This window comes from Lepus europaeus, chromosome 19, assembly GCF_033115175.1.
Source record: "Lepus europaeus isolate LE1 chromosome 19, mLepTim1.pri, whole genome shotgun sequence".
NCBI lineage: Eukaryota > Metazoa > Chordata > Mammalia > Lagomorpha > Leporidae > Lepus > Lepus europaeus.
This window is the reverse complement of record NC_084845.1, coordinates 12,127,792-12,240,313: the sequence shown is the minus strand read 5'-3', so window position 1 is coordinate 12,240,313 and position 112,522 is coordinate 12,127,792. Positions and strand designations below refer to the sequence as shown.

The 112,522-nt window shown below is 55.4% G+C and overlaps 3 protein-coding genes across 8 annotated transcripts; all 3 read right to left on the bottom strand.

Annotated features, from left to right (window-relative positions):
- Nucleotides 1-38,688: 38,688 nt before the first annotated feature.
- On the bottom strand, nt 38,689-56,199 carry DYRK1B (dual specificity tyrosine phosphorylation regulated kinase 1B). 6 transcript variants are annotated; one of them, XR_009864397.1, is made up of 12 exons: nt 56,058-56,199; nt 54,010-54,173; nt 52,820-52,939; nt 52,533-52,721; nt 52,106-52,253; nt 51,201-51,487; nt 50,638-50,784; nt 50,415-50,555; nt 49,831-50,146; nt 49,376-49,482; nt 47,842-49,281; nt 38,689-39,950 (listed from the first exon to the last, which is right to left on the bottom strand). XR_009864397.1 is itself a non-coding variant. In XM_062175855.1 (12 exons), the coding sequence occupies exons 2-12, from the start codon at nt 54,070-54,072 to the stop codon at nt 48,910-48,912; spliced, it is 1,806 nt and encodes a 601-aa protein (XP_062031839.1). In that variant the 5' UTR covers nt 54,073-54,173; nt 56,058-56,199; the 3' UTR covers nt 45,338-48,909. The 6 variants fall into 6 exon arrangements, 3 of the variants coding, with proteins under 3 accessions (XP_062031838.1, XP_062031839.1, XP_062031840.1); XR_009864398.1 differs by having other exon boundaries at nt 38,690-39,809; XR_009864399.1 differs by lacking the exon at nt 38,689-39,950 and adding an exon at nt 42,319-43,931.
- A 309-nt stretch (nt 56,200-56,508) lies between these two features.
- On the bottom strand, nt 56,509-65,321 carry FBL (fibrillarin). The gene is made up of 9 exons (XM_062176849.1): nt 65,214-65,321; nt 61,237-61,407; nt 61,032-61,133; nt 60,851-60,945; nt 60,130-60,300; nt 58,795-58,927; nt 57,731-57,843; nt 56,701-56,846; nt 56,509-56,614 (listed from the first exon to the last, which is right to left on the bottom strand). Exons 1-9 carry the CDS (start codon nt 65,221-65,223, stop codon nt 56,590-56,592), a joined length of 966 nt encoding a protein of 321 aa, XP_062032833.1. The 5' UTR covers nt 65,224-65,321; the 3' UTR covers nt 56,509-56,589.
- A 10,433-nt stretch (nt 65,322-75,754) lies between these two features.
- FCGBP (Fc gamma binding protein) lies at nt 75,755-110,959 on the bottom strand. Its single transcript, XM_062175964.1, is given in 23 exon segments — nt 75,755-75,764; nt 75,878-76,131; nt 77,652-78,029; nt 79,112-79,311; nt 80,296-80,869; nt 80,965-81,536; nt 82,114-82,657; nt 83,012-83,628; nt 83,936-84,509; nt 85,259-85,596; nt 86,343-86,484; nt 87,902-88,101; nt 88,188-88,767; nt 90,957-91,549; nt 93,834-93,897; nt 94,206-94,336; nt 97,510-98,077; nt 99,715-100,319; nt 101,898-102,468; nt 107,050-107,399; nt 108,876-109,100; nt 109,102-109,842; nt 110,905-110,959. Coding segments are annotated over 23 exon segments (8,886 nt in total).
- Nucleotides 110,960-112,522: the final 1,563 nt, after the last annotated feature.

Sequence of the window (112,522 nt, the reverse complement as noted above, 5' to 3'; positions counted from 1 at the left end):
ATGGCTAGTGATCCTGAACATTTTTTCATGTGTCTATTGGCCATTTGGATTTCCTCGTTTGAAAAATGTCTATTGAGGTCCTTGGCCCATCTCTTACGTGGGTTGTTTGTTTTGTTGTTGTGGAGTTTCTTGATCTCTGTAGATTTTGGTTATTAATCCTTTATCTGTTGCATAGTTTGCACATATCTTTTCCCATTCTGTCGTTTGTCTCTTCACTTTCCTGACTGTTTCTTTTGCAGTACAGAAACTTCTCAATTTGATGCAATCCCAATTGTTAATTTTGGTTTTGACTGCCTGTGCCTCCGGGCTCTTTTCCAAGAAGTGTTTGCCTGTGCCTATATCTTGCAGGGTTTCTCCAATGTTCTCTAATAATTTGATAGTGTCAGGTCATAGATTTAGATATTTAATCCATGTTTGTTGTGGTGGATTCATTTCTGAGAGGAAGAGCATGGTGGGGACAAGAGGTGTGGAGTCACCACACAGAACCCAAGAGTCGGGTGAAAGCAGGCCTGAGGCAAGCAGCCTGCAGACTCATTTATTTCAGTTGCTACAGCTGCTTATATAGCCAAGCAGCCAATCCAGTCAAGGGGCGGTCTATGCCCTAACCAATCACAGCCTGTTGCCAGGTAGTTTCCAAAGCCATCCAATCACAGCCTGTTGCCAGTCAGGCTCTGTTGCCAGGCAGTTTCTGAAACCATCCAATCACAGCCTGTTGCCAGTCCGGCTCTGTTGCAAGGCAGTCTCTGAAACCATCCACTCACAGCCTGTTGTAAGTCGGGTTCTGTTGTCGAGTGGTTTCCGAAGCCATCCAATCACGACCTGTTGTCAGCCAGGCTCTGTTGTTGTGTGGTTTCCGAAACCATCCAATCACAGCCTGTTGCCAGGCAGTTTCTGTTGCCAGTGGCCATCTTGGCATGACCTTCTCACCTTTTCATTCCACCTTTTCGTTTTTGAGCAACGGGAGGCATGATTCTTGGCCATACCATTGTTGACCCCATTTCCATGTGGTCTCCATACACGGCTGTGCCTGTCTTAGGTTGTCCCCCAGGGGATCTTACCCGTTGTTGACTAACCAATGCTCAAAACAGGAAACCACAGGAGCGCTTGCTCAGATAGGGGTAGGAATGAGGAACAGTGGTAATCAGGAATGGCATGACCACACACAGACTGTGGGCCATTTGAGTGGCTGACCAGAGCTAGTGGGGTATAAAGCAGTAATGGATGTGGCTATGGGCAGTTTCTTGGGATAGAATGATACGGCAGGTGCATCCACTAACAAGGCGGACTCTCAGTCTTTTTCAGCTGGTTCTGGTTGGCTGTCAGTTGCAGGCTTGATGTTTCTGGCTGGTACCCAAGTGGGCTGTCCCGCATTCTCTGGAAAGACACAAGCATATCCTCGACCCTTGGTTAGCAGAGGGTGTGGTCCCTTCCATTCTCCTGTCAGGGGGCCTTTCCACCTAACCATAGAGGCTGGGGTCTGGAATGGAAAGGATCCCCAGTGCTTATAAGCTGGGCTGATCCCTTGGGAATCAAAACTAAGAAACCTGGCCAGCGCCGCGGCTTACTAGGCTAATCCTCTGCCTTGTGGCACTGGCACACCGGGTTCTAGTCCTGGTCAGGGCACCAATTCTGTCCCGGTTGCACCTCTTCCAGGCCAGCTCTCTGCTGTAGCCAGGGAGTGCAGTGGAGGATGGCCCAAGTGCTTGGGCTCTGCACCCCATGGGAGACCAGGAGAAGCACCTGACTCCTGCCATCGGATCAGCGTGGTACGCCGGTCGCAGCACGCCGGCCACGGCGGCCATTGGAGGGTGAACCAACGGCAAAGGAAGACCTTTCTCTCTGTCTCTCTCTCTCACTGTCCACTCTGCCTGTCAAAAAAAAAAAAAAAAACTAAGAAACTTGATAATGAAAAGGACCTCAGTCAAAGCAAGCTGTGGGTCTGGGGGCATATGATGGTTTTTCTGTCTTTGTAAGAAATCTTTAATTGTCCTATGAGTTCTTCCAATGATGGCCTGTCCCTGTGGGTTGTATGGGATACCTGTGGCAGACTGTATGTTCCAGGATTTCAGGAAGGAATTAAATTCCTGTGATGTATGCACTGGCCCGTTATCAGTCTTTATGGTCCAGGGGATACCAAGCACCAGCATGGCTGATTTAACCGCCTTTATCGCATTACTAGCCTTTTCTCTGGATTGGGCTGATGCAAATACAGCCTTTGAATAAGTATCTACCACCACACGGACAAACTTAAGTTTACCAAAGGAGCTAATGTGGGTGACGTCCACTTGCCAGAGCTTATTAGGAACAAGGCCTCACGGGTTCACTCCTGCTTGTTGCAGTGGGCCTAATGGGGCGAGGGGGTGCACTAGGTGTTTGCATTCTTGCAAGAGTGCACTAGGTGTTTGCATTGGCTCATTGTTAGCTCCGGGAAAAGCAATTTTATGTTGCTTGCTGACATATGAAATTTTTGGTGTAGAATACGGGCTTGTTCTAGGTGTCCAATGGAAGCTGTGTTGCAGGAGATAAGATGATCAACCTTTTTGTTGCCTTGGAAAATAAAGCCAGGTAACCCAGTATGTGATCTTACATGTGAGATATATCATGGATACTTTCTGTTCTCAGTTAGCTCTTTAAGTGTTGTGAACATCTGGTCAATTGGCTTATTGTTCAGGTTAAAGACTGCAAAGGGGATCGTCTCTGCTACCCGTACTGAGTATTTGCTGTCCAAAAATATATTTACCAGCCCATCCTGGCTAAGGAGTAGAACCTTGATTATTGCCCTTATTTCTCCCAATTGTACTGATCCCCCGTGGGGTTCTACATGGATCCTATCTTTTTCTGCTGAGGATTTGATCACTATTCCAAACAGTGACTTGTTGGCATCTGTAAACGCACTCGGTGCCTTGGGTATAGGTGGATTAGCAGGGAAAGCATATGTTGGATAGTCTGTTTCTAAGGTTTGTAACATCTGGAGTAACCTGTCTGCTGGCAGGTGATTGTCAACCTGTCCTGGGAAATTTATCATTAAAGTTTGAAAGAGCATGCTATTCTGCATCAACGTTGACAGTTCTAATTGTGATGGGGTAGGACCACTATGTCTGGCTCTGTGTTAAATATCTTATTGGCATAATATCTTAATTTAAGTCCCATCATAAGGATGGCATCTACTTTGTTAACTATTTTACAACACTCGCTCCAGGCTATGTGCAACCAAAAAAGTGGTCCGTGTTGTTGCCAAATAACTCCTAAGGGGGCCTTGAGGGTAGATATGATTATGGCAAATAGAGGCACCTGAGGGTCATATCTAAAGGTTTTTAAACTTGATAACTTGGTGTTGATCTTTTCTATAGTGGATTTGGCTGCTGATGTCCATGTGATTTTTGAAGAAGGACTGTTCCCCTAGTCAGTAAATTGTATAGAGGTCTAAGCTCTGCAGGTGTTAGGGGAAGGAAGGGCTTCAGCCAATTGGTTTGGCCACATAGTTGCTGAAGTTCATTCAGTGAGTATTTGTGCTTGACTTTTAGGTTTGGGCCCATTGGAGATATATGGGAGGAGATGTGATAACGCAAGAATTGAAAGGGAAGAAAATGTTTTACCTTTCCTGTGGCAATAGACAAACCCAGGAATTGCAAATTTCTTACTGTCTCACTTAGACAGGCATTCAGAATTGCTACATTTTTGTGAGCAAGTAAGATATCATCCACATAATACATGACCAAGCACTGATCTTTAAGTGTGCTGGTTGCATGAGAAACATAACTTTGGCAAATGGCAGGGCTATTTTTCATGCCTTGTGGGAGTACTGTCCACTGAAATCTTTTTGCAGGGAGCTGGAAATTGGGCTCCCCATACTGTAAAGGTGAAGTAGGCCTTATCCTGCTCCTCGATGGGAATGGAAAAGAAACAGTCTTTGATATCAATGGTAACTAGGTGGTATCCATTAGGAATGGACCCTGGATGGGGAATGCCAGCCTGGAATGTTCCCATCTTTTTTTATGATTTTGTTGATGGCTCTCAAATCCTGTAGTAGCCTATATTTTCCCTGTTTCTTTGGTATCACAAAAATGGGTGTGTTGTGAGGGCTAGTAGGGGGCTCTATGTGTCCCTTTTCCAACTGTTCCTGTACCAGTTCTCTAAGGATGCCAAGTTTGGGTTGTAATATTGGCCACTGCTCTACCCAGATGTTTCCTGTTTTTTCCCATTCAATGGGGATTGGGCCTGGCTTTTGTATGAGGTGAGCAGTGGCCGCTAGAATTGGGGTGAATCTTACTTGTAGGCTCTCCATTAAAGCTGTTGGCTTGTGGAGATTTATGATCCATAGTAAGGCCCACTTGCATTTGTGAGAGCACATCTCTCCTCCATAAGGTCATGGAAACCTCAGCAATTAGGAGAATGGACATTTTGATGATAGTGATTCTTCCAATCCATGAGCATGGAAGGTTTTCCCATTTTTTGGTATCCTCTTCTATTTCTTTCTTTAATATTTTGCAATTCTCATTGTAGAGATCTTTAACGTCCTTGGTTAAGTTTATTCCAAGGTATTTGATTGTTTTGTGGTTATTGTAAATGGGATTGATCTTAGAAGTTCTTTCTCAGCCATGGCATTGCCTGTGTATACAAAGGCATGGGATTTTTGTGCATTGATTTTATATCCTGCTACTTTGCCAAACTCTTCTATGAGTTTCAATAGTCTCTTAGTAGAGTTCTTTGGATCCCCTAAATAAAGAATCATATCATCTGCAAAGAGGGATAGTTTGACTTCTTCCTTCCCCATTTGTATCACTTTAATTTCTTTTTCTTGCCTAATGGCTCTGGCTAAAACTTCCAGAACTATATTGAATAGCAGTGGTGAGAGTGGGCATCCCTGTCTGGTACCAGATCTCAGCGGAAATGCTTTCAACTTTTCCCCATTCAATAGGATGCTGGCCATGGGTTTTTCATAAATTGCTTTGATTGTATTGAGGAATGTTCCTTCTATACCCAATTTGCTTAGAATTTTCATCATGAAAGGGTGTTGTATTTTATCAAATGCTTTCTCTGCATCTATTGAGATAATCATATGGTTTTTCTTCTGCGTTTTCTTAATGTGGTGTATCACACTGACTGATCTGTGCACATTGAACCATCCCTGCATACCAGGGATAAATGCCACTCAGTCTGGGTGGATGATCTTTCTGATGTGTTGTTGCATTCTATTGGCCAGAATTTTATTGAAGATTTTTGCATCTATGTTTATCAGGGATATTGGTCTGTAATCTTCTTTCAATGCTGCATCTTTTTCAGGCTTCAGGCTTAAGGTGATTAAGGTGATTCTTCATATGAAGAATTTGGGAAGATTCCCTCTTTTTGGACTGTTCTGAATAGTTTGTGAAGAATTGGAGTTAGTTCTTTAAATGTCTGGTAGAATTCAGCAGTGAATCCATCTGGTCCTGGACTTTTCTTTGTCCCCCCAAGGCCTCTGGCTGAGCTGCAGGGTGGGTGGGAGCCACCCACGCAGAGAGCCCCACCTTTGCTTTCTGAACAGGATCTGGCTTGGGGCCCTAAGAAGGATTCGACTGTGGCTTGACGAGAGCCCCTGTGAGAGCCACATGAATGCTGGGAAGAATTTTCTGGTGAAGCATGGGTGGCAGAAGAGAAGCGCATTGATGCTGTGGGGAGAGGTTGTGGAGACCATTCCTCAGAGACCAGCAGTGTAGAAAGACAGGTCCCACCTGTCCTCCTCTGTGTGTGGGAGCGAGACAGAATCTGCACACAGACGCGGATGACTAGAGGTGGGAGGGCTGGAGGGGTGAAAGGAGTTTGGATTAAAAACTGGGGCAGCTGGGTGTGGCTCATGTGTGACAGACACACTGATAGGAGATGTTCATGGGGCAGCCAGCTGAGGTATATGGAAACTCCTCACAATTTTTGTGTTGTAAATTTAAAATTAACAACACTCACACCATATTTTTTTGACAGGCAGAGTGGACAGTGAGAGAGAGAGAGACAGAGAGAGAGGTCTTCCTTTGCTGTCGGTTCACCCTCCAATGGCCACCGCGGCCGGTGCGCTGCGGCCGGCGCACCGTGCTGATCCGAAGGCAGGAGCCAGGTGCTTCTCCTGGTCTCCCATGGGGTGCAAGGCCCAAGCACTTGGGCCATCCTCCACTGCACTCCCTGGCCACAGCATACAATTTTAGAAAATATTTATTTGAAAGGCTAAGTTAGATGAATGGGTTGAGGGAAGAGGGAGAGATCTTCCATCTGCTGGTTTACTCCCCAAATGGCCACAAGAGCGGAGCTAGGCCAGACTGAAGCCAGGATCCTGGAGCTCCATCCGGGTCTCCTCCATGGGTGCAGGGGCCCAAACCCTTGGGCCATCTTCTGCTGCTTTCCCAGGTGCATTAGTGGGCAGCTGGATCAGAAGTGGAGCAGCAGAGACTCGAACCTGTGTTCATATGGGATGCTGGTGACACAGACGGTGGTGACACAATACCAGCCCTATAATGAAACATGTTTTAAAAAGAAAGCAATATCAGCAGAGCACACATGCACACTCTCCTTTCAGCGGGGACAGTGTAATGTGGAAGATGAAGCCTGCGGTGGATGGCCAGCCCCACCACTGTGCAAGAGGAAAAGCCCATCTGTGTGAGCGCCCAGGGCAGAAAGAGCAGCCAACGCAACAGACCTCTCCAGGGGCTCAGCTTGCACAACTCCAGCTGAAATATTCAAGGGAAACAAACTTTGTTTTTAAGATTTATTTATTTGAAAGGCAGAGTGACAGAGAGAGAGAGAGAGAGTTACAGACAGTGAGAAGGAGAGACAGAAAGTTCTTCGATGCACTGATTCATTCCCCAGGTGGCCACAATGGTAGGGGCTGGGCTCTTTCTCCATCTCGTTCTGTCCCCTCCATGGCTGAGGGCTTCCTGAAAGCCTATGCATTTTCATTCCCTCTCTCTCTCTGTCTCAAGAGCTGGGAGAAAACTGCGAGCTTCGCAGGTGCCTTCACAGTGTGTGGGTGAGAGTGTGTGTCTGCGTATGTGTGTGTGTTCATGTGTATGTATGCATGTATGTGTATGAACATGTGTGTACACATGTATTGTGTGGATGTATATGTATACGTGTATATGTATGTATGTGGGGAGTGGGTGTGTATGTATGTATGTGTGTGTATGTATGTGGGGAGTGGGTGTGTATGTATGTATGTATGTGTATGTATGTGGGGGAGTGGGTGTGTCTGGGTGTGTATGTATGTATGTATGTGTATATATGTGGGGGAGTGGGTGTGTATGTATGTATGTATGTGTATGTATGTGGGGGAGTGGGTGTGTATGTATGTATGGATGTGTGTGTATGGATGTGGAGGTGGGTGTTTGGGTGCATCTCAGTGTGTGTGTGTGTGTGGCTATGTATGAATGTATGTGTGTCCATGTCTATATGTGTGTGTATCTTTCTGTGTGTGTGTATCTATGCGTATATATATGTGTCCGTGTGTCTTTTTGTGTGTGTTTCTGTGTGTGCTTGTGTGGGGGTTTGTATGTATGTGTGTGTCTGTGTGTCTATGTGTGTGTGTGTGCGTGTGTGGCAGTAGAACATGTATGCCTCGTGAAGTTCCAGCTCACGTCGAAAATGCATGACCATGAGATCAGGCTCTGCCTTCCACGGTGCTTTTTCCAAAATTGCTTTGCGAGACCCTGGCAAAGAGGAGAGACCCCGAGAGCGCTGGTGTCTACCGACATCAGGAACTCCAATGGATTCTTTCTTGCTGAAAGCAAACCAAAGCCCTTTGTTCCTGTTCCCTCTGCAGCGCCCAGGTCCTCTCGCCGCAGCCGCACGGCCTTTACCCCCGACCAGCTGGGGATGCTGCAAGCTGTTTTCCAAAGCACCGCCTGTCCTGACTGGGAGAAGATACAAGAGTTATCGTCAAAACTCCATCTGGATGAGTGCGTCATAAAGGTATGTGCTGAGCCCATCCTACTGCCTTTGTCTTTGTCCTTTATTCCTTCCTTTGCGTTCAGCCCCGCCTCTGCTTTTGCCTCCTCAGGGTCCCGGGTGGGGCAGGGGTCCTGGCTCCCTCAGCCACAGAGGCACTGAGTCAGCCTCTACACTCGCCCCAGCTCCCACTGGGAGACCCCTGTGCTGAGGGCAACTGAGTCATCCCCAAGGAGGTGGCGGGGCAGGCTGAGGCAGCGTGGGCGCTATGCCCTCAACTGGGCAGGGACCCCACCACAGCGCCCGCCCCGCTCTACAGAGCACACCCCGGCCCCAGTGCTCTGGCTTGGTACCTCCGCTTCCCAGCTCAGGGAGCCCAAGGGACCAAGCGCTCCTGCCAGTCCCTGCCTGCTGCCCCGAGTGGCCGCTTCCTGGTGCTGACCGGCGCTGGGCAAGGGCTTCAGAGTCCAGATCAGCCCCGAGAAGGAGCGAGCTAAAGCCCAGGTCTCTGGAGGGGATTTCCAGTCTGTTCTCCCAACACTGCCATGGGCCAGTTCTTTTGTCTCTGTAGCAGACTGATTTCTTTGGAAGGTAGTTCCGGAAAGGGAGACACAGAGGACACAGCTCTTCCATCTGGTGGGTCATTCCCCGATTGGCGGGTCCCTGGGGCTCCAACATAGAGCCCAGTGCTTCTGGAACCTTCTCCACCATTTTTTCGGCTCCCACTGGAGCTCCAGGAGGGGGTGGCCCAGGCCTCTGTGGCTGTCCGGGTTCCACCTGTTCATTGATTCCGAGTTCTCTGCAGCTCTGCTGTAGAAGCCAGTGGCCCAGGGTCTCTGTGCCAAGTCAACCTCACTCACTGGTCCTGTGGGAAATTCTCCACTCCTGCTGGATTGCCCAGGGCCTGGGTCACAGAGGCACAGCCCAAACAACCCCACACCTCTCTGTGTGGAATCACACACAGAGCTGGGGCTCCTTTCACCAGGGAGAAAAGGATTTAGGCTCTTATTTGAATGAGTTACACAGAGAGAGAGAAAGAAAGGGAGAGAAGTCTTCCACCCGCTGGTTCACTCCCTGATGGCCACAATGGCCAGCACTGGGCCAGGTAGAAGCAGGAGCCAGGAGCTTCTTTGGGGACTCCCACATGGGTGTCAGAGGCCTATGTACTCGGGCCGTCCTCTGCTGCGTTCCCAGGCCATTGGCAGGGAGCTGGATTAGAACTGCAGCAGCCAGGACACAAAGTGGCACCCACGTGGGATGGCGGCTTTACCCGCTGCACCACAGTGCCAGCCCAGGAGGGCGCCACTTGGGTGAGAATCCTAGGACCTACAGAGGAGAAGGCAACACTGGCCTCCTTGCCCTGGTCTTTGCTCCAATGCCCCGGAGCCATGCTTTAGGGTAGCACTTCTACATGCAGTCAACCCCTCCTAGCCAGCTGCCAGAGCGGGGGAGCTGTTCTGTCCGATGCCGTCAGGGTCTATACCTGGCGATCTGCCCCCGCACAAGCACAGGGCACAAAGCCTGCACCTGATGCTGACCGTGGACTCCGGGGCACAATCCCGTGTCTCCTCTGTTCTTCTATTGTCACACACGTGAGATCAGTGACAGAGGGAGCTGTTGCCCCACAAGGGAGCGCTGTGTGAGAACTGTGCACCCGCTCGATTTCCTGAAAACCTGAAACTCCTCTCCAACGTAGCGTCTGTTCTTAGTATTAATATTACTATTTATAAAATCCAGTTTCGGGGGAGGCCTTTGGCTCAGTGCTTCAGACACGGCTTAGGGGGCCTGCATTCCCCATCTGAGTCCCTGGTTGGAGTCCTGGCTGCCGCCTAAGTCGCACCCTGGGAGGCAGTGCTGATGCTCAGTACTTGGGTCCCGGTCCCTGGCACAGAGTTCCAAGCCCTGGCGGTTGTGGGCACTTGGGGGCAGGGAACCAATGCTGGCAACTCTGTCTATGGCTTTCGCTCTGCCTTTCCAATAAAGAGATGTCCATTTAAAAAGTAGTCTGTGCTTGGTTGGTTCTACAGGAATGGAGCAGTCTGTAGGAGCCCATGCCGACGACCTGGAGACAGCCCTGGAGGGACCACTCCTCTCCTTGTGCTCTACCAAAGCCAACGTGATGGGAGTTTGGGGGGATCTCTGGGCTGGGCCGAGGCATCACAGCCTGGAGGCTGGTGTTCTGCAGTGTGTGGCCATTCTGTCACGGTGAACTTAGACGCTTGTGAAGGGCTCCAAGGAGAGGATTGATGGGATTCCTGAGGGCAGTCAGGCGGGCCTGGGGAGCTCGCAGCGGCCTTGGCCCCCAGCCGCCGCCCGACAGTCGGGGGTCGCCGCCACCGTGGAGCGCCAGGGGGCGCCATCGTAGACAACAAGGCGAAAGCCGGGGCCGCGGGGGCGGGGCGCGGCGGCCGCGTTCGTGGGCTGCGGTCCTGCGCGTGCTCTCGGGCGGTGGGTGGGCAGCGGGCCCTCCCCGGGCCACGCACGAGGGGACGGGGCTGAGACTCGGGCGCCCAGACCCGCTTTCCAGTGGTCAAGTTCTCCCGGAGTTCTGGGCTCTGCTTCCCGCAGGGCGCTCAGCGCTTCAGGCCCGCCCCCTTGCTCTTCCTGTCCAATCAGGAGCGAGGGAGGGATGCCTTCGGGCTCCAGCTGGGCAGGGATTGTTTTCCGTGTGTCATTGTTTGCAGGCAGAGTTCCAGAGGGGTAGAGGGCGTGAGAGAGAGAGCGGCAGAGAGATATGCAGAGTGATAGAGTTAGAGATAGAGAGTTAGAGGGAGAGAGAGAGACCGAGGTGGAGAGAGAGAGATAGTGATAGTGATTGTGATAGTGATAAGAGCGGGAGACGAGAGAGAGAGAGAGAGAGAGAGAGAGAGAGAGAGAGAGGCCTGCAGTGCCTGCATGCCATAGGGGCCCCGGTCTTCCGATCCAGCTCTCTGCTATGGCTGGGAAAGCAGTAGAGGATTTGCCCAAGTCCTTGGGCCCCTGCGCCTGTGTGTGGGGGAGACCCAGAAGAAGCTCCGGATCCAGGCTTCGGAACAGCTCAGCTCTGGCTGGTGTGGCCATTTGGGGAGTGAAACAGCGGGTGGAAGACCTCTCTCTCCCTCTCTGGAACTCTGCCTTTCAAATCAATAAATACATCTTTAACAAAAAGTGTCTTTTGTTTGTTTGTTTGTTTGTTTTTAATGTGTTAATTTTTAGGTTTTTTTAATCTTTTATTTAATGAATATAAATTTCCAAAGTACAGCGTATGGATTACAATGGCTCCCCCCCCCCATAACTTCCCTGCCACCCGCAACCCTCCCCTTTCCCACTCGCTCTCCCCTTCCATTCACATCAAGATTCATTTTCAATTCTCTTTAGACACAGAAAATCAGTTTAGTATATATACAGATTTCAACAGTTTGCCCTCACATAGCAGCACAAAGTGAAAAAATGCTGTTGGAGTACTAGTTATAGCATTAAATAACAGTGTACAGCACATTAATGACAGAGATCCTGCATGATACTTTTTTTAAAAATTGATTTATTTTAGCCGGCGCCGCTGCTCACTAGGCTAGTCCTCCGCCTTGCGGCGCCTGCACACCGGGTTCTAATCCCGGTCAGGGCACCGATTCTATCCTGGTTGCCCCTCTTCCAGGCCAGCTCTCTTCTGTGGCCCAGGAGTGCAGTGGAGGATGGCCCAAGTCCTTGTGCCCAGTACACCATGGGAGCCCAGGAAAAGCACCTGGCTCCTGCCATCGGATCAGCGCGGTGTGCCGGCTGCAGTGCTCCTACCGCGGCGGCCATTGGAGCGTGAACCAATGGCAAAAAGGAAGATCTTTCTCTCTTTCTCTCTCTCACTGTCCACTCTGCCTGTCAAAAAAAATTGATTTATTTTCTATTTAATTTCCAATTTAACACCAAGGTTTTTTTTTCATTTACAATTATCTTTATATACAGGAGATCAATTCAGTATCTACTAAGTAAAGATTTCATCAATTTGCACCCACACATAAACACAAAGTGTCAAAATACTGTTTCATTTTAGTACTAGCTATATCATTACTTCACCTTGGACAACCCATTAAGGACAGATCCCACATGGGATGTAAGTACACAGTGACTCTTGATGTTGATTTAACAATTTAACACTCTTGTTGATGGTGTCAGTAATCTCCCTAGGCTCTAGGCATGAGTTGCCGAGGCTATGGAAGCATTTAGGGTTCACCAACTTCGATCTTATTCCGACAGGGTCATAGTCAAAGTGGAAGTTCTCTCCTCCCTTCAGAGAAAGGTACCTCCTACCTTGATGGCCCCGTTCTTTCCACTGGGATCACACTCGCTGAGATCCTTCATTTAGGTCTTCTCCTTCTCCTTCTCCTTCTCCTTCTCCTTCTCCTTCTCCTTCTCCTTCTCCTTCTCCTTCTCCTTCTCCTTCTCCTTCTCCTTCTCCTTCTCCTTCTCCTTCTCCTTCTCCTTCTCCTTCTCCTTCTCCTTCTCCTTCTTCTTCTTCTTCTTCTTCTTCTTCTTCTTCTTCTTCTTCTTCTTCTTCTTCTTCTTCTTCACCAGAGTGTCTTGGCTTTCCATGTCTAAAATACTCTCATAGGCTCTTCAGCCAGATCCGAATGCCTTATGGGCTGATTCTCAAAAAGTGTTTTTTTTTAAAAAGATTGATTTGATTGTTACCACCACAGACACGCGAATTATCATACCACCTCCTCGCTCTCTGAAGATTGTTTATCAGAAAGATGATTTTATTTTCCTTTTTCTTTTTTATTTCTTTTTTTTTTTTTGACAGGCAGAGTGGACAGTGAGAGAGAGAGACAGAGAGAATGGTCTTCCTTTTGCTGTTGGTTCACCCTCCAATTTCCGCCACGGTAGGTGCGCTGCCGTTGGCGCACCACGTGATCGGATGGCAGGAGCTAGGTGCTTCTCCTGGTCTCCCATGGGGTGCAGGGCCCAAGGATGTTGGGCCATCCTCCACTGCACTCTCTGGCCTCTTCAGAGAGCTGGCCTGGAAGAGGGGCAACCGGGACAGGATCAGTGCCCCGACTGGGACTAGAACCCGGTGTGCCTGTGCTGCAAGGCAGAGGATTGGCCTAGTGAGCCGCGGCGCCGGCTGTATTTTCTTTTTTAAAGAAATGATTGATTGGGGCCAGCGCTATAGCACAGCGGGTTCAACCTCCAGCCTGCAGTGCCTACAGCCCATATGGGCACTGGTCTTTCAAATAAAATAAAATAAAATAAAATGAAATCAATCGTTGTTTTCGGACGTTGTTATTTAATTCTTTGAGAGGTAGAGTTGCAGACAGTGAGAAGAAGAGACAGAGAGAAAGGTGTCCCTTCCGTTGCTTCACTCCCCAAATGGCCACAACGGTGAGAGCTGTGCCAGTCCGGAGCCAGGAGCCAGGGGCTGAGGTCAAGCTCTTCAAGTGCCACATCTGTCAGTGAGGTCTAGGGTGTGACTTAGGGAGGGTCCATCAAAGCCTTACTCGCATCCCAAGTGGGCTTCCTTGTCTAAAGGAGCCCTCCGGGAGGGCGGGCGGGCGGGCCGGCAGGAGGGCGGGCGGGTTCGCGGGCGGCAAGGGGCAGATGAGCGCAGACGCTGGAGAAGCAGCAGCTTCGGAAATCCAGCCTGCCGGTCCGCGTCCTGATGTCGAGTGAGCAAGTGGCCGAGGCGGCTGGGCCAGAGGTTGGCTGTGCAGGGCTGGCTTGGTGGTAGACCAAGCCATGGCGGCACCGGCTTGCCCGTTTGCGGGATCGCTGGCTTAGAGCAATGGAGAAAACAGGAGCACCGTTTGCTGCAGGGCTCCCGCCAGCACTGAGTTGTCAGTGTCCGTCTCTCCCATCCTTTTGGATGCCCGTGACTGTCGTGACTGTCTTGACTGTCGTCCAGCTAACACGGCAGCCAGTTGGGTCTCCTGGAAACTCTGATGTTGGTTGCACAGAAAACCTTCCAGTCTTTGGCTTGTGTTTTCCGTTTGCTTCCGAGTTGCACTGTTGAGATATTTTCCAGGTCGATGTGACACAAGGTACTAAGTCCCTGAGCAGAGTGAAAAACAAAAACTGTCCAAGCCCCTGAGCTTCTGGCCTTCTGTTTGGCATTTAGGCCTTGGCCACCACTGGTCAGGACCATGGCCAGCGCCATGCACACAGCATCAGCACTGTGGACAGCTCAGAGGTTGACAGGGGTTGCAATGCTCTGAGATAAAAACTGCATAAGCCCAGGCCAGACAAGGAATCCAAAGTTGCCATGGAAGGATGGATTTGGTGATTTCCTTGAGGACCATTTAGACAATCTAGGATGACATTTGGGACAATGAGCCACTGTTCTTTGTATGTGGGACCAACTGGGCCCAAGGTATGAGGCACTTGAATAAGCGTGGTAGTACAGGGAGCTTCCCAGGGGAGTGAAATGTATTTGTGTAATGGGCATGAGCATTAGATTCAGTGGAAGATAACTTCAGAAGGAGCACTTGCCATATCTTTGTTGAGAATAAGGCACAAAGCTAGCCCAGCTTCAGAGAAAATGGACGCATAAGGGTATGTATTCAGAGGCTGAGAGAAAGGACCAAGAGTCCCAGGGAAAGAGGGAAACTGAAATGAGAGAGCCCTGTGTGCACTGCAGCCCTGTGTGTGCTGCACAAGCCCCATTCCCATCATCCACCAGTGCCATGACTCCTGGGAAATGCCCAAAAGTTGGCACGCAGATGGAATCCCCTCAAACCACACCCCAAGCCCCACCCTACTTGAGTGTTCACTTAAGGCACAGACAGTTGCCCTGTGCTTCCAGGTACTAGGTACAGCCCCAAACCCTGCTAGCAGCAGCGTTCTCTCCCTGGAGGTTAACCCTGCTCCCACCTGTGGACTTTCCCTCTGTCTTGAAGTAGTTTGCTTCTCTGCTCACCTTTATCCACACGTCTTCCTTGGTTCTCCCTCACCTGGAGGCAGGAACGTGGTCCAAGCCTAGCCAGGGCTCAAGCACTTGATGCCCTTCTGGTTACATGTCAGACACAGGTGGAGTTCAGGGGCCGTGGCCTCCACTAGGTCCAGTCTTGGCTTGCTGTGGGCTTTTGGGGGAGTGGACCAGAAGAACCAGAACGTCTTTCTCTTTCTTTCAAAAAAGTGAAAATAATTTATAAAAAAGGAGAGCTTGTAACTTCCAATTAAATGGAGAATATGTTGTCAAGGGGCTGGCTTTGTGGTAGAGTGAGTTAATCTGCTGCCTATGAGGCCAGCATCCCACATGAGCACTGGTTCTAGTCCTGGCTGTTCCACTTCCGATCCACTTACTGCTATAGCCCAAGAAAGCAGTGGAAGATGGCCCAAGTGCTTGGGCCCCTGCGCCTGTGGGGAGACCTGGACAGAAACTCCTGGCTCCTAGCTTTGGGTTGGCCCAGCTCCAGCTATTGCAGCCATTTGGGGTGTGAACCAGAGGATGGAAGACCTTTCTCTATGTCTCTCACTCTATATATTTCTATAACAAAGAAAGACTGAGTCACCAGGAAAATGTTTTTTTTTTTTTAAAAAAAAAGATGTGAAAGAGATGGCTTCACTGGTGAATTCTACTAAGCATTTAAAGAGAAACTAACAGCAATCCTTTTCACACACTTGCAGGTATAGAAGAGGAGCACTTCCTCCTTGGTAGTTCTCATGAGAGGTTTGATTATTAGAGTTCCAGTTGGGTCTAGGTTGTCTCTCTTCCTCCTGGTTCATGATATTATTGCTCCCCTACACCTGCCAGGAGCAGCTGCCACAGACAACAGACTGTGGGGATGCCTACCCTGAAGTGTAGCCTGCAAGCTGGAGGCTAAAATAAGCTTTGAATATCCCAAAACTCTTTCAGATATTTTACTTAAAGTCATGAAAATCTGTGAGAGAGAGAGGTCTTCCATCTGCTGGTTCACTCCCCATATGGCTGCAACAGCTGGAGCTGTGCCCATTTGAAGCCAGGAGCCAATAGCTTCTTCCAGGTCTCCCACGTGGGTGCATGATGGCAATGCCAGTGGATTCACACTGCTGGGAGCCCTGGATCGCCTCCTCCCACCAACTAGACATCTGACAACTTAGCGTCTGCCCTACAGGATGTCTACCAGATTGGTGGCATTGGTGCTGTCCCCGTGGCTGAGTGGAGACTGCTGTTCTCACACCTGGCATGCTGGTGACCTTTTCACAAGTCAATCTCATAACTGAAGTGAAGCCTACTGAAATGCACATGAAGTCCTTGGGCCCCTGCACCCACGTGGGAGACCTGGAGGAAGCTCTCTCTCTCTCTCTGCCTCTGCCTCTCTGTAGCTCTGCCTTTCAAATGAATAAATAAATCCTTTAAAAAAAGTGATCGAGAGAGAGAGAGAGAGAAAGATTATGATGTCTATCTGCTGCTGTCTGCATTGGGTGAGTGTGAGTGTTGAGCAGCTTCGTCGAGCATTCCCCAAGATCCCCTCAAGGCCTCTGGCTGAGCTCCAGGAAGGATGGGAGACACCCAACCACAGAGCCCCACCTTCACCTTCTGAACCGAATCCGGTTTGGGGCACTAAGAAAGATCCGACACCAGCTTGTTCCTTAAAACTAGCAACCAACTACTTTTAACATCCCATTACTTGAGGAAACAACTTTTGCAGGTTTAACCTCAGAATAAATATATGTTTACATTTATCTCTTGGTTAAGTTGCAAATTGCAGTTTTAACACTTATGGTAATAGGCAGTAGCAGACTTTGTGTGTGTATATATATTGTGTGTTTTATTTTTAATTGACATATAATAATTATTTATATTTATAGGGTACAGTGTGATGTGTTGATACATATATACATAGTGTATTGGTCAAGTCAGAGTAATTAGCATTTCCCTCACCTCAAAATCATTTCTGTTTTTGAAACATTCAAAATCTTCTTGTAGCTCACTTGAATTGTACAATATATCATCATTGACTATGGTCACAATGCTGTAAATACAACTCCATACTTATTGCTTCTTAAGCAACCTCTTTCTATGAGCCTCTTCCTTTCATCTCCATCCCCAGCCTCTGGTTACTTTCTCTCTGTTTAAGATTGTGTTCTAGATTCTATGCATGAGTGAGACTTTGTGTTACTTATCTTCCTGTGCCTGGTTCGCTTTACTTAACATAATATTCTCCAGATTCATCCATATTTTCACAAATGAGAGGATCTCACTTTTTTTTTAAGCCAAATAGTATTCTATTATGGAAACATACCATATTTTCTTTATTCATTCATTTGTTGATAGACACCAAGTTGATTTGATATCTTGGCTTAGTTACTAATCCTATGATAATATAAATTATTGAAGTTAACTATTATTTCAAGTAGATAAACCTTCAAAGGGCAAAGAGTTCTTCTGAGTTAGGCAAGTCAAGTAATCCTGATTCTTCAGTTACAGTTTCTTTTTTCTGCAAATGTCTAAATCTAAAAAAAATTTTTTATCTCCTATGTTCTCTCTTTTTAAAAAGATTTTTCTACTTATTTGTGTGACAGGCAGAGAGAGATATGAGATAAAAACTGTGTTTTGCATTATGGGATACAGTTTTATTGGCAGATGTTTACTTATGAACGTTCTTTCATTCAACAGGTAACTATTGAGTACCTACTGAGTGCCAGTACTGGGTTTGCTGCTCAGTGGAACTACATTTGTGGAGGCAGAGTGTGGGCAGGCAGTTAAAAAAGTGAGGTGGCTTTAGATAACGACAATAAGAAGAAAATAAAACAAGATTTTATAGTGGGAATGGAAGTAGAAGAGGTAGGTATGGTCTAGGGTAGATGTTTCATTAGGGAGATCAGGTAACATCCACTGGACACAGACCTTTAGGGAGTCAATGAAAAGTCTAGGAAGTTGTGAAAGGTTTTAATTCCCAGATCATATTCTTTATAAAAAGTTTTCATGTATGAAGATTGGAACTAATCATTATCTGAATTTATTATAGAATTTGGAATAAGTTTTGTGAGAATTTTAGTTACCTAAAAATAGTAACTTTGGAAGCATGCCTTTTGTATTTTGAAACTCAGAGTGATATTTTTATCTTGCAAAATGAAGGAAAAAATTGTATTGTATCAGGCACAGAAATGTTTGCATGGTATTGCTAATGTTAACAAGTATAGTTCTGAATAAAAAAAGATAAAATGAGCTAGTTTATAACTGATTGCCCCCACCCATCCCTTTTTAAAGAAACTGATCACCCATGAGAAGTTTGAAAGTGCATGTGAAGAACTCAATAATGCATTACTCCAGGAACAACAGGCACAAATGCTATTGAAGGAACAGGCACAACAATTACAGGAGTTGAATTATAGACTGGAACTGCACTCCAGTGAGGAAGCTGACAAAAACCAAACTCTTGGAGAAGCTGTTAAGGTAGGAGAACACCTCTTGTGTAATGGCTTGTTTCTTCTATTGTGTGTGACTCTTTGAGAAATTCATGCATGTCTACTAAATCAGGAACAGATTCCAAGATGTGAAATTTAATTCTATGGGAGCTTATTTAGGAGGAATGAAACATGGCTCTGAACCTAACTTACAAGAATGCGTTCTCATGTATTGCATATCTAAAAGTAGGCTTTCCTCATTGATTGAGAACAAAGTGGAGATTTTTCCAGTCATAATTTGTTTTTGTTTTCTCTTTTTTGCTTCATCTCTTTGGTTCTTTTCCTTTTCTTGTTTTGTGCTGTTAGACTTTGGAAAACTCCAAGTATCTTCTGGGTTCTGGCAGGTTTTGCGTCTTGTTCTGTCATTGTTATGTAAGTGCATGTTTAGAGGGAAGGGAAGTTTGGGTAGGAAGAGTTGTGTTCTACCTGTTACATATTCCTGACAATGGTGTTTGGAAGGGAACAGAGAAGTTAGTATAAGAGCAACACTGCCTCTTGAATTGCTCTCTGGTTTCCTGTCTTGGGATGCAGTGACTCATCTCATGCATTGTCATTCACCATGAAGTCCTTATAAGAGCCGCCCAGTGTTGGTGCCATGCCCTTGAACTTTCAGAATTGTGAGACAAGAAACCTCTTTTCCTTATAAAGTTACCCAACATCAAATGTTTTGTTAGAGTAGTGAAAAATGAACTAATATAATACTAATGTAGCTAAATCTTTATATAAATACCTGAGATTTTTTCATTAGGATAAATTCCCAGAAGAGGAATTATTAGGTTAAAAGTCGGCCGGTGCCGCGGCTCACTAGGCTAATCCTCTGCCTGTGGCGCCGGCACCTCGGGTTCTAGTCCATTCTATGAGGCTGCTTGTATCCCACTTCCCATGTTGGATCGTTCTATCCTTTTTAATTCTATCAGTTAGTATTAGCAGATATTAGTCTTATTTATGTGATCCCTTTGACTCTTAGTCCTATCATTATGATCAATTGTGAACTGAAATGGATCACTTTGACTAGTGAGATGGCATTGGTACATGCCACCTTGATGGGATTGAATTGGAATCCCCTGGCACATTTCCAACTCTACCATTTGGGGCAAGTCAGCTTGAGCATGTGCCAAATTGTACATCTCCTACCTCTCTTATTCTCACTCTTATATTTAACAGAGATCACTTTCCAGTTAAATTTAAACACCTAAGAATAATTGTGTGTTAATTAAAGAGTTCAACCAATAGTATTAAGTAGAACCAAAAAAATACTAAAAGGGATAAAGTATTGAGTTGTTCATCAACATTCAGGACAAGGGCTGATCAAGTCACTGTTTCTCGTAGTGTCCATTTCACTTCAAGAGGTTTCCTTTTTGGTGCTTGGCTAGTTGTCACCGATCAGGGAGAACACATGATATTGTCCCTCTGGGACTGGCTTATTTCACTCAGCATGATGTTTTCCAGATTCCTCCATTTTGTTGCAAATGACCGGATTTCATTGTTTTTGACTGCTGTATAGTATTCTATAGAGTACACGTCCCATAATTTCTTTATCTAGTCTACTGTTGATGGGCATTTAGGTTGATTCCAGGTCTTAGCTATTGTGAATTGAGCTGCAATAAACATTAAGGTGCAGACAGCTTTTTTGTTTGCCAATTTAATATCCTTTGGGTAAATTCCAAGGAGTGGGATGGCTGGGTTGTGTGATAGGATTATATTCAGGTTTCTGAGGAATCTCTAGACTGACTTCCATAGTGGCTTTACCAGTTTGCATTCCCACCAACAGTGGATTAGTGTCCCTTTTTCCCCACATCCTCGCCAGCATCTGTTGTTGGTAGATTACTGTATGTGAGCCATTCTAACCAGGGTGAGGTGAAACCTCATTGTGGTTTTGATTTGCATTTCCCTGATGGCTAGTGATCCTGAACATTTTTTCATGTGTCTATTGGCCATTTGGATTTCCTCGTTTGAAAAATGTCTATTGAGGTCCTTGGCCCATCTCTTACGTGGGTTGTTTGTTTTGTTGTTGTGGAGTTTCTTGATCTCTGTAGATTTTAGTTATTAATCCTTTATCTGTTGCATAGTTTGCACATATCTTTTCCCATTCTGTCGGTTGTCTCTTCACTTTCCTGACTGTTTCTTTTGCAGTACAGAAACTTCTCAATTTGATGCAATCCCAATTGTTAATTTTGGTTTTGACTGCCTGTGCCTCTGGGGTCTTTTCCAAGAAGTGTTTGCCTGTGCCTATATCTTGCAGGGTTTCTCCAATGTTCTCTAATAATTTGATAGTGTCAGGTCATAGATTTAGATATTTAATCCATGTTTGTTGTGGTGGATTCATTTCTGAGAGGAAGAGCATGGTGGGGACAAGAGGTGTGGAGTCACCACATAGAACCCGAGAGTCGGGTGAAAGCAGGCCTGAGGCAAGCAGCCTGCAGACTCATTTATTTCAGTTGCTACAGCTGCTTATATAGCCAAGCAGCCAATCCAGTCAAGGGGCGGTCTATGCCCTAACCAATCACAGCCTGTTGCCAGGTAGTTTCCAAAGCCATCCAATCACAGCCTGTTGCCAGTCAGGCTCTGTTGCCAGGCAGTTTCTGAAACCATCCAATCACAGCCTGTTGCCAGTCTGGCTCTGTTGCAAGGCAGTCTCTGAAACCATCCAATCACAGCCTGTTGTCAGTCGGGTTCTGTTGTCGAGTGGTTTCCAAAACCATCCAATCACGGCCTGTTGCCAGGCAGTTTCTGTTGCCAGTGGCCATCTTGGCATGACCTTCTCACCTTTTCATTCCACCTTTTCGTTTTTGAGCAACGGGAGGCATGATTCTTGGCCATACCATTGTTGACCCCATTTCCATGTGGTCTCCATACATGGCTGTGCCTGTCTTAGGTTGTCCCCCAGGGGATCTTACCCGTTGTTGACTAACCAAAACAGGAAACCACAGGAGCGCTTGCTCAGATAGGGGTAGGAATGAGGAACAGTGGTAATCAGGAATGGCATGACCACACACAGACTGTGGGCCATTTGAGTGGCTGACCAGAGCTAGTGGGGTATAAAGCAGTAATGGATGTGGCTATGGGCAGTTTCTTGGGATAGAATGATACGGCAGGTGCATCCGCTAACAAGGCGGACTCTCAGTCTTTTTCAGCTGGTTCTGGTTGGCTGTCAGTTGCAGGCTTGATGTTTCCGGCTGGTACCCAAGTGGGCTGTCCCGCATTCTCTGGAAAGACACAAGCATATCCTCGACCCTTGGTTAGCAGAGGGTGTGGTCCCTTCCATTCTCCTGTCAGGGGGCCTTTCCACCTAACCATAGGGGCTGGGGTCTGGAATGGAAAGGATCCCCAGTGCTTATAAGCTGGGCTGATCCCTTGGGAATCAAAACTAAGAAACCTGGACGGCGCCGCGGCTTACTAGGCTAATCCTCCACCTTGCGGCACTGGCACACCGGGTTCTAGTCCCGGTCAGGGCACCAATTCTGTCCCGGTTGCCCCTCTTCCAGGCCAGCTCTCTGCTGTAGCCAGGGAGTGCAGTGGAGGATGGCCCAAGTGCTTGGGCTCTGCACCCCATGGGAGACCAGGAGAAGCACCTGACTCCTGCCATCGGATCAGCGCGGTACGCCGGTCGCAGCACGCCGGCCGCAGCGGCCATTGGAGGGTGAACCAACGGCAAAGGAAGACCTTTCTCTCTGTCTCTCTCTCACACTGTCCACTCTGCCTGTCAAAAAAAAAAAACTAAGAAACTTGATAGTGAAAAGGACCTCAGTCAAAGCAAGCTGTGGGTCTGGGGGCATATGATGGTTTTTCTGTCTTTGTAAGAGATCTTTAATTGTCCTATGAGTTCTTCCAATGATGGCCTGTCCCTGTGGGTTATATGGGATACTTGTGGCAGACTGTATGTTCCAGGATTTCAGGAAGGAATTAAATTCCTGTGATGTATGCACTGGCCCGTTATCAGTCTTTATGGTCCAGGGGACACCAAGCACCAGCATGGCTGATTTAACCGCCTTTATCGCATTACTAGCCTTTTCTCTGGATTGGGCTGTTGCAAACACAGCCTTTGAATAGGTATCTACCACCACACGGACAAACTTAAGTTTACCAAAGGAGCTAATGTGGGTGACGTCCACTTGCCAGAGCTTATTAGGAGCAAGGCCTTGCGGGTTCACTCCTGCTTGTTGCAGTGGGCCTAATGGGGTGAGGGGGTGCACAATTCTTGCAAGAGTGCACTAGGTGTTTGCATTGGCTCATTGTTAGCTCCGGGAAAAGCAATTTTATGTTGCTTGCTGACATATGAAATTTTTGGTATAGAATACGGGCTTGTTCTAGGTGTCCAATGGAAGCTGTGTTGCAGGAGATAAGATGATCAACCTTTTTGTTGCCTTGGAAAATAAAGCCAGGTAACCCAGTATGTGATCTTACATGTGAGATATATCATGGATACTTTCTGTTCTCAGTTAGCTCTTTAAGTGTTGTGAACATCTGGTCAATTGGCTTATTGTTCAGGTTAAAGACTGCAAAGGGGATCGTCTCTGCTACCCGTACTGAGTATTTGCTGTCCAAAAATATATTTACCAGCCCATCCTGGCTAAGGAGTAGAACCTTGATTATTGCCCTTAATTCTCCCAATTGTACTGATCCCCCGTGGGGTTCTACATGGATCCTATCTTTTTCTGCTGAGGATTTGATCACTATTCCAAACAGTGACTTGTTGGCATCTGTAAACGCACTCGGTGCCTTGGGTATAGGTGGGTTAGCAGGGAAAGCATATGTTGGATAGTCTGTTTCTAAGGTTTGTAACATCTGGAGTAACCTGTCTGCTGGCAGGTGATTGTCAACCTGTCCTGGGAAATTTATCATTAAAGTTTGAAAGAGCATGCTATTCTGCATCAACGTTGACAGTTCTAATTGTGATAGGGGTAGGACCACTATGTCTGGCTCTGTGTTAAATATCTTATTGGCATAATATCTTAATTTAAGTCCCATCATAAGGATGGCATCTACTTTGTTAACTATTTTACAACACTCGCTCCAGGCTATGTGCAACCAAAAAAGTGGTCCGTGTTGTTGCCAAATAACTCCTAAGGGGGCCTTGAGGGTAGATATGATTATGGCAAATAGAGGCACCTGAGGGTCATATCTAAAGGTTTTTAAACTTGATAACTTGGTGTTGATCTTTTCTATAGTGGATTTGGCTGCTGATGTCAATGTGATTTTTGAAGAAGAACTGTTCCCCTAGTCAGTAAATTGTATAGCGGTCTAAGCTCTGCAGGTGTTAGGGGAAGGAAGGGCTTCAGCCAATTGGTTTGGCCACATAGTTGCTGAAGTTCATTCAGTGAGTATTTATACTTGACTTTTAGGTTTGGGCCCATTGGAGATATATGGGAGGAGATGTGATAACGCAAGAATTGAAAGGGAAGAAAATGTTGTACCTTTCCTGTGGCAATAGACAAACCCAGGAATTGTAAATTTCTTACTGTCTCACTTAGACAGGCATTCAGAATTGCTGCATTTTTGTGAGCAAGTAAGATATCATCCACATAATACATGACCAAGCACTGATCTTTAAGTGTGCTGGTTGCATGAGAAACATAACTTTGGCAAATGGCAGGGCTATTTTTCATGCCTTGTGGGAGTACTGTCCACCGAAATCTTTTTGCAGGGAGCTGGAAATTGGGCTCCCCATACTGTAAAGGTGAAGTAGGCCTTATCCTGCTCCTCGATGGGAATGGAAAAGAAACAGTCTTTGATATCAATGGTAACTAGGTGGTATCCATTAGGAATGGACCCTGGATGGGGAATGCCAGCCTGGAATGTTCCCATCTTTTTTATGATTTTGTTGATGGCTCTCAAATCTTGTAGTAGCCTATATTTTCCCTGTTTCTTTGGTATCACAAAAATGGGTGTGTTGTGAGGGCTAGTAGGGGGCTCTATGTGTCCCTTTTCCAACTGTTCCTGTACCAGTTCTCTAAGGATGCCAAGTTTGGGTTGTAATATTGGCCACTGCTCTACCCAGATGTTTCCTGTTTTTTCCCATTCAATGGGGATTGGGCCTGGCTTTTGTATGAGGTGAGCAGTGGCCGCTAGAATTGGGGTGAATCTTACTTGTAGGCTCTCCATTAAAGCTGTTGGCTCGTGGAGATTTATGATCCATAGTAAGGCCCACTTGCATTTGTGAGAGCACATCTCTCCTCCATAAGGTCATGGAAACCTCAGCAATTAGGAGAATGGACATTTTGATGATAGTGATTCTTCCAATCCATGAGCATGGAAGGTTTTCCCATTTTTTGGGATCCTCTTCTATTTCTTTCTTTAATATTTTGCAATTCTCATTTTAGAGATCTTTAACGTCCTTGGTTAAGTTTATTCCAAGGTATTTGATTGTTTTTGTGGTTATTGTGAATGGGATTGATCTTAGAAGTTCTTTCTCAGCCATGGCATTGCCTGTGTATACAAAGGCATGGGATTTTTGTGCATTGGTTTTATATCCTGCTACTTTGCCAAACTCTTCTATGAGTTCCAATAGTCTCTTAGTAGAGTTCTTTGGATCCCCTAAATAAAGAATCATATCATCTGCAAAGAGGGATAGTTTGACTTCTTCCTTCCCCATTTGTACCACTTTAATTTATTTTTCTTGCCTAATGGCTCTGGCTAAAACTTGCAGCACTATATTGAATAGCAGTGGTGAGAGTGGGCATCCCTGTCTGGTACCAGATCTCAGTGGAAATGCTTTCAACTTTTCCCCATTCAATAGGATGCTGGCCATGGGTTTTTCATAAATTGCTTTGATTGTATTAAGGATTGTTCCTTCTATACCCAATTTGCTTAGAATTTTCATCATGAAAGGGTGTTGTATTTTATCAAATGCTTTCTCTGCATCTATTGAGATAATCATATGGTTTTTCTTCTGCGTTTTGTTAATGTGGTGTATCACACTGACTGATCTGTGCACATTGAACCATCCCTGCATACCAGGGATAAATGCCACTCAGTCTGGGTGGATGATCTTTCTAATGTGTTGTTGCATTCTATTGGCCAGAATTTTATTGAAGATTTTTGCATCTATGTTTATCAGGGATATTGGTCTGTAATCTTCTTTCTTTCTTTTTTTTTTTTTTGACAGGCAGAGTGGACAGTGAGAGAGAGAGACAGAGAGAAAGGTCTTCCTTTTGCCGTTGGTTCACCCTCCAATGGCCGCCGCGGTTGGCGCGCTGCGGCCGGCGTACCGCGCTGATCCGATGGCAGGAGCCAGGTGCTTCTCCTGGTCTCCCATGGGGTGCAGGGCCCAAGCACTTGGGCCATCCTCCACTGCACTCCCTGGCCACAGCAGAGAGTTGGCCTGGAAGAGGGGCATCCGGGACAGGACCGGTACCCCGACCGGGACTAGAACCCGGTGTGCCGGCGCCGCAAGGTGGAGGATTAGCCTGTTGAGCCGCGGCGCCGGCCTGTAATCTTCTTTCAATGCTGCATCTTTTTCAGGCTTCGGGCTTAAGGTGATTAAGGTGATTCTTCATATGAAGAATTTGGGAGGAATCCCTCTTTTTGGACTGTTCTGAATAGTTTGCGAAGAATTGGAGTTAGTTCTTTAAATGTCTGGTAGAATTCAGCAGTGAATCCATCTGGTCCTGGACTTTTCTTTGTCCCCCCAAGGCCTCTGGCTGAGCTGCAGGGTGGGTGGGAGCCGCCCACGCAGAGAGCCCCACCTTCGCTTTCTGAACAGGATCTGGCTTGGGGCCCTAAGAAGGATTCGACTCTGGCTTGACGAGAGCCCCTGTGAGAGCCACATGAATGCTGGGAAGAATTTTCTGGTGAAGCATGGGTGGCAGAAGAGAAGCGCATTGATGCTGTGGGGAGAGGTTGTGGAGACCATTCCTCAGAGACCAGCAGTGTAGGAAGACAGGTCCCACCTGTCCTCCTCTGTGTGTGGGAGCGAGACTGAGAATCTGCACACAGACGCGGATGACTAGAGGTGGGAGGGCTGGAGGGGTGAAAGGAGTTTGGATTAAAAACTGGGGCAGCTGGGTGTGGCTCATGTGTGACAGACACACTAATAGGAGATGTTCATGGGGCAGCCAGCTGAGGTATATGGAAACTCCTCACAATTTTTGTGTTGTAAATTTAAAATTAACAACACTCACACCATTTTTTTTTGACAGGCAGAGTGGACAGTGAGAGAGAGAGAGAGACAGAGAGAGAGGTCTTCCTTTGCTGTCGGTTCACCCTCCAATGGCCGCCGCGGCCGGTGCGCTGCGGCCTGCACACCGTGCTGATCCGAAGGCAGGAGCCAGGTGCTTCTCCTGGTCTCCCATGGGGTGCAGGGGCCCAAACCCTTGGGCCATCCTCCACTGCACTCCCTGGCCACAGCATACAATTTTAGAAAATATTTATTTGAAAGGCTAAGTTAGATGAATGGGTTGAGGGAAGAGGGAGAGATCTTCCATCTGCTGGTTTACTCCCCAAATGGCCACAAGAGCGGAACTGGGCCAGACTGAAGCCAGGATCCTGGAGCTCCATCCGGGTCTCCTCCATGGGTGCAGGGGCCCAAACCCTTGGGCCATCTTCTGCTGCTTTCCCAGGTGCATTAGTGGGCAGCTGGATCAGAAGTGGAGCAGCAGAGACTCGAACCTGTGTTCATATGGGATACTGGTGACACAGACGGTGGCGACACAATACCAGCCCTATAATGAAACGTGTTTTAAAAAGAAAGCAATAACAGCAGAGCACACATGTACATTCTCCTTTCAGCGGGGACAGTGTAATGTGGAAGATGAAGCCTGCGGTGGATGGCCAGCCCCACCAGTGTGCAAGAGGAAAAGCCCATCTGTGTGAGCGCCCAGGGCAGAAAGAGCAGCCAACGCAACAGACCTCTCCAGGGGCTCAGCTTGCACAACTCCAGCTGAAATATTCAAGGGAAACAAACTTTGTTTTTAAGATTTATTTATTTGAAAGACAGAGTGACAGAGAAAGAGAGAGACAGAGAGAGAGAGAGAGAGTTACAGACAGTGAGAAGGAGAGACAGAAAGTTCTTCGATGCACTGGTTCATTCCCCAGGTGGCCACAGTGGTCAGAACTGGGCTCTTTCTCCACCTCGTTCTGTCCCCTCCATGGCTGAGGGCTTCCTGAAAGCCCTATGCATTTTCATTCCCTCTCTCTCTCTGTCTCAAGAGCTGGGAGAAAACTGCGAGCTTGGCAGGTGCCTTCACAGTGTGTGGGTGAGAGTGTCTGCGTATGTGTGTGTGTTGATGTGTATGTATGCATGTGTGTGTATGAACATGTGTGTACACATGTATTGTGTGGATGTATATGTATACGTGTATATGTATGTATGTGGGGGAGTGGGTGTGTATGTATGTATGTGTGTGTATGTATGTGGGGGAGTGGGTGTGTCTGGGTGTGTATGTATGTATGTATGTGTATATATGTGGGGGAGTGGGTGTGTATGTATGTATGGATGTGTGTGTATGGATGTGGGGGAGTGGGTGTGTATGTATGTGTGTATGTGTATGTATGTGGGGGAGTGGGTGTGTCTGGGTGTGTATGTATGTATGTATGTGTATATATGTGGGGGAGTGGGTGTGTATGTATGTATGGATGTGTGTGTATGGATGTGGAGGTGGGTGTTTGGGTGCATCTCAGTGTGTGTGTGTGTGTGGCTATGTATGAATGTATGTGTGTCCATGTCTATATGTGTGTGTATCTTTCTGTGTGTGTGTATCTATGCGTATATATATGTGTCCGTGTGTCTTTTTGTGTGTGTTTCTGTGTGTGCTTGTGTGGGGGTTTGTATGTATGTGTGTGTCTGTGTGTCTATGTGTGTGTGTGTGCGTGTGTGGCAGTAGAACATGTATGCCTCGTGAAGTTCCAGCTCACGTCGAAAATGCATGACCATGAGATCAGGCTCTGCCTTCCACGGTGCTTTTTCCAAAATTCCTTTGCGAGACCCTGGCAAAGAGGAGAGACCCCGAGAGCGCTGGTGTCTACCGACATCAGGAACTCCAATGGATTCTTTCTTGCTGAAAGCAAACCAAAGCCCTTTGTTCCTGTTCCCTCTGCAGCGCCCAGGTCCTCTCGCCGCAGCCGCACGGCCTTTACCCCCGACCAGCTGGGGATGCTGCAAGCTGTTTTCCAAAGCACCGCCTGTCCTGACTGGGAGAAGATACAAGAGTTATCGTCAAAACTCCATCTGGATGAGTGCGTCATAAAGGTATGTGCTGAGCCCCGCGCCCTCCACGCCGCGCACTCACTGGCGGTCCCCAATGCGCGCGCTGCGCTTCGCAGTCCCCGCGAGGCTGGCAGGCAGAGGCTGCCCCTTTGGGGCTTGTGCCCAACTTCCTGCGCTTGGGCGCTTGACAAGAGAGACTCCCCCGGGCGCTCGCTCGCGGCTGCCTGGCGGTGGCGGTGGCGGTGGCGGTGGCGGGCGGAAGAGTTCAAGCCTGAGCCGGCGCTGGCAAGGACCGCGCCTGGTGGATGGAGCCACCCAGCCCGCGGGCGGCAGCCGAGAGCCGCCCGCACAGGCGGAGCAAACACGTGTGTGCAGGGAGCGCCTTTACACATTGTATGTCTTTGCATTTATTGGAGGAAACGCAATGAGACAGAATGTCTTTGTAAGATGTATCTAGCATTTCTTTGAAAGAGTTCGAGGCGGCATAGACCCCATGGCCTAATGACCCCACCAGGCCTCCCCTCCGAGGGTCTCCGCACCTCTCAGTACTGTGTCCTTGGAGCCCGAGCTCCCAGAACGGGAGCCTTTGTGGTGCACACCCCAGCGCGGAAAGTTCTAGGTTCGCTTGGGAGCAGGGCAGAGGCAGCCCGGCCCCCTCCCCTGTACCTGACGCCTGCGGCTCCGGGTGGGGGGGGGGGGCCGGCACAGCAGTTTAGAAAGAGGCTTGAGCCGAGCGCTCCCACGCCACAAGGGCCCCGAGCTTCTGAGGCCCGTGGGGTCTCCCTGGGGTCGTTGCCGCTGGACTAACCTGTTCCCTCCCTTCCTCCCCAGACGTGGTTTAAAAATCAGCGCGCCAAGCAAAGAAAACTGCAGCGAAAGGGCCAGCCCCACCAGCCCAGCGAGTCCACACCTCTGCGCCCTGGGCTTCGCTGCCCCACGACTTCGGGGAGCTCGTGCGGATGTGCGGCTTGTTCAATGACGAGGAGCCCGAAGGCCAGGAAGACTACCTGTACCCCCAGGCCTAAAGGAGATGCTGAAACAGAAACTGACATCCCAGGCTCGGCCAGTCGGAGCTTGGGCGTGTGTCTTCTCTCCTAAGAAAATAAAGCCAGGTAATGGAAACAAAGAAACAAAACAAAATATAAACCAAAAACCCCTAAAAAACAATACCACCCTTCCCAAAAAGATAAAGAAATAAACCCGTAGCCCTCATCCTACTGCCTTTGTCTTTGTCCTTTATTCCTTCCTTTGCGTTCAGCCCCGCCTCTGCTTTTGCCTCCTCAGGGTCCCGGGTGGGGCAGGGGTCCTGGCTCCCTCAGCCACAGAGGCACTGAGTCAGCCTCTACACTCGCCCCAGCTCCCACTGGGAGACCCCTGTGCTGAGGGCAACTGAGTCAGCCCCAAGGAGGTGGCGGGGCAGGCTGAGGCAGCGTGGGCGCTATGCCCTCAACTGGGCAGGGACCCCACCACAGCGCCCGCCCCGCTCTACAGAGCACACCCCGGCCCCAGTGCTCTGGCTTGGTACCTCGGCTTCCCAGCTCAGGGAGCCCAAGGGACCAAGCGCTCCTGCCAGTCCCTGCCTGCTGCCCCGAGTGGCCGCTTCCTGGCGCTGACTGGCGCTGGGCAAGGGCTTCAGAGTCCAGATCAGCCCCGAGAAGGAGCGAGCTAAAGCCCAGGTCTCTGGAGGGGATTTCCAGTCTGTTCTCCCAACACTGCCATGGGCCAGTTCTTTTGTCTCTGTAGCAGACTGATTTCTTTGGAAGGTAGTTCCGGAAAGGGAGAGACAGAGGACACAGCTCTTCCATCTGGTGGGTCATTCCCCGAATGGCGGGTCCCTGGGGCTCCAACATAGAGCCCAGTGCTTCTGGAACCTTCTCCACCATTTTTTCAGCTCCCACTGGAGCTCCAGGAGGGGGTGGCCCAGGCCTCTGTGACTGTCCGGGTTCCACCTGTTCATTGATTCCGAGTTCTCTGCAGCTCTGCTGTAGAAGCCAGTGGCCCAGGGTCTCTGTGCCAAGTCAACCTCACTCACTGGTCCTGTGGGAAATTCTCCACTCCTGCTGGATTGCCCAGGGCCTGGGTCACAGAGGCACAGCCCAAACAACCCCCCGGGTGATGGAATCACACACAGAGCTGGGGCTCCTTTCACCAGGGAGAAAAGGATTTAGGCTCTTATTTGAATGAGTTACACAGAGAGAGAGAAAGAAAGGGAGAGAAGTCTTCCACCCGCTGGTTCACTCCCTGATGGCCACAATGGCCAGCACTGGGCCAGGTAGAAGCAGGAGCCAGGAGCTTCTTTGGGGACTCCCACATGGGTGTCAGAGGCCTATGTACTCGGGCCGTCCTCTGCTGCGTTCCCAGGCCATTGGCAGGGAGCTGGATCAGAACTGCAGCAGCCAGGACACAAAGTGGCACCCATGTGGGATGGTGGCTTTACCTGCTGCACCACAGTGCCAGCCCAGGAGGGCGCCACTTGGGTGAGAATCCTAGGACCTACAGAGGAGAAGGCAACACTGGCCTCCTTGCCCTGGTCTTTGCTCCAATGCCCCGGAGCCATGCTTTAGGGTAGCACTTCTACATGCAGTCAACCCCTCCTAGCCAGCTGCCAGAGCGGGGGAGCTGTTCTGTCCGATGCCGTCAGGGTCTATACCTGGCGATCTGCCCCCGCACAAGCACAGGGCACAAAGCCTGCACCTGATGCTGACCGTGGACTCCGGGGCACAATCCCGTGTCTCCTCTGTTCTATTGTCACACACGTGAGATCAGTGACAGAGGGAGCTGTTGCCCCACAAGGGAGCGCTGTGTGAGAACTGTGCACCCGCTCGATTTCCTGAAAACCTGAAACTCCTCTCCAACGTAGCGTCTGTTCTTAGTATTAAATTACTATTTATAAAATCCAGTTTCGGGGGAGGCCTTTGGCTCAGTGCTTCAGACACGGCTTAGGGGGCCTGCATTCCCCATCTGAGTCCCTGGTTGGAGTCCTGGCTGCCGCCTAAGTCGCACCCTGGGAGGCAGTGCTGATGCTCAGTACTTGGGTCCCAGTCCCTGGCACAGAGTTCCAAGCCCCGGCGGTTGTGGGCACTTGGGGGCAGGGAACCAATGCTGGCAACTCTGTCTATGGCTTTACTATGCCTTTCCAATAAAGAGATGTCCATTTAAAAAGTAGTCTGTGCTTGGTTGGTTCTACAGGAATGGAGCAGTCTGTAGGAGCCCCTGCCAGCGACCTGGAGACAGCCCTGGAGGGACCACTCCTCTGCCTTGTGCTCTACCAAAGCCAACGTGAGGGGAGCTTGGGGGGATCTCTGGGCTGGGCCGAGGCATCACAGCCTGGAGGCTGGTGTTCTGCAGTGTGTGGCCATTCTGTCACGGTGAACTTAGACGCTTGTGAAGGGCTCCAAGGAGAGGATTGATGGGATTCCTGAGGGCAGTCAGGCGGGCCTGGGGAGCTCGCAGCGGCCTTGGCCCCCAGCCGCCGCCCGACAGTCGGGGGTCGCCGCCACCGTGGAGCGCCAGGGGGCGCCATCGTAGACAACAAGGCGAAAGCCGGGGCCGCGGGGGCGGGGCGCGGCGGCCGCGTTCGTGGGCTGCGGTCCTGCGCGTGCTCTCGGGCGGTGGGTGGGCAGCGGGCCCTCCCCGGGCCACGCACGAGGGGACGGGGCTGAGACTCGGGCGCCCAGACCCGCTTTCCAGTGGTCAAGTTCTCCCGGAGTTCTGGGCTCTGCTTCCCGCAGGGCGCTCAGCGCTTCAGGCCCGCCCCCTTGCTCTTCCTGTCCAATCAGGAGCGAGGGAGGGATGCCTTCGGGCTCCAGCTGGGCAGGGATTGTTTTCCGTGTTTCATTGTTTGCAGGCAGAGTTCCAGAGGGGTAGAGGGCGTGAGAGAGAGAGCGGCAGAGAGATATGCAGAGTGATAGAGTTAGAGATAGAGAGTTAGAGGGAGAGAGAGAGACCGAGGTGGAGAGAGAGAGATAGTGATAGTGATTGTGATAGTGATAAGAGCGGGAGACGAGAGAGAGAGAGAGAGAGAGAGAGAGAGAGAGAGAGAGAGAGAGAGAGAGGCCTGCAGTGCCTGCATGCCATAGGGGCCCCGGTCTTCCGATCCAGCTCTCTGCTATGGCTGGGAAAGCAGTAGAGGATTTGCCCAAGTCCTAGGCCCCTGCGCCTGTGTGTGGGGGAGACCCAGAAGAAGCTCCGGATCCAGGCTTCGGAACAGCTCAGCTCTGGCTGGTGTGGCCATTTGGGGAGTGAAACAGCGGGTGGAAGACCTCTCTCTCCCTCTCTGGAACTCTGCCTTTCAAATCAATAAATACATCTTTAACAAAAAGTGTTTTTTAAAAGATTTATTTTATTGTTATCACCCATCACGCTAATTAACATACCACCTCCTTGCTTACTTATGCTTTTTTCAGAAGGATTATTGTATTTTCATTTTTTAATTAATTTATTTATTTTTATTTATTTATTTTATTTTATTTTTGACAGGCAGAGTGGACAGTGAGAGAAAGACAGAGAGAAAGGTCTTCCTTTTGCCGTTGGTTCACCCTCCAATGGCCGCCGCGGTAGGCGCGCTGCGGCTGGCGCACCGCGCTGATCCGATGGCAGGAGCCAGGTGCTTCTCCTGGTCTCCCATGGGGTGCAGGGCCCCAGGACTTGGGCCATCCTCCACTGCACTCCCTGGCCACAGCAGAGAGCTGGCCTGGAAGAGGGGCAACCGGGACAGGATCGGTGCCCCGACCGGGACTAGAACCCGGTGTGCTGGCGCCGCAAGGCGGAGGATTAGCCTATTGAGCCGCGGCGACGGACTGTATTTTCATTTTTAAAGATTTTATTTATTGGGGCCGGCGCTGTAGCACAGCGGTTAAAGCCCCAGCGTGCAGCGCCAACATCCCATATGGGCACTGGTCTTTCAAATAAAATAAAATAGATCTCTTTTTAAAAAAGATTCTTTATTTATTTAAAGATTTTATTTATTTATTTATTTGAGAGGTAGAATTACAGACAGTGAGAAGAAGAGACAGAGAGAAAGGTCTTCCTTCCATTGGTTCACTCCCCAAATGGCCACAATGGTCAGAGTTGCGCCAATCGGAAGCCAGCAGCCAGGGGCTGGGGCTCAACCTCTTGGGCCATCTTCCACTTCTTTCCCAGGCCATAGCAGAGAGCTAGATTGGAAGAGGAGCAGCTGGGACTAGAACTGGTGGCAATATGGGATGCTGGCGGCTGGCGCCGCAGCTCACTTGGCTAATCCTCCGCCTGTGGTGCCAGCACACAGCGTTCTAGTCCCCGTTGGGGCACTGGATTCTGTCCTGGTTGCTCCTCTTCCAGTCCAGCTCTCTGCTATGGCCCGGGAAGGCAGTGGAGGATGGCCCAGGTGCTGGGGCCCTGCACCCGCATGGGAGACCAGGAGGAAGCACCTGGCTCCTGGCTTCGGGTCAGCGAGATGCGCCGGCTGCAGTGGCCATTGGAGGGTGAACCAACGGCAAAAAGGAAGACCTTTCTCTCTGTCTGTCTCTCTCACTGTCTAACTCTGCCTGTCAAAAAAAGAAAAGAAAAGAAAAGAAGAAAAAGAAGAAGAAGAAGAAGAGAGGCAGCTGGGACTCGAACCCGTGCTCATATGGGATGCCAGAATCATGGGCAGAAGCTTTACCTGGTGTGCCACCACGCTGGCCCCACAGCTGTCTTTGGGAACAATGCCATTCTGGTTCATTCTCAGAGTACTAATTCCCCAGACCCCTACTCAAGTGTCCCCGAGCCCGCTTTCAGCACCTGTGGGGTCTCTTCTCAATGTATCCTCTACCAGGTCATGCACAGGCAGGAAACTGGAATTCAGAGCAGAGCCAGGACTCAAACTCGGGTACTTGGTTGTGGGGTGCAGCTGGGGCTAAACGCCTACTCCCCGGAAAATGCACAGAACTTTTTAATTCCGTGGAAGCCCTCTCTCACATGCATGAACGACCCTGAAGGGTGCAGGGCACAGACAAGGATGGGAAGAGAAGGGTGTGCTGTGTGCTGTGGAGAGGAAGGCTCCACCCACAGTCTTGCTCCAGACGTGTTGGGTCCATGTGTGCTAGGATGGCTGGGACGGGCCATGAGCCGTTTCTTCTCTGTGCGATGGCTACGTCAGTGGTCACTGTAGAATTTTTTTCGACGTATTTATATGTTTACACGACGTGCGTGTCTGCATAAGCACACACAGGTATGCTGTAATTCAGTTAGAAAATTGTTTTTACCACCATTAGGACAAAGTCCAGCGTGTCCCCGCAGCATGCAAAGCCTTGGCCAATCAGCCTTCCGCCCGTCTCCCTGACTGCATCTCCGCCATCCCCCCTTCCTGGCCGAGTTCCAGAGGAGTTTGCTGGAGGAGGTTTAATTGGCCCTCGCTGTGATGGGGGCTGGGTGAGGACTGCAGCGGGCCGGAGTGACACGCGACAGTGGCAGCCTCCCGGGCTGAGGAGGAAAGGCGTCTGCTTACATAAGAAAGCTGGAGATGGCTCTGGAAGCTGCCAGAAAAGGAGCCGTTGTGGTTGAGGGACCCATCAATCAGGGCCCCTGAACAGGTGGAGGCCGGGGCCACTCTGCTGAAGGCTGGGCTCGGAGCTCGGGTTACCAGCCGGGGGGCTCACGCCAAGAGGAGGGAGACGAGGTGCCAGAGGCCTGAGTCAGGGGAAAGAGCACCCGAGGTGACCAAGGAGCCACCAAAGGGAGATGGGAGATCAGGAAGGCTCCCATCCAACCCAGCGGGTCCCGCAATGGGGTCCCCAGGGCCGGAAGCAGCAGCTTGGTAGTCACGCACGTTCACCGGCTCCCCTGGGTGAGAATCAGAAACTGAGAGAAGGGGGCGGCTGGCAAAGAGGACCTCAACAGAGCTGACAAGCAACAGGAGCTACTCCCGAGCTGCACCTCTAGAACTCACTGATCCACACAACAGCCCCAGAAAATCGAAGGTGAATTGTTTTGCAGGTGGGAGACGTGGGGCACGAGGGTCTGTGTAGCCCACCCAGAATCAGGGAGCAGATGGAGGGAGAGACTCGGATCCCAGCTCGTGCGCTCTTCCTGCAGCAGCGACGCTCGCACCTGAGCACACGCGGCTGCAGGAGACCCTCTCTTCCTAGCATCTGTGGCTCACCAGGGCCGGGGCCGGGGCTGGGGCTCGGCACCTCTCACAAGGCCCCAGGGGATGCCCCAACCACCTCACCCACAATGGGAGGACTTAGTGCAGCCAGTGGAACTGCCGCCTGGGCCTCTTGTGAAGATCCACGTGCAGAATCCCCCACTGAGTTTCTCTGGGCCAACAGATGACAGAAAAGCCACACCGACTCAGACAATGCCGTATGTACAGGCCCAGCTCATGGAGGCAGCGTGAGTCTGCCTGACGCCCCTGCCTTCCTCCAGCTCTCAGCTCCGGTTCTTCTGTGTGGTCTTCACTCCCAGGCATGCCTTCCTTTCACACTGGGCCCTAGCAGCTCTGGCCTCAGCTGCCACCAGCTGAGGAGTCTCCCTTCCTGCTTCCCACACCCTGGCTGCCATTGCTGGGTGTGGGTCACAGGCCCATTTCTTTCTTTTCTTTTTTTTTTTTTTTTAAGATTTATTTATTTATTTGAAAGTCAGAGTTATACAGAGAGAGGAGAGGCAGAGAGAGAGAGAGGTCTTCATCCTATGGTTCACTCCCCAGATGGCCGCAACGGCTGGAGCTGCGCCAATCCAAAGCCAGGAGCCAGGAGCTCCTTCCGGGTCTCTCACACAGGTGCAGGGGACCAAGGACTTGGGCCATCTTCTACTGCTTTCCCAGGCCACAGCAGAGAGCTGCATTGGAAGAGGAGCAGCCAGGACTAGAACCGGCGCCCATATGGGATGCCGGTACTTCAGGCCAGGGCGTTAACCCACTGTGCCACAGCGCCGGGGGCCCATTTCTTAACCATCATGGTTGCCAGGGACATGGGGTCTACTCATTGGGCAGGGCCGAGTTGTGGTTACCATGGAGGGCCAGAAAGCTGGTTCAGCTGCATCCAACACACATCAAACATGGTGGGGAACGGGGGTGCTGGGACTCAAAGACAGAATGTACTTTGGACAGCCCACAGTCCTCAAAGGATAGAACAACAGGAAGCCAAAATGTGCCCAACTCGTTAAACTCCCATAAGATGGATCCAGGGGCTACTGTGGTGCAGAGGGTTAAGCCTTGGTTTGGGACACCACTCACATGTCTGCCTCGGATCCAGCTCCCTGCCAGTGCACCTGGGAAGGCAGTGCTCCATGGCCCAAGTGCTTGGCCCCTGCCACCCATGGAGGAGACCTGGATGGAGTTCCAGGCTCCTGCCTTCATTCTGGCCCAGACCTGGCTGCTGCAGCTATCTGGGAAGTGAACCAGTGGATGGAAGATCTCTGTCTGCTTCACTCTGCCACCCAAATAAAAAACAAACAGCTGGCGCTGTGGCACAACAAGCTGAGCTGCCACCTGCAGTGTCAGCATCCCATGTGGGCACTGGTTCGAGTCCTGACTGCTCCACTTCTGATGGCCTGAGAAAGCAGCCAAAGATGGCCCAAGTGCTTGGGCCCCTGCACTCGCATGGGAGACCAGGAGGAAGCTCCTGGCTCCTGGCTTAGGCCTGGCCCAGCCTTGGCTGTTGTGGCCATTTGGGGGAGAGAAACAGCAGATGGAAGATCTCTCTCTCTCTCTCTCTCTCTAACTCTGCCTTTCAAATAAATAATAAATAAAACCAAAACAACAAAATGTTTAAAAAAATGGATCCAGGCACTGAGATCATGACCAAAGAAAAAAATCTGGGGCTGATGTGTTTTAATCGCTTCGTTTATGTGAAGAATTGAGCTAACACAATGCATGGTGTTAGAAATCAGCATGGCGGACAACTGTGGGGAAGGGAGGGCATCAGTTACCAAGGCGACATAAACAATCTCTGCTGGACCAATGGCAACTCACCAGCACCACTATTTTTTTTTTTTTTTTTTTTTTTTGGACAGGCAGAGTGGACAGTGAGAGAGAGAGAGAGAGACAGAGAGAAAGGTCTTCCTTTTGCCGTTGGTTCACCCTCCAATGGCCGCTGTGGCCGGTGCACCACACTGATCTGAAGCCAGGAGCCAGGTGCTTCTCCTGGTCTCCTATGGAGTGCAGGGCCCAAGCACGTGGGTCATCCTCCACTGCCTTCCCGGGCCATAGCAGAGAGCTGGCCTGGAAGAGGGGCAACCGGGACAGAATCCAGCGCCCCGACCGGGACTAGAACTTGGTGTGCCGGCGCCGCTAGGCGGAGGATTAGCCTGTTGAGCCACGGTTTCGGCCACCAGCACCACTATTATCACTTTGGTGTCTCAGAGTTGGCTGGGCTCTGCTGGGTGGTTCTTACTCAGGGCCTCCCAGGTGGTTACAGTGAGATGGCGGCTAGAGCTGGGGTCATCGTGACGGCCTCCTCACTCGTGTGTCTGGCATGCGTGCTGGGTGTGTGCATGTCAGCTCTCAGAGTGGCCTGGGCAGGCCAGCCAGGTTCCCAGGGTGGGCACTGCAAGAAAGGGAACCGGGCAGAAGCCATCCTGTTAGGACGTAGCCTCAGAAGACAGCCGGTGTCTGGCCGGCGCTGCGGCTCAATAGGCTAATCCTCTGCCTGCAGCGCCGGCACACCGGGTTCTAGTCCCCATTGGGGCGCCGGATTCTGTCCCTGTTGCCCCTCTTCCAGGCCAGCTCTCTGCTATGGCCCGGGAGTGCAGTGGAGGATGGCCCAAGTCCTTGGGCCCTGCACCCGTAAGGGAGACCAGAAGCACCTGGCTCCTGGCTTCGGATCAGTGGGATGCACTGGCTGCGGCGGCCATTGGAGGGTGAACCAACGGCAAAAGGAAGACGTTTCTCCCTCTCTCTCACTGTCCACAAAAAAAAAAAAAAAAAAAAAAAAGAAGAAGAAGAAGACAGCCAGTGTCACTTCCAGCATTCTCCCTTGGTCGTCTTGACTGACGGGAGTGGTCAAGGACTCCACCTCTCAGTGCGGAGTGGCACACCGTCCAAACAGCAGGTGAATGGGAGACACGGCTAAAGGCATTCTGTAAAGCACATGCCACAGGGAAGTAATGACTGGAAGGGGCCGGGAGGGGGGATTAATTCTGCTTTTTGATCTGGGGGCTATGCAGCAGCGGTTGCACAAGGTCATGGTCAGGGTCTGTGCATGTGCAGCTCCAGACTTGCACTTCACCCTTTAGCTCTCGGCTTTCCTGCACCCCCCACCCCCACTGCCGGCAGCCTGAATGCCCTCCCCAACCTTAATTCTCAGTTCCACGGGGCCCGGTGCCACCTCCCCTGAAGCACACATCACGGTACTGTCGACTGTCCTGTTTATCTATCTGCCCCCAACCTGAGGCCAGAGATCCTGAGTTTTTATCACGCCCCCCATTAGTAAAACATCTCCAGTATTCGTTTGCACACATACACACATATCTGTCACTTATGGGTCATACTGTAGTAATATGCACAATATAAAACACGCTCTACAATAGGAATGTTCACAGGGTGAGTTGAGCGTGGCTACAGGCAGGCTTTCTAGCATTTTCCTCCACCTGAATGTCTTGAAACATCCCAGGGAAGCAGAACTCTCCTCAGAGACGACTGTGACCGTGAACAGCGCGAGGACAGGTGACTGCCTGGCTTGTTCAGCTCAACATCCGGGCCACAGAGCAGGATGTGAAAATACAGTCGGCTGCACGCTGGACTCCTCGTACTTTCCAGGATGCATCCGTATATTCCAGCTAAAAAGCCCTTTCCGGCATCAGGAATCAAAGGCAGACTTCGCAGAGGCAGGTACAGGGCACAGCAAGGTGCAGACACTGCTTTGGGGTACCCACAACCCACCTTGGGGTGCCTGGTTCAAGACCTGGCTGCTCCACTTCCAATCCAGCTTCCTGCCACCCTCCAGACTGGGGGCAGTGAGCGATGGCTCAGGCGGTCCTCTCTGCACCCAGTAGGAGTTCCGGGCTCCTGGCTGCAGCCTGGCACAGCCTCAGCTTTTGAGAGGTGGATATTTGACAGGTGAACCAGTGGATGGAAGATTTCTTTCTCTCTCTCTCCCTTTCAAATAAATAAAAATCAATTAACTTTTAAAAACAAAAATTTCAAGGATGTCAGAGAAGTCAGCATCTGGGGCAGAGGCATGAATTAAGCCAAGAGACCACTTGACTCCAGATGCAGGTGCCAACCAGGAGCCGTGCAGAGTGGGTGGAAGTCTGGGGAGAGGGAAGAAAGGAAGGGATGGGTGCTGGGTAGTCCTTGGTGATGACCACGGTTGTCTGTGAAAAGTCGGAGTGAGCGGCTGGTGTGGTGGTGCTGTGGGTTAAGCTGCACTTGCTGCAACAGCATCTTGTATTGGAGTAGCATTTCCAGTCCCCGCTGCTCCACTTTGGACCCAGCTTCCTGCTAAATTTTTTTGGGGGAAGGTTAGTGAATTACAGCTCAAGTACTTGGATCCCTGTCACCTTCAGCCTGGCCAGCTCCAGCTTTGCAGCCGTTTGGGGTGTGAACCAGCAGGTGGAAAACCTCTGTTACTCTGCCTTTCACCTAAGTAAAAGATAAGAAGAAAGTCAAAGACACCCGCTGTGGCACACGCAGGGCCTCCTCCCTCCAGGGCGGGGCCTGCCCCACCCCTCAAAGCCACGCTGTCCCTAGGGAGTGACTTGGCCAACAGAATGCAGAGGAAGTGGCGTTCTGGCACGTGTGGAGCTCGATCATGAGAAGCTATGCCGAGGGGCCGGCGCTGTGGCGCAGCGGGTAAAGCCGCCGCCTGCAGTGCCGGCATCCCATATGGGCACTGGTTTGAGTCCCAGCTGCTCCACTTCTGATCCAGCTCTCTGCTGTGGCCTGGGAAAGCAGTAGAAGATGGCCCAAGTGCTTGGGCCCTGCACCTGTATGGGAGACCTGGAGGAAGCTCCTGGCTCCTGGCTTCGGATCGGTGCAGCTCTGGCCATTGCAGCTACCTGGGGAGTGAACCAGAGGATGGAAGACCTCTCTCTCTGTGTAACTCTGACTTTCAAATAAATAAAATAAATCTTTAAAAAAAATTAAAAGAAAGTGAGGTACTCCAGAAAGAGGGAAACAGGGGTACAAATTCTTAGAGGTGACAGGAGGTCTGCAGTGTTTTGGACCAGCACACTCCCAGGAAAACCCAAGTGTCACGTATATAAGCCGCAAATACAAATTTACAAATTTCCCATTGCCATGTCAAAAAGAAACAGGTGAGATTACTCTTAGTAATGTATTTTATTTAACTCAGTATATCCAAAATATTACCATATCAATATGTGATCAATATAAAATCTTTCTGTACCAAGTCTTTGCAATCTGGAGGGTGTTTTACACACACGCGCGTCCGCACTAGCCACACATAGGTGCTCAACGGCCGCACTGCGCGGCGCAGCCAGACCCTGCAGCCCGAGCGCGGCATGGGGGGCTTGTCCCGCACCCAGGTCCTCAGGCCCCCACCCCCACCCACTGAAGCGGAATCTGCACTTGAACAAGATCCCAGGGGACTTGAAAGCGGGCGACAAACGCGTCTCGTTCCGCACGAAACACTCCCGTGGCTTCTGTTGCCCACGGCAAGTTGGACATCATCCGTCCACACTGCACACGGTTACTGAGCGGCTGGGCGACGCTAGGACACAGCTCGGGGACAGACTGACCCCCGCCCGAGGGGGCTCCCAGAAGGGCGGTGAGTACGGAGCTCCCCAGCCACCGTGGCCAACAAGTGCCCAAGGCGGCCTGACCTGGCCCGAGTGCAGAGGGATCCAGAAAATACCCCAAATAAGGGAAGAGGCCACGACTGAGGCAAGAAGCCACAAGCGGATTAAATGTCCTCCAGGGCTGCCAGATCGGCCCAGCCTGCCCACGGTCAGGAAGAAGTCAGGCCTCAGAGCAACGCGGAGAGCCACCTGCGGTCTAGGGTTACAGCCAGCGTGCCAGGGCCAGGGCATCACTCTGCGCAGGCGCGCCAGGGACAGCGCCCTCCTGGTGCGCAGGCGCGCCAGGCACAAAGCCCCTCCCGGTGCGCAGGCGCATCAGGGCCAGAGCCATTCCCCGTGCGCAGGCGCACCAGGGACAGCACCGTCACCGCGCGCGCAGGCGTGTCCGCACTTGGACAACAGGGGGAAGGGGAGCAGAGGAGCCGGGAGGGGGCCAGCGTGCCAGCGGGGAGTGACCTGAGTTAAGGAACTGTAGGTTGTCTTTTCCAAGAAAAAAAAATTCTTTAATAAAACTTCTGGACGTGTTTTCCTGTAACTGAGCAGGGGAAAGAGAAAGGCTATGGCTGAGACAGGCGCTGCGAAGGCTGGCCGCTCTGCTTTTATGCATGCTTGGCCTTTTCCCTTAAGAAAGGCTAAAAATATTCTCCCTTACAAATAGTAACAGGGTCTTCGTAGCTGGAGAGGAAGCCACGCAAGCCCAGAGCACGCGACGCAAGAGCGGAGCAGCAGCCGCTCCGCAGGGTGGGACGCGGAGCAGGGGTGAAGGCACGTGCGAGGGAAGGCCCCCAAGTCAGAACTTCCTGGCTGCGGAGCCGAGTGCCTCGCTGAGGAACTGGGACCAGAGCGGCTACGCGAGGGCTGCGTGAGGTCGCTCGAGGAAGGCACCACGGGATGATGGCGGTCACTGTGAGCGCACGTGAGCCAGAATCAGAGTCTCCACGCCCAGGATTCCTAGTTCCGAACCCACTGCCCCAGCGGGCCCTGACGTCAGGGCGCGGGAGAACTCCCGACCCTCTGCCCCTTGCACGCCGCCGTGCGCTCCAGGTCTCCCCCAAGCCCGGGACCCCGCTGAGATCCTTTCTGTCGGTCAGATCTGTGATGACGCAAGCGAAGGGAGGCCCTCAGGTGGCCGGAGTCCCAGGGAAGCTCCCCGGGCTCCTGCAGGCGAAGTTCACCTCCAACCCCCCCCCCCCCCCCCCCCCCCGCACAACTGTCTGAACTAAAAGATAGGGCTCTGGGCAGCTTTCCCCACTTCAGCTGAAATTCAATGCTATTTCATCTCCTGCTTAGTTAACTCTTTGGGTAGCGGGCTTCACTGGGCTGAAGGATGAGATGGAGGCCTGGGAGGAGGCTGAGAGGTAATTGGGACAGGGGGCAGGTGGGAGGCCTCCAGGAGTCCTGGGCTGGGCATGGGCAGGTGGGCGACCAGAGTGCGGCCCCCAGGACTGTCTCTGGGACCCTGGAGATTGGAGAGGCTGAGAGGAGCAGGTTTGGAATGCAGGTGGTGGTGACTGTCAGTGGCCTCTGAGGACCACATGGTAGACAGGGGGTGGGGTAGGGGTCCACAAGGCCTCAGGATTCCCCAAGTCTGAGGTTCAGAGACAAGGTCAGGACCAAGGCCAGAGAGTGGGCATCACCAGTCCACAGACAGGAAGCAGGCTACAAAATAGTGAGATGGCCCGGGGGAGGGGCAGGGAAGATAGCAGAGCCCCCCCCCCCCCCATCTAAGGGACCGGTGAAAACAGAGACGCCTACAGAGCACATAGGAGATGGCGGGGGACAGCGTGCTTGCAGCAGGCCGTGGCACTCAGCACTGCCCATTTTTGCCAAGATGGCCAATAAGATGTGCAGGGCACAGGCCCGCCGAGCCGGGCTCCTCAGTGTCACAGAAAGAGGTTACCAGGAAGGCAGGGCCGTGGGAGGTGCACCTGAACCCTCTGGTGCTGGACTAGGGGCGGAAATACCGGCATGAACTCTCATGTTTATTTTCACACAGAGATACACACATGTGTACAGACACGGGTTTGCACACATACATGCATTTCCCAGCCGTGTCGGCTGCGAATGAGAATTAGGGACCCCCAACAGCAGTGCGCACGGCCCACACCTAGACCCCGGTCCCTAACACATCCTTCAGGAAGAGGCACAGGGCCCCCAGGAGCAGGGGCAGGGAGGGTGCGGCAGAGCCAGGCGGTGAGGCGCTCAGGAAGAGGGGCACACGAGAGCGGCCCTGGAAGGGGCTGCGATGGCCCAAGGCTGGACAGCCTGAGCGACAACACTGGTCGCAGCCAGAGTAGAGGCAGCACCCTCCAGTCCACACTCATAGAAACCGACGGCTGTGTAAGTTGGACAGGACACATTTCCGTGCAGGAAGGAGGGGAAAAGAAAGCTGCCAGGACCGCACAACGGCGGTCATCACCAGCCCAGGGCGACTGGTGGACGCTGAAGTCACGGCCAACCACGGGACGCCCGCACTGCCTCACAAGACCGACTGCTCGACATTCCTCCCACCAGGAAGTGCAGCACGTGGGGATACCACGTCAGAAGGGGGCACCCGCACCACCACCACTGAGAAGCCTGCCGCGCCCACCTTTACGAAGTGACCCAGGTGAACAGCACCTCGGCGAGGGTTCCCCCAAACCCCAGTCTGATTAGGAAAATACCGGACGGATCCCTACTGAACACCTCACCAGGACCCGTCCAAACCCTAGGGGTCATGAAAAACAAGGAAAGCCCGAGAAACGGTCACCGACTGGAGGAGGCCGGGGAGACGGGAGCAGTAAATGATGTCCTGGATTGGATCCTGGAACAGAAAAGGAACATTAGCGGGAAATCCGGTGAGACGTGGGCAGTCTAGAGTTTAGAAAAAGTATCAGCGTTCATCTCTTGGTTTTGGGAAACACTGCAAGTGCGTGAGATGCCAGGGTGAGCGGAAGCTGGGTGTAGGTCCGGGAGTTCCTGCAGCTCTCGCACTGCTCGGTAAAGCACCGGTCAGCGTGTTTCACCCAGTGAAAAGGCGGCTGACACCAGCCGGTTCCCGACCACCATCCAGGTCTCATCTCCGAGCCCACAGCCCTGGCCAGGCCAGCCCGGCCCCCCGACCGGACAGACTTGCCTCCCCCCAGACTGGGGCACCGTATCTGCGCCACTGGGTCCCTCTCCGCTTAGGGGTAAGGCTGCTTCCCTGACTGCCCAGGAACTCCTGTGTGCAGCCAGATCCCGGGTCTGAGGTCTCTCAACCTGGCCCTTATCTCTCTTGGCCCAGTCTGCTGGTATCCCCTACCCCACTCCCCAGTCCAGGACACACCTGAGACAGCCTAAATGTCCCACCCACCCATCATGTCAGATCGCCCCAGCCTGCCACACCCACGCATGTCCCCAGCACCCAACTGTGAGGAACATGGGGCTGGAAATGTGGGGTGCCTGCCCAGCCGCATCCCCACCCCCGCCACCCCAGCCATGGCTGCAGGAGCCCGTTGACCACAGCAGGTAATCAAATCCCTGTGTGGGGACTCAGTGGGGAACTGGGAGGGAGGGACGGTCACGCAGAGCTGGCGCAGGAGCCCCCCCAAACCCCCGCCCTGGGCCAGCCCACCTGCCCACGACGGAAGCAGAGCGCGCAGGGCTCTGGGAAGGAGGAACTGGAGCCACTGTCCCCTGTTCAACTCCACTCTGTTCTCACGGGCCCCAGGCCACGCTTCTCGGTCCTAATCCACGACCAAGCCAAGGGGGCACCGCCTTCACAACGGGTCCAGACTGCCACGGTGACTCCCCCGCCGCTGCCCAGCCGGCCCTGGTGCCACCGTCTGGTGCCGGCTCTCCCTGCTCTCTCCCCCTTAGCGAGCTCACCCTGAACTGCCGTACCGCGGATATGCATGTCCAGCCCAGCTCCCTGCTGGTCCAGGGAGTGCCGGTGAGGCCCCCGTCTCGCCGTCCCCATGTGGTTGCTGGCGCTCCCGCCCTACACGCCCACTGGAAACACAGGGCAGCCCTGCACTGCTTTTCCTCACCCACGTCCACACCCCCAAACCCCGGCACCTCTGCCTTCGAATCCTGTCCAAGATCAGGCCACCCGTCCCCACCTCCCCCACCACCACCCTGGCCAGCCATCCTCCCAGCACTGACTCCCTGCTGGGGCCCTGCCTCCAACCCCATGCCCCCCCCCCCCCCGCTTGTTTCAGTTAGCTGAAGTGGGGTAACAGATCACCCTAAAAGCCAGGGCATCAAAGGACCACCGTCTCTCTGCTCAGGAATCTGCCATCCGGGCAGGCTGAGGCTGCGGGGCCCAGCAGGGTCTCTCTCCCCACGCGGCGTCAGCACGCCTGGCACCTCAGCTACAGCAGCTGGCGCAGCTGGGGCCGGCCTCCTAGCAGGGGCAGGGCTCCGATGCGGAGAGCAGTTTCCAGGCCTCCCGAGGCTCCTGCAGCGCAAGCAGTTGGTCAAGACAAAGCACAGGGCTGGGCCCGGCTGCCGGGGGAAGGCAGGCAACGCCACTTCTTGACTGGAAAAAGAGAAAGTGGGGCTGACTTCACTGCAGTTATCGTAACCTCATGGAAACAGCTGATTCCACCTAGAGCCAGTTCCCCGGACGCCAGCCAGAGGAGCCCTTAAAATACTCTGTTGACTGTGCGTGCTCCCTCCCACGGCTTGAAAGTCCTTCCTCAGCTCCCAGTGCCGGGTGAGGCCCAGAGCCCTTACAGGAGCCGCCTGGCCCGGCCTCCTGCTCTGCTGTCGCTCCCCACGGTGGCTTATTAGCATCAGTAAACTTGTCCACCGCCTCGGGGCCCGGCTTAGCTATCCTATGGGAGTGTGCTCTCACGGCACCTTCCACCCATCTTTGCGTGTGCGCGCTGTGCGGGCATCGGACGCTCTGAACCCCCACCTGGGACCTCCTTTGAGGCAGGAAAACCGCTCTGTTCTCGGCTGTGCTGAGCACACAGCAGAGGCCAGACGTCCCGAGTCCACGGCAAACTGTGAGGCGGCCTCTTTGTAGAGAGGGGACTGGGAGCGGCAGGGCCCCGGGGGATGCTGGGATCCAGATCTTTGCTCCTTCTCTGGTAAATGACAACTGAGCCCCTGCTGTGTGCAGGGCAACCTCCCAGGTGCTGGGGACAAAGCATGAAGTAGACAATGGCACCCGCCCTCACGGAGCCGGAGCCAGCAGTGGGAATAAACAGAAGAAATCAATCCTCAGTCGCTAACTGCTGAGACGATCAACAGTAAGCAGCAAGTTGAAGGAAGGAGGATGGATGCGTATGGTAAGGGTTCAGGTCTACAGGCTTGGTCAGGAAGGACCAAGGAGGAGGTGGCATCTGAGTTAAGACCTAAGGGAAGTGAAGAATGAGTCTGGGCTCTCTGGGAGATGTTGAAGCGGGGGCTTCAGGCAAGGAGAACAGAAAGTGCAAAGGCCCTGCGGCCGGTGTGGCTGCAGCAGAGCAAGCAAGGAGAGCAGCCCACGTCAGAGAGGTGGTGAGGGGCAGGGGCCCTGGACGGGTTTCCACCCCGAGTGAGATGGAGCCATGCAGGGTCCTGAACAGGGGCAGGACGAGACCTGTGTCCCTCTGGCTGTAGGGGGTGGGGGTAGGAACCGGGAGACCGCTGAGGAGGCTACTACAATGGCCTGTGCAGATGAGGGTGAGCAGGACCCTGGCGTCCGGAGTGTAGGGACAGAGAGAGGTGGTCAGGTTCTGAACACATGGTGAAGACGGCCGCTAGTGGACTTGATGTGGGCGTCAGACAGACAGCTCCCATGTCTGCGCCCGGAGCAACCAGGAAGGAGCTGCCATTTACCACATCGGACATGGAGGGTACAGATTCTTCAACTGGACCAAGATCACTCTGGAGATACCAAGAGCCAATAGAGGGCATCACAAGGGAGAGGTCCTAGGCTGGAAGCAGAAATGGGATCCACATTTCCGTGCCTCTCCCAAACTCCTTACCGGCTGTACCTGATCTGCCCCTGCTGAGGTCTCCAGGCTCACCTGCACCCTGCTAAGTCAGAGAATGGCGCCCACCCACCCGAGCTGGCCTCTTCCTAGCCACGAGGTCCTGGGCAAGTCACTTAATGTTGCTCGCCCTCGGTATCACCATCCGCGGAAGGGAGATGGAACGGCGCGTGCCTCCTAGGATTGTTCACGCAAAACCTTTTTGAACCGCTCATCTGCAATGCGCAGGCCCCGTTGCACGTGGCGGAGTCATCCCCCTCTCCCCGGCAGCCCGTCAACTCGTCCCCGCACCGCCTCCCGCGCACCTGCCCCGATCCTCCTCCCAGCCACAGCCGCCAACCCTGGACTCCCAGATCCAATTCCTGTCCGTTTATTTCCACATCACAGCAAGCTGGGCCGTATCCCTGCCCTACCCGAAGTTCTCCAGCGGCTTCTCACCGCCCTCAGGACAAAGGCCAAGCTCTTTAAGTGGCCAAGAAAATTTTCCAGCATCTAATCCATGCAGAACGGCCAACACCGGGCCCAGCACCACCAGAGCCCCTCCGCGCACACGCAGACCCGGCTGCTTCTCGCCGCCGCCCCTCGTCCAGCCAGGCCTCCCCACCCGCATCCACCTCCTTTGGGTGCCCGGCGCGCCCCGCGCTGCCTCCATCACTGAGGGCACACACACCCCTACCGGGTCCTTGCCCGCCTCTCCCACGGACTGGGGCTTCCCGTGAGCCGGACGGTGATGTCCGTACGAGGGGTAGCTGCAGGCCCCATCCTTACCGCCAGCTCCGGCACCCCGAGACCCTAACCCGCAAGTCCTCGCGGCACAGCCCAGAAACCCTCCTTCCGCACGCCTCAGAAGAGACCTCCGCACCACACGACCCAAAGCGCCCAATCAACGCCTTCTCTCTGGCTACTGACCGCCCCATACATCCGGGCCCTGGCTACCTCTGAGTGCCTATTGGCTGCCCGGACACTCGCTCCCAAACATGAACGAAGAGGATTCTGGTCTTTGTAGTTCCCTAACGAAGAGTGGGAAAAGAGATCGCTAAGTAAAACGCCATTTCCCAGGGAGCGCCGCGCTAACCTTTGAACCAGACAGCTCTTGATTGGCCCGCCAAATTGCCATGGAAACGGCACTACTTACCTGGAACCCAAGGAGTTCTATTTCTGCCTGAGAATGTCAAAGCGCTTGGCTCCGCAATGATTCCAAAAGGTGGGTCCAGGTGTGTGCGGGGGTCAAGTCTACCCACTGCCTGCCTGCCTGTCCCCACGACACTGATGCCTGCCTGGCTTACTAGGGCCGAAGGAACACGGCGTTTCCCGAACACGGGCCGCAGCCTGTCTGGGCGCCAGTTTACGCTAGGAAGGTTAATGCCGGCCGGGGTGGCGCCTGTAGCCGCACCCCCTCCCCAAACGCTCCTCCCACCATGCCTCTGCGGGCCAGGGAAGGGGAGCGGAGGCCCTGCAGACGCTCAGGCAGGCGTGTGAGAAAGCTCTTTACTGGGGGGTACAGCAAGGAGGAGCAAGGCCATCTCCCCCTACCTGCCCCCGCCCCCTCCTAGGGCCCTGGGAGGAGGGGAGCCTCCCCCCACCGGACCACCACTGTCTTTGGTACAATAAATAGAAAACAAGGGGGGAGGGGGAGCCAAGGGTCCAGTCCTTAGTGGGAGGGTCTGAGCAAACCCCTCTCCTCGACCCCCTGCCCCAGGCCCGTCAGTGCAGGCCTCACCCGCCCCCGCTGGGTAGCAGCAATTCCAGTCAAGGGGAGAGATGAGGATGGGAGCCCAGGGCCCCCACATGGGGGGAGGGTATGGCTTCAGGAGGGGCCCCAGGGAGGGGGCAGGGTCATGAGCTGGCCGCGGTGCTCTGCGGCACACCCCGGAGGCCCAAGCGAGGCCCCAGAGCGGCAGGATCGTCAGGGGGTGGGAGAGGCGGGCGACCTCCCGTCATCCGAGTCCGCAGGGCTGAGGCAGCCGGGTGCTGGGGGGCAGGCGCGGGGTGAGGCGGGGAGCAGTCCGGAGGGCCGCCCGCCAGGCTCACGTCCATCAGCTCTGGGGGTGGCGGTGAGGTTGGTGACGGGGGCCGGCCAAGGCAGCGGGGCTGGGGGGGCATCTGGGCCCCGGGCCCCGGCAGTGACGAGGCAGAGGTAGGGGCTGGATGTGTCTTATGGGGCACATCACCCCCTGCCCAGGGGCGCAGCGGCTGGGAGGGTGGGACCTAAAGGAGCAAAGGAGCAGTGGGTGATGGAGCCTGGGGTCCTGCAGCCCCAGGCACCCCACCGCCCGCCTCCACAGCCCCCAGCCTCCAGTACCTGGGGGCTGTTCATCTCACAGTCAGTGATGGGCGGCCCAGGACCCCCACAGTAGCGGTTGCTGTAGCGGTAGGCCCGGTTGTCGCTGGAGGAGCCACTGGAGCCTCCTGGAAGCACGGGGGGAGAAAAGAGGCCACGGTTGAGGGAGCCGGTGTCAGGCTCTGGGGCTAGCTGAGCCTGGCTGGCAGCCCCGGGCCTGGGTTTGGGCTTGGGTGATCACAGCCCACTGGAAGGCTCGGGCCCAGTTTTTGAGATTTGGGGGTGTTAAAGCCAGAGCCAGTTTTAGGCGTCCGGCCACAAGCCATGTTTTGGAGATGGCGTCACGGTCACGGTCATGGTCACCTGCAGCTCTCCACCCCAGCCCGTTTGGGAGTTCAGGATCAGGCCGCTTCAGAGGCCGAGGTCAGAGGCGCCCCCACCCCTGTGGTCCCCCGCTCTGGGCACTGGGCACCCACCCGAGCTGGAGATGGAGCTGGTGGTGCTAGAGGAGGGGCAGGTGTCGAGGGGTGCGGGCGAGGTGGAGGCACTGCTGCCTGCCGGGCCCGTGCTGGTGGCCTCGTCGGCCGTGCGGCGGAAGAAGCCGTGCTGCAGAGCGCCCAGCGGGCTGATGCGGGCGGCGGGCTCGTACTCCAGCATGCGCAGCACCAGGTCCTGGAAGCGGAGGTAGTCGGCGGGGCTGTGGCCCGGCTCCCCCGCCCGCCGGCCCCCGGGCCCGCCCGTCTGCACGCCCAGCACCTCCTGCAGCCGCCGTGTCCCGGGGCCCTGGTAATCCTGGCAGGGAGGGGGTGGGAGGGGGGGCAAGAGAGTGGCCGTCAGTGGGCAGGAGGGGCAGGGAGACACACACGGGGAAACAGAGAGAAGGTGGAGAGAGAGGCCAAGAAAAGCCAGCGGGAGGGCAGGAGAGATGGGGTGGGCAGACGAGGGGAAGAGGGAGGACGGGAAAGACACAGGGGAGGCGGCAGGGGGAGGGGGCGCCCCGAGTGTGAGAGAGTGAGGGGCCACCCAGGGCAGGGGGAGTGGCGCAGGGCAGGGGCCGCACCTTCCTGAGTTCCTTTGTCCTTCGTAGGGTCCAGCCACCCCCAGGCAGCCGCTCAAAGTACTTGCGGGCCTTGGGGGCCTGGTCCAGCATGGGGGCTGGCGGGATGCCTAGCACCTCCACAATGCGGTTCATCTGGTCCACCTGTGAGCGGGCAGGGGTCAGGTTAGCAGGCTGGCCAGGCTCCACCCCGCCCCCTCCAGCGCACCCCTTCCTGGGGGCGCACCTCATTGGAGCCGCTGAAGAGGGGCTCCCCAGTGTGCATCTCCACGAGGATGCAGCCCAGGGACCACATGTCAATGGCCAGGTCGTAGGGCGTGCCCAGGAGCACCTCAGGCGAGCGATAGAAGCGGCTCTGGATATACTGGTAGATCTGCAGGGAGGGCGACAGTCAGGGGCCCAGCTGAGGACAAGCCTCTGACCCCAATCTGGAAATGGAGAATCCAGATCCCAACGTTCTCAGCGCCAGTTTCCGGGGAGCCACTGCCACCACCTCACTGGTCAGCGTCAGGGTCTCTGTGGGCCTGGCCCTCACCTCGCCGAACACCTCTCACACGGGGCTGCACAGCTGAAGCCCCTCCCCTCCGCCCTTCCAGGCCCAAAAGCAGCCCAGCTTCGCCCCGCCCACACCCTGCACGCTCAGGCTTCCCCTCCGTCCTAGTGGGCAGCGCACCCTGTAGGGCTCTCCTGTGCCCGGTTACCCACAGGCCCGGCGCCCGCTCTGGCCACACCCACCCGCCAGCCCCGCCCCTGCTCTGGCCACACCCACCCACCAGCCCCGCCCCTCACCCGCTGGCCCAGCTGGCAGGAGCTGCCGAAGTCCACGATCTTGATGGCGCTGCGCTTGGGGTTGCAGAGCAGGATGTTCTCGGGCTTGAGGTCGCAGTGGATGATGCTGAGCTCGGGCGTGGCCAGGAAGAGCAGCGCCGTGCAGAGCTGCTGCGCCAGCTTCCGGGTCAGGTTCAGCGAGACGCCGCGGAAGTGTGTGTTGCGCAGGAGGTCGTACAGGTTGTAGGACAGCAGCTCGAACACCAGGCACAGGTGGTTCCGGAACATGAAGTGCCGCTTCAGGTGCACTGCAGGAGACGGAGAAGAAGCGGGCTCAGGGCCGGCTGCTGCCGGCCCGGGGTCACACGGGGAGCGCGGCCCCTGGGAACCAGCTGCTGGTCGTGATATTTTTATAACTCGGTTCACACAGGAAGTCAATCTCTTTTCTAGTCTCTGTCAAACCTTCCGATGAAACCAAAGTGAAAGTTTCCATCAGCTACAGTAAGTCTTCCACCCGGTCCCACACTTCCTCATTTAACTTTGCAACAGTTTGCAGCTTAGTTCTGTTTCAGGGACAAAGGATCCCTAAGTTTTCCTTTTAAAAGAAATCCGTTTGCCTTTCCTAAGAGGAATTAGTCCAAGAAAGAGGAACAAACACAGTTGCTAAGAATAACGACTCTGGTGGCCTCTGCCCCAACCGTTACAGCTCTGCAGAGTACAAGGGGTCACCTCCTGCAGGTGACGGAGCCTCGGAGCCATGGTTTATCCCTAAATGTAGACATGGGCAATGCCGCCCCTTCCCTCGGACAGAGTCGGCCCCCAGCGAGCTTGACCCGAGCAGCACGGAGCGTGCACACGAGCGCGCATGCACACACACACACACACACACACCCCGCCCCGGGGCCACCCTCCGGGCCAGGCCTCACCTATGTAGTACTTCATCTCCGTGTCGTGCTGGTTCATCAGCTCCAGCAGCCGCAGCTCGATCTGGGCCTGGTTCAGGAAGGCCTTTTTGTTCTTGATGATCTTGATGGCCACCAGCTCCTGGGTCTGATGGTCATAGGCTTTTACCACCTGTGGGGCAGGGCAGGGCGTGTCACCAAGGGGGGCGGGGGAAGGGACAGGGCAGGGCAGCTCCCAGCACTGCCGACACAGCTGGGTGCTCATCACGTGAGACACTGGGGCGACCAGGGCACAGAACCACATAACTGCCTGCGGAGAGCGTCTTGCTATTAGCACTGTTTTACAGAAGGAAACAAGACGCGAGGAAAGTGACTGCGAGCAGGACTTGAAGCCACTGAGCCACCGGGAGACAGGTCAACAGGAGTGGGGGCCACGGGGCCGTGTCCACACCTGGCCGAAGGAGCCTTTGCCGATGAGCGAGTCAATCTCGTAGCGCTCCAGCCAGCGCTCGCCGCTGCGCACGATGTAGTCGTGGTTGTCGTCATCGTAACCGTGGTTCAGGACCTTCTTCTCCTTCTTGGTGCTGGAGTCCTGGGGCGGCGCCTGCTGGGCCCGCCGCTTCTTCTTGGCATAGTACACCTGCCCAGCCGCCCAGGGAAACAGCGTGGTAAGTGACCTGGGGCGGCAGCCAGGCCCCTCGCGCCGGGCCCAGGGCCCCCTCCTCAGCCCGGGCCCACCTCATTGATGTGCTTGTAGGTCTTGATGAGGTCCACAGAGAGCTTGCGCAGCGGGGCTGAGGTGGCGTCCCGGAAGGCCAGGGGTGGCCTCCGAGGCAGCAGCCGCACATCAGGCAGCACCTGCAGGGCAGAGGAGCGGCGGGCATGGAGGCGGGTCTTCACCTCCAGCCTCAGCAAGGGCGCTGCCGGCTCCCCGCCTGCCCGGCCAGGGATCCCCTGCTGGAACGGCCTCCCCACGGACGGAGCAGCCTGCCTGGAGCAGGGCCTGGCACGGCGCAGTGTCTATCAGGCTAAGGAGCGCGTGTGCCATTCATAAGGGGATTTCAACAAAGTTCTTGGGAAAATGGAATTAAGAGATTCTTTTGGTGTGAAACGCTTTTTTGAAAATTCATATGCCTTTGTCATAATATGGATTTTTGATTACAACTTTTTGAAGATCTCTTTGTGTGCATGGAGTTTGTTTATTTTCGTTTGCCTTTTCCTCGTATTCCTGAGTTTTCCCGGAGCCTCAGCTGGCGTTTTCACCCCCGCCTCCTTCTTCCTGAGCTGCGCGGGAAAACCTGGCCCCTGCCCTTGCAGCCCTCCAGCCTGACCCGCTCCACTCTGGGCACCCCTCCTCGGAAGGACCTCAGCTCAATTTCCTGTGCCCCTGAGGCCTCCCAGCCTTCACCCTCCAGGCCTGAGCGTCTTCGTCCCGCTCTTCCACACCAGGCTCTTGGGTCTCAGGGAGGCGCCCGGCCTCCCACTGCATCCTGCTCCAAGTCCTACACTTTAGAGCCTTCACTGCTCTGTCCTCGGAGAGCTTCACCCTGTGCCACCCAGGTGCTAGGGGCTCAACTCCCCTGCCGGTCCACCTCCCCAGATGCCCCAGCCCAGCCTCCTTTGACCCAGTAACCACTCCTGGGCATTGATGCCGGGCCAGGCGCCATCCTCAGCATTTCTCTACCTCGTTTCACCCTCAGGGCAGCCCTGTGGGGTGGGCAGTGTTACTGGCCCCATTTTATAGATTTGAAAACTGACATCAGTATTTGAACCCAGGCTCTCCCAGGTCAGGGGACCTCCACTCCCAGGGGCCCCTCCTGCCCCAGGAGACGGTTCCAGACAACCACACTGATTGCAGTCCTGAGACTCTTCCATCCCAAGTCTCCCTGACCCCCAGGGAAGTGGGCCCCCCTCAGGTGAACACATACCTGCGTGTGCTCCTGGGGCCCTGGGAAGCCAGAGAAGGGACCATGGCCTGGTGGGACGGCCATGGTGGGCTCAGAGGGCCGCAGGGGTGCGAGGCCTGGAGCGGGAGCCCGGCCGGGGGGCGCCTTCTCGCATCCTGCGCCTCGGCTGCCACCGCCGCTGAGACCTGGGAGTGGCAGGAGACGGGGAGACAACACGGAACGAGGGGACGTGTGGGGCGGTGCCAGGCAGGGAAGGGGTGGGGGTAAGCAGTGGGGGGGGCACAGTGACAGCAGCGACAAGGGGGACAGAGAGGGGGCAGGCAGAGCCCAACAAACGATGACGAAGTACGTGGAGGAGGCAGCGGCAGGACACATAAAAGGGAGCATTGGGAACCAGGTGCGGTGGGGGTGGGGGACACGGGCATGCCCAGGACAGGACAGACAACGACAATCGGGCAAGAAGAGGACAATGACAGAAAGCACCGACCACAGGCGGCACAGGGCTCATTCTCTCCTTCCCACTTCTACCTGTGGCCGCCTGGGCCCCTCCTGCAGTCTTCCCTGAGCACCAGGGGCTCACCCCGTCCCACAGGCTCCTCTAAGCCAGAGGACTCCGGATCTGGCCGCCCCTCCCCCTTCGCCACAGCTGAGCCCTCTGCAGGCCCTGGAACCGTGTCGGGATCCTCGGGGATCTCCCAGCTACACCGGGGTGACCCGAGAGCCGCCTCTGTGGCATGCTCCCACACCAGCACACATCTCTCCCCCGGGACGCCCTCCGGTCACACCAAGTCCTCTCCCCCTAGCAGGGCCTTTTCCTGGGAGCCTCCCTCACCATAGTCCACTTTCCTGCGGTCACACTGGGCTCTTCCCCAGGTCACCCCGAGACCCCCTCCCAATCAACACGCTCATCCGGATGGGAGCAAAGGGGAGGTGTCTTCCCACGCTCACGGTGATCTCCCTTTCTCCCCCCACTGGGCCCCTGCCCTCCTCCGCCCTGCACTACCCAATATTCCTACAAGGGCCCTTTCTCCAGTTACCCCTCTCATATGAGAGTCGTTCCCCAAATGTGACCATTCCTAGAAGGCCCCAACAGACAAGTCCACATAGGGTTTTCTACTCCCGGAGCAGCCAGCACCACAGAATCTTCTCCTCACGGGTCTTCCCCAATGTCAGATCCCTTTCTCCTTCCCACGCCTGCCACTCCAGGACCCCTACTCTCTTGGCACTAACCCCCCCTCCCACACTAGCATCGGCTCTCCCAGCCCCCATCCCCTACCGGGGTCAGGGCTGGTGCGGGACCCACGGGGGGCTGGGGCGCGGTGGGGCCCCCAGTTGGGGTGGGCGAGCGGCCAGCATGGCGGTGGCGGCGGCGGCGGCGAGAAGGCGGCCGCCTGTCCCCTGGCCTGGCCGGCCTGGCGAGCCCCGCGGCGGGGAGGGCAAGCGGGACAGGCGGCCCGGTGGGTGACAACAGCAGCCGCCGCCACCGCCGCCGGGGGCGGGGAGAGGAGGGGACTCGGGTCAGCCCAGGGCACGCGGGGGAAGGGGAGAGCAGGTGGACGGGGGAGGGGCGGGTTAACCCTCGCCCCACCCGCCCCGCCCCGAGTGGCCACCCGCCTCCAGGGACCCCAGCGTCCCGCCCCCCACCCAGGAGGCCCGCCCCAGCAGGCGGGGTTTCACCGAGCTTGGCAATCTGCACCTGCCCATGGCAACAACCGCGCCATTGGCCACTGCTACCAAGAGCTCAACCAATCCCAGCCTGGGGCAGCTGTTGCTAGGCAACGACGATGCGGCCGGCGGAGCCGAGCCCAAACAAAGGGCGGGAGTGGGGCCCCCCGACTACCCCCTCCCAGCCTTCCTCCCAAGACCGCTCCCCTGGCCCGGCCTTTTCCAGGAATCGGACTATGAATAGCCAAGCACAGCCCGCACCTGCCGGAACCTCGCTCCCCTCCCCTCCTCTCCTCCCTCGGCCGGCCTCGTGCTAAGTCTCGCAGCTACGCGGGCAGGGCGGATCCCATCCCCGTCTTTCCCCCCAGCAGCGCGTGCTGCCCCGGCTGTCCCCGCGTTGTTACCTGAGGGCGCGGGCAAGGGGACTCAAAGTGCTCGGGCGGCCCGAGCTCAGATCTGCCCACTGGCTGAGGGTATCCGGCAGACACGGCCAGCCAGGGCCCCGATTACCCAGTAATGCAACCAGCAAAATGGCGACCACAACAAACCGCCCCCCCACCCCGCCCCAGGCTCCGCCCCTACCCCCGTCCGGCCCCCTCATGTGACCCAGGGTAACACTCCGCGCATGCGCCCTTCCTGTGCTTACCCGCAAGCATGCGCAGTGAACTACCAATCCCGCCCGAGTGGCCGAATCCCTGTTCTGCCCGGGGGGAAGCGGCAGCGCGGAAGAGAGCATGCGCCATGGGGAGGACTGCCCCTCCCACCTCCCTCCCCTCCCCGCCACACAAAGTTGACCAAGGGCGCATGCACCCTGCTGTCCACCGCGGTCACGGCGCAATCAGCGGCAGACAGGGACCACGGAGAAGTCATTTTAATAGAAAAACACAGGAGCCACGGCACAACACGCATCTCTCGACATCCACACAGCACTGAACTTTAGCTCTTCACCTTGGGCGGCGGCCTGTGAGCAGATGGGGACAGGGGCGGGGTTACAGGGGCCACCACTCGGGGGTCCGGGGGCCCCAGGACCGCCGGGCGCCGGCTCACCTGTACACGCCCACGACCACAGCGTGGTCCCTCTCATACGGCTCCAGCGTGAGCTGCTCCTGGGGCTTCATGTTCTCCTGCTGCATCTTCTTCACCTCCGAGGCGAACACAGCCTCGGCCGAGGCGGTGGAGTCGATGCAGTTGGCCTGCGGGGAGGAAGGAGCCAGAGCCTCGCACCGCCAGCGCCTCTAGGGGAAGCCTGGTTCGTTAAGCAGGCCCAGGCCCGGCAGGAAGCCCCTAGCAGCCTCCTCTGACCTAAAGCTGAAGTTTCCCTGGCACAGGCAACAAAATGCCAACAAGTGGCGAAGCTGGTGGCTGCTACACGCGTTCTAACTGCAGAGTAAATCGTTCTGAAAAATGTACCTGGCGTTCGTGTAGTATCTCTTCTAAGCCCTCCGCATAGACTGAGTTGATCCTTACATCAACCCTGAGATAGGGCCAAAACGTGTATTTCACAAGCGAAGACAGGCACACAGGTTAAGCAGCTTGCTTGAAGTTGCACAGCACAGCACGCTGGAACGCAGACCCAGCAGCCGTGCCCTGGCCACCACGCCGCCTTGGCTCTGGAACCACGCTTTGGGTTCTGCAGGTATTCTATGCTGTGCTATCTGACCGGGGCAGGCGAGGCTTGTGAGCTGGGATAGACTGGCCAAGATTCGGGATATGAAGGCCCGCCTGCCTTTAAAAGGTTTTTAATCAACTAATTTGAGAGGCAGAGACAAAGAGAGATCACCTATGCAACCAGAGAGGTGCTGTTTGCTGGTTCCCTCCCCAAATGCTGGGAGTGGCCAGGAACCGAGGCTGAAGCCTGGAACTCAGTCCAGATCCTCCACCTGGGTGGCAGAGTCCACTCATTTGAGCGATCACAGCAGGGACTCAAACCCAGGTTCTCTGATATGGTACACATGGGCATCTAACCACTAGGCTAAACACCACCCAGTCCCCTTGTTTTGACTGGCTGCTTGGCAGACAGAGAAAACACCTCCCTGGGACGCTGCCAGCCCACCTTTGACTCCCCCAAGCCTGGTACCTTAATGGAAATCACAAAGTGTCCTCCATTCCGCAGGAAGGTGTGGGCATTGAGAGCCACGATCCGGGTTTGGTCTGGCTGCGCCACATCAGCAAAGATCACATCCACCATTGCTATGGGGAAAGGGCTGCCAGTCAAGAGCTGGACCCACCCAAGAGCTCAGCTCCTCCCGGGGGCCTGCGCGCCATCAGCAGGCCCTGGAAGGTCTCCCTCCCCCCACACTGACCCCTCCCTCCACAGCACCCCGAGATGGGCTCAAAAGCCAGTCACACATCATTCCTTCACTCTCAGAACCACGGCTGCCCCTCCCTGTGGCCAGCCCTGGGCCAGACGTGGGGGACACAGAGACGACTCAAGACCCGGGCGTGGGGGACACAGAGACCAGTCAGACCCGGGGGCGGGGGGCGGCGGACATGTCATCAAGACAAGAGAGGGTGATCACTCATAGGCAAGCGCGTCTGCAGCACAGGGCAGTGGGATGCCTGCCTGGGGAAAAGCTTGGAGTAGAGGGAAAGGCAGTCTGTAAGGTGTGATTTTAAAAAAGAAACAAAATAGACGATGACATGACCTAATGAGAACTGAGTTTCAGAACTGGAAACGGCAGGGGGCTGCTTGTTCCGCTCAGTTACCTCCAGGGTGGTTTTAGAGGGCGTCCCGTTTTACACCGTACTTAGAATTTTTTTTACGTCGGCTGTCCCATTCACAAGCGGCCCCCCGGGCCAGGCCCTGCCCAGTGTGTGCTGGCTGGGTGAGGATCTCACCAGGTGCCGACAAGGACCCCTGAAGGAGGCTTTCCTGTACAAGCCAGGGCAGTGGGGAAAGGGCCATGGTTCGGAGAGGCTACAGGGGCCCCGAGGAAGGGGAGGACATCAGAGCAGGAGGGGGACCCCGTGACCAGGTCACCGCCTCCGCAGCCTCGCCTGCCTCCCCTGCCCCTCTCACTGCTGCAGACTCATGAGGCCTGCGCATCCACTCGGATTCCATCCGAAGCCAGGCTCTGCCGGCCCAACCCGGAACCCTGGAGGCCTGTCCCGCCCCGCTGGGCCGGCGTCCAGACGGCTCACCGATGAGCATGCGGTATTTGTGTGGGTGCCGGGCGTCCTCTATCACGGGGATAATGTTGGTCCTCTTCTTGGCCAAGTTAATGAGGTCACGGCCAGAGCGGTGGGAGAACTCAACTGCGTAGACCAGCCCATCCTAGAGGAAGTCATGTGACCATCAACAGCGATGCCAGCTCTCGGCAAGGACAGCCTGCTCTGGGCCCTGACGACAGACGGCACCTCTTCCAACCCTAAAACCAAAACTTGAACACTGGGGCCGGCGCTGTGGCGTAGCGGGTGAAGCCGCCATTGTAATGCTGCCATCCCATGTTCTGGCTGCTCCACTTTCGACCCAGCTCCCTGCTAATGGCCTGGGAAAAGCAGGGGAAGATGGTCCAAGTGTCTGGGCCCCTGCCCAAAACCCTCGTGGGAGACCCGGATGAAGCTCCAGGCTTTGGCCTGGCTCAGCTCTGGCTATTGGAACCACTTGGGGAGTGATCAGCAGATGGAAGACCTGTCTCTGCAACTTTTTCAAATATATAAATAAATCCTTTAAAAAAAAAATAGCTAAAAAACTCTACCACTTACTGGCAACTGTTACTATGTCTATTTTGCAGATGAAGACATTGAAGTGGACAGACTTAAGGCTACTGGCCAAGGGCCATTCCACCAAATAGCAGGGCCACCTAATGCTGATTCGTTTGGTCTGGGAGCCCAGGCTCCCAACAGCAGCTTAAAAGCAGAGAGCTGAGGACGCAGAGGTCCAGGGGCACACGCCAGAGGCCAGGCACTGCTGCATCTCGTGGGAACGGAGTCATGTGGCCTTCATGACCTCACTCTCCAACGGGCAAAGTGAAGCCGAGAGGTTGGGAACCCGGCTGAAAGCCACGCCGCTGCCGAGCGCGCGCACCGACGCCTGGCGTTTTGGCCACCACGTTAAATACCCGTAAGCAAGGAAGGGAACCCGGCTCATGGAGTGACACGCATGTGCAGGGTGCCCTGGGAATGAGAATGGGAAACCCACCCAGCCACACGCAAATGCAGGCCCAGAAGCCATGACATCTCCTCATTCCTGCCAAAGTGTTTGGGGTGGGGGAGGGGAAACGCAGTGGTCCACACCTACACTGCCCGCTCTGAGTCCCTGTGAGAGGCTGGTTACGCTGTGCCTCTACTGCAAGGCCAAGTTCCCAGCAGTGAAGCTGAGACTCTGGTTCAAGGAATGCCTCCGGTTCCCAGGGCCTGGCCTAAGCCCCAGTTCAGTGAAGCAGTATGGTTGCAGGCTGGCAGGAGGTGGGGGGGTGTGTGTGTGGCCTTTCCCTCCCACCTACCTCCCCCCCAGCCCGTTGATGGCCCACTCACCGGGCCCACGATGTCAGACACGTGGGAGACGGTGGTGCCCGAGGCGGCCCCGAGGTAGAGCACCTTGGCCCCGGGTTTGATGTGGATCTGGTCCACGCCGCCCAGGATTGCCGCCGCCAGCTTGGAGCGGAAGGGGTTCCAGGCCCGGTACTCAATTTTGTCATCTCCCTCCTGGGTGGGGACAGATGGGGGCGGAAGTCAGTCCTGGACTTGACTGGGACGGAGGCAGTCCCTGCCCTCTCCTGGAAGCCGCTGACTCAGGAAGGAGCAAGTAGCAGCAAGACGAGACCCCCGGTCATTCAGCATCCCCGCTCCAGGCCCTGGGGAGGCGCCAGGGAACAAGACGAAGACCCAGCCCCTGCAGAGCGAGGGTTCACCGCACTAACAAGCGCAGCCCAGCCCACGGGGCAGCGGCAGCGCTAGGGAAAGTCAAGCCAGGACACGTGTGGAGTGTGGGCGGCCGGGGATGGGAGGGCGTCAGAGGAGAAGTGGGGCAAACAGCAAGGCCCCGAGGCGAGTGGCGGCCACGAGGAAAACGACCCAGGACAACAGGACGGGAGCTGGGCGGGGAGGATGGCCTTGTACAGACAGGGGGCTGCGAGACCCGAGACAGGAGGACGAGAAGGGACCGGGAGGGAGGCCAGAGTCGCCGGTGGCATGAAGGGGGCCCGCCGCGGACACCACGCTGCTGGGCACACCCCCACCCGGGCCCAGGTCTCACCGCAATCGAGACCCTCTTCTCTCCATAAACAGATTCTCCAGGGACCAGGTTCTTGGTGACCAGCGCGTCTTCCTTTCCTCGACAAATGAAGACCCCTGGGTGGGCGGGCGAGCAGGGCAGGCGTGAGGACCCCGCGCCCCAGCACCCCCCGCCCCCGCCGGCTCCTTGCCACCCCACTCACCCTCGTGCCGATGAGGCTCCACCATCACATTCTTCCCTGACTGGTTCCCCTTCTTCCCTCCCCGTCCACGACCCCGGTTGCCCCCAGCGTGGAAGCCGCCACCTGCAAAGGAGAGAGGCAGAACGAGAGTGAGACCCCAAGTCCGTTCCCTCCCGGCCCCCAGAAGCCCCTTCCATCACCCCAACCCCCTGCCAACCTCACTTACCTCTTCCTCCACCGCCGCCGCCTCCCCCTCCTCCTCGGCCCCGGCCCCGGAAGCCGCCACCTCGACCTCGGCCCCCGCCGAAGCCTCCTCGGCCTCCACCGCGCCCGCCGCGCCCACCACGGTCACCAAAGCCCCCTCGGCCGCCAAAGCCTCCCCCACGGGGACTAAAACCTGTGGAAGAAGCAAAAACAGGGCTTGGAGGAGCTACCAGAGCACGGGGTCTGGATGCAGGAGGGCTCAGCAGGCGTCACAGCAACACGTCTTGGTGGGGGGGTAGCACAGTCACAGAATTCACTCCATTGCCGGCAGCCGTGAGTGGAGGAGCAGGGCCCACAGGGTCCCCCGGATCCGGGGGCTGTCAGCCGTCTCCAGGCCCTGCAAGCAGAGCCGCAACCCCAAAGCAGAGGGGCGCTCCCCAGGACATCGCCTCCTGCTGCCCGGTCTCCCTGCCTCAATGGGAGCTCAGTCCCTCCCAGCTTGGGGGCAAGAGACCCATATGGTCCTTTCAAGAAGGACAGCGACCGTTTAGAGCTGGTCAGAGACCAGAAAGTTCTGAGAAGAACCCGCGGCGGAGCCTCTCCTTCACCGTTCCACGAGCCCGGTTCCCGACACGGGGCAGTGTCGGAGCAGACGGAATGATTCTGGAGCTACAGCCTTGCTCTCACTTTTTCTGTGATGGTCGCAGAAGCGCTACTCTAAGAAACACCCACACAGGTTATTACACAGCTCGAAAGCGAGGGCTGAAAATCATCTCATCTGACGTCAGTTAGTAATCCATTTGCTGCAGTTCTGCGAAGGTGCATTTTGTTCACACTTTCTGACAGGCGCCTGCATCTTAATGGTATCACGGATGAAAACGCAGCTTTGAGTAGGTATTCCTAATTTAACTTTAAACATTAAGCTTCATTTTCGAAACTCTCACATGTAACCAAGTTTGCTTCTCATCTTCAACTCCCTCTGCAGCCTGCTTTCCCCCCAGCAGCTAAATGACCCAACTTTTTAAAAGAGCAAATCAGATGCCATCATTCCCCACCCAAATCCCTCCAGCGGTTTTCGCCACATCGAAAATGAAATCAAAACTCACGCCCCCAACGTACGAAGCCCTAAATGTGCTGAGGACAACACTTGGCTAATCCCTCATCCCTAGAGATTCTGATTTGATTAAGGACTTGGAGGACACAAGGACTTAACTGCCCACGACAGAAGCCAGGTCAGGGTCAAGTCAAGCCAAGCGCCTACAATTTTTTTTTTTTTTTTTAAGATTTATTTGTTTATTTGAAAAGCAGAGTTAGAGAGACAGAGAGAGGCCCTCCGTCTGCGTGACTACTCCCCAAATGGCCAGGGTGAAGCCAGCAGCCAGGAGCTCCATCTGGGTCTCCCACCTGGGTACAGGGTGCACTTGGGCCGTCCTCCGCTGCTTTCCCAGGCGCATTAGCAGGGAGCTGGATGGGAAGTGAAACAGCTGGAACTGGAACCGGCTCCCACAAGGGATGCTGGGGCTCAACCTGCTATGCCACAACCCTGGCCTCAAGAGCCTAGAGCTTAATCCAGGTCTCCCACGAGGGTGGCAGGGCTCAAGGACTCGAGCCATCATCTGTTGCCCCCCAGGGTGGGCATTAAGAGAAAGCTGGATCAGAACAGAGCAGCGGGGACTTGAGTCGGGCACTCTGATACAGACGCATCTTAACTGCTGTGCCAGGAATGCCTGCCCCAGCACGGGCACTTTTACAGATGCTGACTTGGGGCCCGGGCTGGGAGGCACTGTGCTGAGGGCCTGGCCTTGCCGACCTCGCCAACCTTGCTCTCCGCGTCGGATCGCCAACCTTGCTCTCCGCGTCGGATCCCATCCTCTTTCCCACCGAAGAACACACAGAGTTCCGGTTCTAGCCTCTGGCACTGCTGTGCCCCCTGCCCAGCTCCGTGGACCTGCGTGGCTCCCCCGCCCTCCTCCACTGCACTCAGCTCTGATTAAACGCTACTTCCTCAAGGGGCCTCCCCGGGCCACGGCACCCGACTTCACAACAGTAACCACACCCAGCGTTTGCCTGTCTCCCCCACTGGAATCAGACGCCAAATGGACAGGGCGAGTGATCGGATGGTGACCAGGAGAGCCCTGGCCTCGCCCCTCGAGCAGCCAGTGCGCCTGACACAGGAGACAGCTGTGGAAGACCCTCGGGCAGAGGGGAGCTTCTCAGGAGCCCTGAAAACCCATCTGGGAGACAGGGATATGGCGTCAACAACTCAGAGTTGTGCAGATTGATGACTTAAGGCACACAGTTCAGTTACTATTCAAAGTCAGGGTAACCAGTCCCCGCTCTCTCCTACTCCAGGGGAAATCTACAACCGAGGCCTGACAGAGACCCTGGGAAGGCCCGGCAAGAGCACTGGGTACAGGGTCGTGAGTGTCAACTGTGCCTGAAAGCTCAACTCGTTTCTAATCCATCGCCAGCCTCGGGGCTCATGCACCAGAAGCCACCAACTCCTCTGACTCCCGGGGAAGCTTCGGGCGCACGGCCCACACACTCCCTGCTTTCAAAACTGCCCCCCACCGCCGTCTTCCTCACCCAGAGGGCCAGCTCCATCCTTCCAATTCCTCTCCTCGATTCTTCTCTCACATCCACACAGTCGACTGGTGCTGTTTCCAAAACACATCCCCAGACCGCCCATTTGTCAGCAGGTCCACTGCTACCATCTTAGTCCGAACTGCGTCACCAGGTTTCAGTGACATGCCTGCCACCGACGTGCCTGCTGCCACTCTGCTCCCCTAAGGCCCGGTTCACACAGAGGGCCCCTCTACAAGATGTCAATCAGGGTGTAGCGGGTAAAGCTAACGCCTGCCATGTCGGCATCCCATATCGGCGCCAGTGCGAGTCCCAGCTGCTCCACTTCCGATCCAGCTCTCTGCTATGTCCTGGGAAAGCAGTAGAAGACAGCCCAAGTGCTTGGGCCCTACACCAGCATGGGAGACCAGGAAGAAGCACCTGGCTCCTGGCTTCGGATCGGCGCAGAGCCGGTCGTGGTGGCTATTTGAGGGATGAACCAACAGAAGGAAGACCTTTCTCTCTGTCTCTCTCTCACTGTCTATGTCAAGTTAAAAAAAAAAAAAAAAAAAAAAAAAAAAAAAAAAAAAAACTTGATCTCCCGTAATCGCAACCAGGTGCCATATTATTGATGTGAAAACCGGTAAAATCACTTGTTCAAGGTCACACACACGGCGGACGAAGAAGCGGGGCCAAGATTCGAACACTGAACCGAGGCCCTGCTCCTGTCAAAACCAGGAGTCCCATCCTCCTGCCATCAGGGGCTGACGAGGGTTCTTCAGGGTCTCAGGGGAAGCTAAAAGAATGAAGCCAGTCAGCGGCAGCCTGCGAGCAGCCCCCACCCCTGCCAAGGGCGGGCTTCTAGAAACCCACTCCACCGCCGGGTGCCGCCCCCGGAAGTGCAGGGAGCGGCTGCAACAGGGCCAGGGGCTGCTAACGATGGTGGTGGCGGCAGCCAAGGGGCGGCAACGGGGCCCTCCCGACCCTGCTGCCAGCCCCAAGACCAGGCAGTCTCAGTGTCCAGCCCAAACCAGGTTCCCAAAACCCGCGCCCAGGGACCCAAGACCTCAGAGACCCGGATCCAGGCTCTGGGTCCGAACCCCCGAGGGCTGCCCCGGCCCAAGAGCCAAAAACCCCTCCCTAAAGACGGCTTCCGCGAGACGAACCCTAGGCCAGGAACGCTAACCTCAAACCAAAGCTTCGGACTCACGGCCGCGACCCCCGAAGCCAGGCAGAATTCCCCAAACCCCCAGGGCTCAGGATCGACCCCAGGGCGGGAGTAGGACCCCCCCCCCCGCCCTCCTCTCCACACGAGATCGGCTCCCGGGCCCGGAACACCAGCCCCCAGGCCGGGACCCTGCCCCTCCGGTTCCGGCCTGGCACCCACATTCCTTCCGGGCCCAGTCCCCAGCCCGCCACCCCAGCCCCGGCCTGCACCTGGCTTCATGGCGAGCTATCAGTTGCCCCGTCTGGGGAATCTGCGGCGTCCCTGAATGCACGAGTCCGGGGCTGCCGCACGTGGAAAGGAGCGCAGGCGCGCGGCGACGTACGGCGCATGACGCGATCACGCAGCCCCGCCCCCGGGCTCCCGGCCCCGCCCGGCGCTCAGCGCGCGCGCAGTGGGCGGGGATTTCCCGAGTCCCGGGCTCCGCCCCCTCCGCGCTCTGCGCTTCCCGGGCTTTGCGTGCACAGGTGTTGCTGCCGCGCTCAACCTCTCTTCTCGCTTCCTCTTCTCCGGTGCAAGGACCCCAGCAATCAGGACTGCTTCGCCCCCTGCCCCTCTGTGTTTTCCCAGCTAAATCCCTGAGGCCCCCTCTAAGAAGCATAAAACCGTTCTTTACCCAACTCCACCCCTGAGAACAGGGCTGTACTCTGGGTTCTCATTTGTATTGGCACAAACAGCATGTAGGGTGCCTCTTGTACGTACCAGGCGCTGGGAATTCAGCAGCGAACAAAACAGAGAAACCGCCACCCTCCTGGAGCGCATCTTTTGTTTATTTTATTCCAAGATTTATGGATTTGAAAAGCAGAGATACAGGAAGACAGGGAGAGATAGAGAGAGATCTTCCATCCGCTGGTCTACTCCCCAAATGGGCCAGACTGAAGCCAGGAGCTGCTTCCAGGTCTCCCACGTGGGTGCAGGGGTCCCAGCACTTGGGCCCTCCTCCGCTGCTTTGCCAGGTGCATTAGCGGGGAGCTGCATTGTGACTCGAACTGGCGCCCATATGGGATGCAGCGACGGCTTTACCTGCTACTGCTACAGGGCCGGCCCGGACCTCATCCTTTAATGGGGAAAACATCAAGTCAGCAACACACGGTGGTGGCTGGAAGCCCATATGGGATTTGGAGGAAGCGGCAGGGTTGGGAGATAGGGATGGAGAGGAGGGGTGGTTTACAGGTGGTCACGGTATGCATCAGGTGACTTCTGAGAAAAGAGCTCCAGGTGTGAGGCACCCACCTTCCAGGGACAAAGGAAGGCTCGGGAGGGCTGGAGACACAGTGGTGAGTGTGGCCGGGGCAGAGTGAACCAGGGGAGGGTGGGAGGACAGGGAGGCAGCAGGGCAGACTGTGTGTGTAGGGCCTCCGTGCTTTTACCCCGAGGGAGACGGAGCCACGGCAGGGACCTAAGCAGAGAAGGGGCTCTATCGGACATGGGTCACTCAGGCCATGGTGGGGGTGAGGGCGGGAACAGAAGAATGAGAAGCGACCAGGCAGGAGCCAAGGCTGGACCACAGCAGCGTGTGGGCAGGGAGGGGTGAGGAGGGCTCCTGTGTGTACTGAGAACGCTGTGCCGTGCACTTTTGTGATACTAACATGCGTTCCGCGGAGCAAAGCAGCGTTGCTGCTGTGAGAAGTTGCTGAATGCAGCCACGGGAACCTCCTGGTCTACAGCCTAGGCTCCGGGTCTGCTCCACGCACTGCTCTCTCGCTGGGAGCCCAGAACAGGCCTGTGGATGCTAAGCCGCTGTTTTTCAAATGAATGAGTGAATAACTGAATGAAACCACATTGTTTTTTAAAAAGATTTATTTATTTATTTATTTATTTATTTATTTGGAAGGCAGAGTTACAGAGAGGCAGAGGCAGGGAGAGAGAGAGAGGTCGTCTATCACTGGTTCGCTCCCCAGATGGCTGCAACAGCTGGAGCTGTGCCGATCCAAAGCCAGGAGCCAGGAGCTTCTTCCAGGTCTCCCACGTGGGTGCAGGGGCCCAAGCACTTGGGCCATCTTTTACTGTTTTCCCAGGCCATAGCAGAGAGCTGGATTGGAATTGGAGCAGTTGGGCCTTGAATGGGTGCCTGTATAGGATGCCAGCACTGCAGGTGGTGGCTTTACCCGCTATGCCACAGCACCACACCCTTTTCAATGCTCTGTGCAGGGTGCCCCAGAAACAGTCCCCAAATTTTATTCATATCCAAAGATGGGAAATCGGCTTGAATTTTCAAAACTGTGGGACAAAATAGCTGAGTCTGCTCTGGATTGCTAAGAGCTGCAGAACAATTCAGGATAATGTCACCTGTTGCTTAGGAATTTCACTGTTTGCATTCTAATTAAATCCCCCCACCCCGAAAAAAGACAAAATACCCAGAACAGGGTGCGGAGTTGGGGTTGGGGCTGCCAGTCCCATTCTTGGAACCCTGGCGCCACCTACTGGCTGAGAGGTGCTTCGCCAGCTCACCTGCTCTGCAAAGCAGTGGATGCCCGCTGCTCTGTGCTGGGTACGCAGTGATGACTGACACAGCCTCAGCCCCGCCCTCCTGGAGCTGCCAGTCCAATGAGGGAGACAGACTGGTCCCAGTCAGTGTAAGCCCAGCGTGGTTGGGGCTTGGATGGAGGGAGGCTCCGGCTGGCAAGCCAGGGCCAGGGCCAAGGTGGGAGGAGTACGTGGGGGCTTTCCCAATGGTCTGTATTTGCCCAGTAGCCCTGGCACCTTCTTCCCTTCTTGTTCCAGCCACACCTGGCTGCTTTCCATGCAGCCCTTCACTGGACCTGCAGGTGGGGTAAGATCCTCGCTGCTCCTGTCCCCCACTTCTAAACCCTTCTCCCCACCTCCTCCTTGCACCCCTGGCTGTGAAGCTACTTGGTCGCCCAGAACACCTGCTCTTGTAACACTTCCAGCCCCAGCAGCTCCCAGGTCACTTCATCACTACCACCACTGCTCCTCTTGTCACCCCTGGTGATTTCCAAATTCAAGTCCATGATCCCTGGACCGTGCCAACCTTTCAGTGCCTTGGTCTCTTCTCTTTCAATGATCTTGTCCCCTACCCACCCATGGTCACTGGATCTGATGTTGGGGACACAGTGGTGACCGTGAAAGCTCCAGAGGTCCCAGCCTGGTGGGGGTGAAAGACCCATCCCCCAACTACAGCCACTGCAGAATCGGTTCCACGCATCTCGCTGCTGCCTGTCCATCACCTCCTGTCGCTCCAGCTCGCTCCACTAAGGTTGTGCTCCAGTGATCCCTCAGCCCCAACGATGCATTAAGCCGACCATGTTTTCACTGTCCATCACCCCTCAGGGCCACACTGCCCTCAGCACCCGGCGTTGTCACCACGCTCACCTTCTGCACTTTCTCGGCACCTGCACCTTGGCAGCTGAATGTGAATGGAGGACAACCCAGCACCGCTTGGCCGGCTCTCCTTTCCATGCAGCAACACAGATGCCAGCGCTTCCTGCTCATCACCAGTCCCATCACATCTCTCTGGTCCATTCGTTCTCACGTTTCCTCTTATTCCCGCCCTACGAGTAACAGCAATGACGTGATGCCATGGGCTGAAGCGTGTTCCCCCAAGTTCACCCGTGGAAGTCGTAGCCCCAGGTGTGACAGGAGACGGAGCTGGGGCAGGTGATGAGGGTTAGATGAAGTTGGGAGGGTGGGACGCTCGTGATGGGATTGTGTGACTTTATAAGATGAGGAAGAAACAGAGTCATTCGTCTCTGTGTGTGTGTGTGTGTGTCCTCTCTCTCTCTCTCTCTCTCTCTCTCTCTCTCTCTCTCTCTCTCTCCCCCTCCTCTCTCTCTGTCTCTCCCCAGTGCCCATAAGGCATGCCAGCTTAACCCACTGTGCCACAGCGCCAGCCCTGTCTCCCCTCCCCTCCCACGAGAGGACCCAGTGCAGCTGTCCACACTCCAGGACAATGGCCCTCACCAGATCCGAGCTGACCACTGCTCCCCCTTGGACTTCCTAGCCTCAGAGTCATGAGAAACAAATGTCACTTAAGCCACCTGAGCAGACTAACACACATATGGTCATTCTTTTACTGTTAATTGACATTATGATTATGTATATTTGTGGGTCTATGTAAGGCTGTGTGACCAGGGCCATCAGTATTTCCAGCTCATTAAGTATTTTTCGTTTCCCTGGCTAGGGACCTTCACACTCCTCTTTTTTAGTTCTTTCTAAATTGTTGTGGGGCTGGCGCTGTGGTGTAGCTGGTAAAGCCTCTGCCTGCAGGGCTGGTATCCCATATGGACACTGGTTTGAGTCCCAGCTGCTCCACTTCCAATCCAACTCTCTGCTATGGCCTGGGAAAGCAGTAGAAGATGGACCAAGTCCTTGGACCCCTGCACCTACATGGGAGACCCAGAAGAAGTTCAGCTCAGCTCAGCTCCAGCCATTGGGGCCAACTGGGGAGTGAACCAGCAGATGGAAGACCTCTCTCTCTCTCTCTCTCTCTCTCTCTCTCTCTCTCTCTTCCTCTGCTTATCTGTAACTCTGCCTTTCAAATAAATAAATAAATCCTTAAGAAAAAAATCACCACTGTGCTCCAGCATACTAGGTCTCATTCCTCCTATCTAACTGCATTGTGCTGCCTGTTAACCAGCTCCATGTACCCTCATGTGCTATTTCCTAAAAGCTCTGAGGCATTATATCTGTGTGTGTATACCATTAAGTGCACTCATTTTCATGTGTACATATATATATATACACCATTAAATGTATATGTGCACCATTAAATGTATATATACACCAGGGGTTGGCACTGTGGTGTAGTAAGCTAAAGCCTCCGTCTGCAGTGCCGGCATCCCATACGGACAACGGTTTGAGTCTCGGCTGCTCCACTTCGATCCAGCTAGGCTTAGGAAAGCAGTAGAAGATGGCCCAAGTGCTTGGGCCCCTGTACCCATGTGAGAGACCTGGAAGAAGCTCCTGGCTCCTGGCTTTGGATCAGCCCAGCTCCGGGAGTTGTGGTCATCTGGGGAATGAGCCAGCAGATGGAAGACCTTTCTTTCTGTCTCTCTCTCTCATTGTAACTCTACCTCTCAAATAAATAAATAAAAATATTTTAAAAAATAAATGTATATACACATCGTTAAATATATATGTACACCATTAAGTGTGTATGCACACCATTAAATGTACATATACATCATTAAATGCAGATGTACACCATTAAATGTGCTGTTGAGTTCACTTAGTTTTGCGTGGAGTCCAGTACTGCGGTAGGTGCGCACAGCTGTGTCAGCCTCACACCGTCCGGCGTCAGGACACCGCCTCCTCGCATTTCACACGCAGGGAAGCCCGCAAGCTGTGGTCGCCTCTGATTGGCCTTTCCTGGCCTGATGGTCGAGCTCTCCGTCCGTGCTTCCTCTCTGACTGCTCAGCGTTCCCTTCGCTGGCTTTGTTTACCCATTCACCTGTGGGTGGGCTTCTGCATCGTTCCCAGTGTTTGTTAGGAACAATCCTGCTGTGGGCATTTGTGTACACACGTGTGTGTAGACAATGTGTCTTTGTGTTTTCGGAGACATCCTAGGAGGGACGTGACTGAGTCAAAAACTTAGAATATACCTACTTTTTAAAGAATAGACATTTCCCTAAAGTGATTGGGCCTGCTTTCTTTTCTTTTTACATTTTGATCTATTTTCATGATTATTTGAGAGGGAGAGGGAGAGAGAGAGAGCGCCCTTCCATTCACTGGTTCACTCCCCAAATGCCAGGGCTGGAAGCCAGGAGCCAGGGGCTCAGTCTGGGTCTCCCACACCTGTGGCAGGGATGCAGGTACTTGAGCCGTCACCTGCTGCCTCCCAGGATGCGCATTAGTGGAAGTCAGAGTGCGGCTGGGACTCCGACCCAGGCACTCAAATACGGGAAGTGGGCATCACATGCAGTGTCTTAACCACCAGGCTAAGTGCCAGTCCACAAAAGAATACTTTTTCATTATGACACCGAACCAAATTAACAAGAAGTCCTCTATATAATGCAGTAGCCAGTCCATATGTATATTTCCTCAATGGTCTAAAAAAGTAAATTTTAAAATTGTTGCTTGTTCAAACCAGGATTAAAGCAAGGACCATTCATGTGGTTTCTGTATCTCTCTGTCTCTAGCTCTGTTCTCTTTCTCCCCACCTTGCACGCACACTTGGCCCAGAATCTTCACAGATTATAATTTATTTATTTTACATATTTTGTTTTAAATTTTATTATCTTTAAAAGATTTATCTTATTTATTTGGAAGGCAGAGTTAGAGACACACAGAGAGAGAGAGAGGTCTTCCATTCATGGTTCATTTCCCAAACGGCCACAATGACCAGGGTTGTGCCAGGCTGAAGCCAGGAGCCTGAGCCTCTTCTAGGTCTTCCATGTGAGTGCAGGGCCCCAGGGACTTGGGCCATCTTCTGCCTGATTTCCCAGGAGCATTAGCAGGGAGTTGGATTGGAAGTGGAGCAGCTGGGACTTGAACCGGTGCCCATGTGGGATGCCAGTGCTGCAGGCGGCTTAGCTACTCCACCACAGCGCTGGCCCCTTGCATTTCTTTTCAACAAGGGGCAGGATTGGGCATTCCCTTTGTTTTAGGGCCGTTTATATTTCCTTTTCTTTGAGTTTTGTGGATTTCTTCCCTGTTCTATCAGATTATTGCTTTTACTTTTTCCTCTTTATTTTGAGGACCTCTTCATTCTTTTTCCTGCAGAGAAATTCATTCTAGGAGCGACTCCACAGCAAAACAGGGAGAGCACTAGCATTGGTGAGGAGCCACCTGGGCTCAACTCTTGGCCCCGTCGTTTACAATCTGCTTGCCCTTGGGAGCACCACTTGACCCCGCTGAGCTGATTTCTTTACGTCGATGCCCATTTCACAGGGCTTGGGCAGCTGAGACGTCCTGGACAGGGGAGTGGGTGTTTAGCCCAGCATTGAAGACTGCACGTCCCATAGCGGAGTATCTGGGATTGATCCCTCCCGCTGCCTGCAGCAGTGACAGCTCAAGCAGTTGGCTTCCGGCCTCCCACATGGGAAGTCTGCATTGTGTTTCTGGCTCCCAGCGTCGGCTCTGGTCCAGCCCTGGCCATTGCAGGCGTTTGGGGAGTGAACCAGTGGATAAGAACAATCTCTCTCTCTCTCTCTGTCTCTCTCCCCCTCTCAATCTTTTCCCCTCCCTCTCAAGTAAGCAAATAGAATTTAAATGTGCTGCCTAAGAAGTGCGAAGGAAACAGTGTACATGGGGAACTTGCCATATTGTACACATTCAACTTATCTAGATTTTTCTTCCTATTAATTGCCTGGTTATATCCTTAGCATGATTGTTTTCTGATTCAGTTGTGAATTTTTCTGTTTACTTTTTAAAAAATTATGCTTTTTAGTTTTAAAATTTAATACTTTTTTTTTTTTTTGACAGGCAGAGTGGACAGTGAGAGAGAGAGAGAGACAGAGAGAAAGGTCTTCCTTTGCCGTTGGTTCACCCTTCAATGGCCACTGCGGCCGGCGCACCGAGATGATCCAAAGGCAGGAGCCAGGTGCTTCTCCTGGTCTCCTTATGAGGTGCAGGGCCCAAACACTTGGGCCATCCTCCACTGCACTCCTTGGCCACAGCAGAGAGCTGGCCTGGAAGAGGGGCAATCGGGACAGAATCCAGTGCCCCGACCAGGACTAGAACCCGATGTGCCGGCGCTGCAAGGTGGAGGATTAGCCTATTGAGCCACGGTGCCGGCTCTAAAATTTAACACTTTTTTAACATTTTGCCACATTCACTTCAAATGAAGACGTTATATACCTATACATATATGTTATTTGAGTTGCTGTCTTTTTCTTATTGATTTGAATAAGCACTTTGCATATTGTGGCTATTAATCCTTAGTTGACAGTTTTTCTCCCAAGTTTTGGTTGGTCATTCATTCCACAATAGGCATTGAGTGCCTACTAAGCACCAGGTACTGCTCTATGCACTAGGAGCAAAGGAAGACAAACGCTAGGCAGCAAGGAAGCAAGAGGCTGGGACAAAAGGGATCCACTCTAGGTCGAAAGTTCATGAAAGAACTCTCTAAGGAACAACATTTAAGCTGACACAGAAGGGTAAGAAGCCAGTCATTGGGGCGCAGTGGGCTAAGGAGCCGCTTGTGACACCAGCTCTGGTATCGACGCTCTGGTTCAGGTCCCGGCTGCTCCACTTCCAATCAAGCTCCCCGATAAAACGCTGTTCACCTGGGAGGTGGGAGGAGCCAGGCCTAAGAAGATGGGCGCAGCCTGGCCAGCCCCACCCCTGCCCAACAGTGAGGGCCTGTGGGACCTCACTTCCATGGGTCTCAGTTTCTCTATTTGTGAAATGGGTATAATAATAGTGTCTTTTTTTTTTTTTTTTTTTGACAGGCAGAGTTAGACAGTGAGAGAGAGAGACAGAAAGGTCTTCCTTCCGCTGGTTCACGCCCCCCAAATGGCCGCTACGACACAGCGCACCAATCCAAAGCCAGGAGCCAGGTGCTTCCTCCTGGTCTCCCATGCGGGTGCAGGGCCCAAGCCCTTGGGCCATCCTCCACTGCACTCCCAGGCCACAGCAGAGAGCTGGACTGGAAGAGGGGCAACCGGGACAGAATCCGGCGCCCCAACCAGGACTAGAACCTGGGGTGCCGGCACCGCAGGCAGAGGATTAGCCAAGTGAGCCGTGGCGCCGGCCAATAATAGCGTCTTTTTTAAAAATAATTTTTATTTATTTACTTGTGAGGTAGAGTTACAGACAGAGCCATGGCAGGGAGCTGGGTGGGAAGAGGATCTGGGATACGACATGAGCCGGTGCCCAAGGGATGCTGGCACTGCAGGGGCGGCTTTCCTCACTGTGCTGTGGCACCGGCCCCTCTCTGCTTTTATTTGTAAATAAAATACATCTTAAAAAAATAACAAGTCAGTCATGTGAATGAGTGGAGGGGCCAGCACATGGCAACAATTGATAAGCTCAATAAGCTGAGATCAAGTTCCCGAATCAAGGTGGCAAGGAGGGCAGGGACGGGAGGTGGGAGAGCTGGCTCCACGGACAAAGGGAAGGAATTCAGTCCTCACGGCTGCTGAGCTTATTTGTACTTTATGAAGATTCTTCCAGTAGTCAGGAGAATGGATTACAGGCAGAAAAAAACAGACAGCAACTACGTGGTGAGGATGGTGACTTGACAAGCTGGTACAACAGGTGTGATAAGAAAGCAACGCAGGGGGCTGGCACTGTGGCATAGCGGCAGGATTGCCTCCCTGCCTCCCGCAGTCCCACCATCACATATGGGCGCTGGTTCGAGTCCTGGCGTTCCACTTCCCATCCAGCTCTCTGCTATGGCCTGGGAAAGCAGTAGAGGATGGCCCAAGTCCTTGGGTCCCTGCATTCACGTGGGAGACCCGGAGGAAACTCCTGGCTCCCGGATTCAGATAAGCCCAGCTCTGGCAGTTGTGGCCATCTGGGGAGTGAGCCAACAGATGGAGTATTAGGAAAATGGCTCAGTTTTATCTATGGCGCGATCTACACCCTGATACCATCCTAGGCTCTAGCCCCCGCTGCCATTGCTGGAAGCCAGGTGGCCACAGGGCCCAACCACCGGTGTCAAGCTCCACCCCTATCCTAATGGGATTTGCTGCTCCTACCTCCCTTCCTGCCCTCTGGCAAAGTTTTAAAAGGACCTGTTCCTGAACACGTGGCTCTCTTGGCTCCTCTCTCCTCTTGGTTTGCTTGCTCTCTTCTCTCTTCTCTCCTCACTAGCTCTGCTTCTCTCTCTCTCTCTCTCTCTCTCTCTCTCTCTCTCTCTCTCCCTCTCTCCCTCTCTCCCTCTCTCCCTCTCTCCCTCTCCCTCTCTCCCTCTCTCTCCTTCTCTCTGTTACACTCTCCTTCTCCCTTTTTCCTTCCTTGCCCCTTCCCTCTGGTCTGCTGGGTTTTCCCCCAATAAACCCTTTCCCTTACTCCGGTGTTTGGTGTGTTTTGTGACGATCTTACATGGAGGACACCTCTCTCTCTCTCTCTCTCTCTCTCTCTCCCTCTGCCTCTGCCTCTCTGTAACTCTGTATTTCAAATGGATAAATAAATCTTTAAAAAAAAAAAAAAGCAAGGCAGGCTTCGGGCAGGTTCTAATGCAATCCAACATGCTTTGTTGACAGACTGGGTGGAGGGCAAGGAGAAGGCAGGGTCCAGAATGACCCTGGGTGCTGGTGGCGCGCGGGGTGGGCAGGACCATGTTGGGGGTGCAGGCGAGAAGGTAGTCAGGACTTCAGTCTCTGGGTGGTGGGATCAGCTCCGTGAGGAGCGCCCCCTCACGCCAGCTTATCCCCACTTATCTTATCCACCTACCATTGAGGAAACCGAGCCAGAGAGAAACCACTTGCTACGGTTACACACGATGAAGCCAGAAGCTAAAGATGTTTCCTTCCTCCCTCCATCCACTCACTCATCTCCTCACCCATCATCCATTTCCTCTTCTTCCCTTGCCCCATCCACCCCGAGCCCAATCTATGCGTCTCTCCTTCCACGCATGTGTCAGCGCAGGCACCCACCCTCCCACCCTACGCCGTTCACGATGTGTGGGGCCCCTGGCATCTGCTCCCTGGTGGACAGGAAGGCGAGTCGGGAGTGAGAAGGCGCGGGACAGAGACGTCGGCAGGCAGCTTGGCTTAAGACATTTATTAGGGATCTCACATTCGGCCTCAGGGGCTCTGCGGAGGGGCGCGGCAGTGCATCCTTCAAGCACTGCACCGCCCAGGAGCGGGTCGGGTCCGGAGGGCTTCATTCCTGGTGGGTGACCGATCAGTCCTCGCTGAAAGAGACAGACACTCAGCACCTCCTCTTGCCCACGCGTCCACTGCCCGTTCCCGTGAGGGTCCAACGCCCTCACCCCCAGGAAGCCCGGCTTCCGCGCCACATCCTCACCATGGGGAAAGGTCCGGTGCCGTCCAGCTCTCCGTGACCGACTTGTCGTTGGTTGGGTCTCCGTCAAAGTTTCCGCAGGCCCCACACAGCTGGCCAGCACGGGTACTGTCAGCCGTCACGGTGAGCTGCCCGTCGGCGCCCAGCCACACCCAAAGCCCATCCTTCTGGTGGACGAGTAGGGAGTTGTCGCTGTTGCGCGTCACGGACACCGATGTCAACACGTCAGCTGGGAGGTCCACCTGGCGACCATTCACCTGGCGATGGAGGCGGGCAGACACAGGTGAGGCTGGAGCCGCAGCACAGCCGGCGAGTTACCAGGATGAGACCCCGAGTGACATCATGAGTTCAGGAACTAAAGCAAAGGAGCAGGTTCTGAAAGCCATGAAGACCCGGATGGAGGCTGCATGTGGCCAGACAGACTCGGGGAGATAGCTGGAGACTGGGCGGATGGAGAAAGGGACTGAGGGACTTTGTACCAGAGGCCCATCCCAACCAACCAACCTCAGGGCCACCCTGTTAGGGTCTAATTTTCAAAACAAAAGGCCTCCTGAGCACGTTCTCTAAGTTACTGCTTCCCCAAGAGGAGAGTTTATCCCTTATCATTGTCATGCTGATGCCTAAAGATAAGTAGTGAGCTAGCAAATATAATAAGCATGTGAGAAGATGACTATTTCCTCATCCTGGGTTGCAGACTCAGCAACATCAGGAGTTTTTTTTTTCCCTTGAAACAAGTGTTGTTTGTTTTTGTTGATAAGCTCATCCTTCTAAAGTTAGACTCTCTAGCAAAAATTGCTTTTAAACAGAAGTTCTCTTTTTTTCCCCGAAATGCTTTTGTATCTGAGTCTGCCTCTGTCAGGTGACTGGAGAGACAGGCAGACTGGTGGGAAAAGTCAGTGTGCAGCTGAGATGGGCAGGAGGGAGGGAGGAAAGAAAGGAGGGAGGAAGAGAGGGAGGATGGACGCAGTCAAGGAGAGGTGAGGTGGGGTGGGGCGGGGGAAGCCTCACTTTGCTGCAAGCTTGCCAAGTATGGGAACTGGATGTGAGTCAGCCCTGGTACCCAGCTCCCAGCCTGACTCAGAGGGGGCAGGGCTGAGCCGAGTCACCAAACCCAACTTTTCCGGGGTCCTCTTTAGGTGCCAGGCCTGGATCTGGGGACTGGGAATAAAGTGGTGATGGGGACAGACAGGATCCCTGCGCACCCAGGGCTCAGGTTCCGGAGCTGATGCAAGGTGCATCTTCTGGCAGCTTCCTTCCGGGAGCCTGACATTAGGCGTGTGCTAGGCAGAAGCTGCCTGGGTGACCAGCCCCACTCCCTCCAATAAAACCCGCCTGACCAATCACAGCATTCCATCCCCAAGGCCACGGTCACTGGCTCCAGGGATAGGCAAGGGCCCAAACTGGTCTAGCGTAGCTAAACCAGTGCAGTGTGTGTCTACGAGTGGAAAGCCGGAGAATCCTACAGTCCTGACCCTGGGTTTTCTAGTTCTGTGGGCCAATCAATTCACTTCTGCTTCTCAGGAAGTTTGAACTCGGTCTTTCTGTCACCTGCAACCAATGGAGAGTACTGATTGATGCTAATACCGAAACTATGACGTTCCTTGAATGCGTTCTGCCTCCCACGAACTCAACTGAAATACTGAGGCAAATACAAATCCAGAGATCAAATTGCAGAGGAAAGAGACAGCAAGACAGGCAGGCAGGCAGCAATGCAGGGGCACTGCACATCACCCCCACCCCCACCTGCCCGCCTGCCCGCTGCCATGCCCAGGCTTACCCATACGCCCCCGCCTGGGGTCACAGTGACTATCCCATCCTCGAAGAAGACGTGGAGCTGGCCCACGGTCTCAGCTTTGCCAGCACAGGACTGGATGGCAGCCACCACACGATACCAGGGGGTCTGTAGTCCGGGGCAACGGAAGGAGAGCTCGTAGACACCAGAGGAGTTGAAGGCACTGAGGGCCCCATCAAAGGTGGTGAGGTTGGAGCCCGCGAAGAGGGTACACTGGGCGTCGGAGGCCTGGCAGACCCGGTCCCCGTTCTGGACCTCACAGACGCTGCCCGCCTGGCAGCTGGCCTCATAGCACTGCAGGTCTGCGTCTGGGGAACAGTAGCAGCGTTCGCTGCAGTCTGAGGACAGGAGGGAGGAGTTCACCTGTGTGCAGAAGGGGACAGGTGAGAGGTTGGGGGGTTACAGGGATGGCTCTGTAACAGGGGGAAACAGCAATAGTGCCGATAAGTCCCAGCAGCTCCATTTCTGATTCAGCTCCCTACATGCACCTGGGAAGGCAGCAGAGGATGGCCCAGGTAGTTGGAGCCCTGCCTCCCATGTGGGAGACCAGGATGGAGCTCCAGGCTCTTGGTTTTGAGCTGGACCAGTCCCAGTCTTGTGGTCCTTTGGGGAGTGAACCAGCAGATGAAAAATTTCTCTCTCTCTCTCTCTCTCCTCTTCATATAAGTAACTAAATCATTAAATACCCATAACAACCAGTGCAGAGCAAGAGCCCAAAAAATACTGTTAACACAAATAAATCAAGGATTGCATTTCAGCCTGCAGAGTAAGTGATGATTGGGGGCTGCCTAGAGCACTGTTGTAAGTTCCTATTCTTTTCCCTGAGTGGGATGAGCAGGGAGTGCCAGGCGCAGGGCGCAGCAGGCATCTTCCACACAATCACACCTTTCCTTACACACCTGTGGTGCAAGGATGATGACTACCCCCATTTTATAGGTGGAGAAAATGAGGTTCAGGGCGGGGACCATGGCAGGCCAAGTGTGGTCCCTCACAGACATCAGATCCCAATCCCTGGGACCAAGTAAACATCCCCTTCTGTGGGAGAAAGGTGTTTGCAGCTGTGGTTAAACCGAGGACTTGGAAGTGGAGAATTCATGCTTGATTATCCGGGTGTTCTCCCAAGTGGAAGCTGGACAGAGCATTCCTGACACACACAGGCAGGGATGCAGCCCCAAGGCACGGGATGCTGGCAGCCCCCAGAAGCTGCAGGAAGCAGTTAGACTGCGGGGGTGGGGCTGGGGGCGGCCTGCCTCCAGTGTGGGGGCATTGATTTCCAGAACGGTGGGAGAACACATTGCTTCCGTGTTAAGCTACCAGGTTGGAGGTCAGCGGCATCACACACAGCAAGTGTCCCAGCTGGGAGAGGACGGCGGCACCCTTGTCCCAGTCCTCAGGGAGGTTAGACACCCTCCCGCCCTCCCTGCCCACTTCGAGCCCCTACTCACAGGCAAGTACCGGCCATTGTGGGTGCAGCCACACTCCTGGGAAGGGACGCAGACGCCCTGGGAGAGCAGGAAACGGTCGTCACACTCACAGCCCTCGAAGCAGCGGCTGGTGCAGCCCGTGAGGCCAGAGAGCGCTGCGCAGGAGCCCTGGCAGGAGTAGGTGCAGATGGAGTAGTGGCTGTTACCCGGGCACTGCAGTGCTGTGGAGAGAGACATGGCGCGCTGGAGTCACACCTCCACGGACGGCTGTGAGAGCTTCTATACAGCCAGCCCGGGAGCGAGCCGCACTGATGACCCAAGTGACGCAGACGGTCCCAAACCCTGCCCTGCAGAGCTCACACCCGGAGGGACAGGCCACAAGGGGCCCACGTGGCCGTGCTGCATTGGGTAAGGTCAGGCTCGGGACCCAGGGCCGGGGCAAGTGAAACACAGGGGGCTGAGAGGATGCAGGGGAAGCATTCGGGGTGAGGTTCTGGGCTCTGGCTGAGAACTGGTGGCTGCTGTGGTTGCCCAGTGCTGGGACACGGAGGGCCGAGGGAAGGAGGACCGGCTTGGGGTGAGGCGCTGATGTCGTCTGGGGACACAGCAGGTGCAAGACATTCTGAGGATACTGGAGGGAACGCACTCACACTGGACCCCTGGGGCTGGCATTCAGGAGAGGGCTCGGAGCAGGAGACAGGCTCCACTGGCCCCACTGAGGACGAGGCCAAGGCCGTGGAGCCTATCAGGCCCTGGGTAGGGGTCCTGCTCCTAGGAGACCGAAGCAGACTCGGCCATGGCCTTGTCCTGCAGAGTCCGGGTTGGGGAGGGGCATGTCCTTGCAGCAGGAAATTTGGGGGAGAGGAACAGCCCTGGTTTGGGGGCCCAATGGGCTGCAGCTTTGTCCAGGGCGCTCTGAGGGGAGCCGGTGTTGCCCCCAGGGAGCTGGCAAGCCACAGACTCAGGCTGCAGGGTGAGAAAGTGCCCAGGATGGAGGCCCAGGGAAGATGTGAAGATTGAGGAGAAAGGGGGCGGTCAGAGAGGGCGGAGGGGAGCCGGCCCAGCGAGCAGCGGGCATGGGAGGAGCTTTCACAGGAGGGGGCTGGGCTGCTCCTGAGATGCAGACGGAGGAGGAGGGCGGGGCGTGGCGGGAGACCTCCCAGCACCCCCTACCCCCCCCCCCCCGTCCCCGCCCCGACACTCACGGCAGAGGCTGTCTGTCCTCCAGGGCTTCACGGCTGCGCCGGCCGCCTGGCAGTCGGCTGTGTAGGCGGCCAGGCTGCGGCAGAGGAAGGCCCGGTCGCCCTTATGGGCGCACAGGTCATACACGCACTGGCGGAAGTACTCGGAGGGACTCAGCACCTCGTGGCAGGCGGCCCAGGGGCCGCTGGGGTCGTGCAGCTGCCCGCAGAGCTCGCTGCTCTCGTAGGGCGCCGTCTCCTCCGCCAGGCACACGGGGCAGCCTTGGGCCCCACAGCCCTCGGTGCAGTCCTGAGGGGAGCCGGGTGCCCGCCACGCTGCCCCGAAGTCCTCCACGCTGGGGGCCACCGAGCCGTCGGGCAGCTGGAAGTCGTCGCTCCAGTTGCCGTTGAAGTTGCCACACAGGCCGCAGAGCCGACCGCGGAAGGGGCTGGGGATGGAGATGAGGATGTGGGCGTCGCCGTCAAAGAGAAGCCGCAGCCCCTCGGTTGTCTGCAGGATCAGGTTTCGGCCCTCGGCGGTCACCCGCACGTGGCCCACGGCCACGGGCAGGTCCACCACCTCACCATCGATGGTGACCTGCGCGGGAGGAAGGGGCGGGTGAGTGGCTCACAGAACCTCCAGAAGCCCAGGGCTCGGCTGTATCTCCCTGGGTCCCTGGGCGGGGCACTCACCTCCAGTCCCCGGGCCAGGCCCACGACCTGGCCAGCCACGGTAACCAGCACGCGCTGCGGCTCTCCAGCCGCGTTCTTCTCCAGGACGATGGTGAAGTCCTCATCCCCGGGCTGCGGGTCGCAGACCTGGGCCAAGATGTAGGAGCAGGAGCCATGCAGGTCGTAGACGCGTCCGTCCAGGGTGAGGTAGTGGATGCCTCCATTGGCCAGGCAGCGGCCACAGCCTTTGGGGTGACAGGCCTGGACGCCATCCTCCAGCCGGCACTCCTCATAAGGCCCGCAGGCCGCGCCCTCCTTGCAGCTGACTTGGCCCCCTGGGCCGCACTCACAGCGTCGCTCGCACTCAGGCCCCGGGTAGAAGGCTGCGCCCAGTGGGTAGTAGCGGCCCTCGTGGAGGCAGCCGCACTGGCCCAGGGGGACACATGTGTCACCGCTGAGCACGTAGCCGGCGTCGCAGTAGCAGCCTTCGCGGCAGGTTGGCTCACAGCCTTCAGGCGCCGAGAGGCTGGGACAGCTCACAGGGCAGGAGTTGCCGCAGAGCTCGTAGTGGCTGTTGGCTGGACACTGGATGGCTGCGGGGGTGAGACGGGACGGGCGTGAGGCTTCCCCTGGGACAACACACCCAGGTGCTGGGATCGGACCCAGCACCTCCCACGGGGTGGGGGCAACACCCTCTGACCAGGTGTGTGTCACACCCTAAAACTTCTAAGGGTCCAGTGAGTCTCCGGTCACGGATGTGTGACCGGGATACAAGGGTTAGCATCAGCCACCGGTATCCCGGGGCGTGCGCCTGCGGGGCTGTGCCTGGTGTGGGTGTCCGTGTCAGCCCGAGCACCTGCAGGAGTCTCCCCGACTCCGTTTGTCTTAGGGTGTGCCTCTGACCCACAGCCTAGGTCTGGTTGTTGAAGCTGCCAGGATGCACCTGACCGAGGAGATCTATCTATCCAAAAGGAACCGCAGGGACTCCTGGACCCTGTCTTAGGCAGCTGTTTGGGGTCCTCAGAGCCCTGACCGTAGGTGTACCTGACCAGTCTGTCTCCATGCATAGTCTAACAGACACCTCGCTGGTCCCTGAGCCCAGGAAGAGGGAAGAAGCTAGGGGAGAGGAGGAGGCGCCTGCTTTGTGAACGTGCAAGGGCCAGTACTCACAACAGAAGTCCGGCTGCCTCCATTCGCCAATATCGGCCCCGGCGGCCTGGCAGGCGGCCACATAGGCGGCCACCGCAGGGCAGAAGCCTCCCGGATGGCCCTGGGCCTGGCAGGCGTCCAGCAGGCAGGCCTGGAAGTACTGCTCCGGCGGCACGATGCAGTGGCAGGGCCCCAGCGGGCCTTTGCGGAACATGATCACGCCGCAGGCGTCGGGGCCGCCGAAGGGCTCCTGCTCCTCGGGCGTGCACGGCTCCGGGCATGGCTCGGGCTCGCACTTTTCGCAGCCCGGCTCACCGCCCACCTGCCAGCCCTCGGGCTTCCCGTCCACCGCGGCCAGGTCGTCGGCCGAGTTCTCGTTGTAGTCCCCGCACAGGCCGCAGAGGGCGCCCGCGTAGGCCGCCGGCACACGGAGGCGCACGAAGCTGTCCCCGTCGAAACTGAGCGAGATCCCGGCGGCCGTGGTCACCACCACGTCGGCGCCGCTCACGTACGCGTTCAGGCGCGAGTCCAGCTGGAAGGGCAGCGTCACGAACTCGCCGTCCACCTGCGGGCGTGGGGCAGGGCGGGGCGGGCCGGTCAGGTTGGAGGCCCGGCTCCACCACCTAGGAGCTGTGGGCCTCTGAGTCCAGGGCTTCTTGTAGTAAGAACAACAGGCTCTTGACGCCACCCTGCAGCGCATGACTTCGTGGGCCCATTTCTCGGAGGAATAAACTAAGGCTCAGAGCAGGGGGAGGGGGAGCCACTGCCTCACACCATCCGGCTCCCAGGCCTATGCTCTGGACCCCATCCATCAAGTCCCAGCTAAGCTGTAAAGTGTTCAGGGGCCTGGCGGACCGCTTACCGTCCCAGGCAACCCCAGGGCCGGCACCTGCTCCTGTGCGGCCCGCGCCCTCCTCACCTGTAGCTGCCGAGGCCAGCTGGCGCTGAGGGTCAGGCGGTGGTCGTAGATATACAGGGTGACGCTGCGGGTGTAGCTGACAGCCTGGCTGCCCCGGTGCTCGTTGACGACGGTGACGGTGAAGTTTTCAGCCCCGGCCGGCGGCGCAGCGCAGGGCGCACTCAGCAGGTACTCGCAGGTGCCTTGGAAGTCGAATCGGTGCCCGTCCAGGGTGACGTAATGGGGGTCGCCCCAGGCCTGGCACTCCGCGGTGCTCACTGGTTGGCAGCCGTACTGGCCCGAGGACAGCAGGGCGCATGCCTCGCCCTTGGCGCAGCTGGCAGGCGTGCAGAGGAGCGAGCCGCCCTCAGCCCCACAGCTGCACCGCTGGGAGCATGTGGCGTCCGTCCAGAACTCGCTGCCGGTCTCGTAGTAGGTGCCGTTAGCCCAGCAGCCGCAGCCGCTCTCCAGGGACACGCAGCGCCCAGCGCTCAACACGAAGCCAGTGTCGCACTGGCAGCCCTCCACGCAGGAACCCTCACAGAGGGCCGAGGTCTTGGCGGACTCAGGGGCCGGGCAGCTGGCTGGGCAGGGTGAGCCACAGAGCTCGTAGTGGCTGTTTTCGGGGCAGGAGACCCCTGTAGGCGGGTGGGAGAGGGAGAAAGAGGGAAGGGTGTTAGGGGTGAGGTCCAAGGACACGGTGGCAAAATACAGAAACCGAGGGGCCAACAGAGAGAGGAAGAGAGACAGAGACCGAAGGAGAGAGAGAGCAAGAGGCACAGAGAGGGATACAGAGAGACCCAAAGGGAGACACACAGAGAAGCACCGAGAGGCAGGCGCTCGGGAACAGAAATACAAGAAGCACCCAGAAGGGCTGGAGAGCAGTCAAGCCCGCCTGGAAGACAGGACCCCGCCCCCTGCCCTTGCCCCCTCCCCGGCACTCACCACAGCCGGCCTGCTCCCTCCAGTCCTGGATGGCGACGCCGGCGGCCTGGCAGGCAGCCGCATAGCTAGCCAGTGCCTGGCAAAGTATGTCCTGAGCCCCACCACTCAGGCACACGTCCAGGACACAGCCCTGGAAGTAGCTGTCGGGGGACACATGGGAGTGGCAGTCGGCGAAGGGGCTCTCGGTCCCGGGGACCAGGGGGCCGCAGAAGCCAGGGCCCTGGTACTTCTCCAACATGTCCTCAGGACACGTCGGGCAGGAGCCCTGGCACTCATCCCAGCATAGCGGGTCCCAGCCTGGGGCCCGCCAGCTGCTGCCCCAAGCGGGTATGGAGGGAGCGGCTGTGCCGTTGGGAAAGACTTGGTCGTTGTTGGGGTCACCGTCCAGGTTTCCGCAGAGCCCACAGACAGCGCCGTGATAGCTGCTGGGCAGGATCACCTCCACGCGATTGTCCCAGTCATAGGTAACCTGCAGCCCGAAGTCTGTCACCAGCACAGCCTTCCACACGCCATGGTACACGTAAATCCGCCCACCGGCCACGGAGGCAGGCAGCGTCGTCAGCACGCCGTCCACCTGGCGGAGGGGGAAGCAGGTGCCTGGGTCACTCTGGGTGGGATGCCCCAGCTCTCAATTCCCCACCTTGTCCTGACCGGGCTGGGAGCTGCCATAGCTTTCCTCCTGCCTGTAGGTTGTATAGCCGTTTGACAAACGTCGTGAACATCTGTTCCCGTCTTTGTGTCTGCTTCTTCCTCTGGGTTGCTCTCTCCTCCCTCTCTGTTGCTTTCTCTGTCTTCACCTGGGTCTAGCTCTCTTGCTGGACCTCTGCTTCTCCCTCTTTCTTTGGGCCTCTGCACTCCCTCCCGTCACTGTCCTTTCTGTCTCTGGCTCTCCCCACTGGCCGTACACTCTGTGCACTCCTGTGCGTGTGCCCGTCTTAGTGTCTGCTGAGCGGACCCACATGGCTCTTCCCTGGGCAGAAACGGAGGCCCACCTCTCTGCCCTCATCTCCCTGGATTTCCCTCGGTCCGAGTCTCCAGGCCTCTTATCTGCTCTCTGGAGCTCATCTGGGCCAGACTCTGAGCTGGGCACATGGCCCGCCCACCAGCACCTGGGAAGCAGAGCTTGGATTCAAACCCAGGTCTACCGAGAGGCAAATGCCCTGTTTTTTGTTTGTTTGTTTGTTTGTTTGTTTTTGTTTGTTTGTTCGGTGGCTGATTTGGTTCAGGCCTAGGGGAAGACAGAGAACCTTGGGCTCCTCGCCGGTGCTGTTGGGATTTCCCCAGCCCTCCTGGGGGTTCAGGGGACCACCTTGCCACACGTACCCTGACTTTGCCCGTCTCGCCCTTGTGGATGGAGATGTTGGTGCCCAAGACAGACACGGTGACCTCCTTCACAAAGGACACAGTGGGGTTACCCCGGTTCTCATTCTTGGTGGTGATGGTAAAGGGTGTCAGGCCCTCAGCGTCTGCCCCTGGGCAGCCAACTTGCACCAGAATGTAGTTGCAGGTGCCTTGGAAGTCAAAGGCCCGGCCGTCGAAGGTGTTGTAGTGTGGGTCACCCCACAGCCAGCACGTGGCGTTGTAGTTGGGCACACACACGCCCTGGCCATCCTGCTCCTTGCAGGTCTCCTGGGGCCGGCACGTGACACCTTGGCACGGGTCTGGGGACAGAGGAGAGAAGACCTCAGGCTGTGCCGGGGACACCGGCCCCAGGGACTACCGCAGGAGAGAGCAGATCCAAGGATCACTTCTAAGACCCCACAGATGCTATTTCTAAGACCAGGCCCAGGGAGTCCTCCAGGTCTGACACTCAGGGCCTGGGCCAGGCTGTGTCTAAGACACGAGCACCCAGATTCTCCGCATCTTAGACCCAGCTCCCGGGTCGCCGGGGTTTTCTTTGCAGGGGATCTGGGTTGAGACCTGAACCTCAGGAGTCCCTGTGTCTGCGATGCCAGCCTCGGGGTGTACCATACAGGACCTGGGCCCTAGCTTCCCCCACATCTGAGGTCCCAGCCCTATGGGCAACTCTGCCTCTGAGACCCACATCTTAGAGCTCTCTGTGCCCAACACCAAGGTCCTGGGGGACTTCCTGGGAAGAACTGGTGGCAGGGGTCCCAACATGCTTCCTGGGGGCCCCTGTGTTTAAGCCTCATGGCCTTGGAGGCACCTCCAGAGTTGCCTTTCACTGAGGGCCTCTGACATGTGCTCTGGGAAAGCTGGCCTGGAAGGTCCCCAAGACAAGGGGGTCTCTGCTGCTGGCCCTGAGAGACCAGTGCAGGGCCTGAGACCTCATCCTCAGTCTTTTGCACCTCCCACCATGAACATCCCGGTCACGCCCCTCGGCTCCTGGCCCCGTGTCCCCTGTGCCTCACCAGCCCCAGTCCCAGCCCCAGCCCCAGCCCAGTACCTTTGGAGACGCAGCTCAGGACGCCTCCCGAGGGCTCGCACACCTGCCCCGGCTTGCAGCTGTGCTCCTGACACGTCACACCTGTGCCTGAGTGGCACACGCACTGCTGCTGGCAGTTGTCAGTCAGTACCGTCTGCTCTGGCTGCAGGGACATAGGGCATGGCCATCAGGGACCCTATGGGCAGCAGCTGGGGGGGGGGGGTCCGGAAGACAGGAAAGAGGCATCTTTCAGTGGGGTGACCCCTGGTCTGTGAAACAGGCACAGCGTGGCCTTGGGACCCAATGCATACATTCACTTCCATTCATTCACTCCTGTGGGAGAAAGAGTGTGGTGGGAATTCGGAGCGGGCCATCTCTGCTGTCCAAACTATGTTACTCTGGGCAAATTACTTAGCCTTGTTCTGCCTCACCTCCTCACCTGCAGTCTACAGATAGCAACAGCACCTACCCGTGCAAGCCTGAGTTAGCAGCACATAGAAAGTACACGTGGGATGAAAAGAGGCTTCCGGCCAATCATCCCAGTAGGAGATGGAAGGAGGCTAGAGAACAGGACTGGGGAAGACATCAACTTTGGCAGCCCCAGGGATGCACAGACACGTGGAGGATCGTTCTATTGTTCTCTCAACTTTCGCAAGTTTGAACATCCTCATAATAAAAAGCTTGCGTCCATAGGCAGTGCGTGTAAAACATACAGGTAGCACTTAGCGCAGCAAGGGCGCCCAGGAAGCACCATCCGCACGTTTCCTGTTTACTGTCAACGAGTTACTGCTGTTATGCATGGAGGAGAACAGAGAGGCCCCTGCCCTCGTAGAGCTCGCAGCCCTGTGAGGGAGACGCACATCGGACAAACTCTACTCAGCTGAAATGAGGACTAACACAGGGCTGGGTGTTTGCCCAACGGAGTCTACATGGCTGCCGGGGGCGCCTGCATCCCGTATCAGAGTTGCCTGGTTCAAGTCCCGGCTCCTCTGCTTCCAATCTAGCTCCCTGCTAGTGTGCACCCTGAGAGGCCGAAGGTGCCGGCTCCAGTACTCGGGAGACCCGGATGGAGTTCTGGGCTCCTGGCTCTGGCGGCTGTTGTGGACATTTGGGAAGTGAACCAGTGGATGGATGATTTCTCTCTGTTTCTCTGTCATTCTGCCTTTTATATAACATGAAAATAAATACATAAAAACATTTAAAAAAAAAAAAAAAAGGACCAAGAGTGAGAGAGTGGAAGAGGGAAGTGGAGTTGGCTGGGTGGGGTAAAGACCAAATCTCATCCTTGTGGTCATACAAACCACCTTTGTCCATGCCTGAGCCACAAAGCCCAAACTTGATGTGGGCAGCGAGGGTATCCCAGGGCCCATGGTCATATTTAGAAAGAGCTCCCTTACTGGCAAATGGATGGTGGACCAGAGGCAGGAAACAGGGCTAGGAGGGACCCAGGTGGGGAAGAGGAGCTGGGCGGGCGAGAGGCGTGGGTGGGAGTGGACAGACTGGGGGATGAGCAGTGGTGGGAGGGGGCTCGGGACGAGGTCCCGGGAGCAGCCCCTCGGGGCGGGTGTCCGCAATCCTACCTCGTAGTAGACACCGTTGTGGTAGCAGCCACACTGCTGGATGGGCACGCAGGCTTCACCGTTGTAGTAGAAGTCCGAGTCACACTGACAGCCCTCAGCACAGCCATCCGGGCACTGCACAGAGCCGCTGAGAGCCGAGCAGCCCAGGGAGCAGGTGTCTGCGCACAGCTCATAGTGGCTGTGCGAGGGGCACTCCATCGCTGCAAGGAGGGGGCACCCGTCAGAGCCCCACCCCGTTTGTGCCTCGACGTCCCTGCCCCTGCCCCGCGGGGTCCCCCTCACTCACGACAGAACTTTTCACTCCTCCAGGGCTGAACCTGGCCTCCAGCTGCCTGGCAGGCGCTCACGTAGGCGTGGATGTGGCCGCACAAGATGCTCTGGTTCCCACCACCCAGGCAGAGGTCGAAGACACAGTCTAGTAAGGCGTTCTGGGGATCCAGCAGCTCGTGGCAGGAGGACAGCGGGCCCGTGGAGCTGGTGAGCAGCCCACAGAACTCCTCCTTCTTGTACTGCTCCTCCAGCTCGGGGGTGCACTTGCAATCTTCATCCGAGTCGCACTCAGGGGGCGGCTGGCAGGGCGAGCCCGGCGTGGCCTCTTCCCAGGAGTTGCCGAAGTCGTTGGGGTTGGCTGCCTGAGAGCCGTTGGGCTTCTGGAAGTCGTCCTCGGCCTTGCCGTTGTAGTCGCCACAGAGGCCACACATCTGCTGGTAGTAGTTGCCCGGGACGGTGACCCGCACGTAGTACATGAGGTCGTAGACCACGCGCAGGCCGAAGTCGGTCTCGATCACCACGTCCGAGCCGTGCTGGTAGATGCGGATCTCGCCCTCGTCCAGCTCCACCGGTAGCTTGAGGTCCACGCCGTCCACCTGGGAGGCAGGAGGAGCCGGTTCTCAGAGGGTGGGCTTGGCCCAGCCACACCCGCTACAGCCCCTGCCCGACAGTGAGGGTCTGTGGTGCCTCACCTCCCTGAGTTGTGGTTTCTGTATTTGTGAAATGGGTATAATAATAGAGCCTTACAGGGGGTTGGTTGCTGGTCCCCAAGATATATGTCTACTTAGAATCACGGACTGTGACTTTAGGGGCTGGTCTTGTGGCACAGCATGTTAAGCCACTGCCTGTGATGACGCCAGCATCCCCTGTGAGCACTGTTCTGAGTCCCAGCTGTTCTGCTCCTGATCCAGCTTCCTGCTAAGTGTCTGGGAAAGCAGCAGAGGATGGTCCAAGTGCTTGGGCCCCTGCACCCAAGTGGGAGGACCCGGATGGAGTTCCAGGCTCCTGGCTTCAGCCTGACCCAGCTCTGGCTGTTGTGAGTATTTGGGGGCGTGAACCAGCAGATGGAAGATTCTCTCTCTCTCTCTCACTCTCTCTCTCTCTCTCTCTCTCTCTCTCTTTCTCTATCTCTGCAATTATTTCAAATAAATAAACATTGTTTTTTAAAAAGCAGAATGTGACTTTGGAATCAGAGTCTTCATGGACATAATTAGGGGAATGACCTGGAGAGATTAGGGCGGGCCCTGTATCCAGTGACAAGCCGGAAGGCAGAGCAGAGGGCCGTGTGAACGTGAAGGCAGGGGTGGGGGGGCTGCCATACACCGAGGTGATCACCAGCTCCGACCGAAAGGCTTCATTTTAATAGGTGAGTGGCCACTAAGGGTTTTTGCTTTAAACACTGAGGGCTGGAAGGCCAAGCTACATTCCTGGGCAAATGACCTTCAGCCCCGAGACCTGTGGACCCGTGGTTTCAGCCGATGGCTGCTGGCTGCTGGCAAAGCTGTGCAAACCCACCCCGATTAACCCACTTGCTCCTCATTCTGTGGGGGCAGATGTGGTGCACGCTGGAGTCTTTGGGGGTGTGAGGAATCAGGGGAGAAAGCAGGAGAAAGGCGAGTTCCTGGCTGTGTCCGTCTCCACAGAGCATAACCAACTGCTGGACTTCCCAAGCAGGAAACTGACTTCACCTGCGGGCCTCGCCTTGCTCCTCTGCATAGTGGGGATAATACTTCCCACTTCTTAGGGGAGCGGGGGTGGGGTGGGATGTAGTGAGATGTCAATTACAAGAAGCTTAGAGCAAACCACGTACAGGGCACTGCTCTAAGAGCTGGGCTGTGTTGGGGGCTGTATTAAGCCATGTCATGTGTGATGGAGTCATCTACTGATCCAGGACAGGTCCAGAGCAGTGGCTGTGTGGGACTGGGGTCTCTGAGAAAGTCCCCTCCCCTCCAGTGCTGTTGAAATGCCAGTTTCAGCCGGTGCCGCGGCTCACTAGGCTAATCCTCCGCCTTGTGGCGCCGGCACACCAGGTTCTAGTCCCGGTCGGGGCACCGATCCTGTCCCGGTTGCCCCTCTTCCAGGCCAGCTCTCTGCTGTGGCCAGGGAGTGCAGTGGAGGATGGCCCAAGTGCTTGGGCCCTGCACCCCATGGGAGACCAGGAGAAGCACCTGGCTCCTGCCATCGGATCAGCGCGGTGCGCCGGCCACAGCGCGCGCTACCGCGGCGGCCATTGGAGGGTGAACCAACGGCAAAAGGAAGACCTTTCTCTCTGTCACTCTCTCACTGTCCACTCTGCCTGTCAAAAATTAAAAAAATAAAATAAAAAAATAAAAAGAAATGCCAGTTTCTTAGGCCAACAGCCGGACCTCCTCATCTACAAAAAGAGAGTAAATCGTGGTGCCTCCAGCTGCCACAGGGAAGACAGTGACCTGTGGGCTCGACGCAGGGTCCGGGCTCAGTCTGCAAAGTCTGTAGCTACTGTGGTTGTCGAGGCGGGGACAGGGTCACCCCCACACCCCGTCTACTGTCCTTGGACCCTGCCCACTCCCTGATCTTTCCCAACCTCTGATAGGGTGGGAGATGAAGGAGGGGGCTGGGATGAGTTGGGGGGGGGGTGGCGAGAGGATGGAGAAGGAGGGAGGAGGGGGTGGAAGAGGCCTTCAGACAGGATAGTGCAGCATAGGCCGAGGGGCAGAAGGCGGAGAGGTGGAGGGGCACAGACAGGGGAGATCAGGCCGCACCCCCCCTCCAGCACCGCCCCTCCCATGCAAGCCGTGGTTCTCACCGCGACCTTCTGCTGACTCTGCTCCAGATGTATGGTGTGGTTGCCCACCAGGACTGTGATTGCTTTGGTCACGCTGACCTGTCCGTTGCCCCAGGCCTCGTTCTCCTGCAGGACGGTGAACTGGGGCCGGCCGGGCGGGGTCCCGCAGGTCTGAGCCAGCACGTACACACAGGTGCCCATGAAGTCGAAGCGGCGGCCATCGAACGTGACATAATGGGGGTCTCCGGATGCCTGGCACGTGGCAGAGCCCACAACCACGCAGCCCAGGACGCCACCAGACAGCTGGCACTCCTCTTGCGGGCCGCAGGAGGAGTCCTCACAGGACACCAGGCCACCCTCCTGGCAGTGGCACAGGGAGTCGCACCCGGGGCCAGGGCGGAAGGTCTGGCCTGGCTGGTAGTAGGAGCCCTGGTATACGCAGCCGCAGGAGGCCAGGGGCACGCAGGACTCGCCGCTGAGCACAAAGCCTTCGTCACACACGCAGCTCTCGTAGCATTCCGAGCCACAGCCCCCGGACACCGGGAGGTCCCCGCAGCTCAGCGGGCAGCCGCGGGCACAGGACTCGTAGTGGCTGTGCTCTGGGCAGCTCCGTGCTGCAGAGAGAGAGGCCGTCAGTCAAACTTCCTGCTCCTGGCATGACATGGCTGACCCTCAACACATACGTGTGTGTAGCATGTACTCACAGACATACATGTGCATAACGTGCACACACTCACACACACACACGCACACACACTAGAAGCCCCTGGGTCCAGTGAGGCCTGGGGAACACACTTGACCGCTGTGAATCTGATTGTGATCATTGCAATTCTGTTCCAGTCTGACCACATTTTCCACATTTTGGGATCATCTGTGATGTCTTTTCTTTCTTTTTTCTTTTTTCTTTTTTTCTTTTTTTTTTTTTTTTTTTGGACAGGCAGAGTCAGACAGTGAGAGAGAGAGAGAGAGAAAGGTCCTCCTTTTTCTGTTGGTTCATCCCCCAAGTGGCCATCACGGCCGGTGCATTGTGGCCGGCGCACCGCGCTGATCCGAAGCCAGGAGCCAGGTGCCCTCTCCCGGTCTCCCATGCAGGTGCAGGGCCCAAGGACTTGGGCCATCCTTCACCACACTCCCAGGCCACAGCAGAGAGCTGGACCGGAAGAGGAGCAGCCAGGACAGAATCCGCCACCCCAACCGGGACTAGAATCTGGGGTGCTGGTGCTGCAGGCGGAGGATTAGCCCAGTGAGCCGCGGCGCCAGCCTGTGATGTCTTTAACAGTCCTGTTTAACTTGGCTGTAGGTTGGTGATAAGTTACAAATTTTATTTATTTATTTATTTGTGTATTTTTAAAAGATATTTATTTATTTGAAAGGGAGACTAGGAGAGAGAGAGAGAGAGAGAGAGAGAGAGACAGTACTCTTCCATCTGCTGGTTCACTCCCCAGATAGCTGCAATGGCCAGAGCTGGGCCAGGCCAAAGCTGGATGCCAGAAGCTTCTTCCAGGCCTCCCACCTAGGTTCAGGGGCCCAAGCACGTGGGCCATCTTCTACTGCTTTCCCAGGCCATGGCACAGAGCTGGACTGGAAGTGGAGCAGCCAGGACTTGAACCGACACCCACATGGGACACTGGCATTGCAGACGGCAGCTTTACCTGTTACGCCTCAATGCCAGCCCCACAGCACGGTTCTAGATCCAATGTCCAGTTCAGAGCAGAATCAAAAAGCAGAGGGAGAGTAGGAAATGCTGGTGCCAATACTCTGTCCGGCTCCTGTCATGTGATGTCCTGTGCTACTTTCAGCCGTCACCAGATACAGCCCCTACACCTTGCACCTCCAGAACAGCGGCCCCACATAACCCTCCTCTCTTTATAAAGATGCCTACCCCAGGTGTTTCACTATAGCGACGAAAATCTGGCTGATGCAAGGGGGTAGACAGCGGTAGCTACGTGAGCAAGCAGGTAGAGGGCAAATAGGTTGTGGAGCATGGGCTGGGGGGATATTGACACTCACTGTAAAATTCTTTCAACTTTCCTTTACATCTAAAAAATTTCATAATAATATAAGGGCATTTCAGAAGGGGCGTGGAAGGTGGAATTAAAAGAAAAGCTTATTTGGGTGCATTTTTGGTCTCCATGTGTCGAATTTTTATAATACATATTTTCCATGAACTTTTTTGCAGCCCCACATGTGTTGGGGGGAAAGGAAGGAAGTTTTTGCAGAATAAAGATGACTTAAGAGGGGCCGGCACAGTAGCACACTAGGTTAATCCTCTGCCTGCAGCACCAGCATCCCACATGGGTGCTGGGTTCTAGTCCCGGTTGCTCCTTTTTCTAGTCCAGCTCTCCGCTATGGCCCGGGAAGGCAGTGGAAGTTGGCCCAAGTCCTTAGGCCCCTGCACCCATGTGGGAGACCCAGGAGAAGCTCCTGGATCCTAGCTTTGGATCGGCGCGGCTCTGGCCATTGTGGCCATCTTACGAGTGAACCAGCAGATGGAAGACCTCTCTCTCTGCCTCTACCTCTCTGTAACTCTGCCTTTCAAATAAATGAAGTTTCTTTAAAAAAAAAAATCCCCTTTCTGTCACTGAACAGCAGGCACTTGCTGAAGTATTTATAGAAAAGCTCATATGTCTAGAATTTGCTTCAGAATATTGCAGGAAAAGAGGAGTGAAAGGAGGCAAAGAAAATTCTAATGATCGCAGAAGCTCAGGCTGGGGGGCGTAGGGCCAGGCCCTGCCCTGCTCCTTCTAGAACTTCCAAAGGTGCAAGGGCCAAGAGCTGTTAAAGGAAATAAGAGTGTCCGTTTGCACAGGCATCGCAGTAATTCACAGGACACAGTCAGGAGCCAGCCTGCCTGGGCTCAAGTCTCTGTGCCACGCTGGGTGACCTCAGGCAAGTTACTCACCATCTCTGGGCACTTCTTCATCTTGTACAATGGAAACAGGACAGAGTCAGCCCCACAGGGCTACAGTGAGGAGTCAAAGAGGACGTGAAGTCCCCAGAACAGCATGGCTACACCAGCGCCAGCTAGCGCTATGCGGGCCCTTCCTTAAATGGCGGCCTGAGACATGCCAGCACAGGGGGCGTCCCTGCTTCTCAGCATCCCAGTGTTCTTTCCCAAGCACGTGCGCCCACTTGACAGGGGAGAACAGTGCAGCCTCCTCTCCTCCCAAATCTCACCACGGAACGCCGCCCCGGGGTGAGAGATCTCTCAGGGACAGAAAGGGACGCGGTTGCAAACGTCGCCAAGGTTGTGAGGACAAAGGGTGATGCCTCATTATGGGCAAAAAATTCCTTCCAGTTCTCTGCTCCCAAAAAGATGGAAGAAGGGCCTGATAGAATCAGCCGCTCAAAAGTCACATGCACACCAAAAACACCCACGGATTTTCTAGTGTCCTGTGCTCCTTCTCTGTGACTCAGAAGCAGTTCAACGAATGGACAGAGGTCCTGCCAGGATTCCGGCCACCCCCACCCGCTTAAAATCCTGCTCCTGCGAAAGTGCGCCCTGGGACAGACTGGATGGGGGCCCCGGCCTCATTGTAACAATGTGTGTGAAACACTGGTGAGGCAGCGTCCCATTCGTCTCACGGAAAGATATCTTTGGGGCCGGCAGGTGGCGCAGTGGGTTAAGCCACCTCCTCTGACGCTGGCATCCCATATGGGCACCGGTTTGAGTCCCCATCACTCCACTTCAGATCCCACTCCCTGATAATGTGCCTGGAAAACAGCGGAGGATGACCCAAGTGCTTGGGTCTCTGCTACCCACACGGGAGACCTCAAAGAACTCCTGGCTCCTGGCTTTGGCCTGGCGCAGCTCTGGCTGTTGTAGCCATTTGAGGAGTGGATCAGCAGAAGGAAGATCTCTGTCTCTCCTTCTCTCTCTCTGTAACTCTGTCTTTCCAATAAATAAATAAATCAACTTTTAAAAAAGAAAGGTCTCTTTTAGGTTAGGCACTTGGCCCCGTGATGAAGCTCCTGCTTTGGACGCCCGCACTCCGCATGGGAGTGCCCGGGTTCGAGTCCTAGCTTTGCACCCTAGGAGGCAGTGGTGATGGCTCAAGTAGTTGGGTTCCTGCTACATATGTGGGAGACCTGGACCGGGTTCCAGGCTTCTAGCTTTTAGCCTGTCCCAGCCCTGGCTTTTGCAGGCATTTGGGGAGTAAATCAGTGGATTGGAGATATCTCTCTCTCCCTCTCTCCCTCTCTCTCTCTCTCCCTCTCTCTCTCTTTCTTTCTCTCTCTCTCTCTCTCTCTCTCTCTCTCTCTCTCTCTCTCTCTCTCTCCTTCTCTCCCTCTCTCTCCCTCAAATAAAGAATAAGTAAATGGTAAAAATCACTTAAAAATTCTTTTAGAACAATAACCATTGTTGAAGAAGACAAAGGTTTTCGCTTCTGGGCCAGCACTGTGGTGCAGGGTGTTAAGCCACCATCTGCGACATTGGAGCACCAGTGCAAATCCTGGCTGTTCCATTGTGGATCCAGCTCCCTGCTAGTGTGCCTGGGAAAGCAGCAGAGCATGGCCCAAGTGTTTGGGCCTCTGCAACTCACATGGGAGATCTGGATGGAGTTCCTGGTTCCTGGCTTTGGCCTGGACGAGACCTGACAGTTGCGGCTGTTTGGGGAGTGAACCAGTGTCTCTTTCTCTCTCTCTGTACTCTTTCCAATAAATCTTTTTAAAAAAGATTGTCATACCCCTACTGCCTGGGATGTGGCACAGGGCCAACAAAAACATTATGACAGGCACACGTTCTGCGAGGTGCATTACTGAGCAATTTAGTCGTTGTGTGAACACCATGAAGTGCCCTAACACAAACTAACACAGTGAAGGCCTCGCCAGTCTCACAGGAACGTGATCGTATATGCAGCCCACTGCTGACTGAGACACCATTATGTGGTACATGAGTGCATTTGATCAGTGAACGGACGGGTGGATGGACGGATGAAGGCATCCACCCATTTCTCCTGGAATCTGCAGCAGGCAGTGGTGGGCTCCACTGTATACTGTGTCTCTGTTGAATACACTGAAGAGAGTTACATCAGTAACAGTTGCCTGCTAAGATGTCAACATTATGTTAATAACTGTAGCAATTTTATGGTGGATACATGCGGATTCATCATCCTGGTCTACTTTGAGGTATGTTAGAATTTTTCCATAATACAATGTATTTTAAAAGTAAAAAGTTACCATTTGCTGGGAATTATATCCTTTGCGATTATTTACACCAAAGAAGAAAGCTAATGATGTATGTTTCCATTTATATGAAATTCAAAAAATTTAGAAGTCAAAATATTTGTTACCTCTTGGGATGGGGGTCTTGGTATGTTCATTTGAAATTTTTGTAAATTTATTTATTTTCATTTTTATTTGAAAGACAGTGAGACAAAGAGACAGAAACATCTTCCATCTGCTGGCTCACTCTCCAAATCCTGCAGCAGCCAGGGATGGACCAGGCCAAAGCCAGGAACCAGGGACTCCATCAGGGTTTCTCATGTGGTTGGCAGGGACCTAAGCACTTGAGCCGTCACTGCTGCCCCCAGGGTGCACATTAGCAGGGAGGTGTGTCAGAAGCAGAGTCAGGACTTGAACCCAGGCACTACGATATGGGATACAGGAATCCCAAGTGACATTTAACCACTGTGCCAAACGCCCGCCCCTGTTCTTTCTCTGAATGTGGACTGTCTACTCAGATGTGTTCTCTTACTGAAAACTGACCAAGTGGTACACTTACCCGGATCTTTTTGAATATGTACATTGTATCCCAAGATTTTTAAAAATCAGGTGAGAGTGAGGCCTGAACTGTGGCACAGTAGGCTAATCCTCTGCCTGAGGCACCAGCATCCCATATGGGCACCGATTCTGGTCCTGGCTGCTCCTCTTCCAATCCAGCTCTCTGCTATGCCTGGGAAAGCAGTGGAAGATGGCCCAAGTGTTTGGGCCCCTGCACCCGTGTGGGAGACACAGAAAAGGATCCTGGCTCCTGGCTTCGGATGGGCTCAGCTCTGGCTGTTGTGGCCATTTGGGGAGTGAACCAATGGATGAAAGACCTCTCTCTCTGTCTCTCCTTCTCATAGTCTGTAACTCTACCTCTCACCTTTAAAAAAAATCAGGTGAGGGGAAGCGTGGTTTTCCAAATGCACAGGTGAGCAAAAACATTTGCAGGTCATCCCTGCACCCACATCTGCAGCCAGGCTCTCAGACGGACTGCCCAAGGGGCCTGGCAGGTGTAACGAGTGGAGCAGGCCAGATGGGGACCAGGAGGACCTGGACAGGGGCCGTGCCTCTTCTAAAGCAGCACCGCTGATGCCCTCTGAGTGACAGCTGCCATGTGGGCTTCAGATGTGCGGCGGCCGGATGTCACCTGTCATTTCACAAACATTGGTGGCCACGCCTACCATCTGTGACTTGCTGGTTGTGGTGACCCCGGGCCTGCAGCCCTGCCTTGCTGAACCTCACTTTCCTCATCTCCTAAGTAAGTAGAACCACAGCCCCTACATCACAGCACTGTTCTAAAGATTCAGTGAATGAATGATATTGACATGCTCACGCATACACACATCCTTGCCACTCCGGTACTCACCGCAAAGCTCCTCGCTCCTCCAGGGCTCCACGGTGGCCCCAGCAGCCTGGCATGCGGCAGCGTATGTGGCCAAAGCGTCACACAGTAGCTCAGACTGGCCGGGCAGCAGGCAGAGGTCATAGACACAGTCGCGCACGGCACCCTGGGGGTCTAGCTTCTTGTGACAGTCCCGGAAGGGTCCTTCGGGGTCAGCAAGGATCCCACACTCCTTCTTGCTCTGCAGCTGCTGGGCCACCTGCGAGTCTAGCGTGGGACAGTCCCCAGCCTCACTCGCCCCGCAGCCAGCACTCGTCGCCTCCTGCCAGCTGTTCCCGAAGTCCAGCGCATTGGCAGCCTGGTTCCCATCGCGCAGAGCCAGGTCGTCGCTGGGGTCCCCATTGAAGTTCCCACAGAGTCCACACAGGGCCTTCGCGTAGCTGCTAGGCACCTTGACGGTCACCTGGGCATCCCAGTTGTAGGTGACAGTCAGACCAAAGTCCGTGCGCATGACAGCACTGTTGCCCTGGCGGAACAGCTGCACCCGCCCGTCGGCTGCTTGGAAAGGCAGGTTCTTCAGGACGCCATCCACCTGGGGAGAGAGACGGGAGGGTGCAGAGGCCGGGCATTCCTGGCTCCGTGGTTCACCCCCTCCCACTTGGCTCCAGCTTCCCTGGCCTCCTTGCTACTCTCTTGAATGTAACATGCTCAGTCCTGCCTCAGGGCCTCGGCACCTGCTGTTTGCCTCTGCCTGGAACGCCGTCCACCGCCCTGGTTCTTCAGGCATCAGCTTCAATGCAAACCTCTGACTCAGGGCCCTTTTCAAAGCCTGCCTGCTCTGTCTCCCTGCCACCCCCTGAGCTCCCCTCCTTCCACTCTGCCCCTCCCTCTGCTCCAGCCCTGTGGGCTTGGCCAGGAGCCCTCAGCTGCCCCAGCTCAGCCTGGCCTCAGGATCGTCACACTTACCCCCTCCTCCCCACCTTTGGGATTTGCCTTCAATCCAGGCCCCTTCCCTATAAAGTCCTGATTGACCCCTGCCCTGTCCACTCCTGTGTCCGCACCACTCACTCAGCCCCAGCTGCTCTGGCCTCTTGCTGTGTCTCTGGGCACATCAAATGCATCCCCACCCCCAACCTCAGGGCCTCTGCACTTGCTATGCCCTCCTCACTCTTCCCGGGACCACTTCCATCCACCTTACCTTTTAGGTTCAGCTTTGATCCAAACCCTTTACAATGGCCTAAAAGAGCCCCAGTTTAACCCCCTAGTATGGCCCACCCCCAACTCCTGCCACTCCAGGCAGGCGGGCATCTTGAGCTCACGAAGCCCCACCCAACCCTACCAAAGCCCCGCCCATCCTCACTGAAGCCCCGTCCAATCTCACTGAAGACCAGCTACTTCACAGGGTTGTGGTACAGATTAAACAGGTTGATACATATGGATACAGCACATTAAATTAACACAGTATGTGTTCAGAGCAGTGACTAATGAATACAGTCAAAATTCTGTCCCCTGTTTCTCTAGAGTGTTCTCTGGGGGCAGCATTTCCTTTATTCCGAGGTTGTCATGAGGGTGATGAGTTAAGGTGTATGAAGGGTTTAGAGTGGTGTTGGACACATCTTCCACCCCTCTCCCCAGGCTATAGGCCACTGCTCAGTACCAAATACCAGCCACAACAGTCCCACGTCTCCACGTCTACCTTCTAACACAAAGCCAGTGGCCCTTGGCTTTCACTGGGCAGTAGTCCCTCTAGGATCCTCTGGACAGAAACCCGGGACCACTGGGTCCCCTGGGAGGCCTTCCCTACCAGCATCCCTGGAGACGTTGGGTAAGGACCTCTGTGATCCACTCCCCTCCAGCTCCCGACATCTCCTCTGTCACCTGACATGTCAACCTGTGCCCTGAAAAACCAACATCCTACAGAAAACACACGGGTCTACGGTTCCAAGTGTGCATAACAACAACAATAAGCAGTAGCCAACATTCGCTGAGCTCCCGCTGGGCCCCCAGGCTTCTTTCAAAGACTACTCAACGACCAACTCCCCAAGTCCCCACAACCAGCCCGGGAACTGCCTCCGCTCATGCCTCTCAGCAGGAGACAAAACTCAGGCAGTGAAAGACAAAGTCACACAGGCCAGGAGGAGCAGGCCCCAACTCCCAGTCATGCCCGGCTCCGGCCCCATCCCGGGGGTCTCCCTCCCCTCCGCCCAGCTCTGGGCCCATGTCACTCACCAGCACTTGCGCAGGGTACTTCCGGCTCACGGCCACCTCCACCCCATAGACGTTCAGCTGTACAGCACGTGTGTAGCTCACGGTCTGGCTGCCCCGGTGCTCATTCTCCACCAGCACGCTGAAGCTGGGCAGTGCCGTGTTCTGGCCACAGGAGCCCGTCAGCAGGTAGGTGCAGGTGCCCATGAAGTCGAAGCGCCGGCCATCAAAGCTCACATAGTGCGGGTCCCCAGAGGCCTGGCAGCTGCCAAAGCTGTCGGGGTAGCATCCCAGGAGGTCGTTCTCCACGCGGCAGCGCTCGCCGTCCGGGCAGCCCTGCGTGTCTTGGCAGCTCACCTGGTGGGTGGTGCCATCGCAGGTGCAGCGCTGTCTGCATAGGGTGTCGGCCCAAACCTCCTGGCCAGGCGCCAGTAGGCGGCCCTCGAAGGTGCACCCGCACGACGACTCAGGGATGCAGGCGCCGCCGCTGGCCACGAAACCCGAAAGGCACACGCAGCCCTCCACGCACGGACGCTCAGAGCAGTTAGACGGTGCTGCGACTGAGTTGCAGGTGGCGGGGCAGGCGGGGCCACAGAGCTCGTAGCGGCTGTTGGCAGGGCAGGACAAGGCTGCAGGGGAGATGTGAGGGTGGGTCAGGCCGAGCGTCCAGGCTCCCCCTGCAACCCCCCTCCGCTGGCTGCAGACTCAGCATTGTCCTCTCAGTCAATGACAACTGCCCAGGCCCAAACCCCCAGCGCTGCCTTGAGCAGCTCCCTTCCCACTCCACTCCCATCCACTGGACAACCAACCTGCCGGTGTGTCCTGCGAACTCCATATTCAAAACCTACCCAGCATTTTGCCTGCTGCCTGGACTCCCACCTGCCTGCTCTGAGCAGCCAGGGACAGATCAGGTTCATCCCCTCCTAGGGCCCTCCTGAGATTCCATCAGTCGTCCCTGAGGCCCTGCACCATCCATTCCACCACTCCCTTGCTCTCATCTCCTCTCCCTCTCTCTCTGCCCCAGTCACAACGGCCTCCTTCAGGACCTTTGCACTGGCTGTTCCCTCTGCCTGGGGTGCCCTTCCCTCAGTGCGGCATCCACAGAGCATGTCAATTGGAGCCCAGATGGCCTGGGTTCAAATCTCAGCTCTGCTCCTTCTTAGCAGTGTGACGGTGAGCAAATGACTCCCATCTCCCCTTGTCTGGTTTCCCTGTTGGTAAATAGGATGCTGTAGCATCAGCCTCACGGAGCTGTTGTGAGGATTAAATGGGTTATTGATGTAGAAGTGCCCTACGAACATCACTGTTGCTCGGCTGCCTGCCTTGCCTGCCCACCCCCCCATCTCAGCTCCAGTGCCACCTGCTCACAAAGGCCATCCCTGCTCTAGGAGTCTCACAGCCACTTCCACTGTGCAAACGTTCCTCCTATCGCTCTCTGAAGCTATTTCACACTTTAACTGCATGCTGTCTGCCTCCCCCTCCTCTCCCTGGCATGTAAGTTTTGTGGCAGTGGGGACCTGGTCTGCCTCAGTCACTGCTGAGCCTTCAGCACCATGGACAGGGGCCCGGCACCCAGCAGGTGCTCAGAAATGAGGCAGATGTGGAAATGAAGGGGAAGGGGAATGAACAAACCCACTGGTCATGCAGGGCCAGGCAGGGGGCCCAAGGAATGCTTATTTACTGAATGAGTGAGTGACTGAAGTGTGTGACACCTGGCCAAAAGGCTTGGACCTGATCCCGGGGGGAGGAGCGAGTCACACAAGGGTGGTGAGCGGAAAAGGCTGCACGATTCTCTGTCGGGACCCTGCAGACCTCCTCTCCTGCCAAGCCTCTACGTGCTGTCCCCCAGGAACCCACTTTCTTCTCTTTTTTTCTACTTCCTCCTGTGGCTTTGAACTTGGGCACCCCTTTTTTTAGCAAACACTTCCTGACACCCCTCGTCTGGATCAAGAACTGTGTGTCTCCTGCAATTCCATTGAACTTCCCCCAACCCAGCCTCAACCCCTCTGCCACCCCTGGCCTGACCGCTCTGGGGTGTCGCCGTCTACTGCTATGCCTGCCTGACCCTGGCTGTCTTGGCCATCCTTGTGCCCCAGATAGGCTCGGGATTGGACTCAAGCGAACTAAGGGCTCAGATTCTAAGCAGACCCAAGAGGCCCGCCTGTCTATCCCCATGTGCTCCCAGTGCCCCTAGCAGCATCACTCACGGCAGCTGGCTGACGATCTCCAGTCCGTGACAGAGACGCCGAGCTCCTGGCAGGCCTGGGCGTATGTGCTGAGGAGGCGGCACAGGCTGAGCCGCTCCCCGCCCGTCACACACAGGTCATACACACAATCCTCCAGGAAGGACTGGGGGTCCAGGACCTCATGGCAGGAGGCGAAGGGGCCCTCAGCCAGGGTCAGCATGCCACACAGATGGTCGCCCTTGTACTGCTCGGTCTGGGCTGCGGTGCAGGAGGGACAGTTGCCCTGGCAGCCGTCATCACACAGGGGATCCCCATCGTCCAGTTTCCAGCTGTTGGCAAACTCCAGGGCATCCAAGGCCTGTTCCCAGTCGGGTGTGAGGAAGTCGTCGGCGGAGTCACCATTGTAGTTGCCACACAGCCCGCACACCTGGTCTCGGAATTTGGCGGGCAGGCTCACGGTCAGCTGAGCGTCCCAGTCGTAGGTGACCACCAGCCCGAAGTCCAGCTCCACCACGGCCCGGGTCCCGCTCTGATACACCCGCAGGCGGTCCTTGTTCAGGGAGGCTGGCAGGCCTGAGCGCTGGTTGTCGATCTGCAGGTGGGGTAAGGTGGGGTGGTCAGAGCCCAGGGTGGGCTGGCCGCTCCCTGGCCCGGGCCACACTGCCCTGGGATCCCTTCCTTGTTACTGCCACCCTCTGTGCCTCCATAGCTCTGCTCTCCCACTTCCTGTGGCCTGGAGCGATCTTACCCAAGATGAGCACGTGGCTCACTTCCTTGGCTCACAGAAAATATCTGCTCCGGGGGCTGGTGTTGTGGCATAAGGGGCTAAGCTGCCGCCTGCAACACCGGCATCCCATACGAGCACGGGTTCAAGTCTCGGCTACCCCACTTCCAATCCAGCTCCCTGCTCATGTGCCTGGGAAAGCAGCAGAGGACGTCCCTGGGTTCCTGCCCCAAGGTGCTCCTGGCTCCAGCCTGGCCCAGCCCCAGCTGTTGTGGCCATTTGGGGAGTGAATCAGCAGATGGAAGAGCTCTCTCTCTCTCTCTCCCTCTCTCTCTCCCTCTCTCTCTCTCCTATTTATTTTCAAATAAATAAAAAACACTTGCTCAGCTGTTCCCATATTTGTGAGGTCACTCTCTTTTTATTATTTTTATTATTTACATTTTTATTTATTTGAGAGAAAGAAAGAGAGAGCACTCTCATCTGTTGGTTTACTCTCCAAATGTCTGCAACAGCTAGGGCTGGGCTGGGGCAAAGCTGGAAGCCAGGAACTCAATCCAGGTCTCTCTCATGGGTGGCAGGGACCCCCATTGCCTCCCAGGGTCTTCATGAACAGAAAGCTGCGATCAGGATCCCAAGCTGGGACTTGAACCCAGGCACTCCAGTGTGGGCTGCAAGCATCTGAACCAGCATCCTAACTTCCAGGCTAAATGCCCATCCCAGCCCTGTTTCACATGGCGACCCTCTCCATTCCCTATGTCTTTCCCCTGACATGTTTTATTTATTAAGAATAGCTTCTGGCCTTCTAAAAAGTAACTTGCAAATTCATCCTGTTTATTGTCGGTCTGAGTCCACCAGATATCCACTCTACCCAGGCACTTTGCTGCTTTATCCACAGAGGTGGAAACAGTATCTGGTAAAAATAGCAGGTGCACAATGGGTGAATGATGTCACCGCAGAGCGCTCTCTGATCAGGACACAGTGAGAACCCGGCAGTCTGCAGGCTGCAGGCAGGCCCTCACCAGAACCCGACCTTGCCGGCACCCTGACCTCAGGCTCCCAGCTTGTAAAGCAGAGCTAGAAGCTTGTGCTGCTGAGAAGCCACCCCTGCTGTGGCAGCCAGGGCTGCCTTAGACGCCAGGAGCCAGGAGCATCTCGGTGTGTCCTCGGACACTTCTTTCTCACTCTTTCCTCACACACGTCTGGGGCTCTGTCAGAGCTGAGACCTGAGGGATGAGAGTCTTAGCCAAGTGCCCAAGCTCCAAAAACAGGAGCAGCAGGCAGAGGAGACAGCCTCAGCAAAGGCAGGGGAAGACACAGTTCACGCACCCAGGCCTGCAGCAAAGCCACCAGGAGTCCTACTACACATCCAGTCCCACGCCAGGCAGTGCTAGGGACCCCTGCTCATGGCTTCTCAGTCCAGGGACTCCCTTTCCTAAGAGCACAAATCCCATTCCCCAGGGCTCCACCCTCCTGACTCTGTCACCTCCCAGAGGCTCCTCCTCCCTCCACCATCACACGGATTAGGATTTCAACACCTGAGTTTTGAGAGGACACTAACACTCCATCCGTCACACCTGGTCAGACTCACAGCCCAGCTCTCTGTCTGCACGCAGTACACTGGTGCTGGGCTGCGTCTCCCGCTCCCTGTTTTCCTGGCTCTTGCTTATGCATGAAGGCTCCACGGCTGGTCTTGCCCTTTTTTCCAGCCTCCCACAGGCTTCTGTCTTCCTCCACCCATCCCTACATTCTCGGGACTGTTGCTGGCCATCAATGGGTCTGCCTCTCCCAGTGGGCAGAGAGCCTCGTGAGAGTAGGGCCTGGGACTGCCTTGGTCACCACTGGATCTCCTAGCCCAGGGCCAGGTGGACACACCCAGGCATGCAGCAAAGCCACCAGGAGTCCTACTATGCATCCAGTCCCACACCAGGCAGTGCTAGGGACCTCTGCTCACAGCCTCTTGGTCCAGGGTGGCTGTTCCAATCAGCCTTGCTCCTAAGACCATTGATCTCCATTTTTAAGTGACCCAAGTCATATTTTCATTACAGAAAACTTAGAAAATACAAATGAGCAAAAATGAGAGCAGAAATCATTCATACTTCTATAGACACACACACACAGTTGTTCACTACACACACTCACCGAGATACACATACTCACTTGCAGAGATACACACAGAGACGCATGCACACACATACATACGCATTTGTAATTCCAACTACTTTTCAATGGTTTTATACTTTAAGAAAAAAGATAATGCCACCACGCAGAAGTCACAGTTTCATGATATCTCTCTCTCCTTTTCACGATGTTTTGTGCACATCCTACCACGATTCTACCAGGAGCACCAACTCTTGCGAAAGTCAGTGACCTCTGTGAGGAGCTGACAGAAGATCCGTGAGAAGCTGCAGACAACTGCAGCAGCTCGGGAGTCCCCTGAGCTTGTGCCCTATCCGGCTAGAACACCTGCTGTAACACACCCGGTTGTTGGTCTCCCAGATCCACCTGCACCCTCACAGGCTGAGCAGGTGTAAGAATATACATTGTAGCACTGTTTGCAAGACAGAACAGTAGCCATACCTCCCGCACTGCTTTAGTGAACTCTGGGACATTCATCCCATGCAGAACTGTGCAGCTCCCCCCACCCCCCGCGCCCAAAAGAAGAGAGAAGGCTCCCTACGTGCTGATAGGGAAAGGGGCCCAGAAGGTACGGTCAAGTGCAGAACGGAGCATGTAGGGTACATTTTGTTAAGAAAGGGGAAAGGTAAGTTATCCGCTTGTATTTGCTTCTATTGGCAGGAAGAAACCCTAGATGAATTCTCCAGAAACCAATAGGAGAAGTTATCTGTAAGGAGTGGGGGGAGGATGGGGGGGGCAAAGGAGGGGAGTAGATGAAGACTGGAATAGAAACAAGGTCTTTTGCATCTTATCCCTTTTATTTTGTGCTATGTGAATTCTTTGCCTGCTACGCTTTTCCTATTATGCTTTTATTGGACATTCTTAAGCAAGCAAAACTGATCTACGGTGGATCATGGTGGGAAAAAATTAGAACTGTGCCTTGTGCAGCAGGCTGGGAATTGTTCGGGAGGGAACTTTCTGAGTTGATGGGAATATTCTGTATCTTAATGGGACTCTGGGTTACACATTTGCCAAAACAGCAAACTGCTCATTTGCAATTTGTGAATTTTGTGATATGTAAGTTTAATCTCAAAAACATGGAAAAGGGGAGAAGGGAATGTCATTATATCCTTAGAATCATATCTAAAAGCTATATTGAATCTGTTACAAACTAAATGTTTTCTTAAAAATCTTAAAATTAACAAAACGGGGGGAGTTTTACAATAGTACACCTTTCTGGGTGATCTGCACGCTGAGACCTTACAGGACGTGGAACTGCTGTCCAGAATTTACTTCCAGGCACATAGACAAGAGAGGCTGTTGGAGGGAGGGCAGACTGTGTGGGCAGATGTCTGACCAGCCAAGAATAGCAAAAGACTTGGAACTGAGGCGCTGGGCCCACGAGGTTCACTGTCTGGTGATTTCACCTGCTCTGGATGCTCTAACACTTTCATAATAACGTGACAAAAAAGGAAATCATTGCTCCAAGTGCTGCTGGTACTGGCGGAATGGCACAGCACGGACAAGCAGTAGAAGAGAGAGACTCGGGATTAGGAATGGAGCCAGCCTGCCTGCGTTCCCAGCGCCAGCTCTTACAGCTCCCAATGCTTAGGACATCACTCACCTTTCCCACCCTGTTTCCTCCTCTGTACATGTCCGTAATAACAAGGCCTACTCCCAGAGATGCTGTGAGCATTAAGAGCTAAGAACCAGCTGGGGCACTTAATAGGTGCAGTGATTTGGTCCCAAGAAATCCCTCATCTATAGGGCCGGTGCTGTGGCGCAGCGGGTTAACACCCTGGCCTGAAGTGCCGGCATCCCATATGGGCACCGGTTCTAGTCCCAGCTGCTCCTCTTCTGATCCAGCTCTCTGCTATGGCCTGGGAAAGCAGTAGAAGATGGCCCAAGTCCTTGGGCCCCTGCACCCATGTGGGAGACCTGGAGGAGGCTCCTGGCTCCTGGCTTTGGATCAGCACAGCTCCGATCTGTTGTGGCCACCTGGAGAGTGAACCAGTGGATGGAAGACCTTTCTCTTCTCTGTGTCTACCTCTCTCTGTAACTCTCTTTAAAATTAATAAAAAAAAATCTTTAAAGCAAAAAAAAAAGGAAGAAATTCCTCATTCGTACACCATGTTGGCATATTTGTTTTTCTAGTTGTCTTTCTGAGCATCTTTGGAATTTCTAGACGTGGCATTGAAAGGTTTTAAAGCTCAGCTATTGTTTTCTAACCTCTGCTCCCCGCCTCCCACTCCCCAGCCCACAGAAAGGCCTTTGCCTCAGCCTTCATACTCATGGCTCCCAGGGGGCCAAGCCCCCAAGCCCCCGGACACTCACCCGAGCAAAGCCGGCCTCCCCACGGGCCAGTGTCACGGCGTGGTTGTAGGCGCGCACGGTGACCAAGCCCACGTAGGAGACCAGGAGGCTGCCCCGGTGCTCGTTCTTGGCCTCCACGCTGAAGGCAGGTAGGTTCTCGTCCGAGCCACACAGCTCAGCCATTGTGTAGGAGCAGGTGCCCATCATGTCATAGCGCCGGCCGTCGAAGGTGGTGTAGTGGGGGTCGCCCTGGGCGCGGCACACGGCCGTGGACTCTGCCACGCACACGGCCTTCCCGTCCACCACCTGGCATTGCCCCCCTGCCGCGCATGTCACGCCTTCACAGGAGGGCTCCTCCGAGGACACCAGGCCTGGGGGGAAGGGGGTGGGAGCAGAGTCAGCCACACCCAGGGCCAGCGGGGGCCATTAGCCTAGTGGTCCAAAAGCCTGCGTGCCACATCAGAGTGCCTGGGGCCAGTCCCCACCTCTGGCTCCTGGCTACAGCTTCCTGCCGGCTGGAGACCCTGGCAGGCAGTGGGGCTGGGTTCCCCTACCCATGTGGGAGGCCTGCATTGAGGTCTGCCTCCTGGCTCCCACTGTGTTGGCCCTTTGCAAAGGGAATGAACCAACTGATGAAATCTCTCTCTCTCACTGCCTCAGAAAAAAGAAAAAGAAATGCCCACAGCGGCAGGAGTCCTGGGTCTCTCTCGCCACAAGGAGTACATTCACAGCTGCCCATTTTAGAGATGGGGAGACTGAGGGCTGGCATCACGCAGAGACAGAGCTGCTCAGGCCTGGGTTTTCTGATGCCCCTGTTTAACACAGGGCAGCCGAGCAGAAGGGAAGGCAGTGCAGACGGAGTGACAGGAACTGTTACTGACATCTTCATCATAGTCCCTCCCTCTTCTCCCTCACCCCTGCCATCCCACCAGGCTCTAAAGGCTGAGGGATCTTTTGAAGAGCAGAAAGTGGAAGGCAGAGGCTGCTCAGCACAGTGGCAATGACTGTGGAGTCAGGTTGTCTAGCTAGGAATCCGGGCTGCATCACGCAGCTCGGAGACACCGGGCAACTTATTTTTAAACTCTTAGTGCCCCAGTTGCCTCATTCGTAGGATGAGGGGACTAGGATAGCAATCCCATCTCCATAGGGGAATCTGGCAGAGGCGCGGAGGTGGTTTTTGCTTATTTTTTAAAAATGTTTAGTTATTTTCATCTACTTAAAAGGCAGAGGGAGGGAGGGAGGGAGAGGGGAGATGGAGAGGGGGAGAGAGGAGAGAGAGAGAAGAGAGAGAGAGAGAGAGAGAGAGAGAGAGAGATTCCATCCACTGGCTTAATCTCCAAGTGCCTGTAACAGCCAGCACAGGACCAGTCTTGAGCCAGGGGCCCAGAACTTCAATGGGGTTTCCCAAATGGGCGTCGGGGACCCAAGTACTTGAGCCACCATCTGCTGCCTCCCCCTCCCCCCACCGGATGCATTGGCAGGAAGCTGGGTAGAAGCAGAAGTGGGGGGACTCAGACTGGCACTCCGATTTGGGACGTGGGCATTCCAAACTGCAGCTCAACACACTGCACCACAATGCCCGCCCCTGAAGAAGCTAAAACAGAAGTAAGATTTGGAAGTGAGCCCAGGTGTCACAGTGAGTGTTAGCTACGGAGATGGATCATCGATTCCTCCTCTCTTTGATTATCCAAGCCCCAAAGTGATCCCTTGAAGTTGAGTGGCATCCACGTCCTGGATTCAAGAAAGGATGGCGGGGAGGACGGAGGTGAGGGTGGACAGCCCCGTTGAACCAGAAAGCCATGGAGGAGCAGGTGGGTGGGGGCCAGGGGCCGTTTCCCATCACTCACTTTGGCCGCAGGAAGCTGCTGTCCCGTAGCCCACAGCCTGGCCCAGCCCGAACGTGAGCAGCCCGATGTCGGTGTTGGCGTTGACTGTGTGAATCCTGTTAGCTGTGCCAAGGTCCACTTCAGCATATGAGAACTCACTGCCTGGCACAGCCACCCAGGGGAGCGTGGCCTTCAGCGTGTCTCCATCCATGGTCAGCCCGCTGACCGCCTTTGTCTGTGCCACCCTCCAGATCGTAGCGGCTCTGGGAGGCCAGTGGGGGCACCACATACTGGGTGCCCCACGCGGACGTGGGCAGCAGCTGCTCCACCACGTGGTTGCAGTTTGTGTGTTTCTGGGCACAGCTGTGGCCCGAGAGGACAGCCACAGGGCTACTGGCTGTGACCTTTGATCCCGAGAGATCAACTTCGCCCTGTACCTGAGCCACCTCATAGGGCTGCAGGGTCACGTCCAGCACATCGCCTGCTGGGTAGATCTTGTCCCGGAACGTCACTGCCCCCTTCAGGGTGATACTGACCGAGGCACCTGCTGCGCCAGCCACCACAGCAAACTCCCTGAGGCTGTTGGCTGAGGTACCCGGGGGTGTGAGCACGAAGTACTCAGTGCCCAGGGCGCTGACCGGCCGCAGCAGGGTCAGCTCCGCCGTGCTGGGCTTGGCACTGAGGGCCTGCACGGCGACGCGGTGGTCGGAGCGGACCACAACCGCATGCCGGAAGATGTTGCTGCCGGTCATCTCAGCCGCGGCACTGATGTTGACCACGACTGACTCCCCCGGCTTTACTGTGACCGTCTGCGAGGTTTCGTCGGCCTGGCTGAGCACGGAGACCAAGGCCGGACTCTCCGATAGGCTGGACACGAGCAGGTGGAGGGAGGCGGCGCTGTACTCGGGCTGGTAATTCTGCAGGAAGGCCGTGAGGAATTCCTGCCCCCCAGGATTCCTGGGCTCCACAGCTGCCTCCTGGGTCCACCCTTGAGAAAATGCAGTCGTGGGTCCACTTACCTAATCCACCCGGTCGGTCGGCCAACCCTTTGCCCCGTACCAGGAACTTTTTTTTTTTCCTCTTCTCTTGCCTTTGTTCTTATTCATGCACCGCTCACCTGCCTACAAGCCATTCTGGCTTTCGTTTTTCCACAAGCCCAAACTCTTTGGACAGGGCTCTCTGGTGCTGAGGGGGCCGGCGAGGCACGCAGACGCGTGGTCCCGCGGCGACGTGGAAGGCGGAGTGGGCGCTCACTGCCCGCTGTCGCAGGGGGCTGACAGGAGGGATTGTGGCCTTTTTTTTAAATTTTTATTTTTATCTTCAATGCTAGATCTTACCATGTTCAAGAGACACTGGCTCTCTGAGTGTGTATGTGAACTCTTCAACCCAAAATTGTTTTGAGGCACCGTGGGGGTCCCAACCAGCAGCATTCCGCGGCCAGTGGGTGATTTCTGTCTTGATACAACCCAGGGGTTTGTGCGAAGAAGATAAAGGAAAGAAGGAGGTTGTGGGAAAGGTGGATGTCTCAATAGCTCCTACCAGGAAGAGAGCGCCCAGTGCTGAGAGACATAGGGAGAGAGTTGGGGGCGCTGGAGTGATGACTTGCCAAGTTCGGGGAGACTTGGAGGACATCCCAGTGTGCCCCAGGCCCAGGGGGTCAAGAGTCAAGGGATCTCCGGGTTCACCTAAGACTCTTGGCGGTTCCCCTGGAAGAACGGGGCACCAGAGCCCTCCAGGAATGTCCTTGGTGACGGCTCCCATCACCTCAGCAGAAGGAGGCTCAGAGCCATGCTTAGCTGAGTTGCAGAAAACCAAGACAGCGCTTGCTGTTGCGCCCTCGGCTTTGGGGGCCGAGGGCTTTCTGGCTTCCCTCCAGAAGAGTGAGCCTGGGCAGACCCCGCCATGCCCCTCTGCAGGAACCGGGGGCCTCTCTCCCACCCCAGCTGGTGTGGGGAGGCCTCGGAAGACGAGTGCCTGGAGGGGCACAAGTCGGGGATGGGCCGCCCAGGCAGAGTGGAAGAGACACAGATGGGGACTGGGTCTTACTTACCCCACAGGAGGGTGGCTCCGGCCCACAGCGTCCACCAGCTTCTCAGGGAACCCATGCCTGCAGGAGGGAAAGAGACGGGGTCCTAGGATGCTGGCCCATCACCCCCAACGGGGACAGAAGGGGCTGGCCTCAGGATGCTGAGAGGGCTGAGGGGTGCAGGGACGTCAACCGGGGTGAGGTGGGCTGGACCCAAGGCCAGGGAGAGTGTCAGGGAGGCCAGCTCTGCAGTGAGTGTGGGGGCAAAGGTAGGGGACCCGCCGCCCCCTTCCAGAGGGGTCCCCAGCCCTGCTCACCTGCAAGTCCCTGGAGCTGCAGGGTCATCCCACAGGCTGGGCTTTATAGTGGAGTGAACAGGCCCCTCAGGCCACACCCTGGGCCACCTGCCAGGCAGCTGGTGCCAACTTCCTGGAGGAGGCTGCTGATCTTGGGGCCAGATGGGATGGGGAGCCCTGAAGGCCTGGAGAGGGTGGAGGGCAAATCTGGACGCTTGGGTCCACAGAGGGGTGCAGGAACAGCTGCTGGCCATGCCCTAGATTCAGCCCGGGAAGGGCAGTGTCCCTGAGAGAGACAGCTGGGGAGCAGGGTGCCGAGAGCCTGGGTCCCCGGGCGAGGGGTGGGGGTCGTGCGGGTATTGGTCGTGTTTGCTGGGGCACTGGCCAGATTCCTTCTGTTGGCTTCTGCCAGGAACTACAGCAACGGACCCACATCCGGGTCCTGGCTCCTCCCCAGGCCACCCCTGAGGCTGAGCCCCCTGTCCCTTGGCACTCACAGCCTATTCTGTGGTGCCAGGGGGAGAGGCAGGTGTCTGGGGATGGACAGGAGTCTGAGGCTGTGACCCACGGATAGGGAGCCGGCCCTCCACCTTCACTCCCACAGCCCCTCCTGGCCCTCCACCCTCACTCCCACAGCCCCTCCTGGCCCTCCACCCTCACTCCCACAGCCCCTCCTGGCCCTCCACCCTCACTCCCACAGCCCCTCCTGGCCCTCCACCCTCACTCCCACAGCCCCTCCTGGCCCTCCACCCTCACTCCCACAGCCCCTCCTGGCCCTCCACCCTCACTCCCACAGCCCCTCCTGGCCCTCCACCCTCACTCCCACAGCCCCTCCTGGCCCTCCACCCTCACTCCCACAGCCCCTCCTGGCCCTCCACCCTCACTCCCACAGCCCCTCCTGGCCCTCCACCCTCACTCCCACAGCCCCTCCTGGCCCTCCACCCTCACTCCCACAGCCCCTCCTGGCCCTCCACCCTCACTCCCACAGCCCCTCCTGGCCCTCCACCCTCACTCCCACAGCCCCTCCTGGCCCTCCACCCTCACTCCCACAGCCCCTCCTGGCTCCTCGCTGATGAAATAGCAACATTGACCTCCCAGAAGGTGCTCAGGGACTTTTCCAGGGCTGCAGCTGGGAGGCAGGCTCCTCTCGGTCCCAGACTGGGGACCGTGGTGGGGACCGGAGGCCAAGGCTGGGCAGGCAGAAGGACAGAGCTCTGGATCCGCTTCCTGGAGAATTATTTGGTTGGGGATTTTTTGCTGCTGTTGTTGTGTTTTTGTGGTTTTTCTTTTCTTTTTTGGCCCACAGAAGGGACTGGCTGAACAGGTTTTGGGCAGCCTCAGATGGG

Excerpts from the sequence above, each read along its gene's own strand:
- DYRK1B (XM_062175854.1), bottom strand. The coding sequence starts at position 54,072 with ATGGCCGTCCCACCAGGCCATGGTCCCTTCTCTGGCTTCCCAGGGCCC. Across the intron at positions 52,722-52,819 it reads CCTACAAGCACATCAATGAG|GTGTACTATGCCAAGAAGAA; the intron begins GTGGGCCCGGGC and ends GCGGCTGGGCAG. Across the intron at positions 50,147-50,414 it reads GGACAAAGGAACTCAGGAAG|GATTACCAGGGCCCCGGGAC; the intron begins GTGCGGCCCCTG and ends CCTCCCTGCCAG.
- FBL (XM_062176849.1), bottom strand. Across the intron at positions 60,946-61,031 it reads GGAGCCTCATCGGCACGAGG|GGGTCTTCATTTGTCGAGGA; the intron begins GTGAGTGGGGTG and ends CCGCCCACCCAG. Across the intron at positions 56,847-57,730 it reads ACTTTGTGATTTCCATTAAG|GCCAACTGCATCGACTCCAC; the intron begins GTACCAGGCTTG and ends TCCTCCCCGCAG.